General features: G+C 53.5%; 2 protein-coding genes across 3 annotated transcripts; one reads left to right on the top strand and one right to left on the bottom strand.

Moving 5' to 3' along the window:
- On the bottom strand, positions 20,100 to 31,324 carry LOC102184901 (C-type lectin domain family 2 member E). Its single transcript, XM_018048926.1, has 5 exons — positions 31,149 to 31,324; positions 24,651 to 24,779; positions 23,204 to 23,379; positions 22,525 to 22,631; positions 20,100 to 20,526 (listed from the first exon to the last, which is right to left on the bottom strand). Exons 1-5 carry the CDS (start codon positions 31,225 to 31,227, stop codon positions 20,382 to 20,384), a joined length of 636 nt encoding a protein of 211 aa, XP_017904415.1. The 5' UTR covers positions 31,228 to 31,324; the 3' UTR covers positions 20,100 to 20,381.
- On the top strand, positions 49,375 to 80,455 carry BRD1 (bromodomain containing 1). 2 transcript variants are annotated; one of them, XM_018048925.1, is made up of 12 exons: positions 49,375 to 50,407; positions 60,531 to 60,687; positions 64,982 to 65,113; positions 65,648 to 65,776; positions 66,012 to 66,324; positions 67,715 to 67,975; positions 72,457 to 72,561; positions 77,271 to 77,406; positions 77,753 to 77,880; positions 78,098 to 78,207; positions 78,689 to 78,843; positions 79,323 to 80,455. In XM_018048925.1, exons 1-12 carry the CDS (start codon positions 49,518 to 49,520, stop codon positions 79,504 to 79,506), a joined length of 2,700 nt encoding a protein of 899 aa, XP_017904414.1. In that variant the 5' UTR covers positions 49,375 to 49,517; the 3' UTR covers positions 79,507 to 80,455. The 2 variants fall into 2 exon arrangements, with proteins under 2 accessions (XP_017904414.1, XP_017904413.1); XM_018048924.1 differs by having other exon boundaries at positions 72,082 to 72,561.

Below are 141,726 nucleotides of genomic sequence, written 5' to 3'. Positions count from 1 at the left end.
TCTGACTGTGGTTTCCTTCTCTTTTGTAAAACAGAAATGTTTCTGTGAAATCTGACAAGAATGCCCTTACAAAGCGGGAGCCTGAGAGCCCGTGGGCAAACCAACCCTAACCACACTGCATCTCCACACCCAGGGGCCCACAGCCCGCACTCCTGGGGTGCAGTCAGCCAAGCTGCCCCCAGCTGGCCCTGGCCCTGCCAGCCCTTCTGGGGAGAGCGAGCAAGTCCCCCTGCTGTCCACACCCCAGCCTGCAGGAGGCCCCTGTGCAGCCAGGCCACAGCGTGCAGCCTCAGGGTCCTTTGGGGTGGGCAGAAGCCACAGCTGGTTACTCAGGAGAGGAAAGGCAAACATGTAATTTTCTCCTCCAGAGCACAGTACCAACAGCACTAACCATTACTGGCTCTTCAAAACCCACATGCTCCTGAAGTGACCGAGACTTTGTATCTGGCCACTTGCTATAAGAAGGAGCACTTACTGGTCATGGCAGCTCTGCAATCTGAAAGCTCGATAGTGACAGGGACAGAAAGCGCTGGTCACTCTGCAGACCACCCTCACCAGGCCACCATTCCCCTACACCCCAGGCTCCAAACCTCCAATCTCCGTCCACCTGGAGCTTCCGTGCAGGACAAAGGTTCCCCACGTGGAGGCCACACACAGACCCTCCAGACCCTTCTGATAAATGCCCCCTGAAAAAGCCCTGTGGCACAAGAGAGGAACGCGCGGCACCCAAGACCGGTTCAGCTTCCAACACCGCCTTTCCCGCCTGGCCCTCGGAAAGCACGAACACCTCGCGCAGGGGCGGCATGCAGCGCCGCCCCCCCGCACCCTTCTCGGGCGGTTGGCGGCTCCTCCAGCGGGGCCCGCCTGTAGCGCGTGCCCCGTAAATTACAACCAGGTCACTTCTTCCTGGGGGCCCGGAGGCCGCCCGCCGCGGGCGCGGGAGGGGGCGGCCGCCCGGGTCCGCGCGGCCCTGGAACAGGAAGTTTGCCGTCCGGGCTCAACAAGCCCAGCGCGTCCTTACATAACGCCGACCCTCGCGGCAAACGCTCGGCCGGGGAAGCCGAGACCCCGGCCGCCCCCCCTCGCCGCGCGGAGGCGCGGCGGGCAGGGCGGCCTCGGCACCTCCACAGCCCGGCCTCCCTCCCCGTCCAGCCTCCCGCCCGCCGGCCTCGCCTCTCTCCCTGTCGAGCTCCCGAGCCGCCCGGCCTCCCTCCCCGGCCCCCCGGCCTCCCGACCAGGCCTTGCAGCCTCCCGACCGGACCTCCGGGCCTCCCTCCCGGCCGGCGCCTCAGCCTCCTCAACCCGGCCCGCCCTCCCTCCATGGCCTTGCAGCCTCCAGACCGGCCCCCCAGGCCTCCCCGCGTCGCCAGGCCTCCCTCCCCGCCGGCCCCGCCCCTCTCAACCCGGCCGGCCTCCCTCCCCGTCCAGCCGCCCGCCCGCCGGCCTCGCCTCCCTCCCTGTCGAGCTCCCAAGCCGCCCGGCCTCCCTCCCCGCCCCCCCGTTCCCGACCGGGCCTCCGGGCCGGGCTCCCGACCGGGCCTCCGGGCCGCCCTCGCTCCCCGCCTCGCCAGGCCGGCCTCCCGCCCGCCGCCGCCCGCCGCCCCGCCGCCCCCACACCGCGGCTCCCCCGGCCCCGCGCCGCCGGACAATGCGTCGCCGCGGCGGCCCCAAACATGGCGGCGGCCCAGCACGAGGCCCGGCGGCGGCGGCGGCCGCGGCGCCGAGGCGGCGGCCCCGGCCCCCCGGCGCACTCACCTTCGGGGCCCGCGCGGGAGCCGGGCGGCGGGCGCGGGGGCCGGCGCCGCCGAGGCGGCGCTAATGGCGCCGCGGCTCCTCCGCCAACGCCGCGCAGGCCCGGCCCGCCGCCCGCTCTGGCGCGGGGCTCCTGGCGGCGGCCCCGGCCCGGCTCGGCGCCGGCGGCCGCCCGGTCGCGGGCGGCGGCTCGCGCGGGCGGCGGGGCGACGCGCGAGGCCCGGCGCGCGCGAGAGCCGGCCGGCGGGCGGCAGGCGGCAGGCGGCGGCGGCGGCGGGCGCGGCGGGGCGGCGGGGGCGCTGGCGCGGGCTGCTCGGACGCCAGGGCCGGCTTGCTCGCCCGCTCGCTCCCCAGCGAAGCAAACAATGCGGCGAGCGCTCCGCCGCGCGCTGCGTGCGAGACGCGCCCCGCCCGCCCGCCGCCATGACGCGCGGCCCGCCGCCGGGGGAGGGGACGGAGGGGCAGGGCCGCGCGCCGGCGCTGGGCCGGGGGCACCGAGGGGCGGCGGCTTCAGGAGAGGGGGCGCCGGGCGGCGACGGGAGCGCGCCGGCACACGGGCCGGGCATCTGAGGGCGCGCCTCGCACGGGGGCACCGCACAGCCGGGGGCCGGCATCTGACGGCGTGGGGTTCAGGAGAGGGGGCGCCGGCGGCGATGCGGCACCAGACACGGCCGGGGCATCTGAGGGGGCGCCGGGCGGGCGACGGGGCACCGCACACGGGCCGGGGGCATCTGACGGGCGTGGGGTTCAGGCAGAGGGGGCGCCGGGCGGGCGATGCGGCACCAGACACGGGCCGGGGCATCTTAGGGGCGCGGGCTTCAGGAGAGGGCGGCGCGGGGCGGCGATGCGGCCACCAGACACGGGCCGGGGGCATCTGAGGGCGCGGCTTCAGGAGAGGGGCGCCGGGCGGGCGACGGGAGCCGCACACGGGCCGGGGGCATCTGACGGGGCGCCGGGCGGGCGACGGGGCACCGCACACGGGCCGGGGGCATCTGACGGGGCGCCAGGCGGGCGACCGGGCACCGGACACGGGCCGGGGCACCTGAGGGGGCGCCGGACGGGCGACGGGGCACCGCACACGGCCGCGGGGCATCTGAGGGGGCGCCGGGCAGGCGACGGGGCACCGGACACGGGCCGGGGGCATCTGAGAGGGCGCCGGGCCGGCGACGGGGCACCGCACACGGGGGGGGCATCTGAGGGGGCGCCCGGCTTCAGGCAGAGGGGCGCCGGGCGGGCGACGGGAGGCCGCACACGGGCTGGGGGCATCTGAGGGGGCGCCGGGCGGGCGATGGGGCACCAGACACGGGCCGGGGCATCTGAGGGGCGCGGGCTTCAGGAGAGGGGGCGCGGGGCGGCGACGGGGCACTGCACACGGGCCGGGGGCATCTGAGCTGGACGGGGGCGGCACGGCGGGCGACGTGGGCACCGGACACGGGCTGCGGGGCATCTGAGGGGCGTGGGGTTCAGGAGAGGGGGCGCCGCGGCACGACGGGGCACTGCACACGGGCGGCGGACATCTGAGGGCGGCGCCGGCAGCGCGATGGGGCACCGGACACGGGCTGGGGCATCTGACGGCGGCGCCAACGGGCGACCGGGCACCGGACACGAGCCGGGGGCATCTGAGGGGCGCGGGCTTCAGGAGAGGGGGCGCCGGGCGGGCGACGGGGCACCGCACACGGGCCGGGGGCACCTGAGGGGGCGGTGCGGGCGACGGGGCACCAGACACGGGCCGGGGACATCTGAGGGGTGCGGCTTCAGGAGAGGGGCGCCGGGCGGGCGACGGGGCACTGCACACGCGCCGGGGGCATCTGACGCCGGGCGGCCGGAGCGACTATTCACACTGACTTACTTGGGGATCCAGATAACTACACCCAGCAAATCCACTCAACATACCCCCTCACATCAAACCTGAATGATACTTCCTATTCGCATACGCAATTCTATGATCAATTCCCAAAAAACTAGGAGGAGTTCTAGCCCTAGTCCTCTCAATTCTGATCCTAGTGCTTATACCTCTACTCCACACATCCAAACAATGAAGCATAATATTCCAGCCAATTAGTCAATGTCTAGTCTGAATTTTAGTAGCAGACCTACTAACACTCACATGAATTGGAGGACAACAGTTGAACACCCATATATCATCATCGACAACTAGCATCTATTGTATATTTCCTACTCATTCTAGTACTAATACCAATGGCTAGCACTATTGAAAATAACCTCTTAAAATGAAGACAAGTCTTTGTAGTACATTAAATATACTGGTCTTGTAAACCAGAGGAGAACAACTAACCTCCCTAAGACTCAAGGACGAAGCTATAGTCCCACTATCAACACCCAAAGCTGAAGTTCTATTTAAACTATTCCCTGAGGCACTATCAATATACCCCCACAAACATCAAGGGCCTTCCCAGTGTTAAATTCACCAAAACTTCTAAAAATTCAACACAAGTTTCACACTCCATAACCCTGCACACGTGATCGCAAACCCAGTAGTACATGCTTACACTCCCATACATATATTACATAGTGCCACTCGAAATATATGTATATAGTGTTTATGTGACAAAAACATAACATGTATACAGCACATCACATGGTCTACCATGCATGCGGGTAAGGACATAAGTATTAATGTAACACAGACATAGTATGTATATACCACATTACATGACTTGCCCCATGCATATAAGCAAGCACATAAACATTAATGCAATATAGACATAATATGTATATAGTACATTATACGATTTACCCTACACATATAAGCAAGTACATGAAACCTATTGATAGTACATAGGACATATAACTGTTCATCGTACATAGCGCATCCAAGTCAAATCCATTCTTGTCAACATGCGTATCCCGTCCATTAGATCACGAGCTTAACAACCATGCCACGTGAAACCAGCAACCCACTTGGCAAGGATCCCTCTTCTCACTCTGGGCCCATTAATCATGGCGGTCACTATTTAATGAACTTTATCAGACATCTGGTTCTTTCTTCAGGGCCATCTCATCTAAAATCGCCCATTCTTTCCCCTTAAATAAGCCATCTCAATGGACTAATGGCTAATCAACCTACGCTCACACATAACTGTGCTGTCATACATTTGGTATTTTTTAATTTCTGGGGATGCTTGGACTCAACTATGGCCATCTGAGGCCCTGACCCGGAGCATGTATTGTAGCTGGACTTAATTGCATCTTGAGCATCACCATAATGGTAGGCACGAGCATCATAGTTAATGGTCACAAGACATATAATGTTGTATCGTACATTACCTTACTACTTTCCCCCCGGTTTCTTTTTCCCCCTTAAATACCTACCATTATTTTCAACATGCTTCCCCCTAGATACTTATTTAAACTTATCATATCTTCAATACTCAAATTAGCACTCCAACCAAAGTAAGTATATAAGTGCCTGGGTCTCCCCCATGACACATAGTTAATGTAGCTTAAAATTAAAGCAAGGCACCAAAAATGCCTAGGTGAGTATATCAACTCCATAAACATATAGGTTTGGTCCCAGCCTTCCTGTTAACTTTCAATAGACTTACACATGCAAGCATCCACGCCCCGGTGAGAATGCCCTCCGAGTCAGTAAGACTAAGAGGAGCGGGTAGCAAGCACACATCTGTAGCTCATAACACCTTGCTTAACCACACCCCCACGGGAGACAGCAGTGACAAAATTAAGCCATAAACGAAAGTTTAACTAAGTTATATTGACTAGGGTTGGTAAATCTCGTGCCAGCCACCACGGTCATACGATTAACCCGAGCTAACAGGAATACGGCGTAAAACGTGTTAAAGCGCTATATCAAATAGAGTTAAATTTTAATTAAACTGTAAAAAGCCATAATTACAATAAAAATAAATGACGAAAGTAACTCTATAACAGCTGACACACTATAGCTAAGACCCAAACTGGGATTAGATACCCCACTATGCTCAGCCCTAAACACAAACAATTATAAAAACAAAATTATTCACCAGAGTACTACCGGCAACAGCCCAAAACTCAAAGGACTTGGCGGTGCTTTATACTAAACCCCGATAGACCTCACCAATCCTTGCTAATACAGTCTATATACCGCCATCTTCAGCAAACCCTGAAAAGGAATAAAAGTAAGCACAACCATAGCACATAAAAACGTTAGGTCAAGGTGTAACCTATGGAATGGGAAGAAATGGGCTACATTTTCTATCTCAAGAAAACCCAATACGAAAGTTATTATGAAACTAATGACCAAAGGAGGATTTAGTAGTGAACTAAGAATAGAGTGCTGAGTTGAATCAGGCCGTGAAGCACGCACACACCGCCTGTCACCCTCCTCAAGTAACTACGATGCACTCAAGCCTATTTACACGCACCAGCCATATGAGAGGAGACAAGTCGTAACAAGGTAAGCATACTAGAAAGTGTGCTTGGACAAACCAAGATATAGCTTAAGTAAAGCATCTAATTTACACCTAGAAGATTTCACACACTATGAATATCTTGAACTATACCTAGCCCAAAATTCCCATTTTTCAATTAAGCAACCAAAATAAAATAAAACATTTATCCTAATTTAAAATATAGGAGATAGAAATTCTAAACATGGCGCTATAGAGAAAGTACTGCAAGGGAACGATGAAAGAAAAAATCAAAGTACAAAAGAGCAAAGATTAACCCTTGTACCTTTTGCATAATGAGTTAACTAGCAAAAAACTTAACAAAACGAATTTTAGCTAAGTAACCCGAAACCAGACGAGCTACTCATGGACAGTTTATTAGAACCAACTCATCTATGTGGCAAAATAGTGAGAAGATCCATAAGTAGAGGTGACACGCCTAACGAGCCTGGTGATAGCTGGTTGTCCAGAAAATGAATTTTAGTTCAGCTTTAAAGATACCAAAAATCTAAACAAATCTCACTGTATCTTTAAAAGTTAGTCTAAAAAGGTACAGCCTTTTAGAAATGGGTACAACCTTCACTAGAGAGTAAGATCTAACACCACCATAGTGGGCCTAAAAGCAGCCATCAATTAAGAAAGCGTTAAAGCTCAACAATAAAAATAATATTAATCCCAACAACAAACAGCTAACTCCTAGCCCTAATACTGGACTATTCTATTATAAAATAGAAGCAATAATGTTAATATGAATAACAAGAAATATTTTCTCCTTGCATAAGTTTAAGTCAGTATCTGATAATACCCTATTAACAGTAAATAAAAATAACCCAACAATAAATAATGTATTAATTACATTGTTGACCCGACACAGGAGTGCACCTAGGAAAGATTAAAAGAAGTAAAAAGAACTCGGCAAACACAAACCCCGCTTGTTTACCAGAAACATCACCTCCAGCATTCCCAGTATTGGAGGCACTGCCTGCCCAGTAACAAACGTTAAACGGCCATGGTATCCTGACCGTGCAAAGGTAGCGTAATCATTTGTTCTCTAAATAAGGACTTGTGTGAATGGCCACACGAGGGTTTTACTGTCTCTTACTTCCAATCAATCAGTGAAATTGACCTCCCCGTGAAGAGGCGGGAATAAACAAACAAGATGAAGACCCTATGGAGCTTTAACTAGCCCAAAGAAAATAGACTTAACCATTAGGGGATAACAATACTCTTTATGGACTAGCAGTTTTGGTTGGGGTGACCTCGGAGAACAAAAAATCCTCCGAATGATTTTAAAGACTAGACCCACAAGTCAAATCAAACTATCACTTATTGATCCAAAAATTTGATCAACGGAACAAGTTACTCTAGGGATAACAGCGCAATCCTATTCAAGAGTCCATATCGACAATAGGGTTTACGACCTCGGTGTTGGATCAGGACACCCCGATGGTGCAACCGCTATCAAAGTTTCGTTTGTTCAACGATTAAAGTCCTACATGATCTGAGTTCAGACCGGAGTAATCCAGGTCGGTTTCTATCTGTTATGTATTTCTCCCAGTACGAAAGGACAAGAGCAATAAGGCCAACTTCAACAAAGCGCCTTAAACTAATTAATGACCTCATCTCAATTAACCTCACAAATAAACCCTGACCTAGAAAAGGGCTTAGTTAAGGTGGCAGAGCCCAGTAACTGCATAAAACTTAACCCTTTATATTCAGAGATTCAAATCCTCTCCTTAACAAAATATTTATAGTTAATATTCTAATACTAACCATTCCCGTTCTTCTAGCCGTAGCCTTTCTCACACTAGTTGAACGAAAAGTCCTAGGCTACATACAATTCCGAAAGGGCCCAAATGTTGTGGGTCCATATGGCCTACCTCAACCTATCGCTGATGCAATCAAACTTTTCATTAAAGAACCCCTACGACCTGCCACATCCTCAATCTCAATATTTATTTTAGCATCCATTCTAGCCCTAAGCCTAGCCCTAACCATATGAATTCCCCTACCCATCCCCTACCCCCTCATCAACATAAACTTAGGAGTCCTATTTATATTAGCCATATCAAGCTTAGCCGTATATTCAATCCTTTGATCAGGCTGAGCCTCCACCTCAAAATACCCACTTATCGGAGCCCCACGGGCAGTAGCATAATCTCGTATGAAGTAACACTAGTAATCATCTTATTATCAGTTCTTCTAATAAATGGATCCTTCACTCTCTCCACATTAAGTACTACACAAGAACAAGTATGATTAATCTTCCCAGCATGACCCTTAGCAATAATATGATTCATCTCAACGCCAGCAGAAGCAAACGGAGCACCATTTGACCTTACCGAAGGAGAATCGGAACCAGTCTCAGGCTTTAACGTAGAATATGCAGCAGGACCATTTGCCTTATTTTTCATAGCAGAATATGCAAATATCATCATAATAAATATTTTCACAACAACCCTATTCCTAGGAGCATTTCACAACCCATATATACCAGAACTCTACACAATCAACTTCACCATTAAATCACTACTACTCACAGTCACTTTCCTGTGAATCCGAGCATCCTACCCCCGATTCTGCTATGATCAACTAATACACTTACTATGAAAAAGTTTCCTGCCCCTAACACTAGCTCTATGCATATGACATGTATCACTACCTATTCTTCTATCAAGCATCCCTCCACAAACATAAGAAATATGTCTGATAAAAGAGTTACTTTGATAGAGTAAATAATAGAGGTTTAAACCCTCTTATTTCTAGAACTATAGGAATTGAACCTACTCCTAAGAACCCAAAACTCTTCATGCTCCCAATTACACCAAATTCTAACAGTAAGGTCAGCTAATTAAGCTATCGGGCCCATACCCCGAAAATGTTGGTTTTATCCTTCCTGTACTAATAAACCCAATCATTTTTATTATCATCCTAGCAACCATTATGTTTGGAACCATTATCGTTATAATTAGCTCCCACTGACTACTTATCTGAATCGGATTCGAAATAAATATACTCACCATCATTCCTATTATAACAAAAAAATATAACCCATGAGCCACAGAAGCATCAACCAAATACTTCCTGACCCAATCAACAGCCTCAATCTATTAATAATAGCTGCATTATTAACAATATTTTCAGGCTGGTGGACTGTAATAAAACTATTCAACCCAACAGCCTCTATACTCATAACAATAGCCCTTACCATAAAACTAGGAATAGCTCCATTCCACTTCTGAGTCCCAGAAGTAACACAAGACATCTCCTTATCCTCAGGCCTAATCCTACTCACATGGCAAAAACTAGCACCTATATCAGTACTCTACCAGATCTCTCCATCCATTAACCTAAATCTAATCCTAACCCTGTCAATCCTGTCAATTATAATTGGAGGCTGGGGAGGACTAAACCAGCTGCAAAAAATCATAGCCTACTCATCAATCACCCACATAGGCTGAATAATAGCAGTTTTACTATGTAACCCCACCATAATACTACTAAACCTAATCATTTATATTATTATAACCTCTACTATATTCACACTATTTATAGCTAACTCAACCACAACTACCCCATCACTATCACATACATGAAACAAAGCACCCATCATAACAGTCCTAGTCCTTATTACCCTCCTATCAATAGGAGGACTCCCCCACTATCAGGATTTATACCAAAATGAATAATTATCCAAGAAATAACAAAAAATGACAATATTATTTTACCTACCCTTATAGCAATCACAGCCCTACTAAATCTGTATTTCTACATATGACTTACTTACTCCACTGCACTTACAATATTCCCCTCCACAAATAACATAAAGATAAAATGACAATTCTCTACCACAAAACAAATAACCCTCTTACCAACAATAGTCGTACTATCTACTCTACTACTGCCACTCACACCAATTCTATCAGTCCTAGAATAGGAATTTAGGTTAAACAGACCACGAGCCTTCAAAGCCCTAAGCAAGTATAATTTACTTACTTCCTGATAAGGACTGCAAGATCACATCTTACATCAATTGAATGCAAATCAACCACTTTAATTAAGCCAAGTCCTCACTAGATTGGTGGGTTCCACCCCCACGAAACTTTAGTTAACAGCTAAATACCCTAAACAACTGGCTTCAATCTACTTCTCCCACTGGGAGAAAAAAAAGGCCAGAAAAGCCCGGCAGAATTGAAGCAGCTTCTTTGAATTTGCAATTCAATATGTTAATTCACCACAGGGCTTGGTAAAAAGAGGGATCAAACCTCTGTCCTTAGATTTACAGTCTAATGCTTTACTCAGCCATTTTACCCATGTTCATCAACCACTGATTATTTTCAACTAACCATAAAGACATCAGTACCTTATATCTTCTATTTGGTGCCTGAGCTGGCACAGTAGGAACCTCCCTAAGCCTGCAAATTTGCGCTGAACTAGGCCAACCTGGAATCCTACTTGGAGATGATCAAATCTACGATGTAGTTGTAACTGCACATGCATTCGTAATAATTTTCTTTATAGTAAGGCCTATTATAATTGGAGGATTCGGCAACTGACTAGTTCCCCTAATAACTGGAGCTCCTGATATGGCATTTCCTCGGATAAACAACATAAGTTTTTGACTCTTCCCCCCTTCTTACCTGTTACTTCTAGCATCTTCTATAGCCGAAGCTGGAGCAGGAACAGGCTGAACCGTATACCCACCTCTAGCAGACAACCTAGCCCATGCAGGAGCCTCAGTAGACTTAACCATTTTTTCTTTACACCTGGCAGGTGTTTCCTCAATCCTAGGGGCCATTAATTTTATTATAACAATTATTAACATAAAACCCCCTGCAAGATCACAATATCAAACTCCCCTGTTCGTGTGATCTGTACTGATCACTGCCGTACTACTACTCTTCTCACTTCCTATATTAGCGGCCAGTATTGCAATACCACTAACAGATCGAAATCTAAACACAACCTTCTTTGACCCAGCAGGAGGAGAAGACCCTATCCTGTATCAACACCTATTCTGATTCTTTGGACATCCTGACGTATACATTTTTATTCTATCTGGGTTTGGAATAATTTCTCATATCGTGACCTATTATTCAGGGGAAAAGGAACCATTTGGGTACATAGGAATAGTATGAGCTATAATATCAATTGGATTCCTAGGATTCATTGTATGAGCTCATCATACGTTTACAGTCGGAATAGATGTGGCCACACGGGCCTACTTCACGTCAGCTACTATGATTATTGCTATTCCAACCGGAGTGAACGTCTTTAGTTGATTAGCTACACTTCACGGAGGCAATATCAAATGATCTCCCACTATAATATGAGCCCTGGGCTTCATCTTCCTTTTTACAGTTGGAGGCCTAACTGGAATCATCCTAGCCAACTCTTCCCTTGATATTGTCCTTCATGACACATATTCTGTACTCGCACACTTCCACTATGTACTATCAATAGGAGCTGTATTTGCCATCATAGGAGGGTTTGTACATTGATTCCCACTATTCTCAGGCTACACCCTTAACACTACATGAGCCAAAATCCACTTTGCAATAATATTTGTAGGTGTAAACATAACTTTCTTCCCACAACATTTCTTAGGACTATCTGGTATACCACGACGATACTCTGACTACCCAGACCCATACACAATATGAAATACTATTTCATCCATAGGCTCCTTTATCTCACTAACAGCAGTAATACTAATAATTTTCATTATTTGAGAAGCAGTCACATCTAAATGAGAAGTCCTAACTATAGACCTAACCACAACAAACCTAGAGTGATCAAACGGATGTCCTCCACCATACCACACATTTGAAGAACCTACATATGTTAACCTAAAATAAGAAAGGAAGGAATCGAACCCCCTGTTGTTGGTTTCAAGCCAACACCATAGCCACTATGTCTCTGTCAATTAATGAGATGTTAGCAAAACATTACGTAACCTTGTCAAGGTTAAATTACAGGTGAAAATCCTGTATACCTCATATGGCATATCCCATACAACTAGGATTTCAAGACGCAACATCACCTATTATAGAAGAACTATCGCATTTCCATGACCATACGCTAATAATCGTCTTTTTAATCAGCTCACTAGTACTTTATATTATTTCGCTAATACTAACAACAAAATTAACTCATACCAGCACTGTAGACGCACAAGAAGTAGAAACAATCTGAACCATTCTACCAGCCATTATTTTGATTCTAATTGCCCTTCCATCTTTAGGAATTCTGTACATAATAGACGAGATTAATAACCCATCTCTCACAGTAAAAACTATAGGACATCAATGATACTGAAGCTATGAATACACAGACGATGAAGACTTGAGCTTCGACTCCTACATAATTCCAACATCAGAACTGAAACCAGGAGAATTACGACTACTGGAAGTAGATAACCGAGTTGTATTACCTATAGAGATAACAATTCGAATGTTAATCTCCTCCGAAGATGTATTACACTCATGGGCTGTACCTTCCTTAGGACTAAAAATAGACGCAATCCCAGGTCGTTTAAACCAAACAACTCTTATATCAACCTGACCAGGCTTATACTATGGCCAATGCTCAGAAATCTGTGGATCAAATCATAGCTTTATGCCAATTGTTCTTGAACTAGTTCCACTAAAATATTTTGAAAAATGATCTGCATCAATACTATAAAATCATCAAGAAGTTATGCCAGCATTAACCTGTTAAGTTAAAGACTGAGAGCACAATACTCTCTGTGGTGACATGCCACAACTAGACACATCAACATGACTTACAATAATCCTATCAATATTCTCAGTCCTCTTTATTATTTTCCAATTAAAAATTTCAAAACATAATTTCTACTACAATCCAGAATTAACATCAACAAAACACTGAAACAAAACACCCCTTGAGAAACAAAATGAACGAAAATCTATTTGCCTCTTTCATTGACCCTATAATAATAGGCCTCCCCCTTGTTACCCTCATTGTTTTATTTCCTAGCTTATTATTTCCAGCATCAAATCGACTAGTTAATAACTGCCTCATCTCCCTCCAACAATGAATGCTTCAACTTGTGTCAAAACAAATGATAAGTATTCACAACGCCAAAGAACAAACATGGGCATTAATGTTAATATCCTTAATTTTATTTATTGGGTTAACAAACCTATTAGGCCTATTATCTCACTCATTAACACCAACCACACGACTATCAATAAACTTAGGCATGGCTATCCCTCTATGAGCAGGGGCTGTGATTACAGGCTTTTGCAACAAAACTAAAGGATCACTTACCTAACAGGATAGCCCCCTGTTAATGTCAGGAGAGTTGGTGAAAGGCACAAAATAGTAAGAGAGACAGATTATGGTTTGGGGGTAGATGCTCGAGCTGGCCTAGGGAGCCCCTTGAGTCCTTCAGTCCTTCACTCCTCGGTCTCCCGAGGGAGTGAAGATGCAGAACGCCTTCCCGTTCAGGTCTTAGAAACCCAGGCAGATAAGTGAACGCAGAGAGCCTCTATGCTCCAAGGGATCAGCCTGAAAAAGAGAGTAAGAGAGAAAAAGAAAAGAAAAAAAAAAAAGACACAGGGTGACCAAGCTTCAGTGAGTGAGGCCTGTAACTTTATTTTCAAAAGGGACTTTTATACCTTGACTTGTCCATAGAGGGAAATGAAAGATGCAAGGCCATGCAAAATCATCCCAAACACTCCAGCAGTTTTGCTCTTATTGAAGCCAGGATTTTTTTCTGCATACCTTTCCCACAAATGATGTTGTGTACATTATCTTCTGGCCTTGGAGGCCTGTGGACATTGTATGACCCTCTTTTGATAAAGGCTGCTCAACCAGAAAACTTACTTTCCCTCAAAGTGTTTTTTCTTTATAGTTCTAATCTATGTCAGCCTCAGAAAATACTAAACAGAGTTACATTTCTCATGGAGCAAAGGTACAGTGAGTTACAAGAAAGAACCAATTAGGTCAAAGGTCTGATGTGGCTAATTTCAAGGCTTCACTTGTTTTTCTTACATTCCATTTCTTACTTACATTCTGAGTTCACTCAGACTCACATCCATCGAGTCAGTGATGCCATCCAGCCATTTCATCCTCTGTCTTTCCCTTCTCCTCCTGCCCCCAATGCTTCCCAGCATCAAAGTTTTTCCCAGTGAGTCAACTCTTCACATGAGGTGGCCAAAGTACTGGAGTTTCAGCTTTAGCATCATTCCTTCCAAAGAAATACCAGGGCTGATCTCCTTCAGAATGGACTGGTTGGATCTCCTTGCAGTCCAACGGACTCTCAAGAGTCTTCTCCAACACCACAGTTCAAAAGCATCAATTCTTCAGCACTCAGCCTTCTTCACAGTCCAACTCTCACATCCATACATGACCACTGGAAAAACCATAGCCTTGACTAGACGGAATCTGCTTTTGAATATGCTATCTAGGTTGGTCATAACTTTTCTTCCAAGGAGTAAGCGTCTTTTAATTTCATGGCTGCAGTCACCATCTGCAGTGATTTTGGAGCCCCAAAAAATAAAGTCTGACACTGCTTCCACTGTTTTCCCATCTGTTTCCCATGAAGTGATGGGACCAGATGCCATGATCTTCGTTTTCTGAATATTGAGATTTAAGCCTTGCTTGTCAGGTCTCTTCTGCATGACCTTGTCATGGATGGGATGGCCCATGCTGGATCCTGGTACAAAACTAAGATCCTGGCAACTGATCTCATCACTTCATGGCAAATAGATGTGGAGAAAATGGAAACAGTGGCAAATTTTATTTCTTGGGCTCCAAAATCACTGCAGACAGTGACTGCAGCCATGAAATCAAAAGACACTTGTTCCTTGGAAGAAAAGCTGAGAAAGCTAGACAGCATATTAAAAAGCAGAGACATCGCTTTGCCGACAAAGGTCTGTATAGTGAAAGCTATGTTTTTTTCCAGTAGTCATGTATAAATTATGTGAGTTGGATCATAATGAAGGATGAACACCAAAGAATTGACGCTTTTGAATTGTGGTGCTGAAGAAGGCTCTTGAGAGTCCCTTGGACAATAAAGAAATCAAACTAGTCAATCCTAAAGGAGATCAACCCTGAGTATTCATTGGGAAAACTGACGCTGAAGCTGATGCTCCAAACTTTGGCCACCTGATGCAATGAAAAAGACTCTGATACTCTGAAAGATTGAGGGCAGCAGGAGAAGGGGATGACTGAGGATGAGATGGCTGGATGGGATCACCAACTCAGTGGACATAAGTTTGAGCAAACTCAGAGAGACCATGAAGGACAGGCAAGCCTGGCATGCTGCAGCCCATGGGATCACAAAGAGTTGGACACAACTTAGTGACTGAACAGCAACAACAAAGCCTTCAAATCCACAAATACAGTCTTCAGCTCCATTTATCTAGTTTTGTTTCATTTTTTCATTGGCAATTTAAAATTTTGGCATTCATATCTTGAAAATGTTTAAATTTTGTACACAAGTATTTCATTTCTTAGGAATGATTATAGATACTATTGCGTTTTTCATTTGTTTCCATGTTAACTATTAGTATATAAAATCTGATTAATTTTTTGTGTCTTGGACTTGTATTCTGGGCTCACTCATTAATTCTAGGAGGCTTTTCTTTTTTATATTTGGGGGAGGCAGTGGCATAATTATATTATATGACCATGATTACTATTAGGAGTTTGCGTAGTATAGTGAGAGTAAGGAGAAGTCATTAAAATATTTTATTCAAAGGAGTGACCAGATCATACTTTGGATTGGAATAATCCCTCTGGTTATAAGATAAAGAATGAATCAAAATAAATTTAAAGAGGAAGAATGGTTAAGTCTCAAATGATATAGATGTGTTTCTGTGTAATTTTACAAGCTTGTTCCTACATGACATTTGAATGATTAATTCAATCAGTAGTGATTTCCACTGATGTGTTAGAAACTGATTCATTCTGTTCCTTGACTTTCTGCTAGTGCCAATAGGAAAGTGACAGTGGACTTGTCATCTCTTGGATGTTCCAGAATAATTGCTGTTCCTTTCAATTTTATTTCCATAGAGCAGTGATAGGAGAAAAGTATTTATTGGACTTTGCTTGTGGCCCAGTGGTTAAGAATCTGCCTGCCAAGACAGGAGACACAGGTCTGATCCCTGGTCTGAGAGGATTCCATGTGCCTTGGGGCAACAAAGACTGTGTACCAAAATTATTGAGCCCTGGTGCCCTAGAGCCCACTTTCTGCAACAAGAGAAGCCACTGCAATGAGAAGCCCACACACCACAACTAGAGAGTAGCCCCCATACTACAACTAGAGAGGAGCCTATCCTGTGAAACTAGTAATTGTATTTATTTTTCATGTGAAGAAACTCTGCTTTGAGTGGCTATATAATTTTAAAGTTCATAGCTAAAAAATGGAATGTATGCTTTAGATACATGGTTTAAAAACTAGTTTGTAAAAGAATACTAAGTCATTTAGGGTCACAATTTGACTGAAATATCATTTGTAAGCTAATCACATCAAGTTTATCAATACAAAATCTATTCATTGATTTATTTTATCTTCCAGATTTCTGTGGAAATTTAGCTTTCTTTATAAAAAAAAAAGTAGCAGAAACCAAGAAAATAGGGCAGAATCTCATAGAATTTAAGGCATTATATATTCACAGGTATGTTTAGACAATATTCAGTATTTGAGGCATTGTACTAGTCTCTGAGAATATAGAACTGAGCTAGATATAGTCTAGGCATCTAAGAAAACCTAAGGCAAAATGATTGTAAGACAAGAAAAAAATAAAACAAAGACATAATCTCAAGTATGTATAAAAATATAGGTATACAATATATAAAAATAGATACAAAACTAAATATTGTCAAAAACTGCATAGAATTACAAAGCCTTGTGTTCTGCAGTCCTTGCCACACCAAACCAAGTCATTACAGTTGTGCCTGACTCTTTGTGACCCCATCAGGCTCCTCTGTCCATGGGATTCTCCAGGCAAGAATAATGGAGTGCGTTACCATTTTCTTCTCCAGTTCTGCAGTCCATGGGGTCACAAAAAGTCGGACATCACTGGGTGACTGCACAACAAGAAGAAACTGATAAGACAAGCATCATATGATATTGCCTATATATGGTATCTAAAGAACGGTACAAATGAACTGATCTACAAAACAGAAATAGAATCACAGGTGTAGAAATCAAACTTATGGTTACCTGGTGGTAAAGGAGTGGAAAGGGATAAATTGGGAGATTGAGACTGATGTATACACACAACTCTCTAAAAAAGAGATAATTGGTAAGGATGTACTATATTGCACAGGGAACATTACCCTATACTGTGTTAATTCCTATAGGGGAAGTAGTCTATAAAAGAGTGCACACATATACATGCATAGCTAATTCACTCTGCTGTATACCTGAAATTAACAATTTTTATTAGAGTATAGTTGTAAATCAAAATTTTTACAAAAGAAGAAACCGAGAAATATACAAGTGAGATGGAAGAAATGGAAGTATTGGATTGGCCAAAAAGTTCATTCTGGTTTTTCCATTCCATAAAATCTTATGGAAAAACTGGAACAAACTTTTTGGCCAACCCAATAACACAGAAAGAGAGAATGCATTATAAACTGCTATTTTGTCCTTTTTGGGACTCATCAGTACAGTGTAGCTAATGCTGTAAAATTTAAAACATTTTGTTTCTTAAAACTCAATAATATGTAACAGTTCTGAGATTTGGGTATCACAGCCTCCATTAGTAGAAGTATTTAACTATTCGTGATTTAAGTGGGATAAAAGCAGGATGTTTTAAATCTAGTAAAAAATAAAAAAATTGATATTTATATGCATTTATTTAGCACACTGTAATTAAAAACATGAACACTGAGAATAAGTGTAAAAAGCTTTTTTTTTTCCCCAGTGTTTCTAATACTGCTGTTTTAAAATAAAATATAAGAGAAATGTTAGTCTTGGCAGTTTTTTAATATAAATTTATTTTAATTGGAGGTTAATTACCTTACAATATTGTATTGGTTTTACCATACATCAACATGAATCTGTCACAGGTATACACGTGTTCCAGTCTTGGTAATTTTTAAAAAATTTATTTGGCTGCATCACATGTTAGTCATGGCACGTGGTATCTTCAATTTTCCTTGCAGCATGTGGAATCTTTTTCTTTTTTGCCAATTTCTGCAATTTTTTTCTTTTTTGCTTTTTGTGGTAAAGTTGTTTCCAACCCCCTACCCCCCCCCCCCCCCCCCCCGCCATTGGAGTATAATCCCACATGCTGCAACTAAAGATTCCATGTGCTGTACAGCTGATTCACTTTCTTGTACAGTATGTAGGAATCTTTACTTGCAGCACATAGGATCTTCTAGTTGTGGCATGTGGGAGCTAGTTCCTTGACTAAGGGTCAAACCCAGACCCCTTGCATTGGGAACATGGAGTCTTAACCACTGGACCCCCAGGGAGTCCTTAGTCTCAGTGCTTTTGAAAATTTCCCTATATATTTGTAAATGATAGTAAGAGAATTTTGAATGAAATGGCAACCCACTCCAGTATTCTTGCCTGGAGAATCCCAGGGACAGAGGAGCCTAGTGGGCTGCTGTCTATGGGGTCACACAGAGTCGGACACAACTGAAGCGACTTAGCAGCAGCAGCAGTTCAGTTCAGTCGCTCAGTCATGTCTGACTCTTTGCAACCCCATGAATCACAGCACGCCAGGCCTCCCTGTCCATCACCAACTCCCGGAGTTCACTCAGACTCACGTCCATCAAGTCAGTGATGCCATCCAGCCATCTCATGCTCTGTCATCCCCTTCTCTTCCTGCCCCTAATCTCTCCCAGCTAGCCTTGATTAGACGGACCTTAGTCAGCAAAGTAATGTCTCTGCTTTTGAATATGCTATCTAGGTTGGTCAGTTATAAATTTCTCATTATCATTTTGCATGGCTTCAGCTATCATAGTCATTTTTATGGTCCCATTTGTGCAAAGAAAAGTGCTGTCTGTCTAACAAAAGAAGAATTCATTCATATTTTGTTGTTCAGTCACTAAGTCATGTCCAAATTTTTGTGACCCCATGGACAGCAGCATGTCAGTCTTCTCTATCCATTCACAGTTATCAGGTTCAAATATAAGTATCAAATCATATTATTCAACCCCTGGAGGAGGACATGGAAACCTACCCTAGAATTCTTGCCTGGAGAATCCCATGGACAGAAGAGCCTGATGGGCTACTGCCCATAGGGTCACAAAGAGTCAGACACAACTGAAGTAACTTAACATATACAATATTTAACACTTAGAATTCAGTTCAGTTCAGTTCAGTTCAGTCGCTCAGTCATGTCCAACTCTTTGTGACCCCATGAATCACAGCATGCCAGATCTCACTGTCCATCCATCACCAACTCCCGGAGTTCACTCAGACTCATGTCCATAGAGTCGGTGATGCCAGCCAGCCATCTCATCCTCTGTAGTCACCTTCTCCTCCTGTCCCCAGTTCCTCACAGCACCAGAGGCTTTTCCAATGAGTCAACTCTTCGCATGAGGTGGCCAAAGTATTGGAGTTTCAGCTTTAGCCTCAGTCCTTCCAATGAACACTGGGACTGATCTCCTTTAGAATGGATTGGTTGGATCTCCTTGCAGTCCAAGAGACTCTCGGGAGTCTTCTCCAACACCACAGTTCAAAAGCATCAATTCTTTGGTGTTCAGCTTTCTTCACAGTCCAACTCTCACATCCATACATGACCACTGGAAAAACCATAGCCTTAACTAGACAGACCTTTGTTGGCAAACTCTGCTTTTTAATATGCTTTCTAGGTTGGTCATAACTTTCTTTCCAAGGAGTAAGCGTCTTTTAATTTCATGGCTGCAATCACCATCTGCAGTGATTTTGGAGCCCCCAAAAATAAAGTCTAACACTTAGAATTATGCTCTTCCAAATCCCTATATCATTCAAGAATAGCTTACTTCTTCACTGTTAGCAAATATTATAAATTAATTTTGATGATAAATTTTTGGCAGATGAGGCAATACAGTGGCAACTGTATATAGCAATCTATAATGCATCTCTGGTGGAGAAGGCAACAGCAACCCACTCCAGTACTCTTGCCTGGAAAATCTCATGGACAGAGGAGCCTGGTAGGCAGCAGTCCATGGGGTTATGAAGAGTCGGACACGACTGAGCGACTTCACTTTCACTTTCACAATGCATCTCTTGGTAATGTTGTGTGAAATTCCCTAAAAAGGCCTTGAAGTACGTGAGGGTATGGAGATATTACTGTTTGTCTTGCTGCAAATCCGATTTCTGCCTACAGCTCCGCTGCCACTACTAATTCCATAGGCACTCAGGAAGGCATATTGCCCAATTCCTTCGATGACAAACCTAAAACCAAACACAAAAATGTTAAAAAGCATAGGTTGGACATCTGCATTCTTTCCTCCTCATATTCTTCCACACCCCTACTCCAGGTATTTTTAATGTGAACCAGAGAAATGTGAAAATCTGTCTTCCTATGGCTTCTTAGTACATATACATCATTTCTATACTTGGTTCCTTTTATATTCTCAAACTCCCTACTTGAATATCAGAAGAAATTAAAAGATGCTTATTCCCTGGAAGAAAAGTTATGACCAACCTAGATAGTATATTCAAAAGCAGAGACCTTACTTTGCCTACTAAGGTCCGTCTAGTCAAGGCTATGGTATTTCCTGTGGTCATGTATGGATGTGAGAGTTGGACTGTGAAGAAGGCTGAGCACCGAAGAATTGATGCTTTTGAACTGTGGTCTGGAGAGGACTCTTGAGAGTACCTTGGACTGCAGGGATATCCAACCAGTCCATTCGGAAGGAGATCAACCCTGGGATTTCTTTGGAGGGAATGATGCTAAACCTGAAGCTCCAGTACTTTGGCCACCTCGTGCGAAGAGTTGACTCATTGGAAAAGACTCTGATGCTGGGAGGCATTGGGGGCGGGAGGAGAAGGGGACGACAGAGGATGAGATGGCTGGATGGCATCACGGACTTGATGGACGTGAGTCTGAGTGAACTCCAGGAGTTGGTGATGGACAGGGAGGCCTGGCATGCTGCGATTCATGGGGTCGCAAAGAGTCGGACACGACTGAGCGACTGAACTGAACTGATCATCGCCCATCCCAAATCCAGTTATGTTGTTGACTAGTAATTTAGTGCTTGCTGTTGTGGCCAAGTGAACTGCTGCCATGGGTGGAAATAAAAAAAAATTTTCATATGTTGATATATAGGGAAGTCATTCTGGCTTATACATGAGTTAACTTGAATTTTAGGCCATCTATAACACCCTGTTTGTGGCCTAGCAAACATATACTGTAGTTTTGCTTTAATGACTAAAGAAAAGGGCACATTGACCAGAAGTAAAAAAATGTCCATGTTAAAAATAAAGATTAAATGTCTCTCTTCCGGGGACACTAGTGCCGGTCCTCCTTCAGTGATAAGACTCCCTTCCCAGGTGCCAAGGCCATACTGACCCGCTCTGTATGTGCTGGTCAATTTTTTTCATTTGAAATCTTGAAGGAATGTGATCCTGACTTGTTTAATGTTCTCTCTTCTGACAAAATATAAAACTGGGCTAGAAACCCTGTTTCTCTGAAGCAGTTTCTCAGAGTGATCTGGGAGGTGGCCTTCCAGCCTAGTCCTCAGCTTGGCTCAAATAAAACTCTTCTCTATTATTTTATTTTTGATCATTTATTGATTATTTTCATTGGCCTTCAATGAAGATGATTTTCATTGTTCTTCTGACCTGTTCTATACCTGTGTGAAAATAAAATTATGTACTTACTAGTAAATTCTTAAACAGGCTTTGCTTTGAATGAGGGAAGCGATTGCCTTTTTTCATTCTGTCTGTTCCAGTGTAATGGTTACAGTTAAGATCTCTCCACTGAAGTGTTCAGAACCAAAGATGTGTTACTAAGTTTCTTCCAGGGTAAATTATCACAGGAGGGATTCCCTCTGGGTCCCTGACAACCTTCCTTTTAGTAATAAACACAGCAGCTGGCAGAGTGGACTGAGGGTCTGCAGATACCAATTCTTCCCTGGCTTTCCAAGACTATAGGACCCTGGAGTGCCTCAGCTGTTCTCTCTCCATTCTAAATATGGATTTCAGCACAGCTTAAGTCAGTGGGTGAATGCAGAACTATGTCTAATGGCATCCTCATGCTAAAGATTTCAATTGAAAACATGATATGCAAACTTTTCCCAAAGGCACTGCTAATAAACAGAAGAGCATACAAAGGACTTCTATTTCTTACACCTGAAACCTTCCATGATATTAAATTTACATTCCCATAAGTACAACTCACACCCATAACTACATATTCCTACAATAGAAGGCAGCCTAAAAACTTACGAGGCATCAAGTTTAGAGTTGTCTGTCCACTTCCAAGCATGATGTGATGGTTCTCTGCTAAGGCCAATCCAATGGTCAGAAGGGCCTTTGTATCTTTCCAGAAAGTTCTGTTATAAAACACAGAAAGCAAAAACACATGTCTCCTTCATTTTACCCTTGAGTCCTCTTCCCCCTAGCCTTCTCTCTTTGGATGACAGCCTGGTAAGATTGAGAAGCTTAGACATTAAAGGGAGTAAACTAGTCCCCAGTTCTCAGCTTAAGTCACTCAAATGTCTCTGATCCTAAATTACATTAAAGTGATCACATATCTCAATTTGACTGGTAAAGTCCCAGGTTATGCCTGTGGTTCCAACATAATATTGTCACTTTCACTCCCCAAAATGTCCCAACTTGGATGATAAATTACATGATCACCATCCTTCTCTTTTACAATGGTAAGAATATATCTAATTTGAAGGTTAACTATGAGGACTACATGAGAGAATGTGTCCAAATTGACTCACAGGATTCCAGGCAGAGAACATACCCAAGAAATATCAGGCACTAATATGCACTCCAAGCCCCTAAGTCTGCCTGGAATGGGAGCCTTCCTCTTCTTTCAGCGGTCACCCTGTGCGGCCTATATCCTTCTCAGGGGCTAAGTATTTAACAAAGAACATGATCCAAAAATATTCCTTACCAACTCCTCCTCCGTTTCAAACTGAGCAAGAACAGCTCCCAGTGAAGTACAGGATGTCTGACTGAATGTCCAATTTTTTGAGTCTTCAGAAAAATAAAAACACTTACTCCCAAATCCAATCCACCCTTCTGGGCAGGTGGCAAGCAGAACTTGTACGTCTGTCTCTCTGTTTCTCACTAAAAGTTGGACAGACACAGTGAAGCATAACGAATAAATTTTCCCATCCATTTTATCTATTTTTCCACTTATCATCCTGAGGTCAGTCTTTTTTTCCATATGTATGTATTAATATATACATATATACATGTGCGTACATATATATGTAGGTACAGTATAACTGAATTCCAAAATGAGGGGTTTGAATAAAAGCATGCCAAAGAACAGCTAGACTTGTACTTTTATGGCCTTGGCTAATAATTTTTTGCTCTTCTCAAAATCTGAACAGGGCCTATTTTCTATAGGTGGACAGACTGTTAGAAATGTTTTCCAAGCCCAAATTTGTCTGTTTTTCCAAATGAACGGTTTTCCTTTTTATGTATTTTGGCACCATCAATTACATAATTTTCTCTCATTTTACTTCCAGGAACATATTCTCAAGTGCATTTCTAATGCCTCTTACAATGCTATCAGCCTTAGTCATTTATAAAACACCAACTGTTAGTCAATACTTGGAAATGTGATTGCACTTCACTTTACTGCTTGCCAAAACAACAACTCTTTTGAGGTCTTTTTTTTCCCTTTGGTTTCTGGGAAAATGGAATATTGAGATCTGTGATCACTTGCTGAGTACAAACTAGTGGCAGTTGCTTTTCCCACGTGATTTTATTATATTGAGGATTTGCCTTAGAATAGAATGTTCTACAAAAACTATTATGTTAATAAATATACACAATACATGGTTCTCAACATAGCAGTCAAAATATTATTCTACAATGAAATTCAGATCATGGCATTCCTCTCCTACAATTTCCCTCTTCCTGATACCCCCTACTGCACTCAGATTAAAAGCCACAGTTTTTACCTGACTCATTAGGGAGTGACCTCCCTGACCCCCAGCCTGTTAATCTTCCTCATTCTCACCTTGCTTCAGCTGTAGAAGCCTCCGTGCTGTTCCTCAAACCTACCAGGAGATCCCTCCTTTCATTCTACTTGTTCCTGCCATCTGGAATGCTTTCCCCACAAACCCAATGACTTCTTCATCTCCTTCAAGTTTGCTGAAAAGTCGTTTTCTCAAGGAGGCTTGCCCTGGACACTTACATTCAACTCAATATGTTACCCTATATTATAACATCTGCATCTTCCTGCTATTAGTAGAATAGGAGTGTTTTGTTCACTGATACACCTCAAGCATTTCACACACCCTGGCACATAGTGGAGCTCAATAAATATTTATTGACAATGTGAATGTGCAAAGAACATGGTACGGTTTGGAGAACAGGTAACTCACCTGCCACAAGAGTGGAAAGTGTCACCACATTTAGAGCCACAAGGATAAAGATAATCAGGATGCAGCAGCGAACCTTGGCAGGTGTAACAGGAGAGGCAATTGCTAGGCATTTCTTTCGGAGATCTTTACCTGTAAATACAAATGTCATAATCTCAATCTCATGGAGGTATTAGAAAGAAAAACTCAAATTTATCACAGAATCAACATGTAAAGTCTGCTGTACCTCACCTCCCCTATTGCCAAACTCTCACAAAAGGTCCATGTCCAGGAGAGATGAGCACAGCCCAAAAGCGATTAGAGAGAAGAGAAATTGAAGCTTTTTCCCCTGGAGAGTCTTCCAGTTATTGGAAGAAGAGCTAATAAGAGAGTAAGAAATGAAAAGAGTAGAAATCAGAAAGGAAACGAAACATATAAACAATTCAGATTTACCTCCTTAAATAACAAATAGAAGTTCTGAGGAGAGCATTAGAAAATTAATCACTATAATTCATCATATTAACAGAATAAGAGAAGAGAAATGGATATGACCATGTTGGTAAGTATGACATAAAATATGTCATAAAACGTAACAGCCATCTAAAATAACAAAGCCCAACAAATTATGAACTGAACTTTCACTTTTCATAGAAATAGTACAGCTAACATGATACTTAATGGTGAAAAAGTGAAGGCCTTCTTCCAAAGGTCAGGAACAAGGCAAGGATGTCTGTTCTCACCAATCCAATTTAACATTTTACTAGGGTTTCTATGAGTGCCAATAAGGCAAGGAAAGTAAATAAGGCAAAAGTTAAAAAGGCAAAGAAATTAGAAAGAAGTGAAAATGTTTCAAGAAGTCACATCCACTCTCCTCCCAGTAGAAATATCAATTTGAAAAGTATCTGCACATTAAAATACCTTCCCCAGAACCAAGGAGCACCAGGTACACCCACCCACTGCCTCATCCCAGCTCCTGTGTACTCTAGCAATTCCAGGCAGATAATGCAGCCTTCAACAGCTTCCACCCAGGGCTTCCTGTGGGCTCCTAGGAGCCCAGGCCCCTGTCTCCCCCCTGCACCTGCCAACTCCAGCAGCTCCAGGTGGGGCTCCTGTGACACCTGGCTCCGAGTGAACTCCTGGGGACCAAGCCCCCAAAACCCTTCCCTCAGGACTGGGCAGTCCAGCACAGAGAGAGACCCATTCCCCGTGGGAAAAGGGGAGGAAGACAGCACCTGCCTTCACTACACATCCCAGATCTGCCTTTCCCAGCCGTCTGACTCCTGCAGCCCTGTGTGACTCCCCGCAGACTCACCAACCAAGGCCCCCCTCTCCCAGGTGCCTGCCAGCTCCAGTGACCCAAGTGAGTCCTGTGACACCAGGTTCCCAGCAGGCTTCTGGGAACTAGGCCTCCTTTCACCCCAGTGACTGCTGACTCTAGCAGCCCTAGGCAGCTCCTGTGACTTCCCTGCTGGCTGCCACCAATCAAGAAACCAACATAACTAGTCATTAGGGAAACAGAAAATACAGTGAGCTGCCACAATATGTGCATCAAAGTGGCAAGTTAAACAAAATAACAAAACTAAGTGACAGGGAAGAAAAGATACAAATGGAATTCTCATGAACTGTTGGAAATATAACTATATAGCCACTTCGGAAAACAGCTTGGCAGTTAGGTGTGGTGAACATATCCTTACTATATGCCCTAGCAATGTAAGAATCCCTTGGTGTCTATGCAAGAGGAATGAAAACTTCCATTTACACAGAAACCTAGACTTGAATATTTATATTAACTTTATTCATTATCAGGCTTCCCTCGTGGTTCAGCTGGTAAAGAATCCACCTGTAAATGCGGGAGACCTGGATTCGATCCCTGGCTTGGAAAGATCCCCTGGAGAAGGGAAAGGCTATCCACTCCAGGATTCTGGCCTGCAGAATTCAATGGACTGTGTAGCCCATGGGGTCACAAAGAGTCAGACACAACTGAGTGGCTATCGCTTTACCTTTTTATTCATCATCACCAAAACTGGCAACAATTCAAACATCCTTCAGCTGATAGAAAGATAAATAAATACCACTTGGTACTAGGAGAAAAGAAAAACTTGACTTTATATTCACAATTGCTCATTTCTTATTTTTCTTTGGCTTGCTAAATTTTAGTGAGGCTCACTCTCCCCCCAAAATTCCCAAACCCTGGCTTGCCTGAAAATGTAAACAAGCTCTAAAAAGAGAAGTGAGATGCATCATAGCTCATGTGTGACCATGAGTTCGTGTCCGTACTCCTTCTCCTATTTGGAACCAGTCTGTTGTTCCATGTCCAGTTCTAACTGTTGCTTCCTGACCTGCATACAGATTTCTTAAGAGGCAGAGGAACCAGAGATCAAATTGCCATCATCAGCTGGATCATGGAAAAAGCAAGAGAGTTCCACAAAAACATCTATTTCTGCCATTAACTTATGAATTATTATTTGCCTTCAAGTTATATTGTTTCAAGTGTATTTTTTAGATGATTTTGATATTGTTGTCCATGGAGTAGAAAGAGCACTGGTGAGGAATTTAAGGAATCCTAGAAAGAGTTTTGTCTCTATCACCAACTGCTTGTGCGGACTTGAACACTTGAACAAGTTATTCTGTCTGTTAGTGTTTTCACTGGTCACTGTTTCTCAAATCTTAGCAGCAGAATGAACAATGGTCTCAAAAGCTTCACAGTTATATTAAATTCTAAATACATAATTGTCCTCACAACGATGAGCAAAGTCTTTCCTGAATTTATGATGACTAGTGCATGCGTGGTTAGTGTTAGTGGGGTGGGGACAGGTTAGAAACATAACATTTATTTCTTCTTCCTCTTTCTTACTTTATTGCTCCCCTTCTTTCTTACTTTAGAGAGATCAGTTCCATTAATGTGCTCAATGCCTTGGCAACAAATCCGAGATAAATGCTTGTATTTTTGTGAAACTTCCAAACCTTGGAATGATAGTCTAGCTGACTGTTCCACAAGAGAATCCAGTCTGCTGATTATTCAAGATAAGGAAGAACTGGTAAATAATTAAGTAAAATACGTTAATACAACTTAGCACTGACTTCTAGCCACATCAAGATCTTTGTGCTTTAGCCTTAAGGGTTCTATGCAGATGAAAATATCAACCTTGACTTCAAGAAGCTCACAATCTGAGAGACTAAATAGACACGAAAACAAAATAAATATAATTTAATGAATACAACAATATAAACATAAACATTTGTATATATTAATACAGAAATAAATGAATAGAAATATCACAAATAAGGATTAATTAACTCCAACAGGGAGTCAGGAAAGGCCTCATAGAAGAGGTGATAGTTCAGAGGATGAGCATAAGAATGCAAACCAGCAACAGATAAACAGATTCAATATTCAGTCATTTCTTCTGTTTCATTTACAGAGACTCATACAAAATCTGATAAACAAAGAAGCAATTCTGTTTTGGATTGGATTAAATTTTACATTATCAGAGAAGAACTGGAGTGGATAAATGGCTCCTTTTTAAACTCTAACATGTGAGTATTAGATAAGCTAATTTGAATATTCAACTTGCTTCCCACTAGCTATCCATTTTGCAGATGGTGGTGTATATATGTCCATGCTACTCTCTCAGTTTGTCCTACTTGCCTTCCCCTGGGTCTCCATTCCTGCCCTGCAAATGCATTCATCAGTACCATTTTTCTAGATTCCATATATATGCATTAATATATGAGATCCAACCAGTCCATCCTAAAGGAGACCAGTCCTGGGTGTTCATTGGCAGGGCTGATGCTGAGGCTGAAACTCCAATACATTGGCCACCTGATACGAAGAGTTGACTCATTGGAAAAGACCCTGATGCTAGGAGGGATTGGGGGCAGGAGGAGAAGGGGACGACAGAGGATGAGATGGCTGGATGCCATCACTGACTTGATACACATGAGTTTGGGTCAACTCCAGGAGTTGGTGATGGACAAGGAGGCCTGAAGTGCTGCGATTCATGGGGTCGCAAAGAGTCGGACACGACTGAGTGACTGAACTGTACTGAATGATGCTTGCTTTTTAAATTTATTTATTTATATTAATTGGAGCATAATTACTGGTCTACTGGTTTTAACTTTTAGTTTCATGTCCTAGAAAACTTATTTAACTTATAGGGACAGTTTAAATTTAAAAGAAAATAGATTTCACCTTTGCACTGCTCAAGTAGTTTCACCTACATGGCTTAGCTAGTAAAACATCAACATTTGGCAAGAACTTTTGCTTTCACTAAGCATTAAGCATGAGACCTGTGTTTCAGGAACTTCAATATTCTATTGTCCCAGATAAAAAGTAAAGTTCAGAGAGAGGGAAGAATGGAAGAAGAAAGAAGGAAATGCAAATTTTGAGCAGAAAATAGAAGTTCAGTAAAAGCTATAAAAAGTATTCTTTCTACTGGACTGAAGAGCAAACATGCATAAGCTATGTTCTTTCTCTTTATCATCAAATTTATAAAAACTAAAAATGCTAAAGAATTTGCCGGTGGATAGATTTAGGTCCAATTCCTACTTTCAAACTCTACATCTGCTTTTAAATTACCAAAGATTAAAATTTTTAAAAATAAAAATTAAATTACAAAGGATCTATACACCAATAGTCTCAGTTTTTGCAGGTAACTTTTTAAAAGCCAATAATTATTCATGATTTTCTCAAACAAAGTCTCTTTAGAGAATAATAAGAAATTAATTCTCAGCTCCCAAGTTGCACTAGTAGTAAAGAACCCACCTGCCAATGCAGGAGACATTAGAGACCCGGGTTTGATCGCTGGGCCCAGAAGATCCCCTGGAGGAGGACATGGCAACCCACTCCAGGATTCTTGCCTTTAGACTCCCAGAAACAGAAGAGACTGGTGTCCTCTTCCAGGGGATTTTCCAGACAAGAATACTGGAGTGGGTTGCCATTTCCTTCTCCAGGGAATCTTCCTGACCCAGGGATCAAACTTAGGTTTCCCACATGCAGGCAGACTCTATACTATCTGAGCCACCAGGAAACCCATTAATTTAACTAAAATGGTTATGTTTAAAAGATGCTCATTTCATTTTTATGATCACTTCTGAAAATTTCTGGTAAGACACATTATATAAACTACTTTGGTAATGTATTCTAAATAGGATGATATAAAGCTTAGCTGAAGATGTGCTACAATCAAAAGTCCAGAGAATGAAAAACAAGAGAGAGAACACAGAAGTACACCAGAGCCCAGGAGACAGAGAGAGACATAAAGCAAGAGAGAGACAGTGCATGCATGCTCAGTCACTTCAGTCATGTCTGACTCTTTGTGACCGCATGGTCTATAGACCACCAGGCTCCACTGTCCATGCGATTCTCCAGGCAAGAATACTGGAGTGGATTGCCATGCCCTACTCCAGAGGATCTTCCCCACCCAGTGATCAAACCTGCATCTCCTGAATTGTAGGAAGATTCCTTACCTACTGAACCACTTGGGAAAGCTGGAGAAAGCCAGAGGGAGAGACAAAGGCAAAGTCATTTGAACACATAAATGAGCCTGAATAGATTTCATCTGGAACACTTAATGATATCACTGAAAATCACATTTACCCTTAATTCCAAAAGGAAATTTTTCAGGACAGTTTTGTGCCCAAGGGTAAGAAAATATACATTTGTTTAGATTTTTTTTGAACACCAAATTGTGACTTTTACTCATATTTCTTCCAGAAAATGTGACGACTCATTCAAAGCCCAGATCAAAAGTCACTTCACAAGTAAAGCCATCACCAATTCCCTAGGTTTTATTAAATACCTTGTAGTACAAATCACATCAAATTGTAGTAACTCATTTGTCTGTCCCTGAGGTGATGAAGCCCTGCAGGCAGAGTCTAAATACAATTTGTCTTTGTAGCTCTGTGTCTAACAAATAACAGATTCCAAATATATTATCATTAGTTTCAAACAGACTACAGCATAGGTGTCATGGTTAATTTTTTTTTTTTAACATATACATGTGTTTATTCTTTTTCAAATTCTTTTCTCAATTAGGTTGTCACATAATATTGAGCAGAGTTCCCTGTGCTATATAGGAGGTATGGGTAACTTTTATTAGTTTATGCATTACAAAATTGTTGGTGTCTCTTTGCCATCACTCTGGAATATAATCATCTGTTATTTAACATCATAATGTGAGTTACCAGAATGCAAGTAGCCAGCAACCTGGAGAAAAGACGAAGACTGATTGAAAACAAAACCCACAGACCATTTTTCTCTTAACCTCCTATAACATAATTCACTGTGCAGTAATATTTAAGTAACATATCCAGTACCAGAATAACTAACATAACAATTACACACCTGCCCTCTCACCCACCTCTAGTCCCTCAAAACATCTCTTCTTCTATGGAGGTTAACTGTGAAGTACTGATACTTCTTAAGCACAATTGCTACTATGCTGTCAGTGATCAGTAGTATAAGAACTTCCCTCCCCAACTCCTGTTTTGTTTTGTCAAAGTTTATCAATTTTACCTTACCAGATCTCCACTCCTCCATGTTCGCTCTATAGGTAGGGTCTGTCTCTAAGATTGTTAAAGACACCTCTGTCGTTGTCATGTTTCTGTTTGAAAAAAGGGATTTGGTGGTACCTTTTCTCAGTAGTTGCAAAGCAGGAAATGTGTATTGAAAGGAACTTCTGTTAACATTTGGCTGAAAAGGAAACTAGCAACCTCTCAGTTTAGACTCCACCTCTCATTGCAAAAGAGCCTCTTGATGAAAGTGAGTGAAAAAGCTGGCTTAAAATTCAACACTCAAAAATCTAAGATTATGGCATCCAGTCCCATTATTTCATGGCAAATAGATGGGCAAACAATGGAAACAGTGACAGTCTTTATTTTCTTGGGCTCCAAAATCATTGCAGATGGTGACTTCAGCCATGAAATTCAAAGATGCTTCCTCCTTGGAAGAAAAGCTATGACCAACCTAGACAGCATATTAAAAAGCAGAGACGTTACTTTGCCAACAAAGGTCCATCTAGTCAAAGCTATGTTTCTTCCAGTAGTCATGTATGGATGTGAGAGTTGGACTATAAAGAAAGCTGAGCACCAAAGAACTGATGCATTTGAACTATGGTGTTGGATAAGACTCTTGAGAGTCCCTTGGACGGCAAGGAGATCAAACCAGTCAATCCTAAAGGAAATCAGTCCTGAATATTTGTTGGAAAGACTGTTGCTGAAGCTACAATACTGTGGCCACCTGATATGAAGAACTTACTCATTGGAAAAAACCCTGATGATGGGTCTTTTCAGAAGGCAAAAGGGGAAAGGGGTGCCAGAGGATCAGATGGTCAGATAGTATCACTGACTCAATGAACATGAATCTGAGCAAACTCTGGAGGATAATGGAGGACAGAGGAGCCTGGTGTGCTACAGTCCTCGAGGTTACAAAGAGTTGGACGTGACTCAGCAACTGAACAGCATCATGTCACGATGTCACTGGGTGCAGACCTTCCAAAAATGTACAGGTTTTTATTGTTCAGTCACTCAGTCATGTCCAACTCTTTGTGACCCTGTGGACTGCAACACGCCAGGTTTCCCGGTCCTTCACCATCTCCTGGAGCTTGCTCAAACTCATGTCTGTTGAATCAGTGATGTCATCCAACCATCTCATCCTCTGTCATCCCCTTCTCCTCCTGCCTTCAATCTTTCCCAGAATCAAGGTCTTTTCCAATGGCTTGACTCTTCACATCAGGTAGCCATGTTTAGAGTCATCTCTTGTGCTGTTGGAAATGTACATGAGGCAGGAGCTAAATGGACTCGGGGCTGTACAGCTGGACTTTGTCCCCTGTGGATAGATACCCCAAGATAAAGAGGAGGAGGAGCTGAGCCCTGCCCAGATATGAGATAGTAGTTTTCTCATTCTCAAGGTTCAGAGGACCTTTCCAAGAATACACCTGGAGCAAGGCTCTTTGTAGATCAAAAAGGGAGTAATATCAACCTGTCCACAGGCCTCTTCACTAGACTCCATCTTGGCTAAGAAATGTGGGTACACACATGGAAGGACACTGATATATACCAAATACGGACTCAGAATCAGCCAAAGCAAGATGTTAGGCCAAAGGAAACCCAGAAGAAAATTGCATAAAAGTGAGTCAAACTACAAGGACCTGATGCTCTGGGCTTGCCAGTGTGTGCCTACGCATGTGTACTCTTTTCCCTCCTAACAAATGTTTCACTTGTTTCACTAGTTTTTGTTTCTCTGTGGAAATTCATTTTCTGGAAATGAATCCTAATGGCCAGGATTCAGCACTTGGCCAGACTTCAATTTCTGCCCAGAAACCAAAGTCCTATTTCAAGTCCCTGCAGGTTGAGGTCACCCAAGCTCAGATATGTCTTCACAAAAACCTTTGTCTTTGTTCGTGAAAAAAAACAACAACAACAACAAGGAGACCTTAGAGGTAGCACAGACTCAAGATAAAAGAAACTTATGTCCCTGAATTTCCATGTGGAAGAAAGCTGCATTCTAACTAGAAACACCTGTATTTCACAGCTACATGAGTGTTAAGTAAATATACACTGTGCTATCAACAAAATTTAGGTTATCTATTGTAGCAGCTGTGTAATGTATCTAGTCAGAGTGGCAGCCTCATTTTCTCCATAGTTTTTTGCATTACTAATCATGTCTTATCCAGGCACCACATATCTGCAGATTGTTTACTATTATGGTAGGTGCTGAGAAACAAAAGCTCTGCAAATTCTGATGAAGAGAATGAAGCAGGCACCTGGGTCTTGTGTGGGAGAGGTCTGGATGGATTTTCCAGAATGGCTGAGGCAAGGTTACTATCTTCTCTGGTGTCTAGTGAAGACAGGAACATTATAAAAGATCATGGTTTATAGTACCACCGAAAACCTGACAGAGCTAAGAGCAATGACAAATTGAAATTATAATAGTGATCATTATAATTATAATGAAGTGGTCAGCATACAAAAAGGGAGTTGGAAGGCAAGGGTCTGATTTCAGAATTCAAGGACTAGAACTTCTTTGTATCTTTGTATTGTGCCACACAAAAGGACAGAGCAACACCTGCCGATTTCTGTGGCCTCATGGTACCCCGAGAAATCTTGTTGTCTCCATAAAGATCTCCCTCCCTCCCTTTCCTGTGTTCGTGCAACAAGTCCTTGCTTAACACACTTCACTTCTCATCAACTGAAGTTTTAACGCTTGAGAAACAAGTTCTGTAATGAACCCATGGCTTCTCTCATTTAAAGAAATAAATAAACTTCCTCTTTTTTTTTAAGTGCGTCAGTCACAACTCAGAGCTTCCTGCACCTGTGTCTCCAAGCTGGGGCTCTAACAATCCAGCCAAAAAATGCCTCTTCTTCTCAATCAGGTCTTCGTTTCTGAAATTTCAGTTACTAAAAGCAATACATTATGAAAATGGTGACACACTTAACCTACATGACACCAGGAAGGGAACTTTTTTTTTTTTTTTAACACACCCTTATTCTGCCACCAGGAGCTTAAGGCTCTTCAGTCAAAGCGGAAAGCAAGTCTCCCCAAGAACACTGGGACCTTCGTGTTTCCGGAAAGGAGCGTAATTCAGGCCAGTTCCAAAGGGATCTTAACTTTTCAATTAAGATACAATCCTGGGAGCTAGGCAGAGGGAGACATAAAAAGGGGAAAGAGTGAACCAGGTCCCTAAGAACACCTGCTGCCCCCTTTCAGCCTTTCAAAGCCCTTAATCCCTAGACCACAGAGCTTACCCTAAGGAATCTCCCAGTCACCCACGAAAGTTGTGCAAACTCCTATGAAGAGGGAAGCTTAGCCGCACAGCCATCTGGGGAGAAATCAAGTCAAATATTTTTCAAATCAGGCAACCAGGCCAGATGTTCACCCCGTATTGGGACAGCCCTGGAGAGTTTGCAACCTACTTGAGACCAAGAAGGCAGTTTCTTCTTTCTCTTCTCTCGGTAGCAGTTTCTTTTTCACTATGGCTTTGCTCTGGACCAGAGGTGACCAAACAGCGTCTCAGGCCTGCGACCGCCGCCCTCTCCCGGCACCTCCAGCTTCCCTGTGGGGTGATCACATCCCTCTCCATCCGCGGCTGTCTCCCACATTCAGTTACAACCATCTGCCAAGGTCTAAGAGAGACACCGGATGCAGGGCGTGGGAAATTACGCCCATAGAGCGGATGGTACTAAATAATGCTCCCTCCCCACCACCCTCCACCTTCCGTGCTCTGCCCTAGATGTTAGGCCCCACTTCCTGTGTTTCATTTCTCAGGGTGTTGAGGCAGAAAAGAAAGTCAGAACACTTGTAAACAGTATACCTGCCGTTGAAGGGTCTTTGGCTCTTTTCTAACCTGCCAAACGCCTGATGGGGACCTGGTGGACTAACGGGGGATCTAAGAGGACAGCCCTCTGCTCAGGCTGCCTGCCAGGCTGGGTCCCTTCCTAGCAGGAGGAAGTCTGCATGAAGCTCCACAGCCTGTGAGTCTCCTTGGCCTAGCAGAGATGGGGACAAGGCTCTGTCGGTCTCTCTGAGGTTCAACCTGTGGTAACCAAGACCCCTGAGAACAGAAACCCTGTTGTATGTAGCCACCCACACACAAACCTCCTCTAAAAGGTGTTGATTTGTGGCTTGTTAGCACCACTGTTCTCAGGGGATCATACACAGATCAAAACCCCAGGCTAATATGTTCTGAGGCTACAAAATGAGGAAAGGTTATAAAGGCCAAAAACTACAAGGTCATATAAATTGTCAGGAATTAGGACTAGAGTTGAGAAGAAATAGGAATGCTTGTTTAAACAGGAGTTGTTTGGGGTTCAAAATGGTTACACATTTGCAGGTGTAGGAGGGAGGAACTTTGAAACAATGTTTGCACCTGGCACTGCCTGCAGATACTATTTTGAAAATGTCTGGTGATGGCCTTGAGTTTGATAGAATTCAGAAAGTTTAAGTTCTCAGTGATGCATCTGCAAGTTCTCAGATGCAAGACTGCATCTGAAACTACCTCCACCTAAGGCCATCTGGCTCCATTTTGTATGTGTGAACTATAGTTGCTCCGTTTTTATTTTTGAAAGATCTTAAATACATAATCAGGCTTCCCTGGTGGCTCTGTGATGAAGAACCTTCCTGACAATGCAGGAGAGGCAGGTTCAATCTCCAGTCCAGGAAGATCCTTTGGTGAAGAAAATGGCAACCCAGTCCAGTATTCTTGCTGGGGAAATCCCATGGACAGAGGAGCCTGGTGGGCTACAGTCCATGGGGTCGCAAAAGAATTGGACAGGACTTAGCGACTAAACAACTCCAGTACTTTGGCCACCTCATGTGAAGAGTTGACCTGAGTCTGAGTGAACTCAGGGAGATGGTGATGGACAGGGAGGCCTGGCATGCTGCGATTCATGGGGTCGCAAAGAGTCGGGCACGACTGAGCGACTGAACTGAACTGAACTGAACTAGTGACTAAACAACAGCAGCAGCAAATATATATATATATATAATATAATATATATAATGTCTACATTACCCTTTTTTGGACTTTTGTGGGGTGATAAGATTTCAACCCTGAGGATCTGCTACAGTGAGATTGGTCCAGTTGGAACAGAGTTTACAAACACATTCTTAAAACAAGACAGTAATGGCAGAAATCAGTCTTTGATGAACAAAATTTTTTTCCTGGTGAATTATTTTGATCCTTGAAGTGATTTAGAAGTTTCACCAAGTGGTGACAATAAAAAGCTGACTCTTTAGAAGACAGTTTGTCAGTTTGTTATGAAATTAATATACTTGCCAGGTGATCCAACAGTCTCACTTTGGGGCATTTACAGAAATGAGTTGAAAACTGATGTTTATGCAAACTTACACAGGTGTGTTTATAGCAGCTGTATTTATGACTGCCAAAACTTGGAAGCAACCAAGATGCCTGTTAATATATAAATGGCTAAACACACTGTAGACTCTCCAAACAATGGCATAATGTTCAGGAACTTTAAGAAAAGTTCTCTAGTGAAGAAAAGAAACATAAAAAGAACCTTTTATGCAGGTTATTAAGTGAAAGAAGGCAATCTGATAAATCTACGTACTGTAAAATTGCAACAATTTGACACTTACGTAAAGGCAAAACTATGGAGATGTTGAAAAGACATGTCTGAAGGGCCAAGGTGGAGAGATTGGGAGGGATGAATGGGGGAGGCCAGGGGGGTTTTAAGACAATGAAACTACACTCTGTGATTCTGTAATGATGGATTTTAAACTACTAGGTGGTGTTTTGGGGGGTTCTCAAGATCTCTAGTTCTTTATGTCTCAGTGGTATTTTTCCCTCATTCTTGAGTAGATGTCAAGCTTCCATAGTCAGCTCTGCCTTCACGTCAGGCTGGGGAGTTTTCTTGTCCCTACATGGTTAAGCCAGGACAGTCATGGCACTATGGTAAAATTGTTTCAAGTCTCAGTACCATGAGGATCTTTCACTTTGAATGTCACCTTTCTATTTTATTGGTTTTTTTTTGTTTGTTTGTTTGTTTGTTTGTTTACTTTATTTTACAATACTGTATTGGTTTTGCCATACATCAACATGAATCCACCACGGGTGTATATGAGTTCCCAGTCCTGAACTCCCCTCCCACCTCCCTCCCCATACCGATGTGCAAAGAGCTTGTCCTGGGGGCCATTAACTTACTGAGCTCACTAGGTGGGATGTGGGTCTCATGCCGTCATTGTTCTATTGTTTTCAGAGATGTCTCATGCTTCTGTTTTGCAAGGTTTTGTTGCTAAACAACCCTGCTTGGTTTTGTAGTTAAGCAAACCTGCTTTTTTAAGCAATTATTAACATACAGGGGTTCCCATTCTCATACTTTTTTACTTACAATCCCCAGTGGGATTAACCATTTAATTACCCTCTTTGTCCCTTTACTCTATCCCTATCAAATTCATGTCATTATAAAAGTGAAAGTGTTAGTTGCTCAGTCGTGTCTGACTTTTTGCGACCCCATGGACAGTAGCCCACCAGGCTTCTCTGTCCCAGGAATTCTGGCAAGAATATTGGAGTGGATAGCCATTCCTTTTTCCAGAGGCTCTTCCTGACCCAGGATTGAACCCCAGCCTCCTGCCTCGCAGGCCGATTCTTTACTGTTTGAGCCAACAGGAAAGCCCAAGCTTGCCATAGCATATAGAACATAAAGAGCAAACCCTAATGTAGTCTATGGACTTCAGTTCATAATATTGGAGCAAAATTTGTTCATCAGCTGTAACCAATAAAACAAACTAATGCAATGTGTTTAAAACGGGGGAAACTGTGTATGAGGAAGAAATGCCTGTGGAAACTCTGCATTTCTGCTTTTTACCCGAACTTAAAAGTGCTTTTTTTTTTTTTTCCATGAACCTAAAATGGAGTCTCTTAACTTAAAAGAGCAGTTGTCTCTTAGTCAACATTATCATGTTTTTAGCTCAGTGACCTAGGAACCCACTCTCATCCTTAAACTAGAACTGGAAGTTAAACATGCTACATATACGGAGCTCTAGTGTGTTCTGTGTGACATGAGTTAAGGGTCAATGATTATTTGCTGTCAGAATCCTTTAAACTTAAAGTGTAAGTCTGAAAAAGGCACGTTAGAAACCACTGGAGACAATGCTGAGCAAATTAAAGCACTAAGCCATCAAGAGAAAAAGAGAGGCTGAAATCTCTACTTTTGCTTTGCTATGACCACAGTAACCTTTGAAACAGAATTGTTATCCATCCAACTACCCTTGCTGAAGGGTAAGTATAATTGGGACTTTCCTAGTGATTTAGTAGTTAAGAATTCACCTACCAATCCAGGGAAAGCAGATTCAGTCACTGCTCAGGGAACTAACATCCCACATGCTGTGGGGCAATTAAACCCTCAGGCTGCAACTGGAGAATAGCCGTGCCACAAAAAAAGACCCTGCATGCTGCAACTAAGACTCACTTAACAACTAAACTACCACCACCATAGAGCTTCTCCATCTTCAGCTGCAAATAATATAATTAATCTGATGGTGGTATCCATCTATAAAGTTGGGCTTCCCAGGTGGCGCTTTGGTGAAGAATCCGCCTGCCACTGCAGAAATTGTGGGTTCGATCCCTGGGTGGGGAAGATCTCCTGGAGAAGGTATCTTTTGACTTAGGCAAACACCTGTCCAGAGCTTAAACAAGGGGCTTCCCTGGTAGCTTAGCTGGTGAAGACTTTGCCTGCAATGTGTGAGACCCCAGTTCGATTTCTGGGTCAGGAAGATCCCCTGGAGAAGGGATACGCTACCCACTCCATTATCCATGGGCTTCCTTGGTGGCTCAGACAGTAAAGAATCCTCTTTCAATGCAGGAGATTTGGGTTAGATCCCTGGGTTGGGAAGATCCCTGAAGGAGGGCATGGCAACCCACTCCAGTGTTCTTTCCTGGAGAATCCTTATGGACAGAAGAGCCTTATGGACAGGTGGGCTGCAGTCCATAACATCACAAAAGAGTCAGACATGACTGAATGACTAAACACAAAGTGTAAACAAAGTTAAGGAAATATCAAGGCTCTCCAGGTCACCATATACATATACATCAATCTTGTTCAGAGGTACCCTGGCACAATAAGCAACACAGTAAATATTGTTTTCATCCACTCGAATTTAGACAAACTACCTATCCAGGAGCAGAGCTACTGTTTGCAGTATAATTGCCAGCCTTGAGCAAAATTTATTTTAGCTTTTCTTCCCTCTCTATAACTTGGTTTTGTAGGTATTACAGGAGCAAAATGTGGTTCGGTAGGTTGTAAAAAAAGAGCCTGGGTTTTGAGGTAGGAAACAGATGATCATTCTTGCTCCTTACTCATCCGAGCTGCTACTGCTGCTGCTGCTAAGTCGCGTCAGTCGTGTCCGACTCTGTGCGACCCCATAGACAGAAGCTCAACAGGCTCCTCTGTAAATTAAAAAAAATCTAATGCTTGGATAAGGCAGATATTAATGTATCAAATGAAACAATGTGGATTGAAGCATTTACCAATAACTTGAGCTTTCTGATTTCAGTATACAGAAGGTTTAAGGATATAAAAAAGAAAGGCCAGCAGCGCCCCCTCTAGGAACTGTTAGTAAATGAACTCAGGTTTTTAAAAACATTAAACTACAAAAAGCATCCCCAAAACAAAAACCAACCGGCCAACCAGACAACAACAACAACAACAAAAAAAACCTGCAAAGCAAAAAACACTTGAGTTTTTGGAGCAACTATGCAAGTTTCACTCTAGCAATCAATACTCCGTTTATTTATGTGCGTGCATGCATGGGTGCTCAGTTGCATCCTACTCTTTGCGACCCCATGGACTATACCCCGCCCATCTCTGCTATCCATGGGGATTCTCCAGGGAAGAAGAATAGAGCGGGTTGCCATGACCTTCTCCAGGGATCTTCCCAAACTAAGGATCCAACCCACATCTGTTATGTCTTCTGAATTGGCAGGCAGATTCTTTACAATTGGCACCACCTGGGAAGCCCTAGACATAGGTTTATTCCATATCTTGGCAATTGTATAAGTAATGCTGCTACAAACATTGAGGGGTAGGTATCTTTTCAAATTAGTGTTTTTGTTTTTTTGTGACATATACCCAGGACTGGAATTGCTTGGTCATATGGTAGTTCTAGTAGACATATGTTAACAATATTAATCTTCCAAGTCACAAACATGGGATGTCTCTTCATTTAGTTATGTCTTTTTAAATTTCTTTCAGCAATATTCTACAGTTTTCAGTACAAGTTTTAATTGGGTTTTTTTCTGAAGTATTTTATTCTTTTTGATACTGTTGCCAATGAATTTCATTTTCTTTCCAAATCATTAATCAGTGTGTAGCAACTGATTTCTGTGTATTGACTTTTTATTCTGAAACTTAAGCAAATTCATTTATTAGTCTAATAGTTTGTGAGTGTGTGTGTCTGAAGTCTTGATGGTTTTCTACACATAAGGTCTTCTCTGAAAAGATGTAATTTTGCTTCTTTTTTCTCAACTTTGATGACTTCATTTCTTTTCCATGTCTAATTGGTTTGGCTAGAACTTCCATACTTGTGTTGAATAGGAGTGGTGAGAACAGATATCCTTGCTTGTTCCTGACCTCAGAAGAAATGCTTTTATTTCTTTTTTCATCACTGACTGTGCTGTGGGCTTTTCATAAATGGTCTTTATTATGTTGAGGTATATTAGTCACTCAGTTGTGTCTGACACTTTGTGATCCAACGGACTGTAGCCTGCCAGGTTCCTCTGGTCCATGGAGTGGTCCAGACAAGAACAATGGAGTAAGTAGCCACTCCCTGCTCCAGGGGCTTTTCTTGTCCCAGGAATCGAACCCCTGTCTCCTGCATCTCCTGCTTTGGCTGGCGGCTTCTTTACCACTGAGCCACCTGGGAAGTCCATTTTATATGTATACAATAGTGATTGCATAGTAAGGGTCTTCTGTCCTATAAAATGGTTGTAACAAATGAAAACATCCATCAATATGTTTTGCACTGCATATGCACAAGTGAAAAGTCTCCTTTGGTTTATATTTCTGAATGGTTTGTACTTTTGAAGCTCACATAATTCTGCAAGCTTCTGGTTGAAGAGAATACTCTTTCCTCAGTCAGCTGTTTTTAACATGGCCATTGTGGACTCCTCGGGGTCATAGTCACGCTTCCTAACTTGAAGTTAAACCTCAGTGCACTGAAAGCATTCTTTTAAGCTAAGAATAGTCTGGATCTTTGGCTCTTTGCTGTCTCTGTTGTATTACCCAGTGACCTTTTGCACATTTACAGCTCCTTTTCCCACACTTTTCAGCTCTTGCCAGGGGCACAAATATTTCAGGCAGATTTGAGAGCTTTAGAAAAGTGTCCTACAGTTTCTTTGTGTGTGTTAGTGTTTACTTTTTACAACCTGGCATTAAACATGGTTTATCTTGATTCTGCGTGTGTGTGTGTGTGTGTGTGTGTATGTGTGTGTGTGTTTGAGCCAAATCAGAGTACTTTATTTCCTTCACTCTGGTCCTGGCCCAGAAAAAGTTGTTGAAAAAAGATACTTACAAAGACAACAAACAATCTTTCCAGAATATTGTCAAACGATAGGCCAATTAACTAAACAAAGCAGATATTGAAAATAGTGAAAAAGTTCCTTTGGAGTTTTCCATGTTACGGAAAACTTGAACAAACTTTTTGGCCAACCTAATATTACATGTCTAAGTACACTGGACACCCAGTAAGTGGACTTCCTCACTAATTTATAGACAAAGCCCACAGTAACCATTGTGGTTAGGTGCTGATTATAAGAGAGACCAGCAAAACTTTTTAAATTGGTCACTTCCTTCAGCTGATCTTGGCTCAGAGAAGTTGGAGTTTTTCCTCTTATACGAGTATAGTACCACCTTCTTCTGTTTGCAATGGAGAGTCAGGTGGTATATGCTGATTTAAACATACCCAGGGATTCTGGCATTGGAAGGTCATGACCTCCATCTCGTCTTCAGAGTAAGTGGCTTTAATTTTCCTTTTGGCATTTGTGTATCTTCCAATAGTTAGATGTTCCTGTAAATCTGTGGCTTTAAATCATGACTTTGAAGATGAGCAGTAGTCATGTATTAAGTTGATATAGCATGGCCTGTCTGTAGGTAATCACAGGTGTGGAAAAAAGTATACCTTTAGATTCCTTTTTGTGAAGATACTTTTGTGAAAAGTGAACATCATTCCTGTTACTGAGCCTTGGCTAAAAGAACCTGAATAAATATTTTACAAGTGTGAACAAAGGAGTATTTTTATTTTATTTGGAAATAAAAGCAGTTTTTCTATTTTTGTTTTTGGGTTTTTTAATATAAATTTATTTTTTTTAATTTTACTTTATTTTACTTGACAATACTGTATTGGCTTTGCCATATATAAACATGAATCCACCACAGGTATATATGTGTTCCCCATCCTGAACCCTCCTCCCTCATCTCTCCCCGTACCATCCCTCTGGGTTGTCTCAGTGAACCAGCCCCAAGCATCCAGTATTTGTTTTATTTTTTGCCATCCCATGTGGCGTGCAGGATCTTTGTTCCCCAACCAAGGATGAAACCCGTGCTCCCTGCAGTGGAAGCATGGAGTCTTAATCACTGGACTAGCCAGGAAGTCCCTTTTTTGTTTTTGTTTTTAACAAAGAAATGTTTTTAGAAATATTCTGCTACCTTGTTGTAATAGTAACCTACTTTATTTCAAATCTCTCTGTAAAATACTGGTTAAGTTCCAATGCATTTGCACCCATAGCATTCCTTTCAGAATACAAAGTGTTAATGATTAACACTTTGCTAATTAATTAACACAAAGTGTTAAAGATGTTAATGATGAACATCTTCCACTTTTCAAAGGGAAGGAAAAAATGTTCCAAAAGAAAATTATATTCAAGATTGATGTGAATGTACTCACAATCTGATTATTTTTTAAATTGAAAAATGTATCAGTTTAGAAGGAGATAAGCCACAAGACACAGGAGAATATCCCTGATAAACCTACTTGATATTTGTTGAATTTGGCAATTTTCTGTGTGTCAGAGGAGCTAGTATTCTGAGTGAAGGAGATGAGGATTCTAATGTGAGGTAACAGGTGATGGATTCCATGGCTGAAAAGAAGCTAGAAACTAAGTAGAAAAATGTATAAAATGATCATAATATAGTACTGCCTTCTGATGTCAAACCAAATTTACTACTATTGCAATTTTTATCCCACCTGATATTCATTCCATTGTGTGCTTAGCAGGTGTGCTGCATCCTTTCAGGATGACGTGGGATAATTTCAAACTATTCAGTTATCAACATTCTAAATTGGAGACTGAAAAGTCTTAGGGTTAGCAAATAGTTTCATGAGACCCTTAAAATGGGGGTTATGGAAAATTGGAGAATTTTGATAACTACAGTGACAGTTTGATCAAGCTATATTTTTTGGTGGGAAATAGCAAAGCTTTCTGTTCCCTATTCAAATCTAGCAAAAGTAGAGAGAAAGGAGGATGGTGTTGAAAGGAGATGTGGCAGGATGAATATAGAAAAAGCAAAATTTTCCTCAAAAGCTATGATCTAAGATTCCAAATCAATGCGGTCAGAAAATGTGTCTCTTCTGCTCATAATCATTATTCCTCAAAATATCATTATAAAAGTAAATCTGAAAAACAAAGCAGAATAAAGTCAGAACAAAATGTGTGGTTACAAAACACTTGACTGCAAAAAATGTATAACCTATAAGTTGAGAATTTTGTATTTGGTGGTTTTACCAAGGACAATACCTGGGAAGGCAGCCTCTTAGATAACTCCGAGGAACTGTTCCCATTGGTAAGGGAGAAGCCAGGACATATAGGAGTTTTTGCTGCAAACAAAAAAAATATATAGTTGACTACCAAAAGATGAGTGCTAATCACAAAAACAGACATATCGAGTTAATGATTTTAGTGTTTTCTTATGTGTGAGAAGACGCAAGGGTCTGGGCTTACTGAAATCATTCCCGTGATGCCCATTTTAACTATCTAGTGCTAGTATCCTGTTTTCCTTCACTCTGAATTCCACTCGGGTTTCAACATCGGGGCAGCTACCCTGGCTGATGGCTTTATGGTCACAACGTCCCTTGTCTATTGAAATGGCAGGTGACATTCTTTCTCCACAGATTGACCTGTTATTACAATTATTGTGAAACTACCCCTGAGCTCTTTGGCTGAACTGTTCAGGCTGTGGGAACTGTGTTGCTGCTGCTGCTAAGTCGCTTCAGTCGTGTCCGATCTGTGCGACCCCATAGATGGCAGCCCACCAGGCTCCCCACATCCCTGGGATTCTCCAGGCAAGAACACTGGAGTGAGTTGCCTTTTCCTTCTCCAATGCATGAAAGTGAAAAGTGAAAGTGAAGTCGCTCAGTCATCTCCGACTCTTAGCGACCCCAGGGACTGCAGCTGACCAGGCTCCTCCGTCCATGGGATTTTCCAGACGAGAGTCCTGGAGTGGGGTGCCATTGTGGGAACTGTAGAACAGTGATCATATCAAAGGCATTCAGGTAAACCAGAGATGTGAGTCGCCACCTAGTTTATGGCCCAGCACTTGATTTCTTAAAAAAGTAGATAAGTGTTCACAAAATGCCTCTAGAGTCTATCTATTCATCCAAAAATAAGCACCTGTGCCAGGCATGCCCTGGTGCTGAGGTTAGGACAAATGAAAAAAATAGTTGAAAAATATTTTCTTTTTTGTGTGTTTATTTTATACTACTAGGAAGACATACAAGACCGTCAGCCCGCACGGCGCCACCAGTCCGCTGCCCCCCGCTCCGTGTGGGCTGGCTCCGCAAGTCGCCCGCCACGACGGCGCCCGCTCTTCCTGCCGCCCGCGCCCCTCAGATGCCGCCCGCTCGTGTCCGGTGCCCGGTCGCGCGTCCGCGTTAGGCCGCCCTCTGTCGCGCCCCCAGCCCGTGTACCGGTGCCCCTCGCCTGCCCGGCCGCCCCTGCGCTGGCCCCCGGCCCGTGTGCGTGCCCCCGGTCCGCCTGCCCGTGCGGCCCCCTCTCCTGAACCCCCACGCCCACCAATCCGCGCCCGCCGCCCGGTGTTCCGGTGCTCCCTCCTGTCGCCGCCCAGGCGCCCCTCAGACCTGCCCCGGCCCGTCGTGCAGTGCCCCGTGGCCCGAGCCCGGCGCACCCCTCTCCTGGCCCGGCTGCCCCTTCCGTGCCCCGGCCCGTGTGCGGTGGCCCCGTCGGCCGGCCCGGCGCCCTCTCAGCTTGCCCCGTGACGCCGTATCCGGTGCCCCATCTCGCCTGCCCGGCCGGCCCCTCAATGCCTGCCCGGCCCGTTGCGGGTGCCCCCGGTTCGCCCGTACCGGCGCGCCCCTGCCAGGTGGGCCCGCCGGCCCGTGTCCAGGTGGCCCCGGTTCGCCGCGCGGCGCCCCGTCACGCGCCCCCGTCCCGTTGTGGGTGCCCCGTCGGCGCCGCGCCGGCGCCCCGTCCAGTGCCCCGGCCCGTGTGCGGCTCCCGTCCGCCACGCCACGGCGCCCCTCTCCTGCACGCCCGCGCGCCCTCAGACTGCCCCGGCCCGTTCTGGTGCCGCATCGCCCCCCACGGCTGCCCCTACCGCTCCCGACCCCCGCCCCTCACGTGGCCCCGGCCGGGTCGTGGTGCGGCTTCCGTCGGCCCGCCTGCGCGCCCCCTCTGCCTTGGCGCCGCGCGCCCCTCGGTGCCCGGCCCCAGGCGCCGCCGGCGCCGCGCGCGGCCGCTGCCCTCCCGTCCCCTCCCGGCGGCGGCGGCCGCGCCGTCACTGGCGCGGCGGGGCGGGCGCTGTCTTTGTCGCACGCAGCGCGCGCCGGGCGCGCGCTCGCCGCCTTGTTTGCTTGTCGCTGGCGGGGACGCGAATCGGTCGGCGCGCCCGCCGCGCCTTGGCGTCCGAGCACGGCCCCGCGCCCGCGCCCCCGGCCCCGCCCGCCAGCCGCCGCCGCCGCCGGCGCGCCGCCCGCGCACCGCCCGGCCGGCTTCCCGCGCGGGCCTTCCGCTCGGCCCCCGCCCGCGCGCGCCGCCGCCCGCGGCCGCGCGCCGCCGCGGCCGCGCCGGGCCGGGGGCCGCCGCGGCCGGCGGCCCCCGCGCCCGAGGCGGCGGCGGGCCGGGCGCTGCGCGCCGTTGGCGGCGCGCGCGGGCGGCCCGTTGCGCCGCCTCGGCCGCGCCGGCCCCCGCACCGCTCGCCAGCTCCGCTGCCGCGGGCCGCGGCGCCGAGTGTCGTGCGCCGGGCGGCCGGGGCCGCGCCTCGCCCCCGGGCCGCCGCGCCGCCGGCCTCTCCGTGGTGGGGCCGGCCGCCGCTGTTTGGGCGCCGCGGCGCCGCCTTGTCCGCGGCGGCGGGGCCGGGGCGGCCGCGGTGTGGGGGCGGCGGGCGGCGGCGCGGCGGGCGGCGCCGGCCTGGCGCGGCGGGGCGGGGCGCGGGCGGCCGGAGAGGCGCGCGCGGCGGGGCCCGGCCCGAGGCCGTCGGAGCCCCGGGAGGCCGGGGCGGGGAGGCCGGGGCGGCTTGGGCGCTCGCCGGGGGGGGCGCAGGCCGGCGGGCGGGCGGCTGCCGGGGGGCGGGCCGGCGGTTGCGCGGCCGGGGGGCCGGCGGGGGGCGGCCTGGCGCCGGCGGGCGGCCTGGGGCCGGTCTGGGCTGCTGACCGGGGGGCGGGCGGGCCGGGTTGGCGACTGACGCGCGGCGCGGGGGGGGCGGCCCGGGTCGCGTCGGGCGGCTGCGGGCCTGGTCGGGGCCGGGGGGCCGGGCGGCGGCGGGCGGCTCGGGCTCGCCGGGAAGCGGGCGGGGCGGGCGGAGCGCTGGCCGGGAGGGGCGGCGGGCTGTGGCAGGTCCGAGGCCGCCTGCCCGCCGCGCTCCCGCCGGCGCGGGTGGGGGCGGCCCGGGGTCTCGCGGCTTCCCGCGGCCGGCGTTTGCCGGGTCGCGTTTGTACGGCCAGCTTGGGCTTGATTGGCGCCGGCGGCCCTTCCTGTTCCGGGCGCGCGCGACCGCCGGGCGCCGCCCCTCCGCGCGCCCGCGGCGGGCGGCCTCCGGCCCCGGGAGTGCCCTGGTTGTTTTCCGGGGCACGCGCTGCTCGGCGGGCCCCGCTGGAGGCGCCCCACCGCCCGAGGGGTCGCGGGGGCGGCGCTGCTGCCGCCCCTGCGCGGGGTGTTGTGGCTTTCCGCGGCGCCAGGCGGGCCGCCGGTGTTGGCCAGCTGCCCGGTCTTGGGTTGCCGGCGTTCCTCTCTTGTGGCCCGGGCTTTTCAGGGGCGCTTTATCCGGGGTCTGGAGGTCTGTGTGTGGCCTCCACGTGGGCCCCTTTGTCCTGCCACGGCCGGCTCCAGTGGACGGGTTGGGGTTTGGGCCTGGGGTGTGGGGAATGGTGGCCTGGTGGGCTGGTCTGCCAGGTGACCAGCGCCTTCTTGTCACTGTTCCCTTTGCGCTTTCGTTGCCAGGCTGCCATGCCCGTGTGCTTGTCCTTCTTATCTGCCGTGGCGCTCACCGTCCTCGGTCCACTTCAGGAGGCTGTGGGTTTTGCGGCCCGTCTGGTTGTGGCTTGTTGGTCCTGTGCTCTGGGGGATCCTGTTTGCCTTTCCTCTCCTGGTCCCCAGCTGTGGCTTCTGCCCCCCCGCGGCCCGCCTGGGCTGCACGCTGTGCCCTGGCTGCCCGGGGGCCCTCCCTGCGGCTGGGGTGTGGCCACGCGGGGGCCTTGCTCCTCTCCCCCAGGGGCTGGCGGGCCGCGGCCCAGTGGGGGGCAGCTTGGCTGCACTGCACCCCAGGGTGCGGGCTGTGGCCCCTGGGGTGTGGGCTGCGGTGGGTTGGGTTGGTTTGCCCCCGGGCTCTCCGGCTCCCTTTGTGGGCTTCTTGTCGTTCCGCCCTTTCTGTTTTACAAAAGAGAGGCCCCCGTCGGCCCTGTCTGCGAAGCCTCTCTCGGGTCTGCTGGCGTTAGTCCTTTCACGGTGTGCCTGCCGGCCGGCCCTCCTGGCGGGGCCTTTTTCCTGGCCGCTACCCCGGGCCTTGTCCACGGCGGGGGGCCTTGGCTCGGGCCCACCGGCCCAGCGTGTGCGCGTCTCATCGGCCTCACCTTGCTTCCTGATCCGTTGGTTGGTGGTTGGCGTGGGCGCGGGCCGCATGTCTCGTCCGCTGGTGATCCCTGCTTGGCGGGTGCTGGCCGACCGCGTCCGGGTGCGTCCGGGAGGGCCTGGGAGTGGCCTTGCCGGTGGCCGCTGGCGCGATGTCTGCGGCGTCTGCCGTCATCCCCGGCCCCAAGGCTAGTCGGCCCGCAGCGCCGTGCTGCGCCCGCAGGGGGGAGGGGCACTCTGTGGATGGCGGGGGTCTCTGGGTTGCCTCGCTGTGGCCCGGCATGTGGCCCGCATGCGGTCCGCCGCCGCGAAGCCGAGTAGCTGGGGGCCAAGGCGCGAGTGGCTGGCCTGTGGTGGCCACTTCTGCGGGCCCTGCAGGGCTGGGTGGGGTCCCTCTGGGGTGAGCCGCCTGCGCCAGCCGTATGGGGCTGCCCTCATGGGTCCTGGCGGGCGGCCTGGTGGCGCTGTGCCTCAGGCGGCTGCGTGCGGGTGTGTTCGTGGCGGTGGCGGCTGCGGGCTCTCCTGCGCAGCCGCGGGGGTCAGGCAGTGGCCCGGACGCTGCGGGTGCGGCTCTGTGCTGTGCTGTCTTGGGCTCGGCCTGTGCCCCGCCTCGCGGGGGTGTGGATCCAGCGCCACCGTGGCTGTGGGCGTCGCTTCTGGGGGCCTTGTCCCCGTGTGTGCCTCTGGGGGCCCTCCTGCCTGCCTGCCTTCTGCTCTGGTCCTGGGGGCCCTTGGGGGGCAGTGGCCTGGTGGCAGTGGCTGGTGCGGTTGTTGGGTGCCTTCGTGGTCCAGTGGTGTTTTGGGAGCCTCGGGCAGGTTCACGCGTGGGTTGTGTTTGGTTTAGTGCCAGTTGGTTGGCTCTTCGCACTGATGCTGGGTGGTTTTCGCCTCTCCTGTCTTCTGCGCTGGCGCTCACCGTGTTGTCTGTCTGTTTCGGGGTCAGTGCCTGGGAGGGGCCGCGGTCTCGCGCTGCAGCGGAGGCCCCTTCCTCCCCCGGCAGGCCCCCCCCCCCGCCAGCTGACCTCGCTCCGCCGCGGGCTGTGGAGATCGGTCGGGGGCGCCTGCCGGTCAGCTCTTCGCCGGCCCTGGGCTCTCCTGGGTGACCTCACCCGCCCGGACTGGCGAGTGGCCGCACGGCGCCGGCGCGGCCGCCCGTGTGCTTGGCGGCTGGCGGCCGCACGCGGGTCACGCGCAGACGGCGCCCGCAGCCCAGCGCCCCCGGTGCGCCCGCCTCCAGCCGCGCCTCCCTGGCCCCAGTGCGGGTGGTGGGTCGCACGCCCCCCGTCGCGCCGCGGCGGCCCCCCCGTGTCCTCAGTTCGTGGGAGTCGGCCGGGGCTGGACCGGGTGGAGTACGACCATGGACGGGGGGACTCGCCTGGCTGGGTCGTCCACAGAGCGCAGGGGCGACTGCGTGCCGGCCGTGTCGCAGAGCGTGTTCGAGTTCCTCATGGACCGCTTCGAGAAGGCCTCGCACTGCGAGAAGCAGAAGCAGGGGCAGCAGCAGTGCCTGATCGACGAGGACGCGGTGTGCTGCGTCTGCATGGACGGCGAGTGCCAGGACAGCAACGCGATCCTCTTCTGCGACATGTGCAACCTGGCGGTGCACCAGGAGTGCTACGGCGTGCCCTACATCCCCGAGGGCCAGTGGCTCTGCCGCCACTGCCTGCAGTCCCGCGCCCGGCCGGCCGACTGCGTGCTCTGCCCCAACAAGGGCGGCGCCTTCAAGAAGACGGACGACGACCGCTGGGGCCACGTGGTGTGCGCCCTGTGGATCCCCGAGGTGGGCTTCGCCAACACCGTCTTCATCGAGCCCATCGACGGCGTGCGGAACATCCCCCCCGCGCGCTGGAAGCTGACCTGCTACCTCTGCAAGCAGAAGGGCGTGGGCGCCTGCATCCAGTGCCACAAAGCCAACTGCTACACCGCCTTCCACGTGACGTGCGCCCAGCGGGCCGGCCTCTACATGAAGATGGAGCCCGTGAAGGAGCTGGCCGGCGGCGCCGCCACCTTCTCCGTCAGGAAGACCGCTTACTGTGACGTCCACACGCCCCCCGGCTGCACCCGCAGGCCTCTGAACATTTACGGGGACGTGGAGATGAAAAACGGTGTCTGTCGGAAGGAGAGTTCGGTCAAAGCGGTCAGGTCCACGTCCAAGGTCAGGAAGAAAGCCAAGAAGGCCAAGAAGACGGCCCGGGAGCCCTGCACGGCCCTGCCGCCCGTGTGTGCGCCCTACATCCCCCCACAGAGGTGAGCGCTGCAAGGGGGCGCAGGGTCTGTGCGGGCCCGCCACGTGCCGTCTGCCCGGCCCTGACGGCCCCTCTGACGGGGGGCCTTGTTCCCGCTGCCCTTGGCGGGAGCGTGGCTGTTGTCAGAGACTCAGGTCTGAGGCCGGGCCGTGTGTGTGTGTCTGGTCTCCTTGAGGCCCGGGGCCGAGCTCGCCCGGCCGCAGCCCTGCCTCGGGTGCCCAGGGGTCGCTGCCCTCTCTGCCTTCCTCGCTGTGCTCACGGTAGCGTTTGGGGATCTTGTGTGGACTGAAAAAACGCACGCATCTATTTATCTGGCTGCCTCGGGTCTTAACCGCAGTGCATAGGATCCTCTGTGCTGTGTGGCCCCGAGCACGCGGGCTCCGTTGCCCTGCAGCGTGTAGGGGCCCAGGTCCCCAGCCAGCGACTGAACCCATGTTCCTTGCACGGGGAGGCGGACTCCCGCCCGCTGGATCACCAGGGAGTCCCCTGGTGGGATGTTTGATTTGCTGAACTTAGGCAGTGTGGCCGGGTGAGGCAGACACGGTGGAGACGAGAGTGGGGCTGACGGGGACCCTGGCGGGAGACTGCCTGCCTTCCTGTCGGGGCATGGGCTGTCTGGTTTCCCAGCCGTTTCTCTCAGATGAGCGTCGCCTGGTCAGCGTGGGATTCTCTTTCTCGAGTGGTCCTGGTGGTGGGTCAGGATCCTGCCGGCCACCCCCATCTCTAGACTTGCCCCCTTCTGCTTGTCTCTCTGGCTACTGACTTGTTTTTATTTCATTGGATTTAAAAATGCTCTTGTTGGGAACACCAGGTAAGTGGCTTGGGGAATTTCTCAGCAGACCTGTGAGCACTGTGGTTTGGGAAAGCCTTAAACACAGGCTCCAGTGTTGAGGGCCCGGGGCCCTGGGACCTCCCATCAGCGGCAGAGGCAGGGAGAGCGGTTCAGGGGGCTGCGGCAGGGCGGCCCATGTGGTGGGCGCAGCCAGGGACGTCCTGCCTTGTGCTAGAGGAGCAGGCACTTCCTGGGTGTTTGTTATGAGTTAGAAGTGTCCAAGGGGAGAGAAGTACGTAGACAGTAGAGTCAGTAAATTCAGACAGTGAATAGAAAGCACTTATCATTCCTCTTATCTGGAGAAGACTTCTGGTAAAACCAAGTGTCTCTTTGCAAATAAGTCGGTCTGACTTTTTAAGACAGTTTCACTTGCATTTGGAGAAGGAAATGGCAACCCACTCCAGTACCCTTACGTGGAAAATCCCGTGGATGGAGGAGCTTGGCATGCAAGAGTCCACGGGGCCGCAGAAAGTTGGACGCGACTGAGCGAATGCGCTTTGACTCCACTTGCACTTCTGCCTGAGGGTTGGAAAGCATAGGGTTTATGTCAAGGGGTTTTGTTTAAGACCCCAGAGTCTTCAGGTTTACTAAAATCAAAGCAGATAAAAGTTGCGACTTTATAAATCGAGAAGCCAGGAGTCCAAGGTGCTGCCCTCTCTCCAGTCCCATGTGGTGCCCACTGCCCATCCGTCTTCCAGAGGGGCAGGTGTGCGGCTGGGAAGCATGGGCTCCTGGGGTCGGAGGTGCCGCCTCATGGGGGCCAAGCGGAGGAGCGACCGGCCCTTGCCCTGCCCTCCCTGGCTCAGAGTGGAGGTCAGCGATGCACCTGGGCGAGTGTGCATGGCTGTGGGCCTTGCCGTAGTTGTCGCCCAGAGTCTGCAGAGACCCTGACGTCAGACCAGCATGTAGGGTGTTGGGGCGGCTGGGAGGCCCAAGCTCACGACCACTGCTCTCTTCATGAGGCTGTGGTCCGCGGTATGGCCTTAGGATCCAGGCCCCAGAGGGGGTCACTGGAGGCGAAACCCCGCGCTCTCCACAGCCACAGGACAGAGCTGCCGCCAGGACGGCTCAGGCGCCGGCTGCGGAGGTCTCAGAAGAGGAGGCCCCTCACTCGGCTGAAGGGAGGGTTGGCTGAGAAGGCTGGGGGAGGTGGCGGGGACTGTGAGTGCCTCGTAGTTTGCGTGGTTTAAAAAGTTGCTTGCAAGTGAAAAAGATAGTTCAGACACACTGATTCTGAGACCGTCCTCTGCTCTCAGCAAGAGGCAGGCTGTCGACTTAGTTTTTCTCATCTTGCAGCATGTTCGCACTACAAAGGTCACTTTCTTGGTGTCTAGTAACAGACCCCAGGGCAGAGGTGTGGGTGCCCTGAGCGAGTGCTCCCCCTGTCCCAGGGCCCCGGGCCCGCGGTTAGGCCGGCTGGCTGTGTGGCTCAGCCCTGCAGCTGCTCCGGGCGCGGCCAGGCGCGGCACTGGCTCTTTGGGGAGCGCCGAGCGCGGCCCTGGCTGGGGCCCTCCTGGCCTCCCGGGCCTGCTGCTGTGAGGGCCCAGCCTGCAGCGAGCTCGGGAGCTGTGCCCGTCTGCCTGCCTGCCCCCTCTCCCCTGTTCTTCAGTTAGAGGGACTTTCTCCCTGACGTAGAAGCGGCACGTTTGAAGTTGGGGAAGACCTGAGAGGTCAGATCGGAAGGAGAGCGTGCGGTCGCTCACCCTCTCTGCCGCCTGAGCCGGTGCCGCCCGTCTGGTGAAGGGGCCCTTGTCATCGGGTGGTGCTGTCCTCCTCGGAGCCTCTGCTTCCTCACCCGCTTTCTCTGCTTTGTGCGTGAGGGCAGAGGGCGGGAGAGGCAGCCGCAGGAGGACTGTCACAGGCCCGGAGAAGGGGCGTGTGGAGTTGGAGCCTCTGGGTCTCTGGGGCCATTGGGTGAGTGAAGCTCCTGCAGAGCTGCAGGTCCTCTGCACTCTGGGTGCTGTGGGTGCTGCTCTGGGCATGCGGAGGGGCCGCGGCAGGCCCACGTGGCCGCCCGGACGGTTCACGCGCTGCTGCTCGCTGTGGATGCTGCCTCACGAGCCCTGACGGGGCCCTCGCCAGGGTGGGGGCTCGGCGTCTCATCCCTAGAGGACGCGACTGAAACCCCAGGGGGGCCGGCTGGACGGCGGGGGCTCAGGGGTTGCTGGGCTCATGTGCTTAATGCTTGTTGAATGTAGCAGCGAGGAGTCTGGGCCTGAGTCTTGTTTGCCCTCTTTTCTGACAGCTAGTTCTATCACGATCTCTAAAGTTCTGACGGGCTGTGCCCTGGGGAGACGGGGGAGCTTCGTGGCCCCGCAGGTGGGAGCACGGCTCTGGGTGCCCTGTGTGTGTGGGTGCCGCCAGGCAGCCCCTAGCCGGGTCCTTGGGGAGGGGCTGTTGACAGAGCCCAGGTCGGGAGTGCGGGCTGGACCGTGGCCGTGGTGCGGGGAGCCAGCTGCGAGTCTGCCCCTGCCCCATTGGGCGAGCGCACAGCTGGGGGACCGCGCCATGTGGGTGCCATGTGTCTGTGCTGACCTTCCCGTGACTTCGCTGGTTTCCCTGTACTTGAATTTGGGGTGGGGGTGTGGGGGCTGGCGGCCAGCTCCAGGCTCTGCCCCTGAGGGCCTTTGGGGGTGGGGTGGGCCCTGGGCACACGCCAGCCTGTGGGCACTGAGAGTCAGTGAAGCCCAGTGTGGGGAGCCTGGCGCTTCATGGTGGCTGTGCCGCGTCTTGGGCATTTCTGAGCGCCTCTCTCGGGCTCCCGTGTGTCTGGGGCTGAAGCCAGCGCCGAGCGGGGTGCGTCCCGTCTCCCTCAGGCGTGTGGACCCCTGGCGGGCCAGGCATCCTGGGGGCGCAGAGTGGGCCCGGCCCCTAGGGTGTCTGCTGAGGACTGGGGTCTGGCAGTGCCTGCTCAGGTCCCCGTGTCTGCTTCTGCAGAGGGGGGCAGACACACGTGGACGCTTTGCTTCGCCCTGCGCTTGGGGCCGCTGCCAGGAGTGGGCCGTGGGACGGGCCCAGTGCCCGTGGGGACTGGCCTCGGCATCCTGGCCCGCCTTGCCCTTTTATTAGTTTCAAGTGTTTGTTCTGAAATAACTTCGGGTTTATAAACAGTGGCAGAGGTAGGGGGAGAGAAATCTCCCCGTCACCCCCCTTAGCCAGAGGCCCCTCTCGCTAAAGGCTCACCCGTGTGCTGTCCTGAGGGCGGACCCCGTGCCCCTGTGCACCTCCCAGGCGGGGGCCAGCCTCCCCGGGCGCCTCCTTGCCTGCGGCTGGGAGCCCCGCTTGGCCTCCTCGGGTCAGGGTCGCCCGTAGACTGCCTGTGCCTCCCTGTGAGGACTGAAGCGCGTGCCCACCCCGAGGCGTTCTCAGCGCCACGGAGGGAGGTGCAGTTTCAGAGGGTCTGCCCAGCAGGCCTGGGTGCTGAGGCGGGCATCTGCGGGCGTCAGCGTTGCTGGGGTTTCTCAGGAGAGGGGTCTCTGACCAGCTGGCTGTCACTCGCCTGCTCGGGCTCTGAGGGGCGGCGCCCGGTGCAGGCAGCTGCCTGGCTGGGGGTGGGGGGGGTCCCGCCGGGAGGCACGCACAGGCCCCCGGGGCTCCCGGCCGTGATCTGTGCAGTCGGGCAGGGGGCGCCCCAGGAACCAGCAAGGCCCAGAACTGCGCCCCTCCAGAGGCTGACTCTGGGCTTTTGGGGGCTGGCGGGGGGGCTTCTCTCATGTCCCCTGACCTCCGTCTCAGCTGTTCTGAAAGGGCAGGGACTGTCGTGGAGTTACAGCCGGCTGGGAAGGGAAGGTGGCCCCGCTCCCTGAGACGCCGGTGGGGCGGCCCGGGCCCTGCTCCCCCGTCTGTGGGTGTGAGGAGGGATGGGGTTTTTAAAAAACCAAGTAATGAATCTGGCTGCGCGGGCTTTGCAGTTGCGGCATCTGGGCTCGTGGTTGTGGCCTGAGGGGTCCCTGACCTTGGCCCCTGCGTGTGGAGTCTCAGCCACAGGACCGCCGGGAAGTCCCAGGGGATGGTTTTTAATGCTGTTTTCTCCCTGCTTTTCATGACTTTAATATAGAAAGTTTAACAGAAAGACACTGACAGGGATTTATCAAATGCAGCAAAAAACGTCGGCTGACACTCGTTCCTGAGAGCCCTCAGGCCCGTCAGCCTGGCCGTGGTGACACAGGCTGCTTGCCGCGCATGCGGCTGGGTCCGTCCCAGGCCTGCTTTCCCGTCCTTCGTGCCGGGGTGGCTGCTCTCCTGCTGTGGGCGTGGGCAGGCCTTGAGTGCAGCCTGTGGCCGCAGGCCTGGCCCTGGTCGGCAGGGTCGGTCTCCATGCCCTGGGGTCCCGGGCCTCCCCCTGGTTCCCCGGGCCTCCCCCTGGTTCCCTGGGGCCCTGGTCTGGCCTGTGGGTGGCTGGCCATTTGCTGTGCTCATTGCACGTCTTCCCTGCGGCGTCCCTGCTCTTCACGTCTTTAGAAGCCCTTGTCAAAGCTGGACGTTTGTGAGGCCGGAAGCGCCACCCCCGCACCCCAGCTTCGGGAGCGCTGGGCCAGCCCCCTCACCCGCCTCGTCCTTTGGGTCACTTGGAAGCACACCCCAGTCCCGTGACTTCCCCCGGGGCCTTGGCAGCGCAGCTAACAGCTCGCTTCAGAGCCCGGCCTTGCCCTGCGGCCCTGGAGTGGGTGTGTCTGGACGGCGTGTGTCTGTCTGCTCTGAAGACGCGGCGTCTGACCCTGTGGTCCTCAGCCCACACACCTGGCTTTCCTGCTGGCAGGCAGGGCCGTCACTGACTGTTCCTGCACCCCTCACCCGGAGACCGCTCTGTGGACCCCCCGTCGCCGAGATGTCCGTCTCCTCCTGGAAGTCCGGCTCCACGCCAGCCTTCACCCTGGCCTGGGCAAGGCCCACCTTTTGCTCACTATCACCTCTCCAGTGTTTGTTGAAAGTTCACGGTTTTCTCCATAAAAATGTCCATGGAAAACTTAGTATTAGAAATAGTGCTCTCTCAAGTCGGCACGTTTGGGTGTTCGTGTAGACCCAGGGTTTTTACGTTGGTGCCGCGCGTGGCAGGTTCCCTGAGGTTCTCTGTGGACGTCACGTGTGGAGTGACGGTTTGGGTGGACGTTCCCTCCTTGGGCTTCCTGTGTTTTTCCGCTGGCCCGAGTGGGTTTGGCGGGCGGGAGCGCGCAGCCCCGCCTCGGCCCCTTCACAGGGATCGCCTCCTGCTTTCAGTGCGTGTTTTTGCTCTATTTTATGGCTTGTATTTGTCACGTCTCACTTGAGTGCTCATTCCCTGAGGGCCTCGAGGTTTTCTTCTGAAAGCTTTGCAGCTGTCTCTCCACCCCTGCCCCCTGCCCCGCGGCCTTGGCACTGACGGGACCTCTGGGGCGCAGACTGCTGGCCTCCCTGGTCAGGATGGCCCCGAGGCGAGGCTTCGCAGCCATGCCGTCCCTCACGCGCCGGTGTCCGAGCAGCCATTTGCCCACTTCGTCCACGGAGCACCTCCTCCCCCAGAGACCCACAGCCACCCAGCCCCGGGGGCGTCTGTGCGGCCAGCCTGCACGCTGTGCCTGCCTGCCTCCTATGCGCCCCCGGTCGTCTGTCAGGTTCTTGGACTTTCGAGTCGGTTTGGAGGTGGCCTGCGTGCCCCTTTCTGCCCTCCTCACTGGCATCGTCATGGGGCGCCTCCACCTGGCCTTCCTCTCACTCGAGCGTGTCTTGTGGCCATCTCCCTTCGTGGTTGGTGTACCCACCTGTGTGGTGAGCGCAGCCCTGGCGGGGGTCCTGGGGGGGCTGCTCTCGAGGGGCACCTCCCAGTGAGCCAGGAGTGAGTTACAGGGCGCAAGGGCCCGTTTCTTGTTTTTTGTCGGGGGGGTCGCAGTCTGGTCTCCGGGTGTGAGTGGTACTTCCGGGACTTCGATCTCTAGACCACTGGCCTCCTGCGTCTGGCCATGGACCCCGGGCCCTGGGATGTGTCTGTGCGTGTGGCGTCTGGCCTGGCCCCACTCTCCCGCCTGGTCGGGACTCACCCAGAGGACTGGATGCGTGTCCTCGCCTCGCCATAGTCAGCGCAGGGCTGGGTTGGCTTGATTTCCTTTTCTGATGGTGAACCTCCTCTGAGAAATGGGTTCCTTTTATTTCTTTTGGGGGTGGTAAGGAAACTTTTTAACGGCTCGTTCAGTTTCTGGGGTGATGGTTAAAGGAGTGTACTTAAGCTTTTTTCTTTTTTGTAATTCAGATTTGGCCAGGTACATTTTTCTACAGGCTTGTTTGGCATCTCAGTCTTCATGACACGCTTTTCTCTTTTTTAAATTGAGGTTTGGTTGATTGTTTAGAAAGTGTTAGTTTCTGCTTCATTGGAAGGACTCATGTTGAAACTCCAATACTTTCGCCACCTGATGCGAAGAGCTGACTCTTGGAAAAGACCCTGATGCTGTGAAAGATTGAGGGCAGGAGGAGAAGGGGGCGACAGAGGACGAGATGGTTGGACGGCATCACCGCCTCAGTGGACGTGAGTTTGAGCAAACGCCGGGAGGCAGTGAAGGACAGGGAAGCCTGGCGTGCTACAGCCAGCCCATGGGGTTGCAGAGAGTTGGACGTGACTTAGCGGCAGAAGAGCGGCACGTTTCTGACGTGCTGCAGAGTGAGAGGCGTGCAGCCGCACGGCTGGTCGCGCACTCTCCCCCGTCACGGCTTATCGTGGGCGCCGAGTGTGACTCCCTGTGCTGCACAGCAGCCGCTCGCTGTTTGTCTGCTTCACACCCAGCCCTCTGCACGCCAACCCCAAACTCCTAGCTCATCTCTCCCCACCCCTGCCCCCTCTGGTCACTCCAAGTCTGGTCCCTGAGCCAAGCCTGCGCGTCTCTCTCTGTTTTGTGGATGAGTTGGTCTGTGTCGTTCAGACTGCCCACGAGTGACGCAGTGTTCATCTTTGATTCAGCTCGCTCAGCGCGGCAGCCTCCAGGCCCGGCTGTGCTGTCGCCGTGCCGCCATTTCCTTCTTCTGATGGCTGCGTAGTATTCCCTCCCTCCCTCCCTCCCTCCCTCCCTCACACGCAACGCACACGTGCACACGCACCCCCCCCCCCCTTCGCTGTTGCTACTGCGTCATCCTTTTCCTTTCTCGTGGCTGAGCAGCGCTGCCTCTCACGCAGCCCCCGTCCTCTCTGCCGTTCCCGTCGGCGGGCTTTAGGTTGTCTCTGTGTGTCTCGGCTGTTGGGAATGGTGCCGCTTTAAAGGCACAAGGCTCACTGTTCGTTGCTCTCTGCTCCCGTTTGCCTCTTCGCAGCGAGCGCGTTTCCGAGCTTTTCCCGTGCGCTCTTGTGCGCTGCCTCGCGCCCTTCCTGGCGGCTCAGCCAGCGCCGCACGCCGAGTCCACCTTTTACCGGCGCCGCCCTTCACTGTTGCCGGAGCTGCGCGTGTGTGAGAGCACATGTCTGCGTGTGCTCCGTGTGTTAAGCTGCCTGCTCTTTGCTGGCCCTGAGTCAGGTGGCAGTCGCGGGGTGAGGGCAGACCTCAGCAGAAGGGCGCCTGCTAGGTGCCCAGGACAGACACAGCCCCTCTGCAGAGGGGGGTCTGGGGTCCCCAGCGCCTTCCGCTGGAGCCAGCACCGTGTGACTGGGCGGGCCTGTGGACGTGCTGGGTGGGGCTCGCTGTGTGCCCGGGCTGCGTGCCTGGGTGGAGCTGCCCCTCGCTGGGTTCCTCGGCTGCCAGAAGAGGCCCTGGGCAGGGCTACCCTGAGCGGCACGTAGCCTTCGGCCCCGAGGCTCGAGCTGTAGCACCTGCCTTAATGAGAAGGAGCATTGTGGGTTTGGACACAGCGGAGCCGAGGATGTCAGTACAGTTCCGTATGATTTAGGAATCACACTGCTTGGAAGATGTCCTTTTAAAATTCCTTAATTTCCGCCCTGAAATGTTGATGTCCGGTGTACCGAAAGGAAGCCTCCTGTCCCATTGGGGTTTGGTCCTCAGCCTGCATTTGTTGTCTTCGGGAGGCGTGGTTCCCAGGAGGGGCGAAGGCAGGGGCCAGAAGCCGGCCTGGAGGGCGTGAAGCCCTTTGTGTCCCCTTGTGTGTTCTTAAAATCTGTCGAGTTTTACAGTCTCTGAAACGATGGTCTTGCCACGAGGCCTGGGGACGCTTGTGCGCACTTTTGTGACGCACTGACCCTGCCCTCAGCAGCTTCTGCCTCCAGTCGTCCCATTGCTTTTTGTCTTGTGGGCTCTGGGGCCCCTTGAGAGGGGCCATCCTGCAGGTCTGCTCCCACCTGGGGGAGGCTGGTGTGAGCCTGCGCAGCTCGGGGCGGGGGACACCCGGGGTCCCTGGACACGTGACCTGAGGGCTCGGGGCAGGGGACACCTGGAGTCCTTGGACGCGTGACCTGAGGTCTCGGAGCAGGGGACACCCAGGGTCCCTGGACGTGTGAACTGAGGGCTCGGAGCGGGGGACACCCAGGGTCCCTGGACACATGAGCTGAGGGCTTGGAGCAGGGGACACCTGGGGTCCCTGGACGCGTGAGCTGAGGGCTTGGGATGGCGGGCGGGCGACACCTGGGGGGTCGCCCTGGGACGCGTGAGCTGAGGGCTCAGAGCAGGTGACACCTGGGGTCCCTGGACGTGTGAGCTGAGGGCTTGGAGCGGGCGACACCTGGGGTCCCTGGACACATGAGCTGAGGGCTTGGAGCGGGGGACACCTGGGGTCCCTGGACGCGTGAGCTGAGGGCTTGGAGCGGGCGACACCTGGGGTCCCTGGACGCGTGAGCTGAGGGCTCAGAGCAGGTGACACCTGGGGTCCCTGGACGCGTGAGCTGAGGGCTTGGAGCGGGCGACACCTGGGGTCCCTGGACACATGAGCTGAGGGCTTGGAGCGGGGGACACCTGGGGTCCCTGGACGCGTGAGCTGAGGGCTTGGAGCGGGCGACACCTGGGGTCCCTGGACGCGTGAGCTGAGGGCTCAGAGCAGGTGACACCTGGGGTCCCTGGACGCGTGAGCTGAGGGCTCAGAGCAGGTGACACCTGGGGTCCCTGGACGCGTGAGCTGAGGGCTTGGAGCGGGCGACACCTGGGGTCCCTGGACGCGTGAGCTGAGGGCTTGGAGCGGGCGACACCTGGGGTCCCTGGACTTGTGAGCTGAGTGGCGGTGGCGGGAATGCGGCCCGCAGGCAGGCGGAGCCGGGAGGCAGGTGGTGGTGGTGAGGGGGCGGGGTGTAGCCAGGGGGACGGATGTGGTTTCTTGACTTCATTTCTAGTTTCCGTGATAAAGTGTCCATGTCCTGCTTCATAGCTAAACCCTGAGCTTTTCCATGTTCTAGATTAAATAGGATTGCGAATCAGGTGGCCATTCAGCGGAAGAAGCAGTTTGTCGAGCGCGCCCACAGCTACTGGCTCCTCAAGAGGCTGTCCAGGAACGGAGCCCCGCTGCTGCGCAGACTCCAGTCCAGCCTGCAGTCCCACAGAAGCTCGCAGCAGGTACGTGGCCCGCCGGGGCGGCAGGCGGCGTTTGGCTGGGGCGGCAGGCGGAGCCTCCGTCTGAGGTGCCCCTCGGCCCTGCGGTGTGCTGTCCTTTGCTGGCCCTGCCCGCTGGGGGTGCACAGGGGAGCCTCTGCCAGCTTAGCAGGGGGTGGGTGTGCCGGGGCCTCAGGTCAGGGACCCATGCGCAGGAAGGGCAGCTGGGCGGGACGCGTGCCTTCCTCTCAGTAGCTGATGCAGGTTCACAGGCTGGCTGACGTTCAGAGTGCTTTTCTGAAAGGTGGGTTTAGGAAGGGAGAAGCCATCTGTGTGAGCTGTCACAGACAAACGGGGCTTGGCCGCTGCTGGAGCTGAGGGCGGGCTTCAGGGCTGAGTGGAGTCTGCTCTTCCCGTGGCCCGCGTGCAGCAGGGCCGCCTCTGCCGGTTCCCGTCGCCGTTTGTGGGCCACCCAGCCCGTTGTCCGGAAGGCTCCATGAGCCACGATGCCCAAGGGGTGCAGGGGACGCGGTGCCCCTGGGCTGGCAGGGGCTTCCCTGGCGTGGGGAGGCCCCTCCTGCGTTCTGGTCGGGGCAGGCCTGCCTGGATGGAGGCTCCGGTCCCCGGTCCCACGGCGGGCAATGGCGGCAGCCCATTCCGTCGCGTTGTCCTGAGAGCCGCTGCTTCCCCGCTCTGCGCCTTCTTCCCGCGGTTCCTGTGCGAGTCCGGGCTGTCTGCTGCCCGGCCTGGACGGAGCTCTGCCTCTTCGCCTCCTCAGGCTTGCGGTGCTGACGGCAGGTCATTCAGCATCGCGCACACGTGAATGTGCGTTTAAAAAGAGAAGCTTAGATGTCTGAAGCTTGGATATCTTTCTAATGCTTTTTGAAATCCAGAGGAGTGTGACGTTTCTGGGCGACTGTGGGGCGGGCCGTGCCCCTGACCCTCCTCTGTCTCCAGGGAAAGAGGCAGCACACGGCTGTGGGGCCGCTCCAGGGATGCCAGGCGGGTCAGGTCCCGCGCCCGGCGGTCCTGGTGCCTGCAGGCACAGCTGTGCAGGCTCACCAACCCTGCCCCGCTGGGGAGGCCGAGCCCCATACGCTAGGCCGGAGCCACCTCGGGCATGTACAGAGGGGCTGACGGGGCTGGGTGCTCGGCTCCCTGCCTTCTGCCCGCTCCGTGCAGCGTCAGGGCTGCTGGTGGCCGAGTCCAGTCTTGCTGCCCACCCTGGGGCGGGGATGCTCATCCTGAACCTTCCGCCCCTCCTGGGCCTTTCTTGGGGAGGCCCTGTACTCCCCCTCCTCCCCGCTGGATACGGGGTTCTGTCTCCCTCAGGGCTGTGTCAGGACCTGGGCCTGTGGGCTGCAGGGCTGGCTGTGGGCTGGGGGAGTGTCCGCGGGGCTGCAGGGCTGGAACCGTGGGGACTGAGGCTGGCTGGCTGGCTTAGTGCTGCCTCAGGAGCTCCAGGAAGGGGGGCAGGGCAGAGCCCGCAGGGCCTTTGGGTGCTCGGAGAGGGTGCAGGGCCTTGGGGGTAGCGAGTTAGGCAGAGGGTATCTCGAGATGGGAGCAGGGAGGCCAGCTGGGGGCCTTTGTCCTCAGCCTGGTGATGGCAGAGCAGTGGGAGGTGCAGAGTGCGGAGCTGGGAGTGTGTTCTGGGGCTGGGCTGGCGGGGGGAGTTGCGTGGGGAGCAAGACCTGGGCCGAGGTTGGGGTGCGTGAGGGGCCTGCCCGCACCTCCGGGGAGCACATGCTCCCACGGTCAGCCTGTGGGTTTGAGAGCAGTCGTGTTCTCCTCACGTCCTGCCACACATGAGGGAAATGTGTAATGACAGGAGAATTCACGCACAGGAAACGGAAGGGCCAGTTCTCTGGGCTGAAGGAATTGGGAGGAACCACAGAGATTCAGACGGAGGTGCAGCTGGGCTTGGCCAGGGGCCAGTCCTGACTTGGTGGCAGTGGGCTCAGCGGTGCAGCCCGTGTGGGCAGGGCCGCGGGTGGGGGTCTGCCTGCCCCCGCCAGCCCCATCGCAGGGTAGGTGGGAGGGCTGCACTACCTTTGCTTCCCACCCCGTCCTAGCGGAGGTTGGCTTTTGGGGGCAACCCGTTCATGTTCCACATGGACTGTTGAAGACTTGGTGTGATTCTGATGATTTTTGAAACTTTAAAAATGCTTGGTATTAGTGTTTAACCTGACGCACTAGTCTGTGTGTCTGGGCGTCTGCCCTGAGCTGGGCCCTGGGAGAGGCTAGGTGCAGCCCTTCTCTCTCGCGGCAGACCTTCCAGTCAGGGACGGACAGACAGACGGGATGAGCCGGGCTGGACGGGATGAGGCGCTTCGGTTGCTGGGTACTCCTGTCCCCTGCCTCCTCAGTGGTCTGGCCCGTCCGTGGTCTCTGCTGGGCCCGTGGAGCCCTGGCCTCTGTAGGTGCCCGTGGTGGTTCCGTCCTGCAGAGCAGGCTGGGGGCCTGCGGGCATGTGCTGGGCTGGGGGGGTGCGGCTCCTGTCCCACCCGCCCGCGAGTGCTCACGTCCGCCAGCTCCCCGACGCGCCCTGTGGTGGGAGGGCATCCCCTGTTCACTTTCCGGGGGCTTTCGGACAGCTGGTTGTCCTGCTGAGCTGGGGCAGGGCCTCTTGCTGTCTACACCACTGCTGCTGGCGGCTCGGCAGGGCGAGATGGCTGTTCCTCAGGGTCTCCCACCCTTGCTCGTGCCCTGGGAGTCGGCCTGATGTGCGGGGTCCTCACGCTGCAGAGCTGGCCTGCTCTGTCCCCAGCCGGGGTGCTGGTCTGACCCAGTTGGTGTTGACCTTGTGGGGTGGGGGGGTTCTGTCTGTCTCACTTCTAGGCACTGGGTGTGCTCCCCTCCTTCCACGGGTGAACAACGGCTGGGTTGCAGACAGTCTCCTTAGAGCTCTCTTGATAGCTGATTGAAACCAGAAATGACTGCAGGACTCCCCCAGTGTATGGAACCTTCCCGGATTGGTTTCACGTAGGAATTAGACTGCTCATGTAGAGTCAGAAAGGCAGGCCCTTCTGTACACAAGAGGCGTGGGGCTTGGCCAGGTCCTCCCCGCAGGTTCCTGCTTGGCGGGGGCACTGTGTCGGAGGAAGGGCCTGTGGTCCTGCAGCCAGCGGCAGGCACAGCAGGTGGGCACCAGCGGTTTCTGGGGACTTAACTGCTTTCCTGTGTCTCGTGGGCCACCAGGCTAAACGTCCTTCGAGCTGATATTTTCAGTGTCTGTTTCAAACTGACAGAAGAGATGATTTCAGATGCTCTCGGGAAATTTGGTTTTCTGAGCCCACTGTTTAATGTATTTACTGGCCTTGTTTATACAGCTGATGTTACTGTTAACTCCTGTTTGATGTCTGAGAATTTTAAATAACGTAAAAACAAGCCGGTGATTGGAATCCGGTAGAGCTGGAGGATGCCGGTGGAGGGGAGACTCAGGCCCGGCTCCTTCCCTGCGCCCGGCCTCCTGGGTGGGCCCCTCTGCTGCCTTCCCCAGTAGAGCGAGAGGGGCCTTGCAACTCTGGCCATGGGTTTTTTGCCTTCAGACCTTGAGGTCCTGGAACGCAGCGTCAGCCTTAGTCAGGGTCGATCCTCTCAGAGCAGAGTGCTCCTTGCTGCCAGGGTTCGGGGTTTGCACTGGGATAGGGGTTGGGGGCCGCGGATGCAGCCAGATGGCTGCCCTGTTACAGCTCGCTCTGGATGGAGGTGGGCCCCAAGGGGCAGAGGAGGCTGAGTGCGGAGCGTTCTGGAAAGCGGTGCCTGCGCTGCCGCAGCCGCAGCAGGCCCGTGGCGGTGGCGGTGGCGCGGCGCGGCGGCAGGGAAGGGGAGCCTCATGCGTGAGGTTGGACTCGGCTTCTGAGTGGCCTTGACCGAGAGGGCCCCAGACTCCCGACTCCCGACTGGAGCCTTAGTGGGGGTGTGGGAGGAGCTGGTGGGACAGCCTTCAGGTGCCCTGAGAGGCCCGCACGTGCAGCGGTGGGAGGGCAGGCCCCTGGGGCTGGGGGCGGGCAGCCCTGAGCCCCTCCAGGAGGCCCTGAGGACCCCAGGTCCTGGGCAGAGCTCGGGGAGGGACGGGAGTGAGGCCGGGGGTGCGGGCATTGGCGGGGGGGTGCCGGCGGAAGCGCTCTGCGCCCTGGCCCCGCGCTCTCCCTGCCTGGCCCCACCCCCGCCACAGCGCTGGCCTGGAGATGAACCAGCGCCGGGCGAGCTTGTCCCGGGAGGAGGCTTCCCGGGGAGGAGGCGAGGGGCTGAGCCGCGGAGCCTTACCCGTGTGTGTCTGTGTGGGGGACAAGGCCGACTCCATTCTTCTTCTCAGAGAGAGAACGATGAGGAGATTCAAGCTGCCAAAGAGAAGCTCAAGTACTGGCAGCGGCTTCGGCACGACTTGGAGCGCGCCCGCCTGCTCATCGAGCTTCTGCGCAAGCGCGAGAAGCTCAAGCGGGAGCAGGTGAGGCTGCGGGGGCGGGGCGTCCCGGGAAGGGGCGGGGCGTCCCGGGAAGGGGCGGGGCGTCCCGGGAAGGGGCGGGGCGTCCCGGGAAGGGGCGGGGCGTCCCGGGAAGGGGCGGGGCGTCCCGGGAAGGGGCGGGGCGTCCCGGGAAGGGGCGGGGCGTCCCGGGAAGGGGCGGGGCGTCCCGGGAAGGGGCGGGGCGTCCCGGGAAGGGGCGGGGCGTCCCGGGGAAGGGGCAGCTTGTGCTAGGCCCCGCAGTCCTTGCCCCGGCTTCCTCTGAGTGGTCCTCTCTGGTGAGGGGTGCTGGTGGCTTTAGGGGCTGACACCGATCTCTGCCGTGAAGTGGACTGGCTGGGGTGGGGTGTGGTGTCTAGCGGGTCCCAGGAGGTGTGAGCAGGAGGGGGATACTGTACGCTTGTGCCTTTAATGTGGACCTCCGCCGGCCCCTGGATGGTGCTGCACCCTCGAGGTGGGAGGTGGCTCCTCAGGGGGCGCATCCCCTCGGGCGCTGAGCCCTGGTGCACTGGCCCCCAGGTGAAGGTGGAGCAGATGGCCTTGGAGCTGCGGCTGACCCCGCTCACCGTGCTGCTGCGGTCGGTGCTGGACCAGCTGCAGGAGAAGGACCCAGCCCGCATATTTGCCCAGCCAGTGAGCCTGAAGGAGGTAGGTGTCCTTGCCTCCTGTGCCGGCCTCCCTCGGGTCTGCAGTGGCCCAGGGGATGTGGAGGACCCCTCCCAGTGTGTGCGTGTCCGGCCAGAGGAGCTGGGCTGCCCTGCGGTACTTCGTGAGCATGGAGTGTGCCTGTGTGTGTATGTATGTACACGACGGGTGTCCTGGTTGCGTGGAGTGTGTGACTCTGGTTGTGTCTGTAAACGGTTGCTTTGTTCCCTGAAACCAGGTCCCGGATTATCTGGATCACATCAAACGCCCCATGGACTTTGCCACAATGCGGAAGCGGCTAGAAGCACAGGGGTACCGGACACTCAGGGAGCTGGAAGAGGACTTTGACCTCATCGTGGACAACTGCATGAAGTACAACGCCAAGGACACAGTGTTCTACCGGGCCGCCGTGCGGCTGCGTGACCAGGGCGGCGTGGTGCTCAGGCAGGCCCGGCGCCAGGCGGACAGCGTCGGCTTCGACGAGGCCTCGGGGATGCACCTGCCTGAGCGGCCGCCCCCGGCCCCTCGGCGGCCTTTCTCCTGGGACGAGGGTGAGCACGGCCGTCCGGGAGCAGGTGCTGGGGCACTTTCCCTGATGCTGGAGTGCAGGCTCAGGAGGCGGGATGCGAGCTGCACGCTGGCTTGAGGGTTCCTAGGAGCCCTGTGAGGACTTGTGTTCGCATCCTGTCTTTGACCCAGTACACCTGATTATTGTGGTTTTAATGTGAAAGTGACCCAGGAACGGCAGGGTTGCTCTCAGTGGCTTCTCCTTCTCTGTGTGCCATGTAGCGTGGATCTTTCCCTCAGCGCATCTTTGCTGAGAGCATCCATGTTTCAGGTGCCCACTTGAGAGGCGCGTGAGCCGTGGCCCGAGTGGGACAGCATGTCGCCCTGATACAGACCAGGGAGCAGTGTCGCTTGGGCTGTGTGCGCAGGTGGGCCTGGGGGCCTGTGAGGACGTCCTGTGGCAGAGGAAGCCCCTCGCAAGGGATCAGGGAACAGGTGCAGGCCCTCCCTGCTGGTCTCCCTGTCCCACCTCACGAGGCGGCCTCGGGAGGGATGCCATGTCTGCTGGCTCTCCCAGGTCCTCAGAAGCAGACCTACTTCCTCCCCCACCTGAGTGCTCTGGGTCGGGAAGGGGTGCCAGCCTTGCAGGAAGTGGCCAGGCGAGTCACCGTGAGTCTCTGCGTCCATTTCTGCGCCCAGGTTTTCACGAAGGATGGACTGGGGCGAGAAGTACGGTTGTGTCCCCTCTGTGCTTGGGCGGCCCCAGGCCCCTCCCCGCGGTGTCCTCTGCCTGAGGGGCTTTCGGATGAGATGGGATTTCTTGCTGTGGACCTTCCTGTCTGTGGCATTCTGTTAGGACGCATTCTCACTTGGTTCCCTGTACTGGTGTCTTGCTGTTCTCATGATGAGGCGGGTGCTTTAGGGAGAGGTTTGCCTGTGGAGCCAGAGGCATCTCCGTGTCTGATGGCCGCGCTGCCATGGTTTTTGTCCCAGTTCTGTTTGCAGGGGATTCTGTAGACTCACTTAGTTTCTTAGCCGCTTCTCACTGGTTCAAGGTAGTTTATATGTTTTGGTGTTTGGCTGAAATTTATTTTGTTGAGGATTTTTCTTATAAATATATCCCAAACTCCAAATTACCTGTGAATTTTGAAGTCCACTTTAAAAAAAGCCACATAACAACCTGGCACTGAGACTCAGGCTCAGACGCACATGGCCCCGAGCTGGTGCCCCTGGCGAGTCTGGACCTCTTTCTGGCCTTTCTTCGCCTGGTCTTGGTGGGAGGGCTCAGCGGCCCCGGGTGCGGCCCCGGCCCGTGTTTGCCAGTGGTGCCCAGCCGGTAGGCGCATGAGAGGGTAGGGCCCTGGGGTCCCTGGGGAGGTGGTCTCAGGTTGGCGGCGCCCGTGTGGCGACTAATGGCCGTGTCTCTGCCTCCAGTGGACAGGTTGCTGAACCCGGCCAACAGGGCCCACATGGTCCTGGAGGAGCAGCTGAGGGAGCTACTGGACATGCTGGACCTCACATGTGCCATGAAGTCCAGTGGGTCACGGAGCAAACGGGCCAAGCTGCTGAAGAAGGAGATTGCCGTCCTGCGGAGCAAGCTGAGCCAGCAGCACAGCCAGCCCCCGGCCGCGGAGTCAGGTACTGCAGGCTCGGAAGAGGACGGTGCTCCGCGGGGGCAGGAGGCCGCGGAGGAAGGTAAGCGCTCGGAGACGCTCCGGGCTGAGGCTGGGGTAGTCCTGTCTGCGCCGCATTTGGCCACTTAAAAACGTTGGGGGTGAAATGAGGTTTGTTTCTCGAGCATGGTTCAGGTTGTCCACAGCCTTGCAGGGCGGTCGGAGAGTGAGGGGCTGGTGTGCCAGGAGGCGCGGCCGTGTGCCGGGGTGGGGACGTGGAGCAGCCTCCCAGCAGGCGCCCGGTGACCTGGCGGGGCTGCGCGGGGGAAGGACCGTCTCAGCTCCTCTCCCAGGGCGTGCAAGGCAGCCGGGCCCTCCAGTGGCCCTGTGCCCCTGTGGGTGGGACGCGCGTGGGGGCCCCTCCCCGGGGACAGCCCGGGCTCAGCCTGGGCTCCTGGAGGTGCCCTTCAGGTGCCCTTTGGGCGGGTGGAGCGTCGCCCTCTCCTGCCCTCCTCTCCTCACTTGAGAGTTGGGCGTTTCAGGCAGCAGCACAGGTGGTGGGGTCAGGCTCCCTTCCTGCCTGGCTCTTAGCAGCCGTGTGTGGTCTTTCTGAATTTTTACGACTTTGTCCAAATAAGAACAACAAAGTGGTTAACGAAAGGACATAGAAAGCTGCTCTACTGCTCACCCTTTGAAAAGGACCGAGGTCTCTGCAGGTGTGTGCTGGCCTTGGGGCCCTGCCGTGTCCTGGTAGTGATGCTACGTCTCTCTCTGTGGTGCCCGTGAGCGGGTGGACTGCTCTGGTCCGGTGGTGTCCTGCAGTCCAGCTGCCTGAGGAGCAGTGGGTAGGACCTGGATCCCCAAGCTTTCTCTGCTCGGAGAAGGTGGCCGTGCGGTGGGGCGGGGCCCCTCGTGGTGCCCTCTGCCTGGGTGGCCGTGTGCCAGCTGCAGGCTCTGGAGCGTCCCTGCTCGGGGGCGGGACTCACGCTTGGACTGTAGAGTCCGGGGCCTCCCTGCCATCAGCACAGTGGCTCTGCCTGTGGGTTTGGTTCCAAGCAGCCCTTCTCCCAGGGGCCTTCGGCAGCCAGGTCTCGCTGGGCTCCCTGACGGTGCCCCCCTGTGCCCTCGGGGTTCTTGGTATAGGACCCTCCTGCCAGCCACCCCTGCTGCCCCTCTGGGTGAGGGCGTGCATGTCCCTTCTTGGAGAACGGGCCACCAGGTTGGTGTTATCATCGCCCCAGCAGTGGGGTGGCTTCTCTGAGCTCTCCCGCTGTGCGGGTGTCCCGTGGGCCCTTCATGCTGCTTTTGGGGTTGGGCGCATGTTAGAGGAAGCCAGCGTAGTGGTCTGAGCAGGGCCAGCTGGAAGGGGCGTGTGGGAGGAGTGATGTGGTGGAGGTGGCTGGCCAGCGGCACGGGCAGGGGTGCCCCCAGTGAGGCGACAGACATCAGCGCTGGGGGGGTGTCTGTGAACAGTGGCCGGTGCAGACCATGAGGCGGCCGCGTGCGAAGGAGTGCACGAGTGTGCTTGGGAACACGGTCCTGGGGCAGAAATCACTCAGCATCGCCCACCACACCTGAAAGGCAGTGGCTTCTCAACGTCTTAGTTGTGATTTGATGCTCACGGGGTTTCCACTGGAAACCCTGACAGGGAGACTCAGGGCAGGCCGGAGGGGTGGCAGCATGACCTTCCCACGGTCAGCGGGGAGCCTTGCGGGCAGGTCTTCGGTTTCCAGGTTGGCTTCCTTGAGCAGTGGGGGCCCGAACGGCGTGGCTGTGGGCCTTGGAGGGGAGTCTGCCACCCGCTGCTGTCCTCTCGGGCTAGTCTCAGGTTGGGGCTCTGTCTTCACCGCTCAGGACTGGGTCCTCTCCTTCCCCAGAGGGATAGGGGCCGCGGGAACCAGCGCAGCTGAGGCTGGATGAAGAGGTCACGCTCGAGTCAGGCGGGGGGGGCCGCCCCGACTCGGGAGAGATGGTGGCACGGTGTCTAGTGAAGCTCCAGGCTGGGTCCCTGGTCCACGTGTAGCTTTGGTTTGGAAGCATCTCATGGGCGGGCAGTGCCCGGGGTGTGGATGGTGGGGTGGGGTGCCCTGGGCGGGGCCCATGCTGATCTGTGCGTCGTGAGTTCCCTCGACTGGGACTCCAGATGCCAGGTTTCACGCCGATGCGTCCTGAGGCTCTGCGTTCGTTTGTGCTGCGAACACGTCGTTTATTCCAGACGTTCCTGGAATGTTTCTCCCGAGCAGCTGGGTGGTGTGTTAGCAACCAGTGGTCGCGGGGATGTAGGTCTAGTGTGTGGTCCCCAAGGACAGACCCTAGCAGCCCTGGCCAGCACCTGCTCTGTGGGCCGCCGGATGGCGGGCACCGTCCTGTCTGTTCCCGTCTGACGAATGAGAACACCGAGGCTTGGAGTCTGCGGCCCATGGGAGGACTGCAGCGGTCGGGGGGTGGTTTGCACTGGGTCACCTGAGTACCTTCTGCCATGACCCCCGCCGTCCATGAGGCTGTGGACGCCCGGGACACATCTGTGAGCCGCCCTGGCAGCCTCAGAGCCCTGAGCCATAGCGTCGTCTTTTGGGGGGAGGAGTGAGGCGCCCCTCTGACGAGCCCCCCTCGTGGCTGGTGTAGGCAGAGTGTGGGCACAGTGGGGGCTGCGGGCTGCGGGGTTCAGGGCCTGTGTGCTGGGGGCAACTGCCCTGGCAGGAACACCCAGGCCTGGGGTGGGGTGGCCGTTGTCTTGGCCCACTGCTGAGTGGGGGCCCTGGGAGGGGCGTCCTCCATGGAGGGCAGGACAGCTCCGGGGCAGTGCAGGTCCCCTGCCGAGGCAGAGGCAGAGGCGGATGCCGGCAGCTTGGGTATCAGGTCAGCATGAGAGCGCCTGTGGGGCCCCGGGTTGTGGGGAGAGGAGGCCTCTCCAGGGAAGGAGGAGGGGCCGGCTCCCAGGGAGCGTCCAGCACTCACCCTGCCCGCCTGCAGCCTCCCCACGGGTCAGCGTCCTGCACGGCCGCGGGCAGCGGGTGGGAGCTTCGTCAGCAGGGTTCGAGCCCTGCCAGCTGCACACGTGTCTCCAGTTTGCACATGTGTCCGCACTGGCGTTTCTAGCAGCTTCGGTCAAGGAAAGGCTGTCTCATTCTCCAAGCCGTGTCACGAGGCTTGTCTGAAAGCTCTGGGCGGAGCCTGACCGCGGCCGCCCTCCTGGGTGCCAAGCCTGGCCGGCCCATCTCTCTGTCAGTGGGGAGAATTCACAAAACGTGCTCCGAGACCTAAGTGAACCTTTGAAGTTGTGTAGCTTCTCACTTTCAAAATGACTTTGAGTTGAAACCTGTAACCTTGTGTTGTTTCCGATAGATCTGGGGGGATTTGCAGGTTTCCTCCAGTAGAGACGACTTTGTAATCGTACGTGCTGCTTACACTTGTTCTGCGTTGCACGTCTTGATGCCAGCCTCAACCTTGATTGGAGGGAAACCTCAGGGGCTCATCCCAGAGGACATGCCCACCCCGTCCTCCAAGGACAGGTCTCTCCAGCTACCCAGGGCCCGGGGCTAATGCACTGGTTCTCAAGTATCTTGTTTTTTTTTGTAATTTCTAAAAGCTTTTCTAAAGAGGCTAAGATTAAGATAGTCTTTGTCCAAAGATTGTGTTTTTATCTTTCAAGTCAGATTTAAAATAACGAGCTTGGACTGTAACATTTCTGAAGGTGGCACGGTCTGAGAACTGATGGGGGGCTTTCCTGGCGCGTTTGCAGCCACTCACTGCTCCCTGTTCTTTGCCATCGACTTAGAATGCCCTGGTCAGAAATCAGATTTACATGCTTGTTTCCTTCTGTTTGCTAACCTTGTGGACCAGGTCAGGACTGTGGGAATGCCCGCTTAGACCCCCTTAGTTACGTGACATATTTTTCTTCCTCAAGGTAAGTGGCTGTCGATTGCAGCGACTGTCATGAGTTCGAATGATGTCTTGGGCTGGCGCATGTGCGGTGGGCTCAGGGAGCCTCTGGACCCTGGGTGCAGGCGCCGGCCGGGCGTCAGGGACGCGCACACAGTAACCGCGGCTGCTTGCAGACAGTTATGTGTGATGCTGTGTTTCCTTGATTGAATTAGTATTTTGGTGGACTTCACAATTATAGTAAGTTTTATGATAGCTTTGATAATTATCAGCTTTCAAAAATCACTTTATTTATAATTTTTTCAGGAGATAAATCTCCCCCTAAACTTGAACCATCAGATGCATTACCTCTTCCTTCAAACTCGGAGCCTAACTCAGAACCACCAACCCTCAACCCAGTAGAACTCCACCCAGAGCAGAGTAAACTGCCCAAAAGAGTCACATTTGGTAATGAGTCACATAGCGCTTGCACTCAGAGCGCGCTGCTAAGCGGACACCCTCCAGAGCCCACCCTCGCCCGTAGTGGCGCTGCGCCGGGGGCGGAGCCATCGAGCGATGTGAACAGACGCACCTCTGTTCTCTTCTGCAAACCGAAAAGTGTAAGCCCCCCAAAGTCTGCCGAGAACACTGAAACCCAGCCAACTTCTCCTCAGCTAGGGACCAAAACCTTTTTGTCTGTAGTCCTTCCGAGGTTGGAGACTCTTCTGCAGCCAAGAAAAAGGTCGCGAAGCACCTGCGGCGACTCTGAGGTGGAGGAGGGGTCCCCGGGAAAGCGCCTGGACACAGGTAAACAGCGCCCCCCGTGTGCTCCCAGTCTCGGGCAGTCGGGGTGGGGGGGGGGCCTCCAGGGCCGGCGTTTGCCCTCTGCTGTCCACGGGAGGAGACAGACACGGTTTCTTTTTGAAAAGCGCCCAGTCGCAGGCCTGAGGTGGCAGCACCTCAGGGTGGCCGAGGGCCGGGGTCCGCTTGGCCTGGGGGCCCTGCTGGTCCCCTCCTGGGAGTCTGGCCGCGGAGGCTCCGACTGTGGCAGGTGCGTGGGTGCCGGGCGGCGGGCTCCTCTGCTGAAGCCTGCGGGCCCGGTGGGCGCGGCATGCCGCCCTCCCGCCCTCCCGCCCTGTGTGGCTTGGTTGGCCCGCGTGCACTGAGCTGTCTGCTGCTAAGGCAGTGTGAGTGTGGTTCTGGTTTACCACGGAGCGCTCATGGCTGAGGTCTGTCTGACGAGCTCACGTCCGCGTGCCTGCGCTCCTCAGGAGTCCCCCGGGTTGTTTACACACCGGGCGTCTCTGCTCCCCTGCTTTCAGCCTGTACTGAACCCCAGCCCTTCTGGTGGATGCGCGGGGTTTCTGTGCTGGTGAACTAGCGGTGGGTCACCCTCGCATCCCCTCCGGGGTGGCTGTGCTGTGGGTGTCTCTGGAGGCGTGCTGGCCTAGGACTGGAGCCGTGGCGTGAGTTGTCGGTGCGTCGGTCACAGCCACACAGAGAAGTGCGTCCTCCCCTCTGCTGCTTGGATTTGAGCCGCGGGTCCGCGGGGTGGGCAGGTCCCAGCTTTCACAGAGGTGTGTCTCCTGCACCTTGACAGACAGACAGGTCTTCTTGTCGCCAGAGTAAATGTGTGCCCGTTAACTAGCCTTATTAGATAGTACACTTTTCAGTAAGTAGAGTGCTTTTGATGAGTTGATGTCAAGTTGGCAATTTTGGTGCGTTTTAGAGTTAGGAGCTCTTGGGGCTGCGTGAGTGTCTGGGACCCAGGTTCAGATGGGCCCCTTTGTGGCTTCCCTTTCTCAGCCAGGCTTAGTGGGAGATGCTTGGCTTGGCTTTCTGTTGCTAGGATTCTCCTGGCAGTGTCCCCGATGCCGGGAGGCGAGGCAGACGCCACTCTGTGGTCAGGGCCCTGGCGAAGCCGGTGTGCCGGGACTGCCAGGCCCTGAGTGCCCTCTCTAAGTGGCTGAGCTTCGGACCTCTGGCCCCGTGGGTCTCCGGCTGCTGGGCTTTCGGGGCCTCTGGGCTCCCTCCTGAGACGTCTCTGTAGGAACCACGTCCCTCCTTTGCCGCCACCCCTGAGACAAGGACGCCGCAGGTTCTCAGGGATGGTGGCTGCTCTGGAAGGCAGTTCTGGAGGCCTTGCGAGTGGGCTGGGCACGTTGGAGTTGCCAGCCCTGCGGCCCGGCTCAGGCAGAGCCCTTTCTTCCTCTCCGGATGGCGGCGTCTTCCGTCTTCCACGCGCAGTTCGTCCTGAGGGTCTGCTCGGCACTGACTGGGCTGGCCCCAGGACCTGGGGTGGCCTCACCCGGGTGTCTGGCGGGCTCCGTGGCTCCAAGCCACAGACTTTGCGGTCTCGGGATGTGGGCATTTGCAGCCTTCTGCTTTTCCCAGAGAGCTGTTTTTGTGCCTCGTAGGAAGTCCTCAGTGTCCACTGCGTGTGGCAAGGCCTCCCTTCTTCCGGGCACGTGGGCCTCTTGTTGCAGGCAATACTGGGGGGTCATCGCGCTGGCTGTCGCTCCTGGAGCCGCGTCTCTGGGGCCCGCGCTGTCTGCCCGCTTCCTCCGTGCCCACTGACTCTTGGCCTGGGCCCTCCTGTTGCGACACCTGCCGCGTGGCTCCTGGCTCCTGGCATGCGTGCTGTTCAGGGAGTGTCTGGCCTGCAGGCCTTCAGTCAGACTAAACGGCTGTTTCGCTGTTTTCCAGGTCCTCGTTTTAGCTACTAACATGCGGGGTAACTCACTCTTTGGACCCTAACTGTTCTCTCTCTCACCTTGGACGGGAGAAGTGGAAGGACCCCGCATCCTTGCGTGTCACCCAGTCCTTGTGGATGGCATGGGAAGCGCCACACAGAACCCACACACAGCACCTGGAGGAGCCAGGCCGCCTCACCCTGCCTGCCCCGTCTGGCGGCCGGCCGCCCGCAGGTGCTCAAGCTGGCTGGGACGTCGCGTGGCCTCCCTGCGCCCAGGGCGACCGTGCAGAGGGATGCCTTGGGCTGAGGCCCCCACGGAGCCGCTGCCTCCACAGACGACTGGCGTGGACAGACCTGGCCTGCCCTCGCCGGCACCGGACTGGCTCTAGAGGACCCGGGGTGGAGCTGGGGCTGGTGCAGGAAGGACCGCGCGGCCCGCCCCGCGTGGCGTCGGCGCCGTCCGCCCTCGCTGTCGCTGTTGGCGCTGGCCTTCCGGCTCCTGCTGCCCGCTGCTTGTCCTCCCGCGCCTCGGTCGCCCCTGGGTCTCCGGGGGGCACAGCTCTGTTTCTGTCACCACGCCGAGTGCCTGCTGCCGGGAGCGGACGTCCCGTCCCGGGCGTGGGCCTCCCCTGACGGGGGCCTGCCGGCCTTCCTGCTGCTGCGTCTTCTTGGAGCCGCTCTGGGCACAAGCAGGCCGCCGGGACCCTGCCTGCTGCGCGTCTGTGCTTTCATGGAAAGGTGGAGAGACACCCCAAAATGCAGTTCCATTGCCGACAGTGAAAATAAATACTTGTAACTAAGACAGCCAGCACTTGACGCCGCTGCTCCGAGAGTCTGGCTGCGGTCCAGTGCCCGGGGCACCCCGCGCGAGCCTGGCGGGCTGTGGCCTGCAGGAACCCCTGGGGGCCTCCTGTCCCCGCGCCGTGAGGGTTCAGGACGCTCACTGTGGCCCCGCCGACCGGCGTCTCGAGTTGGGCCAGGGCTCCCCACTCGGCGTGTCAGTCTCTGGGATGGAGAAGGGGGTTTGAGACCCTGGGTGCCTCTTGTCATCCGAGGCATTGGCTCTGATTCCCAGGGACCCTGGGGCCTTTGGCCTGTCCCCAAAGCCACTTTTGACTGGGCCCTGACCTGACTCCTGGTGTTTCAAAGGGACCCTGTGCGAGCTCCTGCCCAGTGTCACTTCAGGCCCCGCGAGGTGCTCCAGCCACGGGCCTCATGCCCTTGGGCTTGTCTGCCACTCAGTGGGTAGCGTGTGGAAGACTCTCCTTGACTCACTCGTCACCCTGGGTAGGGGTGTCCCCTGAGTCCTGGGGAGGCGCGAGTGTCCTTGTGTTCCCCAGCTGCCCCCTTGGGTCCTCTCCCCCTGGTGTCGCTCGTCACCAAGTGTGTGCACGGGCAGGGCTGTCGGCGCCGTCTCCCCGGGATGCGCTCGGGGTCCTGGGGCTGGCCCATCTCCCCCTTTTCCCACCCTCCGTCGGGCCTTGGGTGGGCAGCTCCCGCCTCCCGCCGTGTGCTGGGGCCACAGACGGCAGGCCCCGTTCACCCCTCGCCGAGCCCTTCCCAGGCGCCGGGTGCCTGTCAGGTGGTGAGGCTGCCCGTCACCCTCTCGGGGTCCTCTTCTCTGCCAGGAAAGGCAGCTGAGTGGCTCGGGGGGCGGGGGAGGCGGCCCCCCAGCTCTGGTTCTGCGGCTCCGCGGCTGAGCACCCTTGGCCCTGCTGTCCCTGAGGGCGTGTCTGGGCCTGGCCCTGCGTCAGAGGCTATCTGGGGGCCTCCTGGGGTGCGGGTGGGGTCTCGGAGCCGATCTGGCCCCTGGGCTGAGACGAGACGCTTGCTTTCTCAGGGTGGTTTGGTCCAGGTTCCCAAAATGAGTGTAACACTGCTGACTACCTGTGGTTGCTACTTACAAATAAATAAGACCTGGGTAGAAGAGAGAACGCGCCAGGCTTGGTGTGCGTCTGGCAGGGGGAACCCGTCTGACTGGCTCACTGCGGGTGGGGCAGCAGAAAGCGTGTTGTCTTCCTGCGTCTTTGCTGCTGTCTGGTGAAGGGTCTCCCAGCAGCATATACAGAGAAATATGTACAGCAGATGAGAAAACCAGTGATCAGCCAGTCCTTCAAAACATTTTTAAAGAAATGGGTTTTTAGGTTTCTGAAGCATGAGGAATGGGATTCTTTTGAAGGAAAAGTCACGTTCCCGCCTGCAGCCGTCGCCCAGAGGGTCTGGGCTGGGCTGGGTGGCGCTGGACACGCCTCAGGCTCCCGGCGGGTTGTGACCCAGGGGATGGGGCGCTTGGTCTCCTCCCTGCTTCCTGCTGGCGTGGACTTCTAGGGCAGGACCTGAGGTTGGCTCTGAGGCCCTCCTTGACCTGCGGCATGATGCTGTGGGTTTGTCGGTCGCTTGCTGTTCGGGCCTTCTGGCCTCCTGTGTGCTGTGGCCGGGTCGGTGTGAGTGGCTTCCAGACACAAGGGTCCCACGCGGACCGGACGCTTGTCTTGGGTCTCAGGCTCTGGAGGGCTGGGGACCCCGCTCGTGCTTCGTTTTGGAAGAAGGTTTTCCTTCGCTGGGGACGTGCAGATCCCTTGGAAGCCCCCCCGCCCCCTCGCAGGCTCAGGGCCTCGGCTGGTGGGGCTGGAGCGTCCAGGAAGGAGTAGCTGGTGTCTGTTCGCCGTCATGGGACCTGTGTTTCCACTTGCCCCCCCTCTGTGCGTCTGTCTGCCTCCGTGTGCCGGGCACGTGGGTGTGGGTTGCAGGCGTGTTTGCCTGTGTTGTCCCGATTTAGAGAGCTGGCGAGCTCAGGGCTGCATGCACACCTGTTTTCCAGGTCTCACCAATGGTTTTGGGGCCGCGCGGGGCGAGCAGGAGCTGGGCGGCGCCCCGGGGAGGACCGCCGCGCCGCGCCGCCGCTGCGCATCCGAGTCCAGCATCTCCTCCAGCAGCAGCCCGCTCTGCGACGCCAGGTAGGCGCCGGGTGTGCCTGCTCCCCGCTGCCCGCTCTGTGAGGCTCACAGTGGGGACGACAGCACACGAGAGTTGAGCACAACTTGCGAGCGTCTAGGTCACGTCCACACGGGCATCCCCCCAGCCCTGGTTTATCACGGAGACGGCTGGGAGTCCCTGGGGGTCCTGTGGTTAGGACCTGCCGCTCTCATTGCCTGGCCTAGGCTGGTCCTTGGTTGGGAAACTGAGATCCCACATGGTGGAGCCAAAAAAAAGTGGCTGTAGCCCACATTGCATCCCCTGAACCCCCCTCGCCCGGCACCTGTGTGCTCTGGGTGCTGACGGTCTGTCCGCTTTCCCCTGAAGCTTCAGTGCACCGAAGTGCGGCCGCGGCAAGCCAGCCCTGGTCCGCAGGCACACGCTGGAGGGCCGCAGCGAGCTGATATCCTGCATCGAGAATGGGAATTACGCCAAGGCGGCGCGCATTGCCGCTGGTGAGTCCGAGCTCACCAGCCCTGCGCGGAGGGGGGGGGGTGCCGGAACCCGGAGGCCCGGGGCTGCGGAGCGGGGCAGGGGCACAGCTGCAGGACCCCGACACCGCGCGGGGCCACTCGTGCTCCCGGTCCTGGTGCCCAGGCGACCTCGGGCGCGCGGCCCAGCGGGTCCTGAGGGCCCTCCCCTGACTCCCCTCTCCCCCACCCTTCTCCCCAGAGGTCGGTCAGAACAGCATGTGGATATCCACCGACGCGGCTGCCTCCGTTCTCGAGCCCCTGAAGGTCGTGTGGGCCAAGTGCAGTGGCTACCCCTCGTACCCAGCCCTGGTGAGTGCGGGTGGGCGGGTCAGGCGTACAGGCGCCGAGCCTCGGGGCCGTGTCCCCCGATCCTGGGCCTGGGGCCACCCCGCACTGCCAGGACAGCTGTCCCTGGAGACTCCATGCAGAGTTGGGGTCTCAGGGTGTTGGGCAGGCAGGGAATCAGGGAGTTGGGGTGTGGGGGTCTCAGTTGGGCACTCGGAGTCGGGGGTCTCAGGGTGTAGGAGAGTCGGGGTGTGGGGTTCTCAGAGTTGGGGTTTCGGAGTTGGGGTCTCAGGGTGTTGGGGAGTCAGGGTGTGGGGGTCTCGGAGTCACGGGGTGGGGCTCTTGGAGTCATGGTGTGGGGGTCTCGGAGCCAGGGCCTCACGGTGTCGGGGTGTCAGGGTCTCGGGGTGTCAGGGTCTCGGGGTTGGGGTGTGGCTGGGTCCCTCCTCGCCCACTGCCCTTCTGGCTGCCGCCTGTGCCGTGACCTCGCGCCCTCCCTGTGCAGATCATTGACCCTAAGATGCCGCGCGTGCCTGGCCACCACAACGGGGTCACCATCCCGGCCCCGCCGCTGGACGTGCTGAAGATCGGCGAGCACATGCAGACCAAGGCCGACGAGAAGCTCTTCCTCGTGCTCTTCTTCGACAACAAGAGGAGCTGGTGAGCTCGGCCCCGCTGAGCGGGAGCGGGCGCTCGGCCGGCCCCGGGACGGGTGGGGGACCGCGAGCGCTGGGCCCCCCGGCTCCTCGTGCATTCTGCGGGCTCTCTGCAAGGGCCGCTCCCGCCGTGGCTGCACGGCTTCCAGCTCCAGGCTCCTCCACAGCCCCCGCCCTGAGGCCCGTCTGAGGCCAGACCGCCCTGTGCTGGGGCCCTGCAGTGTCCCCAGGTCAGGGGGTGGGGCGTCTTGCTGACCCTGCCTCCTCCAGCCGGCTGCCCTGCTGGGCTCTGCTGGGCAGCCCTGTGCCCCGCTGGCTGGGTAGCGGTGTGCCTGGCAGTCAGGCGGGGGGCGGCGGGCGTGCCCGCAGGGCTTGTGCTCTGGGGCTCCAAGGCGCTGCCTGGGGTGTGGAGGCCGGGCATGTGTAGGGTCGCCATGGGCAGGTGGTGCGCTCGGGCCTCACCGTCTGTTTTCTCCCTCAAAGGCAGTGGCTTCCGAAGTCCAAGATGGTCCCTCTGGGCATTGACGAGACGATAGACAAGCTGAAGATGATGGAGGGCAGGAACTCGAGCATCCGCAAGGCCGTGAGGGTCGCCTTCGACCGTGCCATGAGCCACCTGAGCCGCGTGCACGGGGAGCCGGCCAGCGACCTCAGCGACATCGACTGAGCGGCAGCCCGGCCAGTGTGCATAGCTGTACATGCTGTACATTGCTCCCCACTTAACTTATTCTCAGCTTCACTCAGTTGGGTTCTTTCTCCCAGGGAGGGGGAGGGGTTCTTTCCCGGTTTCCTATGACCCATCCCCATCTGGGCGCCCGGGACGGCGTGGGCTCATCCTGGGCGCCGCTCCATGCCCCTCACAGGGCACCGGCGGGGGCGCTGCTGGCGTCATTTCCTCAATCTGTAGCGCTCTCTCTCTTTTTTTTTTAAAGACTTTTGAATGTTTAATAATTTTGTAAATCATACTCTTTACACAGAGTACCACTATTTAATAGACGGGATGTACATTTACAATGACAAATGTGTATTTTAAGAAAGAAAATGACATTATTTTGAATGGTACTTTGTGGAAAGAGGTGGAGAATAAATTTATGCCGCGTGCATCACTCGCAAATCACCAAAAACACTCCGCCGCCTCCGTGAGGGCCGGGGCAGGCCTCCTGGGCCTCCCCTGCCGCCTTGCCCACCTGCCAGCCTCCCACGGTGTGCCTCCCAGCGGATTATTTATTGTAGAAAGTGTATTCATTTGCTTTATAATGAAAAATAAATTTGCAGAAGTATATTGATATGCATTTTTATACAGGCACATAAAAATTCAACTTGCTTTGGGAGCAGGATGTTGGTTGTTGTATAAATGACTCTGGCTGTGTGTGCTTTGATTTTGTAACTTGTAATCTTTTGTTTACAATGAGGGGCTTTCTGTAACTCGTTTTAATTTAGAACACTTTGGTAGCAATAGAAACTTTGGATACATTTTTGTATGGTACATGTGATGTATATAGACTTAGTACTTTATTTTTATTTTTAAGAGGTAAAAGCATTATGTTAGGGGAAAAGGTAGGGTGGGTTTCCAAAATTGCATTTTTTATATAAAAAAAATAAAGTCAAGATTTGGACGGTGTGGCCCTTTCATTCCTGCCTCCCTAGCACGCCGAGCGGCCGGCAGCCGGGCTGGGGAGGGTGCCCCGGCCTGGGCCTGCCCCTGGCCCGTGCCCCGCCTTCATCTCAGTGTTCTGGGGTGTCGTTATTTATTACTTCACCTAATCATATTTTTATTTTAAAATGGTAGCTTGAAACTTTACATGTGTTTTTCTTTTCAGTTTCCATTGTTTGTAACATTTCCATAGAAACTTGAAAATAAAACATCTTCCTTGGATAGCTCTGTCCCGTGTCTGACGGCCGCCTTCTCTCTGCTGGGACCCCGGGTCCTCGTGGGCGGCCTGCTGGGCTGCCTTGCCGCGGTGCGGCCTTGGCCGTGGTCCGAGGTGGGTGAGAGGGACAGAGGCCTCCCGCCCGGGGCCTGTGCTCGTGGCGGGGTGGGCGCTCCTGCACCTCCGCTCCCCCAGCCCCTCTGGGGCCGCCCCGCCTCTCTGGGCCACCCGCTCGGCCCTGCCCGCCTGCAGCCTGCCCGTCGGCCCAGGCTCCGTGGTGTCGGCATGGACGTTGGCATCGCCGTTCCTCACCCCGCCGTGAGGCTTCAGAGGCGCGCCCAGCCTGGCACTGGCTCCTCTGACGGAGGACAGCCCCAGGGAGCCCCCATCTCGGAAGCTCCCTCAGCCCAGTGCTGACGGCCTGGGCCCCGACCCTAGGCAGGGCTGTGGGGGGTGGGGCTGCTGGCGGACCCCTTCCCCGGGCCCGAGGGCACCCTGTGTCCTTAGCTTAGGTCACGCCCCAATGGCCCTGGGGCTCCAGGATGTAGATGTTTCACAGTTGAGAGGATTTGTCTAAAGTCCAGTCTCCTGGGGCCTGACTATCCCCCTCTTGTTGCTTCCAGCTCATCTTTTGTTCCCATCTCTGTTTCAGACGTGAGTGCAGAGCGGGCTGCTGAGAGCTTGGCGGGGGTGCGGGGTGGTGTGTGCCCGCTGGGGGTGTTAGCCAGCTTGGGCACCTGCTCCCTGGGTCTTGCTCCTCGGTCTCTGGCCAGGGTGGAGCATCTCGTTGATAGTCTGAATTCTGTCCCTCGCAGGGCGGTTTAAAGTGGGGGCACCTGTGTTTGGGGGTCTCTTGGCCCTGGGTCATGTGGAGGTGTCCTGGGTCTGGTGGAGACAACACCTTGGGTGGGCAGTGTGGGGGCTGGTGGAGGGGAGTAGGTTTTCCCAGGGGCTGTGTGGGGAGGGGCTGGGTCCTCGGGGACCAGTGGGTGGGGGGCAGCTTCGGCATGTGGGGGTCTGCACGGGCGGCTGGGGCCCTCGGGCTGGTCTCTTAGCTCCTGCAGCTAACCCTGTGTGTTCTCTACTTGGGGCCCTGGCCCTACTGACTTGAGGCCACAGGGCCAGAGACTAGACAGCAGGGTCTCCTGGTCCAGGCAGAGAGTATGCGGCCCCTGCAAGTGTGGCCCTGGCGTCCAGCTCCCAGCCTGTCCTAAGGCATTCTGTGTTCAAGGTAGTGTAGAGGGTGCTTGTTACAGGGCTGGGACTCCCGACCTGTTCCCTCACACAGGTCCCCCAGCGGTGCGGCTCCTCGCCAGTCCTGCGGGCAGCACTGAGCGGGGCAGGGATCCTTGCGTCCCCCTGCACGCCCTCTGTGGGGCCCTCCATCCCAGATGTGTCTTCCTGGCCCCCTTCCAGGCCTGCTCTGTGAGTATGATGGACTCGCCACTCCTGGACCAGGTACATCTGGCTTCTCGGGGGAGGAGGGATCAGCGGTCCCCCAAATCCTTCCCCACAAACCAGGGGCTGACCCCAGGCTGGGGAGACTGTTCACACCCCCCACACCCCAAGAACTGGTGGGGTCAGGTCTTGCCACCTTCACTTAGACCCCAGCCCCTCCTGGGACCCCCCCCCCCCTCCCCCCCCCCCCCCGCCAAGGGAACACCATCCGTGGGCAGCTGAGGCCCCCAGCCTCATCCTTGAGCCCCAGGCTTTCAGAGCCGAGTTCTGCTGGGTGGGGCACGGCCTCTCCTACAGCGCCTGCTGCTGAGATGCCGGCTGGCCGCCCCCACTGCACTCTGCTTGTGTCTTGTGATGAAGCCTCTTGAAATAAAGGCCACACTTCCAGGCTCCTTTGCAGCTCGGTGAGGCCTGGGGACCAGATAGATGCTAAGTAACTGGAAGCACCACTTCCAGGAAATGTCCTCCAGGTGGGAGGAGTTTCCTCTTGCTGGCTGGAATGTGGATGGGGCGGTTGGAGCCAGAGCAGCCATTCTGGGTCATGTGGAGAGTGGCAGGACCGCAAGATGGACGGAGCCTGGATCTTCGATGCAAGCACAGAGTTTTCCTGTTGTGAAATGCAATTCATATTTTATGGCAAGACAAAAGTTTGTACAAAAAATGTTCTCTACTCTTTGGACCACTCTCTCCCCCTACTTCGCCTCTGCATGGCGTATCTGCAGTATGTATCAACCAAACTTTCCCCATTGGCAGGAATACCTGCTCAACCATGAAAACCAATACTCTCCCAGCATCAGCAAGACAACTCCTTAAAGATAAACTCCTTCTTAATCTCCTGAGGGGCCATGATGACACTTAGATCTGGGTTGTGTAAATTGTCAATAATAAGTCATTTGATGTCCAACCCTCAAGGTTGAGGTACAAGGTCTCAGAAACCTTGTATCACTGTGCCTTGACATAAAATGGGCAAAACAGCTCTCAGAGCTTACTGATATGCCCTTCCCAGGTTATAATCCTCAATTTTGGCTCAGATAGAATGTTTCATTTCTTATGTAGTTTGGCTGATTAATTTTTCATCAACAGCATGAATCCTGAAGACTTTATGTACTGTGTGTGTGTGGCAAGTCACTTCAGTTCTGTCTGATTCTTTGAGACCCCATCCACTGTAGCCCGCCAGACTCCTCTGTCCATGGGATTCTCCCGGCAAGAATACTGGAGTGGGTTGACATTTTCTCCTTCAGGGGATCTTCCCAACCCAGGGATCGAACCCAGGTCTCCCGCATTGCAGGCGGGTTCTTTACAAGTGCCACCTGGGAAGCCCGATAGTTCACCAACAGGACAGGAAAAACGGGCAAACAGTGGACTCGTTTCACAGAAAAGTAAATAAAATTGGCTCTACACATGGTGAAAAAAATGCTGAATTTCACGCATAGTAATACAGATGCAAATTACAGTGGCACCGTAAAGGCCATTTTAAACCTTCGGGAGGGCAGAGAAGCAAGACGGGGTGCGGCCTGGCGGCCGGAGGATGCGGCGCCGCCAGTCGGGCCCCAAGCCGGTCATCCGGCCGGAGCCCTTCCGGCCCGAGGCACTGCCTGAGCGACGAGCCGTGAGCCGTGCCCACCGCGAGAAGCGATCTCTCAGGCGGCAGAATCTAGGAAGAGCCACGGTTGGCAGCGCCCTCGACGTCCACAGGCAGGGAGGCAGGGCCCGTCGGAGACTCAGTGCCCGGGGCTCCTCACGGCCTCGCCCCCTGACGGGGGAGGGTGGGCACTGTGTGCCCTGCTGGGTCAGAGGGGGCGCCCGCTTGCATACGTGCAGAGACCCGATCCCCGATCCCCGATCCCTGGAGCGGGCCCGGAGCCCGGCAGCCCAGGGGCTCCCTCCAGGTGAGGCTGGGTGGGCGGGGGTCCAGCCTGGGGTCCGACAAGGACCCACCAGCATGCAGCCGCTCCTGGTTCCCGTATTAAAGGTCGGGGACACAGAGCCGACGGTCGGTCTCTGCTCCATTGCCAGGCAGCCGGGGCTGTGGGAACCAGCCTAGGGTTGGGGGACACTGGCTGGCTGGGGGGCTCCGGGGGCTCCGTGTGCTTCCTCCCCGCCGTTTATAACCGACTCTCACTTTAAAATGCCTCGCCACTGTTCCGCTGACTTCTGCCATATACGACGTGAATGAGTGACAAGAACACACGTTCCCTCCCTCCTGAACCTACCCACCCTCCACGTCCCACCCTTTAGCTTGTCACAGAGTGCCCCTCTGGTAGCTTCCACCGGCTGGCTGTTTTACACACATCCTCCAATTAATACACACACACGAAAGCAAAACAAAATCTGTAAAAAAAAAAAAAAAAAAAGCACGTCAATAAAAGCACAGAACCGGCGTGTGGTCACAGCATGTCCTGACTGCTGAGCGGAGGCTCGGCCTGGGTCCAGTCCCATGGTTATCACCCCACTTGACACACGAGACTTGTGTTTAAAAATAAATACTCACCTGTCCTGGAGGACTTATTTTATTTGGTCTTAAAAAGCGATATACACAAAGATATTGAAAATTAAAAATTCATCAGTGCTCCAAGACCATCAGGCTCACCGAGACACAAGGGGGTGATTTGTCAAGGTGGCTGGGAGTAGGGGGCCTGAGCTCTTTGCTGCAGATTTGGGGAGACACCGTGGAGGGCAGAGGCTCCTTGGGAAATCTGTTTGATGGTGTTCTATTGCCTTATCTCATTAACGTGCTTCTTCTGTTGCAAATGAAAAGCGTCTCTTGTGCTACCAACTCCCATCCTGGAGCCTAGACCCTCTAGGCCCCCACGCCTCCTTCTGCCTGCCCGACCAGAAGAGGCCCCCAGGGTAGAGGTACCCAGAGGTCTGAGAGCTGTGGTTGTGTCTGGGGTGGTGGACGGCCCTGTGCACAGGACTTGGGCTGGGTGGGGGTAGGGGGTGGGCAGGAGCCCCAGGCCCTCCTGCTGTTATTAACCAGTTCAGCTCAGTCTGTCTGACTCTTTTCGATCCCATGGACTGCAGCCCACCAGGCCTCCCTGTCCTTTACCAACTCCCGCAGTTTGCTCAAACTTATGTCCATCAAGTCAGATAAAACAGCCATAGCTGGAAAGTGTTCCCTTGGTATCTCTAATTTTCTTGAAGAGATCTCTCGTCTTTCCCATTCTGTTGTTTTCCTCTATTTCTTTGCATTGATCGCTGAAGAAGGCTTTCTTATCTCTTCTTGCTATTCTTTGGAACTCTGCATTCAGATGCTTATATCTTTCCTTTTCTCCTTTGCTTTTTGCTTCTCTTCTTTTCACAGCTATTTGTAAGCCCTCCCCAGACAGCCATTTTGCTTTTTTACATTTCTTTTCCATGGGGATGGTCTTGATCCCTGTCTCCTGCACAGTGTCATGAACCTCCGTCCATAGTTCATCAGGCACTCTGTCTATCAGATCTAGACCCTTAAATCTATTTCTCACTTCCACTGTATAATCATAAGGGATTTGATTTAGGTCATACCTGAATGGTCTAGTGGTTTTCCCTACTTTCTTCAATTTAAGTCTATATTTGGCAATAAGGAGTTCATGATCTGAGCCACAGTCAGCTCCTGGTTTGGTTTTTGCTGACTGTATAGAGCTTCTCCATCTTTGGCTGCAAAGAATATAGTCAGTCTGATTTCGGTGTTGCCCATCTGGTGATGTCCATGTGTAGAGCCTTCTCTTGTGTTGTTGGAAGAGGGTGTTTGCTATGACCAGTGCATTCTCTTGGCAAAACTCTATTAGTCTTTGCCCTGCTTCATTCCACATTCCAAGGCCAAATTTGCTTGTTACTCCAGGTGTTTCTTGACTTCCTACTTTTGCATTCCAGTCCCCTATAATGAAAAGGACATCTTTTGGGGGTGTTAGTTCTAAAAGGTCTTGTAGATCTTCATAGAACCGTTCAACTTCAGCTTTTTCAGCATTACTGGTCAGGGCATAGACTTAGATTACTGTGATATTGAATGGTTTGCCTTAGAAATGAACATAGATCATTCTGTTGTTTTTGAGATTGCATCCAAGTACTGCATTTTGGACTCTTTTGTTGACTATGATGGCTACTCCATTTCTTCTACGGGATTCCTGCCTGCAGTAGTAGATATAATGGTCATCTGAGTTAAATTCACCCATTCCAGTTCCTTTTAGTTCGCTGATTCCTAAAATGTTGATGTTCACTCTTGCCATCTCCTGTTTGACCACTTCCAATTTGCCTTGATTCATGGACCTGACATTCCAGGTTCCTATGCAATATTGCTCTTTACAGCATCGGACCTTGCTTCTATCACCAGTCACATCCACAGCTGGGTATTGTTTTTGCTTTGGCTCCATCATTTCATTCTTTCTGGAGTTGTTTCTCCACTGATCTCCAGTAGCATATTGGGCACCTACCAGCCCAGGGAGTTCATCTTTCAGTGTCCTATCTTTTTGCCTTTTCATAATGTCCATGGGGTTCTCAAGGCAAGAATACTGAAGTGGTTTGCCATTCCCTTCTCCAGTGGACCACATTCTGTCAGACCCCTCCACCATGACCCGCCCGTCTTGGGTTGCCCCGCGGGCATGGCTTGGTTTCATTGAGTTAGACAAGGCTGTGGTCCCAGTGTGATTAGATTGGTTTGTTTTCTGTGATTGTGGTTTCCGTCTGTCTGCCCTCTGATGCCGTTTCTCAGCACCTACTGTCTTACTTGGGTTTCTCTTACCTTGGATGTGGGGTCTCTCTTCATGGCCGCTCCAGCGCCACGGAGCCAGGAGAAGATATTAAGAAGAGGTGGCAAGAATACACAGAAGAACTGTACAAAAAAGATCTTCACGACCCAGATAATCACAATGGTGTGATCACTCACCTAGAGCCAGACATCCTGGAATGTGAAGTCAAGGGGGCTTTAGGAAGCATCATGACAAACAAAGCTAGTGGGGGTGATGGAATTCCACTCAAGCTCTTTCAAATCCTAAAAGATGATGCTGTGAAAGTGCTGCACTCAACATGTCAGCAAATTTGGAAAACTCAGCAGTGGCCACAGGACTGGAAAAGGTCAGTTTTTGTTCCAATCCTGAAGAAAGGCTATGCCAAAGAATGCTCAAACTACCACACAATTGCACTCATCTCACACGCTAGTAAAGTAATGCTCTAAATTCTCCAAGCCAGGCTTCAACAGTATGTGAACTGTGAAATTCCAGGTGTTCAAGCTTGATTTAGAAAAGGCAGAGGAACCAGAGATCAAATTGCCAACATCTGCTGGATCATCGAAAAAGCAAGAGAGTTCCAGAAAAACATCTATTTCTGCTTTATTGACTATGCCAAAACCTTTGTGTGGATCACAACAATCTGTGGAAAATTCTTAAAGAGATGGGAATACCAGACCTCATGAGAAATCTGTATGCAGGTCAGGAAGCAACAGTTAGAACTGAACATGGAACAACAGACTGGTTCCAAATAGGAAAAGGAGAATGTGAAGGCTGTATATTGTCAGCCTGTTTATTTAACTTATATGCAGAGTACACCATGAGAAACGCTGGGCTGGAAGAAGCACAAGCTGGAATCAAGACTGCCAGGAGAAATATCAATAACCTCAGATATGCAGATGATACCACCCTTCTGGGAGAAAGTGAAGAGGAGCTAAAGAACCTCTTGATGAAAGTGAAAGAACTAAGATCATGGCATCTGGTCCCATCACTTTATGGCAAATAGATGGGGAAACAGTGGCTGACTTTATTTTATTGGGGCTCCAAAATCACTGCAGGTGGTGACTGCAGCCATGAAGTTAAAAGATGCTTGCTCCTTGGACGGAAAGCTGTGACCAACCTAGACAGCGTATTAAAAAGCAGAGGCATTACTCTGCCAGCAAAGGTCCGTCTAGTCAAAGCTATGCTTTTTCCAGTGGTCATGTATGGATGTGAGAGTTGGACTATAAAGAAACCTGAGCGCCGAAGAATTGATGCTTTTAAACTGTGGTGTTGGGGAAGACTCTTGAGAGTCCCTCCGACTGCAAGGAGATCCAACCAGTCCATCCTAAAGGAAATCAGTCCTGAATATTCATTGGAAAGACTCATGCTGAAGCTGAAACTCCAATACTTTGGCCACCTGATGCGAAGAGCCGACTCATTTGTAAAGACCCTGATGCTGGGAAACATTGAGGGCGAGAGAAGGGGATGACAGAGAATGAGATGGTTGGATGGCATCACCGATTTGATGAATATGGGTTTGAGTAAGCTCCAGGAGTTGGTGGTGGACAGGGAGGCCTTGCGTGCTGCAGTCCCTGGGATCGCAGAGAGTCGGACACGGCTGAGTGACTGAACTGTGTTGAACTGAGTTGGAAAGTGACGCCCTCCGTTCCTCTTCCCTCTGCCCCCCTGTGTCCTCCGTGAGCCTGGCTTCTGTGACCTGTCCCGGTGGACGTGGGCCTCAGTGGGTGACCGCCAAGTTCTGATGACAGGCCGATCCTGCTCTGCTCTGCTGAGGGTGAGGCTGGTGGTCCTGGGGTGGGGGCTACAGGTCGGGGGCAGTCTGGCCAGTGGCCCCCGGAGCAGCAGCTTCCTGGCTGTGTTGGTGATTCTGTACTTTCTGCACATAAATCACCGTGTGTCACGTGCTGGCTGCGCTTGTGACGGCTGCGTGTCCTTAGAGAGACGGCGGATTTGTTTTAATTTATACGTAGCAGATGCTGCGACTTTGCTGGTGCACCCAGTGGATCGTGGCCTGTGCTTGCTGACCTCTGTGAATATTAAGCAATCCGGAGCCCAGAAGGTGCTCAGCTCAGGGCTGGGGGCTGGTGTGGACCTGGGAACTTGGCTCCCCACCCTCAGCCGCCCACCCCGGCCTGGGAGCCCCACATGCCCCTGGCCCATGCACGGTGGCCCCCGAGCAAGTCCTCCCCATGCCTCTGTGAGTGCCCAGCCAGCAGGGTGCCTGGGCAGGAGGCTCGGTCCACAGGGCACGATGACCGGCCCCCACAGCCAGTGCTGCTGAGGGGGGCCCTGGGGAGCTGATGGCCTCCCGGGAGGGAGATGCCTCTGGTTTGGAGGTGCCACCAGACCCAGGCCTTCTCTGTTCTCTGCACAGAGACAGCCCTCATGGCACACCTGGGTCTGGGGGCAGCCCTGCTGGGCGCGCACCAGCTCCCCGTCCACCCCTGCCAGCCACCCCCGTCCCCCCCGCACTGCTTTCCAGACCCCAGGCCTTTGTCTCCTGGGCTGCAAGCCTGGCAGGGCCCTCCTCGGGCAGTGCCCCCCAGCTCGGCCTCCTTGGCCTCCTCCTCTGGTTCTTCCTCGAGCCCCCTGGTTACTGAGCCTCCTTCCTCTAGCCCATCTGTTCTCCCCCACGTTTCTGCATGTATCCACCTGGGTCCACAGCTGTTTTCTGGGAACTACTGTGTGCCGGGTTCTGTGTCAGAACAAGAGATGGGTGAGGGCCTGGTGCCCCCTCCCAGGCAGGAGCTGGGCAGCGCCCAAAACGATAGTGTGGAGTCACAGGTATGCCAGGCAGGCTGCCTGGAAGAGGTGTCTCACAGCATTGCCCAGGGTGGGGTGCTCCTGGGTGCACGGCAGGAAGGCATCAGTTCAAGGGAGGTGGGGAGGAGTGTTTGGATGGAGGAGCCCCTGAGAGGCCCCTGGAGGGGCGTAAGACCACCACCTGGACAGGGGTACCAGGTTAGCTAGCTAGGGGTGCCACTGCGCTAGCCAGACGGTTGTGCATGTTGAAGGGTGAGGTGGAGGCTGTGACATGGCTGGACTGAACTGTGGAGGAGGCAGGTCTAAGGCTGTGGACAGAGTCATGCCCACGGGGGTTTCCAGGCAGAGGGGCTCTGAGGACACAGCACGGAAGCGCGTGGTGTCAGGAGGGGCGGGCGCTTCGGCTCCCAGTTCTTTCTGAGCCAGCTTTGCGCTCTGCTCATTGTTACGTGGCGGGTCCTGGGTGGAGGGCAAGGCAAGGGCAGAGACCCGGCACCCAGGCAGGGGCCATAAGGCCAGAGCAAATGAGGAGGGGGAAATGCTGGGGGCTGTGTTCCAAGGCCTGGGGGTCGACGGTGGGTGACGCAATCTGAGCTACGAGGGCCCTTGAAGCTGTGGCTTTGAATGCAGGGCCTGGGGCCTCCCAGGGCGGCTCACCTGCGGGGAGGTGACAGAGGGCCCGGTGCGCAGGTGGGCCTGCAGGTCAGCAACAGGTGTGCTGATGGTGGGACCTGCGGGCAGGGGAACCGTGGGACGCCTGAGCGTGCTGACCACTGAGGTGGGGGTCCCGGGGAGTCCTTGGGGGCTGGAGAAGGCGGGGCAGGAATTCTTCAGAAAGAGGGAGGGTCCCCAGAGAGTGTGTGTGTTCAGAGCAGAGTGGTCTGGAGGGGGAGGGGCGAAAGGAGGGTCCAGGGAGGGAGGCGTCCTGGACACCAAGTGGAGAAGCTTCTGGGGGGGGTAGTGGGGTGACCGAGGGGGTCGGAGGGGAGCTGGGGGCCCCTGGGGCCCTGGCGAGGTCGTCTCGATGCAGGGGGGCGGTGGAGCTGCCGAGGAGCTGGGTCCGGCCGGGGGAGGGCCGGGCCGGGGCCGGGGCGGGGCGCCTGCTCTCAGGCCCAGTCTCATCCCACCTCTGTGGCTGGGACGTGGCCCCGCCAGGCTAGGATAGCGCAGTCTGTGGACACGGGGGCCTCGGAGGGCCACGACGCTTCTGTGGCCTTGAGACGCACAGGTGCCCGGTCGGAGGGGAGCTGGGACGCAGGCGAGGTCACGTCCAGAGAGACAGGAGGACAGACCACGCGGGGAGACAGCCCACCTGCAGGCCCCACCGGATGCCCCTGGGATGTGGGATGGGAAGCCTCGGGGCCACTTTGCTTCCAGTCTTGCTGGGGGGCGGGGCTGGGGGTCCAGACCCCTGCTGGCAGCTCCCTGGGGGTCTGGGAGCCGCCCTCCCGGTGGGTGGCCAGGGCCCGAGTTCTGCCAGTGAGGTTCACGGGTGCCCTGAGGGGCTGTGGGCACCGTTGGCGATGGAGGCCCTGCCACCCACTCTTCGGGGCATGCCGCACCCCCGACCCAGACTGGGGGGTGGACGCGCCCCCCAGGTCCACCCTGCCGCACCCTTCCCAGCTCCTGGCAGTTTGAGAAACTGGACTGTGAATGATGAGGTCTGGTTGGATCACTCCTGATGGATTCCTGCAACTTAATTGAAAGTAAAATGCATGATCTTTTCTTGTGATGAGAAAAGGCAGGTTTAGCTGGAACTAATCAGCAATGGGGCTGGAGAAACTTGGGGACCGTGGAAGGAAAATAAGTTTGAAGGCATTTGAAAAATATGGTAATTCTCCCCAAACTGTGTGAATTATGATATATTACACTGGGCCGCCAGGCGCCGCCCCTCCCCCGACACAGCCCCAGGTCCGCCAGCAGCACTTCATCACAGCTGGTTATTGATGCCATCCGCTTCCTCACTTCCGCTGACCGTCCCCAGGGAATTGGACTGGCAGCCAGGAGCTGGAGCTGGGGGCTGGCTGGGGTGGGGGGCCATGCACCGCAGCCTCGCGGAACCCCCTGGCCCCCTGCTCACCCAGGCCTGCTGCTCCCCACTTCCTGCCCTTCTTCCTTCCCGAGCCCGGCTCTCGGCACTGTGGGCGTGGGACTGCTGGTGACGCCCCCCGGGCTCCTGGGCCCGGCCTGGGGACCAGCTGCGATGGCCCCTGTGCTGCTGAGCTCTGCCGGGAGCCTCCCCTGCGGTTTCTGCGGGCTGGCTGGTGCCGCCGGGCCCTCCGCTACGGCCTCGCGTGCCCGCGGTGCACGTGCCCGCGGTGCTTCGCGCTCAGTCAAGCGGTCGGCCCTGTCCAGCTTCCTTTGGTCGTAGGACTGTGGCTTCCCTCTCTGCTGGCTGTTTGTTGGCCAGAGGCCACCCTCCATCCTGGTGTGCGTCTGTCCTGACGTGGCTGCTTTGCCCCGGTCCATGGAGACGGTTCCCACGTGAGGAGGGCATGGGTACCTTCACTGGTTCCCTTGTTCAGAAGTGAGTCACGGGTCCTGCCCCCACTCACGGGGGCCACACACAGGGTGGACAGCAGGACGTGGGTGGCCCGGGACTGCCCCGTGTCTGTCTGCTGTGTTAACACCCAGGGGTCTGAGCCCCCAGTACCCAATGCACACGCTTCCTGGGGAAGGTGAGTCTAGGCTCCCCTCGCCGGGTTTGCCGAACTGGCCTGGACCTGGCTCCCTCCCCTTGATGTGACCCCCCTCGCTGCCCAGACAAGCCCCCAGGGACTTCGTCCGCCCCCTCAGCGCCCCCTGACTGCCTGGCAGAGGTAGCCGTGTCTGCTCCGACAGCAGAGCGTCCGAATAGTGGGCAAAGATCGCTAGACCTACGAGGACAGACGGCCAAATCCGCCGGCAGAGGCCCTGGGCTCCTGTCAGCAAGGGGCAGAGAGACGACCGCAAAGATGGAGCTGAGCCCAGAGCGCCGTCCACCGACTGCCTGCGGCTGACGCCTGCAGATGGCTGCCCCCAGCGCAGCAGCGCGCATTCTTCCCAGGCGCACAGCATTCTGGCCCACAAAACGCACCTTCACAAGTTCAGAAGCCTTGTAATCTTACAAAACACACACTCAGGCCACAGCGGAATTAAACAGGAAATCCGTAAGAGAGAGACGGCTGGAAAACCTCCGATTATCTGCAGAAGAAACAGCACGAAGGTCAGAGGAAAGGCTCAAGAGAAGCTGAAACATATTATGAAGTAAATGAAAGCGAAAGCGTGTTATCAAAATGGGTAGGATGCAGCAGAAGCAGCACTTCCGGAGGAATTTAAAGAAAAGCGGCTGTGCTGGAAAAGAAGAAAGGTCTGGAGCCCATCGTTAAGCTGTTACTTAGGAGTCTAGGCACAGAAGGACAAGTTGAATCCAAAGAAAGAAGAAGAAAAAGAGGGATGGAAACAGCAGACGCTGGCGAGGCGGGGAACCGGGGAACAACACTGATGGCGTAGACGCTAACAGCTGGCTCATTGCAGAGAGCAATGGGAGCGACAAGCCTCTACCGAGGCCGAGAAAACAGAGACAGAACGCAGCAGTTAATGACAGCAGAAAGGTGGGTCACCACTTCAGATCCTGGGGATGCTGAAAGGGCAAGAAGGGCACACCGTGAGCAACTCTATGCCACCGATTCTATAATCTAGGTGAGATGGACCCGTTCCTTCAAGGACACGATCTGCCAAAGCTCATGCGAGAGACAGACAGTCTGAAGAGGCCCATACCTATTAAAGAAGTTGAATTAACTACTCGTAACCTTCCCAAACGGGGCTTCCCAGAAGGCACTGGTGGCAAAGAACCTGCCTACCAATGCAAGAGATGGAGGACACATGGGTTCAAACCATGGGTTGGGAAGATCCCCTGGAAGAGGAAATGGACGCCCACTCCCGTATTCTTGCCTGAAAAGTCCTATGGACAGCGGAGACTGGCGGGCTGCAGCCCATGGGATCGCCGAAAGTCAGACACGACTGAGAGATTGAGCACACACACAACAACCCTCCTAAACAGAGGGCACCAGGCCCAGACGGCGTCTCCAGTGAATTCTGCCAAACGTTTAAGGGAGAGATTGTACCAGTTCGCTACAAGCTGTTCCAGAAAACAGCGGAAGGACTATCTTGTAACTCATTCTGTGAAGCTCTGTCGCTCAAGGGCCAGGACAAAGATTGATTAATTAATTACAAGAAAAGGGAACTACAGGCTAGTATTTCTCACGAATGTAGGGTGCAAAAGCTCTCAACAACGTATTAGCAAATCGAATCCGACAGTGTATAAAAACAATGAACTGTGACTACGAACAACTGGGATTTGTTTTAGGTATGCAAGGTTGGTTCAGCATTTAAAAATCCATTAATATAATTCGTCAACAGGCTAGAGAAAAAGTTCTGCAGAATTATATCAATAGATACAAAGAAAGCCTTTGGTGAAATACGATACTCCTTCCTGATAATTCTTAGCAAAATAGGGATTGAGTGGAACTTCTTCAGCTTCTACATCCACAAAAACCTACAGGGGGCATCATACTCAGTGATGGGAAGCTAGATGGGTGCAGAGGCACCGCCTCCAGGCAGCCTTCTGGATGCCCCCCTCCCTCTCCCGAGTGAGGGACCTCCTCTCTGGGGTCCCAGGTCCTTGTGCGGTCTCAGCTTGCCATCCGTGCATCCGCTGCTCGTCTGCCTGGGCGGAGGAGCTGCATACAGCAGACGACGAAACACCCCAAGACGGGATGGCTAAGTTTTGCAGTGAGAACATCCCTCAAAGGGCTTTTGGAGCGAGGCGGCCGCGTTCAGAATGTGGCCCACGGGTGTGGGTGGGTGGTTGAGCGGGGCAGTGACGAGGCACGTGCAGAATCCAGGCCAGTGACTGGCCGCCGGTCCTCAGGGCTGTCGCCTCCACTCTGTGGGCGGCTGTGTGTGACGGCTGGGGGTGGGACCGCACCTAGGGAGCTGGTGATCTTGTGCAGTGAGTCTTCAAAGGTGGCTGATCAGCTGCCAGGTGAGAGGAGGCTCAGGACTGAGCAGGGTCATGAACTCTGGGCACGCTCTGGTGATCTTGAGGGTCATCCATCTCTCCCTCTGTTTGTCTATCCACTTACCCATCCACCCAACGATCCATCCATCATCCATCTATCCACCCATCCACCCACACATCTAAGAAGCTTGATAAACTCCAAGCACATGAGGGAAAGGACACAGGTACATTGCTTAAAACGAGTGCTAAGAGAACCTCAGATATGAGATGACATGACCCTTACGGCAGAAAGTGAAGAGGAACTAAAGAGCCTCTTGATGAAAGTGAAAGAGGAGAGTGAAAAAGTTGGCTTAAAGCTCAACATTCAGAAAACTAAGATCATGGCATCTGGTCCCATCACTTCATGGCAAATAGATGGGGAAACAGTGGAAACAGTGTTAAGACTTTATTTTTGGGGGCTCCCAAATCACTGCAGATGGTGATTGCAGCCATGAAACTAAAAGACGCTTACTCCTTGGAAGAAAAGTTATGACCAACCTGGACACAGAATATTAAAAAGCAGTAACATTACCTTGTCAACAAAGGTCCGTCTCATCAAGGTTATGGTTTTTTCAGTGGTCATGTATGGATGTGAGAGTTGGACTATAAAGAAAGCTGAGTGCTAAAGAATTGATGCTTCTGAACTGTGGTGCTGGGGAAGACTCTTAGGAGTCCCTTGGACTGCAAGGAGATCCAACCAGTCCATCCTAAAGGAGATCAGCCCTGGGTGTTCATTGGAAGGACTGATGTTGAAGCTGAAACTCCAAAACTTTGGCCCCCTCATGTGAAGAACTGACTCGTTGGAAAAGACCCTGATGCTGGGAGGGATTGGGGGCAGGAGGAGAAGGGGACGACAGAGGATGAGATGGCTGGATGGCATCACGGACTCATTGGACATGAGTTTGGGTGAACTCCGGGAGTTGGTGATGGACAGGGAGGCTTGGCATGCTTCAGTTCATGGGGTCACAAAGACTCGGACATGACTGAGCGACTGGACTGAACTGAAAGAGAACATCCCACATGCAGGGAGAAGAACAAAGATAAAAATGACAGCTAAGTTCTGCTCAGAAATAAGCAAGCAGGACTCGGTGGGTCAACATTATGAAAGTATTGCAGTAAGGTACTGGAACCAAGAGCTCTTCACATTAAAATGTCTTTCAAAATTGAAGACAGAATAAGTACTCCCAGACGCACGGACCCGAGAGAGCTTGTCCCCAGGAGATGCAAAGCAGCCCCGAGGTTTGTTCTGCCTGCTTCTGCTGCAGCTCAGGGCGGGGTCTCGGCACCCAGCCGGGGGCGGGTGGGGACGGCCAGGCTGCCACGTGGCTGCACTCCTGGGCATGGAGACCCTCCTGAGCCACCCAGCGCCTGGCTGATCAGAAGGAGGGCCCCTTCTTGGGGGAGCCAAGCTGAGCAGGGAGGATCCTGAAAGGGTCTGCTCTGAGACCCCACCCCACCCCACCCTGACACTGGCGGATCCCGAGGTGTGAGCTATGTCGATCGGCGTTCTGCCTCCAGGGGCCCCAGGACCATGGGCCGCCGCATCCTGGTCGTGTCCCGGGAGTCCCCCTGAACACCCAGCTGTCCCTCTGAGTATCTAGGCTTCCAGATTGTATCCCAGGGTCCCCTCGAACACCCAGCCATCCACCTGAATATCTAGGCTTCCTGGTCGTGTCCCGGGGGGCCCCTGAACATCCAGCCGTCCACCTGAATATCTAGGGATCCTGGTCGTGTCCCGGGGGTCCCGCTGAACACCCAGCTGTCCCTCTGAATATCTAGGCTTCCAGATTGTATCCCAGGGTCCCCTCGAACATCCAGCCATCCACCTGAATATCTAGGCTTCCTGGTCATGTCCCGGGGGTCCCCCTGAACACCCAGCTGTCCTTCTGAATATCTAGGGATCCTGGTTGTTTCCCGGGGGTCCCCCTGAACACCCAGCTGTCCCTCTGAATATCTAGCTTTCCTGATTGTATCCCGGGGGTCCCCCTGAACACCCAGCTGTCCCTCTGAGTGTCTAGGCTTCCTGGTCGTGTCCCAGGGTCCCTCCGAATACCCAGCCATCCACCTGAATATCTAGGCTTCCTGGTCGTGTCCCGGGGGTCCCCCTGAATACCCAGCCATCCAGCCAGGATCCAGCGATACAGCTGGTCCTTACCTGTGTCCAGCATCTTAGCTGACTTCACTGTGGATGCATGCTCCATGCCCATGCTCCCCTGATTCTGGGAATGAACTGGGGGGCCGGCCAGCCCCTCTGAGGAGGTGGGTGCTGTGTCAAGCCCCTCTCCACCCCGGGGCAGCCCTCGCAGGTCCCAAGGCCACAGCTTCATATGAGGGGTTGTCTCCATTCTTGCTCTTGGTGTGAAACCCATCGCTCAACCTGAGGGGTGTTCGAGCCTTGTCCACTTCTCCAAGGAGCTCCTGCCAGCTCATCTACAGGCCCCGTGCTTGAGCCCCGTCCACATGAAGCACGAACGGCCTGGAGGGGCAAGACAGGAGGAGGCCCGGCACGGCTTCCTGGGCACCAGCTTATTTGGGCGACTTCCTCCTGGAGCCCTGATCACCACCCAGCCGTCAGCATTGCTCCTCGGAAGCCAGCTACCTGTCAGGCTAAAAGCCCAGACGCGCAACATCCACGTCTATCAAAAATCGCTTATTTATTTCTGGCTGTTCTGCGTCTCGGTTGCTGTGCGGCTCTCCTCTGGTTGTGGAGCGTGGGGGCCGCTCTCCAGCTGTGGTGGGAGGCAGAGCGTGGGGCCCGGGGCCCAGGGCCCAGGGTCAGCAGCTGCAGCGCGCGGCCTTCGTTGCTCCCCATCATGTGAAATCTTCCCATACCAGGGGTTGAACCCGTGTCCCTGCGTGTCTGCGGCAGGCAGACTCCACCACTGAGCCACCGGGCAAGCCCCAACACTCACCTTTAAAACTGTCAGAAGAGCCCGGCTCGGGGGTCTTTCCAGATTCATATTTCACGTACAGATCTTAATCTCTGAGGAGGTGGAGAAATTTGCTTCCCTTCGAGTCGACACTCGTCACCCTGATCCATCCCTAGGGGTGGCCTCAGCAGGGGCCCCTCGCTCATCCCAAGAAAACACTCGGAAGGGGCTTAAAAGAAGCCATCTGCCTCCATCGTGAACGAGAGCCCAGCAAGTGGTCCTGGTCCAGCTTTATAGACAAGCCGCTGTTTCGGTCTCTCAGCTCCTGTGCAGTGGCCGCAGGTACACGGTGGCGCTCACGTGTCCTTGTCTGAAGCACACCGTCATTCTAAGTGACCCCGCGGCGACAGCGGGGTCCACGGGAAGCGGGGTGCTCCGCCATGGTGCTTGTAGCCCAGCAGGGCTTGGGGGGCTCCTCGGGTCCCCTCAGGGTGCCACGGGACCCTGAGTCCTGTGGCTGGGCCGTGGGGCAGGTGCCCTCTTGGACCTGGACTTGAGGGGCCTTTGCAGCCCGCCCCCCCATCCTCCCGGCCCCTCGGGGGCCCCTCACGTATGTGCAGCCCTCAGAAGCTGCCCCCACCGAGGTCTCACTGTCCAGCTGCTCCTGGGGCCCAGGTCAGCCCGGGGCTCCGTGAGGACCGGCCCTCTGAGGACATTCCTGCCCTCTTCAGCCTGCCTCCCACGGCACACATTAGTCACCTACTGCATACGTGCATGCAGGCGGGGTGTCAAGAGGGCAGGGCTTCTCTGAGCTCTGGGTGGGACCCCCTGGGCCATTTACTATCAGGGGTGGGTTTCCGAGAACAACCTGTGAAATTGCTCAGGCTCTGTTTATAAGGAGGGTTTTCTTAACTGCAGTGCGTATGCAGTGATTTTTATTAAGACAAGTAAATTTTGCTTAAAAGCAAGAAAATGCATTATATAATATTTAGGACTAGGATCTCGAATTTACACGAAGTGGCTGATCTAAGAATAAAGGAGAAAAGCAAGTCAGGGTGAGCCCTGCAGGGAGCGCAGCTTTCCCGAGTGGAGGGCCCCTCTCCTCCTGCCCCGGCCCCTCCCGCTCCATCTGACCTGGTGCCCTGACCGGGCGCCATGTGCCCCGCTCTCCAGCGCGGCCTCCGGGCTGGGCTCTGGCCTCAGGCCCGGGGAGAGGTGCTGTCTGCGGGCACTGCTCTCACCCTCGCTCATCCTCGCTGGGACCTGGGGCCTTCAGGGGAGGCTGGAAGCGGAGGTGGGTGCTGACGGAGGCCCTGCCCACGGAGGAGCCGAGCCCGCTCCCTTCCAGCCCTTTGCCCTGGTGGTCTCGGGCGGCCCAGGCTCCTCCCTGTCCACCCAGTGCTGGGCCCGGGGACCCGTTCTCCGGGATCTGTTCCGTGCCTGCCGGGCTCAGGGGGACAGCAGGGAGGCTGAGAGGGGACCGGCTGCAGACTGTCAGCTCCAGCCCCAGGAGAGCGTGGCCGCCAGCAGGTGTTTCCTGCAGCGTCTAAGGCGTCCTGCTCTCCGGGCCGCTGCCATGCGGGGCGGGGACTCCCGTCTTCCGGTTCCCCCGGCTGGGCTTTCCCGCGGGTGGTGTCGTCCCCGGCACGGCCACCAGGTGGCAGACGTGCTCTTTGCTGGCCAGGCTGCTCCGGCTGTCACCAACCTCAGCTCGTTTCTTTTCTTTTTTCTTTTTTTAAATTTTATGTATTTACTATTTTGTGTTCTCTGGGCCATGCCACTGCACGAGCAGGTGCGGTGAGCAGGCTTGCGGCTCCTGGGCTTCAGCAGTTGTGGCACACGGGCCTCGGTGCCCCTTGGCACGTGGGGTCTTCCGAGGGTCAAACTCCTGCCCCCAGCACTGGCAGGCGATTTTTACCCACCGAGCCACCGGGGCAGTGCCCGTGACCCATCCCTGTGAACTCGAAGGCTGGGGCGAACGTGAAATATACAACAGGGAAAGTTTAAATAGTCGCTTTGGGCAGAATTGGGACGTTCTGCTCGATTTTGTAGTGATTCAGTTCAGTCCAGTCGCTCAGTCGTGTACGACTCTGCGACCCCATGAACCGCAGCACGCCAGGCCTCCCTGTCCATCACCAACTCCCGGAGTTTACCCAAACCCATGTCCATTGAGTCGGTGATGCCATCCAACCATCTCATCCTCTGTCGTCCCCATCTCCTCCTGCCCCCAATCCCTCCCAGCATCAGGGTCTTTTCAAATGAGTCAGCTCTCCGCATCAGGTGGCCAAAGTATTGGAGTTTCAGCTTCAACATCAGTCCTTCCTATGAACACTCAGGACTGATCTCCTTTAGGATGGACTGGTTGGATCTCCTTGCAGTCCAAGGGACTCTCAAGAGTCTTCTCCAACACCACAGTTCAAAAGCATCAATTCTTTGGCACTCAGCTTTCTTTATAGTCCAACTCTCACATTCATACAAGAGAAACCATAGCCTTGATGAGACGGACCTTTGTTGGCCGAGTAATGTCTCTGCTTTTGAATATGCTATCTAGGTTGGTCATAACTTTCCTTCCAAGGAGTAAGCGTCTTTTAATTTCATGGCTGCAGTCACCATCAGCAGTGATTTTGGAGCCCCCCAAAATAAAGTCTTGACACTGTTTCCACTGTTTCCCCATCTATTTGCCATGAAGTGATGGGACCAGATGCCATGATCTTCGTTTTCTGAATGTTGAGCTTTAAGCCAACTTTTTCACTCTCCTCTTTCACTTTCATCAAGAGGCTCTTTAGTTCCTCTTCACTTTCTGCCATAAGGGTGGTGTCATCTGCATATCTGAGGTTATTGATATTTCTCCTGGCAATCTTGATTCCAGCTTGTGTTTCTTCCAGTCCAGCGTTTCTCATGATGTACTCTGCATATAAGTTAAATAAGCAGGGTGACAATATACAGCCTTGACATACTCCTTTTCTTATTTTTAACCAGTCTGTTGTTCCATGTCCAGTTCTAACTGTTGCTTCCTGACCTGCATACAGATTTCTCAAGAGGCAGGTCAGGTGGTCAGCTATTCCCATCTCTTTCAGAATTTTCCACAGTTGATTGTGATCCACACAGTCAAAGGCTTTGGCATAGTCAATAAAGCAGAAATAGATGTTTTTCTGGAACTCTCTTGCTTTTTCGATGATCCAACAGATGTTGGCAATTTGATCTCTGGTTCCTCTGCCTTTTCTGAAACCAGCTTGAACATCCGAAAGTCACGGTTCACGTATTGCTGAAGCCTGGCTTGGAGAATTTCGAGCATTCCTTTACTAGCGTGTGAGATGAGTGCCATTGTGCGGTAGTTTGAACATTCTTTGGCATTGCCGTTCTTTGGGATTGGAACAAAAACTGACCTTTTCCAGTCCTGTGGCCACTGCTGAGTTTTCCAAATTTGCTGGCATATTGAGTGCATCACTTTCACAGAATCATCTTTTACGATTTGAAACAGCTTAACTGGAATTCCATCACCTCCACTAGCTTTGTTCATAGTGATGCTTCCTAAGGCCCACTTGACTTCGCATTCTCGGATGTCTGGCTCTAGGTGAGTGATCACACCATCGTGATTATCTGGGTTGTGAAGATCTTTTTTGTATAGTTCTTCTGTGTATTCTTGCCACCTCTTCTTAATATCTTCTGTTTCTGTTAGGTCCAGACCATTTCTGTCCTTAATTGTGCCCATCTTTGCATGAAATATTCCCTTGATATCTCTAATTTTCTTGAAGGGATCTCTTGTCTTTCCCATTTTATTGTTTTTCTCTATTTCTTTGCACTGATCACTGAGGAAGGCTTTCTTATCTCTCCTTGCTATTCTTTGGAACTCTGCATTCAAATGGCCATATCTTTCCTTTTCTCCTTTGCTTTTCACTTCTCTTCTTTTCACAGCTATTTGTAAGGCTTCCCCAGACAACTGGAAAAGAGTAACTCTTGTTAATTAATAGCACTCGATACCCTGTGGGCCACTAGAAAGAACCATGGAAAGAGATGAGAAGGGCCCCCTGGGCAAGAGCAAACCTCAAAGACGGGCTCAGCAATGCCCCTGCCTAGGTTTAGTTGTATTACCTGCTGAGTGCCCTACGACCCAGCAGGGAAAGCAGCAGAGCATCAGCTGAGCTTCACAGGCTGGGTGTGATGCCTGAGGAGGTGGGCGGCTTGGCAGACCGACAGACAGATGGGGAGGAGACCTGTTAGAGCTAACAGACAAGTTCAGAAAGGCTGCAGGACACGGAGCCAAACAAAGGAGAGTGTGTTTCTCCGCCCCAGCACTGAGCAGAGTGAAAATGAAATTAGGAAAACAATTGCACCTATAATAGTATTGAAATAACAAAACACTTAGAAATAAATTTAACCAAAGAAGAGCAAAACTTGTACTCTGAAAGCTATAAAACATCGTTGAAATAAATTAGATCTAAATAAATGCAAAGACGTGTTCATGGTCAGAAAATTTAATATTATTAAAGTGGCAATGTGAAAGTGTTAGTTGCTCCGTCGTGTCTGAGTCTTTGCAACCCCAGACCGTAGCCTGCTAAACTCCTCTGTCCATGGGGATTCTCCAGGCAAGAATACTGGAGTGGGTTACTACGCCCTCCTCCAGGGGATCTTCCCCCCCAGGGATCGATCCCTGGTCTCCCTCATTGCAGGCGGATCTTCCCCCCTCAGGGATCGATCCCTGGTCTCCCTCATTGCAGGGGATTCTTTACCGGAGCCACCAGGAAAGCCCACGATGGCAATACCCCCAGGCCGGTCTGCAGATGGTCATGCCGACCAAAGTCTGAGCTGCCTTCTTGATAGAAACAGAGAAGTCCTTCTGCAGGCCATATGGCCTCTCGAGGGGCCCTGAATAGGGTAAAGCCGTCTTGAAAGAGGAAGAACACAGAGGAGGGGCCTCTTTCCTGGTCTGGAGTCAGTGTGGTGCCGCCGCGAGAACCGGGAGCCGGAAAGCGGCAGTGAGAGTGTGCGGTGCGGCTTGCCTGGCGGCCGGGGCTCGAGAGCCTGTCTGCTGATGCCGGGCACGCGCGCGCAGGCCCCGGCCTGGGAGGGCCCCACGTGCTGGGGGCAGGAAGCCCGTCCAGCATGGCTACTGAGCCTGGTGCCCCAGGGCTGGCGCTCCACAGCAGGGGAGGCCTCCACAAGGAGAGGCCCGCACCCCGCAGCTGGAGGGCAGCCCCTGCTCGCTGCAACCAGAGGGAGCCCTCTCGCAGTGCAGAGACCCAGCACAGCCAGAAATGAATACATGAATTAAAAAACCAACATGTTAAAAAGACCTTACCCAACTGATTTTTGACAGGTGCCAAAGACACTTACTCCTTGGAAGAAAAGTGATGACCAACCTAGATAGCATATTCAAAAGCAGAGAAATTACTTTGCCGACTAAGGTCCGTCTAGTCAAGGCTATGGTTTTTCCTGTGGTCATGTATGGATGTGAGAGTTGGACTGTGAAGAAGGCTGAGAGCTGAAGAATTGATGCTTTTGGACTTCAGTGTTGGAGAAGACTCTTGAGAGTCCCTTGGACTGCAAGGAGATCCAACCAGTCCATTCTGAAGGAGATCAGCCCTGGGATTTCTTTGGAAGGAATGATGCTAAAGCTGAAACTCCAGTACTTTGGCCACCTCATGCGAAGAGTTGACTCACTGGAAAAGACTCTGATGCTGGGAGGGATTGGGGGCAGGAGGAGAAGGGGGCGACCGAGGATGAGATGGCTGGATGGCATCACGGACTCGATGGACGTGAGTCTGAGTGAACTCCGGGAGATGGTGATGGACAGGGAGGCCTGGCGTGCTGCGATTCATGGGGTCGCAAAGAGTCGGACATGACTGAGCGACTGAAATGAACTGCACTGAACTGAAGACCATTCCTAGGAGGAAAAGAACAGTTTTCAACTAATAGTGTTGGAACAACAGGTTATGCTTATGCAAAAAAATAAATTTGGCTTCCTACCTCAGACCACATGCAAAAAGTAAACCAGAATGAATCAAGGATCCAACTGTAAGAGTTAAAATTATAAAACTCTTAAAAGGAAACAGGTATACATCATCATGACCTTGGATAAGGTAATGGTTTCTTAAATGGACACCGAGCACACAAGCAGCAAAGGGAAGCATGGATAAGTTGGACTTCACCAAAACTAAAAGATCTGTGTATCAAAGGACCCCATCAACAAAATAAAAAGACAACCCAGAGAACTGGAGTAGGTCTTTACGAATCTTATATCTGATAGTGATTTGTGTCTGGAATATGTAAGAATTACATACAGTATCGTTGTCGCCGTTCAGTCGCTCAGTCACGCCCGACTCTCTGCGACCCCATGGACTGCAGCACGCCAGGCCTCCCTGTCCGTCACTGTCTCCTGGGGTTTGCTCAATCTCATCTCCATTGAGTCGGTGATGCCATCCAACCATCTCATCCTTACTCCCCTTCTCCTTATTATCACTGAGGTACCATTACAATTCAGTAAGAAACGATAACTGATTGAAAAATGAGTAAAGGATCCGAAAGATGTTTCTTCAAAGAAGACATGTAAATGGACAGTAAGCATATGAAAAGATGCTCAACGTTATTATATTAGTTATCTGCTGCTGCTGCTGCTAAGCCGCTTCAGTCGTGTCCGACTCCCAGCAACCCCATGGGCTGCAGCCTACCAGGCTTCTCCATCCATGGGATTTTCCAGGCAAGAGTACTGGAGTGGGTGCCATTACCTTCTCCAGTATTGGTCATCAGGAAAGTGCAAATCAAAGCCACAAAGAGACACGACCTCCAGGCCAGGAGGATGGCCGGCACCTAAGGGACAGCACCTAAGGGACAGCAAGCTCCGCTTTGCTGATCAGAATGACAAAGGCTATAACCTCTTGGAAAAACACTTTTGCCCTTTTTCCAACGGTCACATGTCAAGTTACCAGAAGACCCTGAAATTCCACTCCTAGGTGTGCATCCAAGAGAAGCGGAAGCATGCCCACAGAAACTTGTATGTCAGCATTATCTGTGACAGCCAAGAAATGGAAGCCGTCCAGATGTCTGTCAGAGGACAGATGAATGAACACGGCGTGGTGCAGCCGCAGAATGGACTATTACTCAGCCACGGAAAGTAACGAAACGACGGCACACCACAGTGTGGACGAACCTTGACAATGATACGCTCAGCGACGGAAGCCAGGATCAAGGACCGTGTACCGTACGATTCACTACACGAACCGTCTGGAGCGGACACTTCTATGAGAGGCAGAGGTTAGTGGTTGACAAGAGCGGGGGTTGGGGTCTGGGGTTGATAAAAATACTCTGAAATTGAGGTGGCGGTAGTTGCAGCGTTCTATAAATATACGAAAAGGCATTGAATTGCACACTTTAAATGGGTGAGTTGAATAATATGTGAGTTATACTTCAATAAAGCCATTAAGTATAAAAATGAGAGCTATACTAAAAGCTCCTTTACCCACACCCCCCGCCCCCCGGAGGCTGGAGCAGAAGGGCACGGACCGGAGGGCATTCAGCCTCTGGGCCCCGGAGATTAAAGGAGGCCTGACGTCCACGGGCCATGCACATACTGTTTCTCCTGTGAGCCAAGCTATCATTTTTATGGAGTTGCTTTTCCAATTATGGCCATATTTGTAATTAGTTTGGAAACCATTAAATGTCTTATTACTCTTGTTTTTTTTTAAGTCAAAATTCTCTGCTAATTACTAACCATAATTTTAAAGACAGAAGGGCTGGAGCTGGGGTAGCTGTGCATTTTTCTCTGACTCCTGCAAGTATTTTATCGCTACTTCTCATTAGCCTGGCGGTGAGGTTGTGCGCATGTGTGATCTGGCCCTTCTCCTCTCTCCTGGCGGGGACGCCGGCCTCTCGCCCCAGAATAAAGACAGAGCAGACAGCCCAGGCCCCGCGGGCTGCTGTGTGGGAGGACCAGGCTCTCTGGGTGTCCAGTGCTGTGGAAACCTGGGCGTCACAGGTAAGCCGGCCATCTCATGCCTCTGAGCAAAGCGCATCTTCTTGGGGGCGGTGCTGTGATGAGATGGCAGTATGATGGGCTGGAATGCTCTTTCTTTGGTCCTTCCCGCATCCATCCACCCACCACCTATCTCTCCATTCATCGCTTCAACTGTCCATCCACCCATCCATCCATCCCCTCGCCTCACACGTCCATCCATCCAACCATCCATCCATCCACCCATCCATCCATCCATCCACCTACCCATCTCTCCATTCTTCATTTCATCTGTCCATCCACCAATCCATCTGTCCACCCCCTCGCCTCACACATCCACCCATCCATCCATCCATCCACCCATCCATCCACCCATCCATCCATCAATCTACCCATCCATCCACCCATCCATCCATCCATCCATGCACCATCCATCTCTCCATTCGTCCCTTCAACCATCCACCCATCCATCCATCCACCTCCTCGCCTCACACGTCCATCCATCCACCCATCCATCCACCCATCCATCCATCCACCCATCCATCCATCCATCCACACACCATCCATCTCTCCATTCGTCCCTTCAACCATCCATCCATCCATCCATCCACCTACCCATCTCTCCGTTCTTCACTTCACCTCTCCATCCACCCATCCATCCATCCACCCCCTCGCCTCACACATCCATCCATCCTCTCTTCCATCCGCCCATCTACCCACCCACCACCCACCATCCATCATCCTCTCCTCCACTGTCTGATGACCCATCCAGGCATCCACTCATTTGTGCCACATGACTAAGGGCTACTGTGTTCCAGACACCTGGCCAACTGACTTCCATGTAGCCACTTCTTTTCATACCACAGCACAGAGCTGCCCTCCTGACCATTTTCCAGGAGAGGAGACAGGCCCAGAGGAGTTCAGTGACTTGCCTGGGGTCACACAGTGAGGACCTGGGGCCCATGTTTGGTGGCTTTCTCCTGTACACCCTGCTGGTCCTCAAGGGTGTGCTCAAGACGAATTCCACATAGGGTCACATGCTGATGGGCCCCGAGGGCAGGACCCTGAGGCCAGCAGGAGGGCGAGCAGTTGGGGAGCTCCTAGGTCACAGGTCCTGCGAAGGTGGGTCTGACTCTGGCAGAGAGGTGGGTGGTGGGCAACTCCACCCCTCCTCCAGCCTTGGGCTCTCATCTGGCCTCTGACTGTCCCTTTGCCTGCATGGGCCCCAGGTGTCTCTGTCCACGGGGGAGGATGCTCTAGCTACATACCCGCAGGCCACTGCCTCCCAGTCCCATGACTGAGGGGAGCCTGAGCCCAGAGGGTGACCACTCTCTTCATGTGTCTAGGTTGACATTGAAAATGCTGCCTCCAGGAAGTCTTCCTGGGCTGCAGCTGGCACCGGGAGAGGCAGCTGACATGGTGGGGAGATAGACAGTGTGGATGCAGTTCCTGGGGCAGGAAACACGCAGGCAGGGGCTGGCGGGTCAGTGGTGTGAGCAGGCGCGGTTGTGTCTCAGGCAGTGGACGAGGGCTGTGAGGGGGTGACTTTTGAGGAGGGACCACTGGGAACGAGGAAGTGGAGGACGGAAGGCCTTTGTCCCAAGTAGAGGAGGAGCCTGTGGACCCCCGGGGCCCTCGGGGGTCCTGTGAGGTGGAGGTGGGGCAGGGTGCTCCGACTGCGGGTCTGGAAGGAGGGGGCAGCTGGTGGGTCTCCGGGTGGTGGGCGGGGCCACTTGTACCTGTGTTAGGGAGCCGGGGGCTGAGCTGTGGTGGGGGGACGGGAGCACTCTCATGAACCTGATGCTGCGTGGGCTGGTCTTCCAGGGGCAGTGGGGGGGGGGGTGGTGCGGAGGAGCACTCCTTTCCAGCTGCGTGTGACCTGGTGATGTCACCCTGAACCAGCTCCAAAGGGGAGAGAGTCCCCGGAAGGTGGGATCCAAGCCCCCAGCTCAAGGTAGAGCCCTGACTCTGGAGCTTTAAACCCTCCAGAATTTGAGGCAAATAAATTTGTCAACACACAGCTTCTTTTCACAAAACAAGAGATTTCCTCTAAATAATATTTGCAGCTGAAAGTGAACTCGATTTTTCAGATCTGTAATTGTGCTCATTCGGAAACCGACTCCCATTTGGCCTCATCCTGTGTTTTATGAAATAAAGACAAAATTGCCAACACATTTCCTTATAGTTCCGTTTGGAAGGGGTTATAAATAGCCGGCTTGGAGAGCCAATATAGACACACAGCTGCAAACTGTTCCTGTCAACAGCGGCAGAACCTTGGCTCCAGGGTCAGGGTGCAGGCAGGCCCCAGGCCTCAGAGGTCAAGGGTGACTTTGGGGCGAGGACACCGTGGCCCACCTGTCTCTCCAGGTGGCACCCACCCTTCTTTGTGGCCTAATGCGACGTGTCTGCCAGCTCCTGCAGAATGGACAGGCAGCTCACTCCTTTGCAGAAGCACCTGGTCTGTTTCTGCACAATTCTGTCATCCAGAAAGTGTCTTCTTTCCCCAAGCTGAAGCCCAGCAAGGCTGCCCAGCCAGTGGCCCCCCTTTCCCTTGCCCGCTGCCCTGAGCCCTCGCTGCCAATTCTCATGGACGCACATGGCTTGTCTTCCCCTGGCCTTCCTCTCAAGTGGCTTGAAGCCCCAACTGTCCACTGCCGGCCCCCTGCTCGGGCTCTGTCCAGCGCTGCACTGCCCCTGCCAGAGCTCAGGCCTCATGGGCGCCTCGCCCGACGGGGACGGAGGCCAGGGCCTTGGGGTTGCTGGTAGCTGGGTGGCTGTGGGCCGACAGCTGTGTCCCGTCAGTTCCTGGGTGGTGCCTGCACTCCCCAGCCCCCGTGACCCCGAGAACGGGGGCTGAGCAGGATCCCCGTCTGTGTGAGCCCCATCGTCCCCCCGCCCCTTGTGGAAGTACCGCTTTCCCTGTTGGCATGTCCTCGTGTGCCCCAAGTCCATCCCTAAACATTCCCAGCCCCGTGTCACCCGCAAGGCTTTAGAGAGCGACTGTGTGCGACTTCCTATGGCCGGAGCTGGGCTGCTCAGCACTGCGGGCAGTGCCTCTCTCGCTAGCGGGGACCAGACTCGGGTGGGGCGAGGGTCATACCACGTGGCCCCGCTCGGGGCTGGCCACCTCCTTCTCCGGGCCCCCAGGGGCCAGCCCCTCTCAGGACACGCTTCCCTCAGCAGTTCAGTTGGAAGTAGTCTTTGCCACGAGACCCTCAACCTGCCCTCTTTCTTGGGTCATCTGTGATCTGATGTCTTCTGGGGTCTCTTGGGGTGAAGGGCCCTGAGGAATATCTTTAAACTCCACTCATCACCCAACCCGCGCGTGGGGGTCTACCCCTGTGCAGGTGTGAGCTCTTGAGATGCCGGAATGCACTGATCCAGCCTGAGGGTGCAGATGGCTGGGGGTGGGGGGGCTCGGGGGTCTTTTTGTGGCTCCTGCCCTGGACCCCTGGGGCACTGTCCCCCTGGAGCTCGCCTCAGCAGGGTCATGTGCCCCACCTGTGCTCCTCTGGGCGTGGACTGGCGCTGGTCCTGGCTCCTATCGCCCTGGCCCCGACGTCCTTGTTTCTCTTCGGCTTTTTGTTCTGCGCCGCTTGGACCCCTCGACCACGGGGCTGGCAGACACGACTGGTCTTGGAGAAGGGGGCCTCCATGACCACTGTGCTCTGAGTGTGGCCGTGGTGGTGGCGCTGCTCGGGTCCCAGAGGCAGCGCTCAGCTGGCCATTGTTTGGGCGACCCTGCTGTGGAGGAGAGTCAAGATGAGCCACAGGAGCAGAGTGAGGAAAGAGAGGAGGAGCGCGCGGCCGTCCCGACAGCGCAGAAGGTGCACTTCCATGGTGAGATGCCTGACACTCGTGATGGCCGTCCCGACCGCACAGAAAGTGCACTTCCATGGTGAAATGCCTGACACTCGTGATGGCCATCTTGTACGTAAATGTGAAATGCCTGTGTTGTACACCTGAAACTAATGCAGAATTCTATGTCAATTATATTTCAGTTTAAAAAAATCTAACTGAGGAAAACACTCAACAAACTAGGAATAGAGGTAAACTACCGTGACCCAGTAATGCCGTATGAACAGACCCACAGCAGACAGCACAACTGACGGTCCCTGACTTATGGGGTCAGGGACAAGTCATGAAGCCCAATTCCATCACCTCAGTCCAACATAGCACAGACGTGCCAGCCAAAGCAATTGGGGAAGAGGAAATGAAAGCCACCCGAGGTGGAAAGGAAGACGTAAAATTAACCTCTGCTTGCATGCGACATGATTTTAAATGTAGAAAGCTGTAAAGACTCCACAAAAGCTCTTTTAAAATTCGGCAAATTTGCAGGATACAAAATCAGCACCCCAAAATCAGCCGCATTTCTGTACAGCGATAGTGAACAATCCAAAAGGAAGTTAACAATTCCATTTATGATAGCATCAAAGAAAATAAAATGCTTAGGAATTAACAAGGAGGTGGAGGCCTCATGCACGGAAAACTACAGAATGTTGCTGAGAGAAATTAACAAAGATATAAGTAGAGAGACATCCTGTGTCCATGTCTTGGAAGACTGAAAATTATTAACAGGTCAGTACTATCCAAAGTGATCTGCAGATTCAATGCAACGTATATGAAAATCACAGTGTCACTTTTTTTTTTTGCTGAAAAAAACCACACAATTTATCCTAAATCTCACATGGAATCTGGAGACCTAGAATAGCTAAAACCATCTAAAAAAAGAAGAACAAAGTTGAACTCACACTGGTTTCGAAAGTTACTACGAAGCTGCAGTAATCAAGCAGTTTGGCATGATGGCCAGCATACAGACCCATAGGTGAGGACAGACAGTCACTCGGCAGAGACGGCCAGGTGATTCCCAGCAAGGGTGCCAAGACCATTCAATGGGGAAAGGACAGTTTTTTTTTCAACGAATGATGCCAGGAAAGCTGGACGTCACGTGTGAAAGAATGAAGTTGGATCTTTACCCAACACCGTATACAAAAATGAACTCCAAACGGTCAAAGGCCTAAACGGAAGAGCTAAAACCATAAACTCTCAGAAGAAAACAAAGAGGAAAATCTTCACGTTAATGGGTTGGCACTGAGTTCTTGGACGTGATACCAACAGGCAGCAGAATAAAAAATAGATAAATTAGACTTCACCAAATTTAGTGTTCTTTTGTGCATCAAAGACACTGTCAACAGAGCGGAAGAAAACCCACGGAATAGGAGAAGATATTTGCAAGTTATGTATCAGACGAGGGTCTAGTGTCCAGAATAAATAAAGAATTCTTACAACTCGACAACAGAAAAGAAACACGTGATTAAAAACGGGCAAAATACTTGAGTGGGTATTTCTTCAAGGAAGGTGTAAACCACTGATCATCAGGGAAATGCAAACCAAAGCCGCATGGAGAAAAAGAAAAAAATAGCCGCACGAGAACCCACCGCACACCCGTCACGGTGCCGGCTAGGCAAAGCAGGCCAGAGCGAGGGCTGGCGGGCGTGCGGGAAGCTGGGCCTCTGTGCACCGCCGTGGGCAAACGCCGCAGCCCCGCGAAAGGCCGCACGGAGGCGCCCCAAGAATCACACACGGAATTACCGTGTGACCCAGCAGTTCCACTCGAGGGGACGTGCCCACAAAGTGAATACAGGCAGATCCTTAACCATCTGAGCCACCAGGGACGCTCCAGCCCTTTACCATGGGGCGTCCCCCGAAGAAGTGGAGTCAGCGGCTCGGGCAGGTGTTTGTACACCGCGTTCAGCAGCCTGGTGACCACAGCCAGAGCTGGAGCAGCCCAAGCGTCCATGGGCCAGTGGATGGAGGACAAAGTGTGGTCCCCACGCACCAGGGAATATTATCCAGCCTTCAAGAGGCCTGGAATTCGGGTCTCTGCTACAACACGGATGAACCGGAACAACACTGTGCTCCATGGAATAAACCAGTCACAAAAGGACAAGTCTTATGTGATCCTGCTGCTCCGAGGGAGGGTCAGATTCACGAGATGGAGAGTGGACGGCAGGGGCTGTGGGCTGGGGCAGGGGATAGGGAGTGAGTGTTTAATGGGGCAGCATGTCAGTTTGAGAGGATGAGGAACTTTTAGAGGTGATGGAGTTTTGGAAGTGATGTGGTGTTGGAGTTTTGGAGGTGATGGTGGTGATGGAGTTTTGGAGGTGATGTGGTGATGGAGTTTTGGAGGTGATGGTGGTGATGGTTTTGGAGGTGATGTGGTGATGGAGTTTTGGAGGTGATGGTGGTGATGGTTTTGGAGGTGATGGTGGTGATGGAGTTTTGGAGGTGATGGTGGTGATGGTTTTGGAGGTGATGGTGGTGATGGAGTTTTGGAGGTGATGGTGGTGATGGAGTTTTGGAGGTGATGGTGGTGATGGGTTTTGGAGGTGATGGTGGTGATGGTTTTGGAGGTGATGTGGTGATGGAGTTTTGGAGGTGATGGTGGTGATGGAGTTTTGGAGGTGATGTGGTGATGGAGTTTTGGAGGTGATGGTGGTGATGGAGTTTTGGAGGTGATGGTGGTGATGGAGTTTTGGAGGTGATGGTGGTGATGGAGTTTTGGAGGTGATGGTGGGTTTTGGAGGTGATGGTGGTGATGGTTTTGGAGGTGATGGTGGTGATGGAGTTTTGGAGGTGATGGTGGTGATGGAGTTTTGGAGGTGATGGTGGTGATGGTTTTGGAGGTGATGTGGTGATGGAGTTTTGGAGGTGATGGTGGTGATGGTTTGGATAGCAGTGTGAAGGTACTTAAAGCCACTGATCTCATACTGAAAGATGGCTAAGATGGTACATTTCACGTTATGAGTATTTTTACCACAATAAAGAAAATAAAGTGGAAGGAAAATGTCAGTTGCATTCAAAGCCTGAAAGGACCTGGAACGACCAACACAGGGCCACATGACCGCAAAACGCAGTCAAGCCGGGCAGTTCCCACGGGAGCTGGGGACGCAGGGCGGAGACGGCCGTGCGGGAACAACGGGCAGGTGCAGGGGACCGAGAGTGTGGCGGGCAGGCTCTTCATGATGCTCAGGAGCGGGGCAGAGAGGCAGGAAGTTTCCTCACACCCAGGGCCAATGAGTAAATACAGGGCTTTAGAAGGAAAGCCACGCGACCTCTCAGTACTCCAACCTCTTACTGTGTTCTTGTAATTTCTCCTCCCTATCCTGGTTTGGTGGGATCTTAGAGGAACTTTCGAGAAGGAAGAACATATTTTAGCAATTTCTCCACTTTCACTTCAAAAAAATCTGTTTAGAGCACAACGTAAAAGTCTTGGTGGAGACTCGCGTCTGCTGTGGGAAGCCGCTTCTGCAGTCGGCTCTGCCCACTTGCCTGTCCGCTCTTCCTCCAGGGACGGTTTGCAGGAGTTGGGAGCTGTGTTGCGTTCACCAGGGCGTGCGTGGCAGCGTTTTAGATTTTAATCCTCTCCTTTCATTTCGTGTTGCCTGAAGTTTTTATAATGAGCATGTACTATTTTAAAACCTGGGTAACCTATTTTTAAAAATTAGGGTAACCACTAGAAATTGGATAGGTAACTTTCCAGAGGGAGAAATGGAACGGAGAAAGCTCCATCCAGCAATGGCCAAGAAACACAGAGCTGGGGAATGTGAAGATAGGATGTGTGGGAGGGAGGGCTGGACCACGGCACGTGGGCCCCAAGGCACAGCGGCCGGCTGGATGGCTTCTGTTTAAAGACGGAGACTCTCAAATCGAGTGCAGGCGTGACCCCGTCCCATGGTGATAAGGGACAACCTAAAAGATGGTGAAACATGAAGAATAAAACGTATACCAGACGACTGCCAACCAGCAGAGCAGACACGCTAAAGTTATCATCAGACAGAATGGAACTCAAGGCAGGGTGCACCGAACAGGACGAAAGCGTCTTTCTGTCGTTTCCATAGTACGGTCCACAAAGGATGTGTATTGCGGAAAACCGGAGACAGTGGGCACTGGGTCCCCGCCGAAAGCCAAGCGGCAGCAAGCGACGCGCACCCTTCAGAAGAGCAGAGGTGGGGACAGGACCCCTCCTCCCCCGCCCTCCCAGGACCGAGCGTTAGGTAGGGGGCTGCCGGGGGGTCTCAGGAGGAGGGGCTCTGCGGAGGCCTGCGGCGTTTCATGAGACTGGCACAGCGCTGACACCAGGATCAGAAAGGAAAGAAAAATACCCTGGAAACACAGAAGTGAAATCCCAGTAAGTCAAGCCTAGCAGGAAACTACGACATTCAGTACTGGCACGTCAATGGAAAACACTGAAGACACATATTAGGTGAAAATACAGAAGCAAGAATTAGTACTTCATCAAATAAGACTTTACGTTTCACTCCCGATGAAAGCAGTGTGCACGATGAGCTCAGCAGGGAGTCCCTTTAGTTCAGAAAGGGTGAGTGCCTCCCCCTGTGGGACCCTCACGGCCGGACCCCCGGACACAGGACCCCGGGGAGGTCAGGCCAGGACGGAGGGAGCAGCTGCCCTGCAGGGCCCAGGAGGAGGCCGGTTGGGTTCCAGGGCCTGATGGTGGAGTGGGCACCGCCACGCCTGCTCTCCACTCTTCTTTCCCACGACCCTGTGGTGGAGCCGCTGTGGCTTTCTCTATTAGATGTTCCAGGTGTCAGCGTCACGACCTGAGGTCTGCACGCGCTGCAGCGCCGTCACCCCGCAAGCCTGGCCGCCACCCTCTCCATCCGACCAACCCTCACCCACGTCCAGCGCCAGGTGGGGGGCCCAGGCCCCAGGAGAGCGGGGCACCGGGTGGGGGCACCGGGTGTGGGGTGGGGGATGGGGGGCCCAGGCCCCAGGAGAGCGGGGCACCGGGTGGAGGGTGGGGGGCTTGGTGCCCACCAGCAGCTTTCATGTCACTGTGCAGGCGTCACCTCAGTGGAGAAGCCTGTGACACCCTGATGTTCTTGGGGAAAGGAGCCTGGCCCAGGGGCTCAGGGACCTCTGGACTCATGGGGCCTCTCTTTGGGACTGCTGATCTGAAGGAAGGTCTTTCCAGGCATGCAGGAGGTGGGCGCGGTGTCCCAGGCAGTAAGTGAGGGTGAGCAGGCACGAAACGGGCGACAGTTAAGTGAAGGCCAGCTTCGCAGAAGTGGCCATGGAAAGGCCCTGAGCAGAAGGGCGCAGGCCTGCGGGGGGTCGGGGAGCCTGCAGTGAGGCGGGGCCCTGGCTGGGGGCCCTCAGACCTGGGGCTGCAAGCCCACGGTCAGGTTCCAAGGAGCACGTCTGGCCCCGCTGCTGGGGCCTGGAGGCCGGGGATGGTGCAGGGAGCCGTGGGTGCCGGGGGCCGGGTGGACAGAGCGCTGGGCATGGTGATGCGGCTGCAGGTCACCAGCAGCAGCTCTCGGGGGCCTGCTCTGTGAGCCCCACCTCCGCTAGGAGAGGCTAGATTTTACGCAACTGCCGTTTACTCCCTTCGTGACGCACTGGGTTCCGTGCTGGCACTTGGGCCACATCTTCTTCATCTCGGTGGGTGGCCACCAGAGGGACTTAAAAAGCAATCAGCTGGCCATGGTGTTAGGGACCAAACGACGGGCTCTAGGACCTGAGTCATGTTTCCCAGAAAGAGACAGGATATGCGCTCATCCTGCCTGGCCAATCATGTAACGCCAGCTACTCCTGTAACTGAGACAAAGAACTGCCTGTATATAAGCCGCCATACTCCTTTGTTCGGGGCTCTTGTCGGATTCCCTTGTGTGGGATGAGACTTGAGCCCTAGCGCGCTAGAGATAAACTCCCTTCTTGTTTTTGCATTACTGTGGTGGACTTGCTCTCTCGGTCAGTTCGGAGATATGAACACTGAGCATAACATCTGGGGGCTCGTCCGGGATCTCCGTCCCGCCGGGGAGGACAACTCTCCTGGTAGAAGGGAGTAACCTCGTTAGGAGATAAGAGCTCTGAGCACCGGTGCTAACGTTGCAGAAGCCCAGATTAAGTCCGAGGCCTAGTATCTTACTGGGGAGGCATCTGGCTGTAAAGTGCAGAGGTAAGTCAGCGTAAGGCCGGGGCCTAGCTTCGTGCTGGGGAGGCAGCTGGCTCTGATACTGGATTAAGTCAGCATAAGGCCGGGGCCTAGCTTCGTGCTGGGGAGGCAGCTGGCTCTGATACTGGATTAAGTCAGCGTAAGGCCGGGGCCTGGTTTCGTGCTGGGGAGGCAGCTGGCTCTGGTTACTGGATTAAGTCCAGCGTAAGGCCGGGGCCCGGTTTTGTGCTGGGGAGGCGGCTGGCTCTGGTTACTGGATTAAGTCCAGCATAAGGCTGGGGCCCAATTTTGTGCTGGGGAGGCGGCTGGCTCTGTGAACATCCTGCAGGTAAGACTGAGTGCATTGTCGGTGGCCACCTTGCGTTTGTTATCTGTTTGTCTATTTGTGGTGTCTGCGTTGCTCTTTGTGTGCTCTGTTGGCTCCCAGTGTCCTTTTCTGTGATCATGGGACAAACAACTTCTACTCCTTTATCTCTTATGATTAACCACTTCTCTGATTTCAAGTCTAGAGCACAGAATCTATCATTGCTGGTGAAGAAAAGCAAGTTAGTAACTTTTTGTTCTGCCAAGTGGCCTGCTTTTGATGTCAGCTGGCCACAAAAAGGCACCTTCAGCCTGCCTACTATTCAAGCGGTCAGAGAGAAGGTGCTCACCCCCTACCCTTCAGGACACCCAGCCAGACCAAACTCCATACATTTTAGTCTGACAGGACCTGGTGGAAAACCCCCTGGCCTGGCTAAAACCTTTTGTTTTTCAGCCCCTCACTTCCCTTCCCTCTTCCCCGCCCTTGCTTCCACAGGTTCCACAGGTTTCATCAGGAAAAGCCAAAAAGAGAACCAAGCCTTCAGCTCCTCCCAGAAAAGGGGGCCCTGCCCAGGGAACTCGGAGAAAAACAAGAAAAATGGCCAATGTAGCAGAAAAAGACCCAAAAGTCCCCTCCTCCACTGTTCACGTGTTTCCGGTCCGGGCGGGACCAGCCAGAGAGGGTGGAGAGCGGACATATCAGTATTGGCCCTTCTCCACTAGTGATTTGTACAATTAAAAAACCCAGACTCCCTCCTTCTCTGAAAAACCGCAGGGTCTTATTGATCTTTTGGAGTCTATCCTGTTTACTCACAATCCCACTTGGGATGATTGTCAGCAACTGTTACAGGTGCTTTTCACTACAGAGGAGCACTAACGGATCCTGTTCAGAAGCTCAGAAGAATGTGCCAGCGGTGGATGGGAGGCCCACAATACAGCCTAACCTCATTGAGTCCCCTTGGTGCGACCCAACTGGGACTTCAAACGCGCTGAAGGTAAGGAGCGTCTCTGAGTGTACCGTCAGACTCTCATGGCTCGCCTTAGAGGGGCCGCCAAAAAGCCAACTAATTTGGCCAAAATAAATCCAGTGAGACAACAGCCAAATGAGAGCCCAGCAGCCTTCCTAAAAAGGATAATGGAAGCTTTTAGACAGTATACCCCTATAGACCCACAGGCAGATGAGTCACGAGCGGCAGTTATGTTAGCATTTGTAAATCAAGCAGCCCCCGATATTAAAAAAAAGTTACAAAAGATAGAGAGGTTAAATGAACAATCCTTGCAAGATCTAGTGAGGGCAGCCGAGAGAGTTTTTAATCATAGAGAGACCCCAAAAGAGAGAGAGGACCGCATTAAAAGAGAAAAAAAAAAATTTAGAGCTGAGGAAAACCGTAAAAATCAAAAAGAGCTGGCCCAGATATTTTTTGCTGGGGTTAAAAACAAAAACAGGTCCCAGAAAGGAAAAAAAAGTGGACTCAAAAACTGAAAAAAAAAACGACAAGGCGTAAGCTTAAAAAAAACCAATGTGCGTTTTATAAAGAGTTTGGACATTGGAAAGATAAATGCCCCAAGAAAAATCTAAAAGAGGGGCCCAAGAACCCCAAGAACAAGACTCCCTCTCCAGACAGTCATATCCTCTACGCGGGTGAGGATAGCAACTAGGGGGGTCAGGGCTCGAAGCCCCTCCCCGAGTCCTGGGTAACTATAAATGTGGAGGGGAAACCGGTTGGCTTCATGGTGGACACAGGAGCCCAATACTCAGTCTTAAACCAAAAAGATGGACCCATGTCTAAGAAAAGTAGCTGGGTGCAGGGAGCAACCGGGACTAAACGATATGGATGAACTACAAAACGGCATGTGAACTTGGGGGCCCACCAGGTGACCCATTCTTTTCTGGTGATACCTGAGTGTCCAGCGCCCTTGTTGGAAAGGGATTTACTGTCTAAAGTAAATGCCCAAATTCATTTTGACCACGGACAAGTGTCGGTTTTAGATGGGACCGGGCATCCTCTTCAGGTCTTGTCTCTGGCATTAAAAGATGAATACAGACTCTACTTGCCAGAGGCCCCAGCGACAATAAGCCCCGAAGTACAACCATGGGTTCAAAGATACCCTCAGGCCTGGGCTGAAACAGCAGAAATGGGACTGGCCAAATAGAGGCCCCCTATCATTGTGGAACTGAAAGCCAGTGCTTCCCCGGTGAGGGTACGGCAGTATCCCATGAGTCAAGAGGCTCGACAAGGAATTACTCCTCATATACAACGCCTCATAGATGCTGGGGTCCTGAAAAGGTGCCGGTCCCCATGGAACACTCCCCTGCTGCCTGTGAAAAAGCCTGGGGAACTGATTTTAGACCGGTTCAAGATCTACAAGAAGTCAACAAACGGGTGAGTGATATTCATCCTACGGTTCCTAACCCTTATACATTGCTAAGCAACTTGTCTCCAAACTACATTTGGTACACTGTTTTAGATTTGAAAGATGCCTTTTTCAGTTTGCCTCTTGCCCCTGTAAGCCAAGAGATCTTTGCCTTCAAATGGCAGGAAGACGGTGGTCAGACCCCTGTGCAGCTGACATGGACTCGCTTACCACAGGGTTTCAAAAACTCGCCCACGTTATTTAATGAGGCCCTGGATGAAGACCTCCGTGAGTATCGGGTTGAACACCCTACCATTGTTTTATTACAATATGTTGATGACCTTATGCTGGCAGCGGCTACAGAGAAAGAGTGCTAAGAGGCTACAGGTGACCTTCTCCAAACCCTGGGGACTTTAGGTTACAAGGCCAGTGCCAAAAAGGCCCAGATTGCCAAGCAAGAGGTTACATACCTCGGTTATAAGATAAAACAGGGCCAGAGGTGGCTAGCACAGGCTATGAAAGAAACCATCCTCCAGATCCCTGAGCCGGCTAACCCTAGACAAGTGAGAAAAATTTCTGGGAACGGTGGGATATTGCTGGTTATGGATCTTGGGGTTTGCAGAAAAGGCCAGGCCCCTATATGAGGGGACCAAAAAAAACAAGGACTAAAAATGGACTGAGCCAATGAAAGAGGCCTTCCAAGAGCTCAGGCGAGCCTTGCTAGAGGCTCCTGCCCTTGCCCTCCCTGATCCATCTAAGCCTTTCCAATTATTTGTAGATGAAAAGCGGGGGATAGGAAAAGGGGTACTAACACAGAGATGGGGACCATGGAAGCGACCTGTAGCTTACCTTTCCAAGAGACTGGACCCAGTGGCAGCCGGATGGCCACCTTGCCTCCGTATCATCGCGGCCACCGCGCTCTTAGTCCACGATGCTGATAAACTGACTTATGGACAGAGACTCTTGGTCTACACTCCTCATGCCATAGAGAGAGTTTTAAAGCAACCCCCAGGTAAACGGATTTTTAATGCCCACTTGACGCACTACCAGGCCTTGCTACCTGACACCCCACGGATTCATTTCCAAACGCCCTGCACTCTAAATCCGGCCACTCTTTTGCCCAATCCGGGGGAAAATAGCCCCCTCCATGATTGTGATGAGATACTGGCCGGGGTAACAGCAATGCGAAAGGACTTAACCGATACTCCACTGGATAACAGTGAGCTAGAATGGTTCACCGACGGCAGCAGTTATGTAAAAGATGGACAGAGACGGGCGGGAGCTGCAATAGTAGATGACTCTGGACAGACGATATGGGCAGAGGCCCTTCCCCCGGCTACCTCAGCACAAAAGGCAGAGTTAATTGCCCTGATTCAAGCATTAGAGAGAGCCAAAGGAAAAAGAATAACTATTTTCACTGACAGTCGCTATGCTTTTGGCACGGTACACATCCAGGGCCCGATACATCGGGAACGGGGGTTTTTGACAGCTAAAGGAAAAAAAAAATTAAAAACTTGCCTGAAATCCGTAGACTTTTAGAGGCTGTACAGATGCCTCGGGCTGTGTCAATAGTACATGTACCTGGACATCAGAAGGGTGACAGCCCCACGGCACGAGGGAATCGTGCCGCAGACCTGGCAGCTCAAAAAGTAGCTGATAAAGATTTCATCACCCCTGTGTTGGCGATCGACTTCCACCTCCAGGTATGGGAACTCTGCCCCCAACCCCTGAGTATTCATCCACAGACTTTGCTTGGATCCAAAAACACACTAACCTTCAAAAAGGTGAAGATGGATGGTACCGAGACTCAGATGGCTACTTGATACTCCCTGCTCAGTTGGGACGGCAACTATGTGAGCATTTGCACTTGTCTACTCATCTGAAAAAAACAAAAGGCTCTGATGCTCTTTCAAACTGTGCGCCTGCGATTTCCCCGGCACCAGACAGCTGTAAAGAACATAGTGCATGCTTGTAAGGCATGTCAACAGATGAGGCCAGGAAAAGGACAACATGCAGGACTGAGGTATCGGGGAGAAGGACCAGGGCAGCACTGGGAAATAGATTTCACCGAGGTAAGGCCAGGCAAGTATGGTTACCGGTACTTGTTAGTGTTGGTGGATACCTTCTCAGGGTGGGTAGAAGCTTTTCCTACAAAGGAAAAAACCGCGATGATAGTGGCAAAAAAAGATTAAAAAAAAAATAGTTCCCAGGTTTGGCCTGCCAGTGACCATCGGCTCTGATAATGGACCTGCTTTTGGGAGTCAAATAGTTCAGAGCCTTGCCCTAGCCCTGGGGACTAAATGGAAGTTACATTGTGAATACAGTCCGCAGAGCTCAGGGCAAGTAAAAAAAATGAATCGGACTCTAAAAAAAACTTTAACTAAATTGGCTATAGAGACTGGCGGGGACTGGGTGACCCTCCTTCCCTTCGCCCTCTTCTGTGTGCGTAATACTCCTTATCAACTTAATCTGACCCCATTTGAGATTCTGTATGAGAGACCTCCCCCTGTATGTCCAATATCTGAAGGGAAGAAACTACCGCCTCCCACGTTGGGACAATTCCAAGAGGCCTTGATGGCCTTAAGCAAGGTGCATTCTCGTGTCTGGAAACTGCTCCAGAAAATACGTGTGAGTCAAAATAAGGGAACTATTCCCTCACATGACATTGGCCCAGGAGACTGGGTATGGGTCAAAAGGCACCAAACCAAGGCACTAGAACCCAAATGGAAGGGTCCTTATGTTGTTCTTCTTACCACCCCAACTGCCCTAAAGGTCGACGGTATCAGGCCTTGGGTGCATTGCAACCATGTTCGCCCAGCTGCTTCAGCAGAGCAAGAAGACGCTAAAAAAAAATGGGAAACATCTCTGCACCCGTCCAACCCCTTGAGGCTAAAGCTTCGAAGGCGCCAACAGGACCAGGACAACTCGGCTGGGCCCTCTTGTGGATGACCCAGTTACTCTGCTCCAGAGCTGCCAGTGTGAACCCGCATCAACCCGTCAAAATCACCTAAAAGCTGCAAAATGGACTAACACGAGAGGTGCTAAACTCCACCACCGCAATACATCCACCGAACACATGGCAGCCAGACTTGTACTTTGACCTTAAGCCGATGGTAAATGTGCCTTGGGCTAGGGGTTATCTCCGAGAACAAGGGTCTGGGCATGCCCAGGCGCACCCAGGCATGACTGGAAAACCTGTGGGGGGGCACAAGACTCATTGTAAAACTTGGGATTGTGTTACTTCTAATGATGGACCTCGGTGCTGGGAAATAAAAAATCGAGATTTACTTAATTTTTCATTCGCCAAGCCCCTCCCTAGGGTCCTTGGAGATCCAACTTTTAGCTGTAAAAGTTGCAATTATGCACAAGTCAGAATAAGGTTCAATCCAGAAAAAAGCAAACAGGAGGGGATTAGATCTGCTCTTTCTGCAACGAGAGAGACTCTGTGCTGCCCTAGGAAAAGAGTGCTGTTTCTATGCGGATCATACAGAAGTAGTTAGAAAATCTATGGCCAAAGTGAAAAAAGGACTAGCCCAACGTAAACGAAAACGTGAGGCTCAACAGAGATGGTTTAAATCTTGGTTTCAACAATCCCCTTGGTTGACCACCCTAATCTCCACCTTGCTGGGACCCCTGCTAGTACTTTTACTAATGCTTACCTTCGGCCCATGTATTATCAATAGACTTGTAGCCTTTGTAAAGGAACGCATAAATACCGTACAGCTGTTTGTGCTTCGACAACAATATCAAACTGTGTCTCAGGACCGAGAGGAAGATTCCTCTATATGATCTAAGGACAGGGGGGAATGTTAGGGACCAAACGACGGTCTCTAGGACCTGAGTCATGTTTCCCAGAAAGAGACAGGATATGCGCTCATCCTGCCTGGCCAATCATGTAACGCCAGCTACTCCTGTAACTGAGACAAAGAACTGCCTGTATATAAGCCGCCATACTCCTTTGTTCGGGGCTCTTGTCATATTCCCTTGTGTGGGATGAGACTTGAGCCCTAGCGCGCTAGAGATAAACTCCCTTCTTGTTTTTGCATTACTGTGGTGGACTTGCTCTCTCGGTCGGTTCGGAGATACGGACACGGAACATAACACATGGAATCTTCCGGAAACAATGGACTCACTAAGGCTTCGTTTACTTCGTCTTTAATTATAGTAAAAATGCACCTAGGGCTTACCGCGGTGACCATCTCAGGCGCTCGGCCCCGCGGCATTAAGTACAGTCCTGCTGCTGTTCGACTTCCACCTGCATCATCTCCGTCACTGACCTGGGACGTGGGGCACCTCCTCTCGGCAGCCCGCCGCAATGGGCTGTGAGGCGATGCGGCACGCCCAAGGTCAGGAGCAGCAGCTGCGCTTTGCTGGAGCAGCCGTGAAGAGATACCCCACGTCCAGGGTAAAAGAAACCCCAGTAAGACGGCAGGCACTGAGAGAGGGCATCAGAGGACAGACAGACGGAAACCACAATCACAGACAACAGGCCAATCTGATCACACGGACCACAGCCTTGTCTAACTCAGTGAAACTAAGCCACGCCGTGTGGGGCCGCCCAAGACGGGTGGGTCATGGTGGAGAGGTCTGACAGAATGTGGTCCACTGGACAAGGGAATGGCAAACCACTTCAGTATTCTTACCTTGAGAACCCCATGAACAGTATGAAAAGGCAAAAAGATAGGACACTGAAAATTGAGCTCCCCAGGTCTGTAGGTGCCCAATATGTTACTGGAGATCAGTGGAGAAATAACTCCAGAAAGAATGAAGGGATGGAGCCAAAGCAAAAACAATACCCAGTTATGGATGTGACTGGTGATAGAAGCAAGGTCTGATGCTGTAAAGAGCAATATTGCATAGGAACCTGGAATGTTAGGTCTATGAATCAAGGCAAATTGGAAGTGGTCAAACAGGAGATGGCAAGAGTGAACATCAACATTCTAGGAATCAGAGAACTAAGATGGACTGGAATGGGTGAATTTAACTGAGATGACCATTATATCTACTACTGCGGGCAGGAATCCCGTAGAAGAAATGGAGTAGCCATCATGGTCAACAAAAGAGTCCGAAATGCAGTACTTGGATGCAATCTCAAAAACACAGAATGATCTCTGTCCGTCTCCAAGGCAAACCATTCAATATCACGGTAATCCACATCTATGCCCCGACCAGTAACGCTGAAGAAGCTGAAGTTGAACGGTTCTATGAAGACCTACAAGACCTTTTGGAACTAACACCCAAAAATGATGTCCTTTTCATTATAGAGGATTGGAATGCAAAAGTAAGAAGTTAAGAAACACCTGGAGTAACAGGCAAATTTGGCCTTGGAGTACAGAATGAAGCAGGGCAAAGGCTAATAGAGCTTTGCCAAGAGAAGACACTGGTCATAGCAAACACCCTCTTCCAACAACACAAGAGAAGACTCTACACATGGACATCACCAGATGGTCAACACCAAAATCAGATTGATTATATTCTTTGCAGCCGAAGACGGAGAAGTCTATACAGTCAGCAAAAACCAGACCGGGAGCTGACTGTGGCTCAGATCACGAACTCCTTATTGCCAAATCCAGACTCGAGTTGAAGAAAGTAGGGAAAACCACTAGACCGTTCAGGTGTGACCTAAACCAAATCCCTTAGGATTATACAGTGCAAGTGAGAAATAGATTTAAGGGACGAGATTGAGAGCCTGATTAACTATGGACGGAGGTTCATGACATTGTACAGGAGACAGGGATCAAGACCATCCCCAAGAAAAAGAAATGCAAAAAAGCAAAATGGCTGTCTAAGGAAGCCTTACAAACAGCTGTGAAAAGAAGAGAAACAAAAAGCAAAGGAGAAAAGGAAAGATACCCATTTGAATGCAGAGTTCCAAAGAATAACAAGGAGAGATAAGAAAGCCTTCCTCAGTGATCAGTGCAAAGAAATAGAGGAAAACAATAGAATGGGAAAGACTAGAGAACTCTTCAAGAAAATTAGAGATATCAAGGGAACATTTCATGCAAAGATGGGCTCGATAAAGGACAGAAATGGTAAGGATCTAACAGAAGCAGAAGATATTAAGAAGAGGTGGCAAGAATACACAGAAGAACTGTACAAAAAAGATCTTCACGACCCAGATAATCACAATGGTGTGATCACTCCTTAGAGCCAGACATCCTGGAATGTGAAGTCAAGGGGGCTTTAGGAAGCATCACTGCGAAAAAAGCTAGTGGAGGTGATGGAATTCCAGTTGAGCTATTTCAAATCCTAAAAGATGATGCTGTGAAAGTGCTGCACTCAATATGCCAGCAAATTTGGAAAACTCAGCAGTGGCCACAGGACTGGAAAAGGTCAGTTTTCATTTCAATCTCAAAGAACGACAGTGCCAAAGAATGCTCAAACTACCCCGCAATTGTACTCATCTCACATGCTAGGAAAGTAATGCTCAAAATTCTCCAAGCCAGGCTTTAACAGTACGTGAACTGAGATCTTCCAGGTGTTCAAGCTGGTTCTAGAAAAGGCAGAGGAGCCAGAGATCAAATTGCCAACATCTGTTGGATCATGGAAAAAGCAAGAGAGTTCCAGAAAAACATCTATTTCTGCTTTATTGACTATGCCAAAGCCTTTGACTATGTGGATCACAACAAACTGTGGAAAATTCTTAAAGAGATGGGAATACCAGACCACCTGACCTGCCTCTTGAGAAACCTGTATGCAGGTCAGGAAGCAACAGTTAGAACTGGACATGGAACAACACACTAGTTCCAAATAGGAAAAGGAGTACGTCAAGGCTGTATATTGTCACCCTGCTTGTTTAACTTCTATGCAGAGCACATCATGAGAAATGCTGGGCAGGAAGAAGCACAAGCTGGAATCAAAATTGCCGGGGAAAATATCAATAACCTCAGATATGCAGATGACACCACCCTTATGGCAGAAAGCAAAGAAGGACTAAAGAGCTTCTTGATGAAAGTGAAAGAGGAGAGTGAAAAAGTTGGCTTAAAGCTCAACATTCAGAAAACTAAGATCACGGCATCTGGTCCCATCACTTCATGGCAAATAGATGGGGAAACAATGGAAACAGTGTCAGACTTTATTTTTTGGGCTCCAAAATCACTGCAGATGGTGACTGCAGCCATGAAATTAAAAGATGCTTACTCCTTGGAAGAAAAGTTATGACCAACCTAGACAGCATATTAAAAAGCAGAGAGATTACTTTGCCAACAAAGGTCCGTCTCATCAAGGCTATGGTTTTTCCAGTGGTCATGTATGGATGTGAGAGTTGGACGGTGAAGAAGGCTGAGCGCCAAAGAATTGATGCTTTTGAACTGTGGGGATGGAGAAGACTCTTGAGAGTCCCTTGGACTGCAAGGAGATCCAACCAGTACATCCTAAAGGAAATCAGTCCTAGGTGTTCATTGGAGGGACTGATGTTGAAGCTGAAACTCCAACTTTGGCCACCTGATGCGAAGAGCTGACTCATTTGAAAAGACCCTGATGCTGGGAAAGATTGAAGGTGGGAGGGGAAGGGGGCGACAGAGGATGAGATGGCTGGATGGCATCACTGACTCCATGGAGATGAGTTTGGGTGAACTCCGGGGGTCGGGGATGGACAGGGAGCCCTGGTGTACTGCAGTCCATGGTGTGGCAAAGAGTTGGACATGACTGAGCGACTGAAGTGAACTGCATCATCCCCAGAGCTTTCCCATCTTCCCACACGGGAGCTCTGGGTTCAGTGCAGTTCAGTCCCTCAGTCGTGTCCGGCTCTTTGCCACACCATGGACTGCAGCACGCCAGGCCTCCCTGTCCATCCCCGACTCCGGGAGTTCACCCAAACTCATCTCCATGGAGGCGGTGATACCATCCAACCATCTCATCCTCTGTCGTCCCCTTCTCCTGCCTTCAATCTTTCCCAGCATCAGGGTCTTTTCAAATGAGTCAGCTCTTTGCATCAGGTGGCCAAAGTATTGGAGCTTCAGCTACAACATCAGTCCTTCCAATGACTATTCACGACTGATTTCCTTCAGAATGGACTGGTTGGATCTCCTTGCAGTCCAAGGGATTCATAAGAGTCTTTTCCAACACCGCAGTTCGAAAGCATCATTTCTTCAGCGCTCAGCTTTCTTTACAGTCCAGCTCAGGGCCAAGTTCCTCATTTCCGGTTCACATCACCCCCCAACCCCCGCCACTTCCCAGTTCCTCCCGTTGGAACACGCCCATGCAGTCTGCAGGCCCCTTTCTGCCCACCCCCACCCCCACCACACCCAGCCTGCCTAACCACACACAACCAGCCTAACCAGAAGCAACCACTCCCAACCACACCCAGCTACACCCAACCACTCCCAACCAGCCTAACCACGTCCTGCTGTGCCCTGGTGTCCCACCCAGAGCACGGGAGGGCTGCGTCTAGAACCGCCCTGGTCAGATCTGGGCAGAAGAGGCCCCTTGAGGCTGAGTCCCAGAGTGCCCGCTGCCCCAGAGAGAGGCAGGGGCGGGGCTTCCCAGACCTGGGGACTTGGTGCTTGGTCACCCGAGACGCTTCTGGAAGTTAGCATGACGGCCGAGGATGCTGGAACACGCTCTCGTTGCTGGTGCAAACAAAGGTTTCCCCGTAATTTATCCAGTGGGCTCTTCAACTGTTCTTCAAATGGGAAAAACTGCGGGCACTTTTCTGCCTCTTTCCTGGAAAACACCCGACTGAAAGGTGGCGGCTATTTGCCTCTCAATCTGCCATTTCTCATTAAAATATTTTCTTCTTGCTTTTGTTTTCAAGCCCACAATGTTAAACACACAAATTAAAAATGTTTATTGACATTTACTATAAAAGCCCTCAACGGTGAAGCTGAAATGAATATTGTGGGTTAATTTAGCATATATTCCCGCAGACGCTCTGGGAGAGACCCATCTGCAATAATGATGTAAGAGGTGCGGCTGGAAGGACCAGTGAATGAAATCTGATAGGAGGAGAGCGCGAGGCCTGCTGATAGCGTGTGAGCCTGGGAATGAAACTGGAGACGGCTTACTGATTTCCCATCAGAGGGGAGTCACTCACTCTCTGCCGTCCGGAGCTTGTCTAGGTTCTGCTGGCAGGGTTTGCAGGACGCTGCTGCAGGCAGATCTGAGGCCGGCGGGGGATGGGGAGGGTCTCCCGTGGCAGACGCGCCACAGCGGATCGCTCTGCTGGGAGCGCGCGGCCCTGCTCCACGCAGACAGGATATGTATACAGACAGAGCGAAGAGGGCCTGTGAGTGCCTCCCAGTGCTGTTCTCGCGCTTTGCCTTGAGGGGCGGGGGCTCTCTTGGCAGGCGCAGCTGACCAGCCCCCCCCAAGCTGATGCCCACTCACAGCTCACCCCATTCGCTGACCCCAGTCACAGCTGACCCCACTCATAGCTGACCCCCACTCACAGCTGACCCCAGTCACAGCTGACCCCCACTCACAGCTGACCCCACTCACAGCTGACCCCCCCCCCCCCCCCCCCCCCCCCCCCCCCACCCCCCCACTCACAGCTGACCCCCACCTCCCACTCACAGCTGACCCCCAGCTCACCAGCTGACCCCCACTCACAGCTGACCCCGCACTCACTAGCTGACCCCCCGACCCACTCACAGCTGACCCCCAGTCCACCAGCTGACCCCCACTCACAGCTGACCCCCCCACCCCCTCACAGCTGACCCCACTCACAGCTGACCCCCACTCACAGCTGACCCCCACTCACAGCTGACCCCACTCACAGCTGACCCCCACTCACAGCATGACCCTCCACTACCACCAGCTGACCCCACTCACAGCTGACCCCACTCATCAGCTGACCGTCCAGCTGACCACCCGCTGACCCCCCCACCTCCACTCACGCTGACCCCCACTCACAGCTGACCCCACTCACAGCTGACCCCACTCACCGCTGACCCCACTCACAGCTGACCCCACTCACAGCTGACCCCACTCATAGCTGACCTCACTCACCGCTGACCCCACTCACAGCTGACCCCCACTCACAGCTGACCCCACTCACAGCTGACCCCACTCACAGCTGACCCCACTCACAGCTGACCCCACTCATAGCTGATCACCCCCCACGGCTGACCCCCACTCACCGCTGACCCCCCACGTGACCAGAGCAATCTGTAGACCCACTGGTTCCTGAGCAGCAAGGGACACTTCAAGCTGCTGAGTTGGGGTGTTTGCTTTCAGTGACAGGAAGTGATCCGACCCCCAGCCCAGGGGACCCTGGTCTGCAGGGTTGCACCCTGCACCCGGAGGAGGACAGGAAGGGAGAGGGCAGGAGAGCGGTCTGGTCTGCTGTCTCCGCTGGGCGCTCCGCGGGCTCGGTCTCTGCTGTGTTGACCGAGGGCTAGACGCCTCAGATGCTGGATGCCCGAGCATCAGCGAGATTCCTGTCAGATGCTGGCAGCAGGAGGGGAGCCCGAAACTGCAATTTGGAAATTTAATTATGTCTCTGGAAGACATGTATGCTCCTTAGAATGATTTTATTTAAAAAGCCCTCAAAAATAAAATAGAGCCTATTTTTTCCCCATCTTGTGATTAATTCAAGCCAAATAAAAGGCACCAGTGAACCTCACCGACAGCCTATGGGGAGTTTTCATTTGCAATATCTGTAAGCCTTGAAATCTCAATTTGTGTCAAATAAGCTCCTACAGGTACAGTCCTGGGTTCCAGGGCTGTGTGTCGCGTTTTGTTCCGTTTAAGTAAATTACATACGCGGCCACTGCAGCGTTATTCCAGCTTCTAATCAAATTGCCAATCTGCGGAGCGCCGGGCCACGTGTTCCCCGGGGGCAGGCTGCTCACGCTGATGGGCGCGCTTGGCCCCCAGAATAAAGTCAGGATGTAAACACAGCTGTACAGGAGGGGTCGGCCCTCAGCGCCCGGCAGTGGGTGCTCCTCAGCTGTTTAAGGGGCTCAGCTTTCTTCCCAGTACAGGCCAGGTTAGCTTTCCTGCCTCTAGAAGCAGCGAGTGTGAGCCCACGTGCAATGGCTGGTAGGGAGCAACCCCGTGGGGCCACGAGTGCCCGTCAGCGTGGGGGTGCGAACCAGCACCGAGGCTGCTGACCTGCCCGTGTGGACTTGCGCACGCATGCACGTGAGTGCAAGTATGTGCGGATGCATTTGTACACGTGTGTGTACGTGTTTATGTGGCATGTACGTGTCTTTGTGGGTGTACGTGTGCATATGTTAGCTATGCAATGCATGTCTGTTATGTTGTATGAAACATGTGTGGTATATGTCAGTATAGGTGTCCCTGAGGCTCAGACAGTAAAGAACCCACCTGCCAATGCAGGAGACCCAGGTATGGTCCCTGCGTCGGGAAGGCCCCCTGGAGGAGGAGATGGCAACCCACTCCAGTGTTCTTGCCTGGAGAACCCCACGGAGTGAGGAGCCTGGTGGGCTACACTCCATGGAGTTGCAAAGAGTTGGACACGACTGAGCAACAAGCACACAGACACATATGTTAGTATATATGTCAGCGTCTGTGTGTTAGTGTGTAGATTGAAGAGTGTGTGTGTTTATACGGTAGTATGTGCATGTACAGCAGAAAGTGAAGAAGAACTACAAAGCCCCTTGATGAAAGTGAAAGAGGAGAGCAAAAAAGTTGGCTTAAAGCTCAACATTCAGAAAAGGAAGATCATGGCATCTGGTCCCATCACTTCGTGGGAAATAGATGGAGAAACAGTGGAAACAGTGTCAGACTTCATTTTTTTGGGCTCCAAAATCACTGCAGATGGTGATTGCAGCCAGGAAATTAAAAGATGCTTACTCCTTGGAAGGAAAATTATGAGCAACCTGGATAGTATATTCAAAAGCAGAGACATTACTTTGCCAACAAAGGTCTGTCTAGTCAAGGCTATGGTTTTTCCAGTGGTCATGTATGGATGTGAGAGTTGGACTGTGAAGAAGGCTGAGCACCGAAGAATTGATGCTTTTGAACTGTGGTGTTGGAGAAGACTCTTGAGAGTCCCTTGGATCGCAAGGAAATCAAACCAGTCAAGGAGATCAGTGCTGGGTGTTCATTGGAAGGACTGATGCTAAAGCTGAAACTCCAGTACTTTGGCCACCTCATGCGAAGAGTTGACTCATTGGAAAAGACTCTGATGCTGGGAGGGATTGGGGGCAGGAGGAGAAGGGGACGACCGAGGATGAGATGGCTGGATGGCATCACGGACTCGATGGACGTGAGTCTGAGTGAACTCCGGGAGTTGGTGATGGACAGGGAGGCCTGGTGTGCTGCGATTCATGGGGTCGCAAAGAGTCGGACACGACTGAGTGACTGAACTGAGCTGAGCTGATGTGCACGTGTGTGTCTGTGTTGATATGTGTACGGGTCTATGTGTACATGTGTGCAGGCATCTAATGGACGTGTGTGTGACCGCATCTGTGTGTCTGGGGATCAGCACTGTTATCTTCCACCTGCTTCGCGTCCACCAGGGTCCTCGTCCCGTCTGGGTCTAGTTTGGAGATGCTGTCTGCAGTCCCTGCAGTTCTCAGGGCCAGCCATGGGCCACATCAGAGTGGGGCCTCGTGGGAGCCCATGGTGGTGTTCTCTGGGCACTGGGCACCCACCACGTGCCACGCCTGCCACCCCCGCCAGCACTCAGGGGACACGGAATCACTCCTACTTTACCCTCGAGGGAGCAGATGCTGAGAGAGGGTGTGTGACTCCCAGAAAGCAGGGTGTGGGCAGAGGGAGCTGCAGGCGCCCCTGGGGATGCTGGGGTGGGGTCATGTGGTCATGTGACTGGTTGGGGGTCATAGGGTCATGTGACTGTGGAGGGGAGGATCATAGGGACATGTGACTGTGGTGGGGGGGTATGTGGTCATGTGACTGTGGCAGGGAGGTCATAGGGTCATGTGACTGTGGTGGTGGTGGGGTCATAGGGTCATGTGACTGTGGCGGGGGGGCATGTGGTCATGTGACTGGTTGGGGGTCATAGGGTCATGTGACCGTGGCAGGCAGGTCATAGGGTCATGTGACTGTGGTGGTGGGCCGTAGGGTCATGTGACTGAGGAGGGACACCTTTGAGACCCAGCCTCGCCCAGGTTGGAGGGCCCAGCAAGACTGGGGGTCGGGCCCCCACAGACAGCTTCTGGACCGTCAGGGACTCCCGTCCTCCCTGGCTGAGTGTCCTGCGGGAGCCCTGCACACGGGCTTGTTGTCCCCCTGCCCTGTGCCCACACGACACCCCGCTGGTGGCTGAGCCTGTGACCCGAGGCCGTGGAGCCCCGTCTCTGCCCCATGGTGCCTGTGAGGAGAAGGCCCTGTGTCCTGCCCACCCCAGACCCTCCTGGACAGCTGCCGTGGAGGCTCAGCACACTCAGGGTAGATGAGGACTCTGTCTGGGCTGAGCTCAGGGCTGGGTTCTGGGGACCTAGAAGAGGACACCCAGGTGGGCCCTGCCCGTGGGGAGATGGGGGACCAGAAGCACCTTCTTGTCACTTGCTCAGTGAGAAGTGACCTAAGGAGAGGCCGGCCCACCAGGCGATGGACGGAGGCTGGTGTCCTCGGGGCAGGAGGGCGGGTGAGCCCTCCGATCCAGCCCGCCCACGCGCGTCCAGCAGACCATCCAGGTGCTCTGATCTCTGCCCTGTGAGGTGATTTTAGTACGAGAGCAACACTTGGCATTCAAAGAGAAAGATCGTGAAACTAGAGAAAAGACTGTTGTAAACACAAAAGACAAAACCCACATATTGGAACAACAATAGCAAAGATCACATTTAAAAACACAAGTAGCTCAAATAGCTGCTAATAAATAGCCACGACCCCAGTAGGACAGCGGGCAAAGGCCTCAAGACCCTCTATGGGGAGGGAAATCCTGGTCATGATAAGCCCCCAAGTGAGCCGCCCAGCCCGGCTCCACTGCCCAGAAAAGTGCGCTTTGGGTCCCAGGGTCCCAGAGCTGCTCACTGGGAGACGGCGTGTGTGTTTCACTTTGTTTTGTATCCTCAGGACTTTTAGCCCCATCCTCTCCGCCACTTCTGGCTTCTGTCATAGTTGAGACTGTTTTCCCTGAGTTCTCAGTATTTCATGTAAGATTCATCAGATTTATTCTTTAGAAGTCATTCATCTTTGGTCCTGGTGCTTGAAGACTTAGCTGAAAGCAGATTTGTTAAGCAGGTCCTAAAACATCCAGAGGCCACTCTGGTTAGAGGTCTGCCCTTCTTAATGGGATTAGTCCCTTTAGCAGAGCCTGATTTCAAGTGCTCAGGAACATCTGCGCATTCACACCTGCAGACTGAGGGCCCTGGGTGCCGGGGCTGAGCCACGCTGGGGACCGGGCACACTGGGGACGCAGCAGGGCGGTGGGCATCTGGGCCTGGGGCCGCGGGTGGGGGTGAGTTCTCTAGCGTACTGCTCAACAGGGCCCCGATGAGGGAAAGTCTTGGATCTTGAAACACTGACTGACACAAGTGACTTTTTCTTGGCCTCAATTAAAAATATGTGAAGATTTAATATACAAGTGATATGTGCTTATGTAACAGAATTTGAAAAACACTTAAAAATAGAAAGGATTTAAAAAGTTATTTATAGATCCATCCACAAAAGATAGCTTCTGTTATAATTCGGCCTGTTTCATATTTTCTTCTATGAACATTTTAAAAAACATAGCCCTAATTATGCTCTGAAGGCATCGTGCAGTTTTTAACATTTTGCCATGAGCCCGGCTGTGCTGCTTTCCCTTCTACCGGACATCGAGCATGTATGTGGTCAGATGGATGGATATGTGACTATTTACCTATTTCCTTTTGCTGACATTGATGTTATTTCTGAGTTTTCATTTCATAAACGATACTGCAGTTGTTATCTTTGAGCCCAAGTTTGTAGTTTGGGACATTTACTTTAAAAAATGGGTTAATGGAATTCCTCGGTGGTCCAGTGATTAGGACTCTGTGCTTCCGCTGCTGGGGTCTGGGGTTCCATCCCTGGTCTGGGAACTAAGGTCCCACAGGCCTCATGGTGCAGCCAAAATAGACGTGGGTTAAGGGGCACACAGGTGTGCTTGATTGATGCCATCAGAGCACCCGGCTTGCTTTCGGCAGGTGCGCGGCAGCCCCTGGTACTTGCCAGGTGGGACATGCCACGTGCTCCCTGGGGTCTCCCAGGTGGGGGGGGGGCTGGGTCCCCACACGGGGTGAGGCAGGCTCCCCTCTCCCTGCTTCTGCCCGGGCCTTTCCTTCGCTGTCTCTGAGCTGAGAACGAGCTTTCTGCCTCCGGGTCTGCCGCGCCTGTCTCCTGTGCTCTCGTATTTCCCCTGGAGCGTCTTCATGGTCTTGGGCCACCTGCCTCTGAAGGCCGGGAGAGGCTGCTGTGGGGAGGGTCCCTGAGGCTGCTGCTCACTGGGAGCCCCTGCCCCTGAGAGCCCCCTTTCCTGAACTCTCCAGCCCCGCCCCCACCCCCCGGAGAGCCCTTGTCAAAATCAGCAGCTGGGAACCTGCTCGCTGCTTGAAATCAGGGCACAGTGTTCTTAGACTCAACTGAAAACACTGCAACTACGGCTGCGGGGGAAACACAGCCGCGGGGGAAACACCGCAGAGAGGGTGGCAGGGGTGCAGGGTCCCGGGGGTGCCCAGACGCTCCATGGGCCTCTGCCGGCCCTTCAGGTGGACGCCTGCGCTTCACCTGGACTTGTCATCAGGGGAAAGAAGTCCCTCACTCCCTCTTTCCTCAAAGGCCCGCTCCCCTCCGCTGGCGGGCAGCCCTGTGCCCGAGGGCTCTGACCCCCACCTTGAGGCTTGACTCCAGGCTCTGGGCAGAGCCACCCAATGTGCGGGGTCCTGGGGCCCTTTCACCTGCCCCTGCACCAGGACAGAGGGTGGGCAGCCCCTCTGCGGCCTTTAGCCACCCTGGTGCCTGGACGGCCTTGGGCGGCAGGTGAAGGCTGCAGGCTCAGGAGGGAGCCGTTGACCCTGGAGGAGACGCAGGCCCACCGCGAGGGTGGGCGCAGGGTCAGGGGCTTCGTGGGAGGACCTCCTCTCTCTGCAGCCCTCCCCCTGCCCGCCCCAGAGCCGGAGCAGACTGCTGCCTGCTGGGCGGGGAGAGGCCATTTCTGCTGACTGCTCTCACCCGAACCCCCTCCAGCCTCAGGAGCCGCCAGCGACTGGCAGGGCGGTGGGCACAGGCTGTGAAGATCAGGACAGAGGAGCTGCCAGAGCCGTGGCCGAGCCCACCCGTGGCGGTGTCCCTGGCATCCCGGCTGGGTGAGGGGTGTCCAGGCCGCGGGCGGGGAGGGCGGGGCTCAGGGGACTCCCTGGCTGCCACTCCGACCCCCAGGGCTCGGGCCAGTGGCCAGTCCCCCGGGGCTGACGGGGACCCTGGGCTCCTGTTCCTCCAGCCCCGGCGGGAAGGGCGCCCTCGAGGTGGGGCCGAAGCCACTGGGAGGGCAGGCTCTGCGGCTCTCTGTCCCCACCCCGCCCTCCGTGTAACCCTGCCACCCAGGGTCCCCACTGATGGTGCTCCCAGGGCAAGCCCCCAGTGGACACGGTGGGGCCTGACCCTCCGTGTGCCGCTCAGGGTGTGCAGAGCTCTACCCGGGGCGGGGCGCTGCAGGCACTTTCGTGCTGGGCTTTGGGATGCGGCTCGGCTCCGGCAGGGTGCGGGTTGGAGGCAGGGCTGGGCTGAGGGCGGGGCACACACCACGCAGGACTAAGCCCCGGGGGCGGGGTCGACCGACAGAGGAGCGGTGAGCAGCTCCTGGGGGCTGGTTCAGGGCAGGGGCGTCCAGGGCCTGCAGTAGGGGTGGGGGGAGGGGGAGAGGAGGCCCCAGCCCAGAGCGGAGGGGGCGCAGGGGCTGCATTGAGGGTCTTCCGGGGAGGTGATCAGAGTGCCCCCACCTCCATCAGGGGCCCCATGACCCCGCTGGAGCCGGTGAGCGTGGCTGTGGGCTTGACAGCTGGGGTGGGTGGGGTCAGTGCAGTGAGCTGGGGGGCGGGGAGCTGGGGTACTGGAGGTCCGCTTTTCTGCACGTGTAGAGTTGAGTAGATGGACAGTCACTGTGGCTTGCGAGAACCGAGCTCTAACGGCCTCAGAAGCTGCCCCCCACGCTGGGCTGGGCAGGGGCCACAGCAGGCCTGCGAACCGTGCGCTTCCTTGACTGCAGGCGCCCCCGCGGATGGACTGGGAGGACGAGCCCCTCACTTACTGGCCAAGGGGACCCCCTGGAGGGGAGGGAGGCCCCTGAGTCTTGCTGGGGATGTGGTCCCAGCAAGGGGACGCTGCCCACAACCAAGCCTCTCCTTTGCTCCCCCCCTGCAGCAGCTGCAGCTCTCAGCTCCATGGACGCGCTGTCCAGGCGACCAGGAGCCTCCCTCCCCTGAACTGGTCACCAGCAGTGGGTGGGGCTCGCCCGCCTTCGGGGAGGGCTGCTCCCAGCGGGGAGGCTGTGGGCGTGGGGGCGGGAGGCCGGTCTCTGCTGCCCAGGCTCCGGCTCACAGGGCTCCCTCCCACTCTCAGGGGAAGGTCTGGTGGGGGCCTGCTCGGGGCCCCGAAGGGACCGTCTCTGGGACTCAAGACCTGCGGCACCCCAGGGTATCCACCTTCCAAACAAGTGCCCACAGACGCCCCCACATGCAGCTGGGCCCCGGCCTCCCTTCAGGCGCCCCCTGGGTCCTCCTCAGGACTTCACTGGCTAAAATTAGATCCCCTACCCCCAGCCTCGTCTCCCTGGGTTGGGAGGCTTTCTAAAAAATACAGTGTTTTCTGTAAGTAATTGATATGTAGGTTAAAAATTGTGTTTAGTTATACTCAGAACAGAAATCACAATTCTCCACAGAAATACATTTTGGTGCGTAAACAAAGCAAACCACCTCATGTGAGAGAGTGGCTGGAACAGGGGATGCGTGTCTTGCCGAGGAGCCTGGGATCCCAGGGTGAGGAGGGAGTGTCCTGATTATTGGGGCCGTGATGACATCGTTTCAGTGAGTTGTGACAGTACCGTGAGGGCCGACTTGTGACTCATAAATGATCTCCACCCCTCGAGCCGTCGCGGGGTTGAGTTGCGTGATGCGTCCTCCCGGGGAGAATTCAGATGAGCAGCCGACAGATCCAGGTCCCGCAGAGGCATCGGGGCTGGGCTGGCTGCCGCAGGACCAGGTTGACCCAGCTGCCTGGAGGCCGCGGGTGTGGCATGGGCATCCCAGCGGTCACTCACACCCTTCTCCAAGCACTGTTTTGTGCCCCAGGCCCCCAAGCCATAAGTCCTGAGGCCCCCAGGCCATAAGTCCTGAGCTCCCCCGCCCCCCCGAGCTTCGGGGAGTGCAGGCCCTGGCCCAGGCTCCAGGGCTCGATGGGCCTTTGTGTCCAGCCCAGCCCTCCAGCCCACTCCCCCTGCAGGCCTCCTGCACGGCCCCGAGGGCCGACCTGGAGCCTGGCAGCACCTCCACTTGCAGGAAGACGCTGGCCTCTCAGCCCTCCCAGGTGTCGGGGGCGCGAGTGCCCCAAGCTTGCTGAGGCCAGGGCACTCAGCATTGCCTGGTGTGCCGTCGGCTGGGGTGTTATGCGCCTGTTTCATAAGAAAGCAAGACCGGGCTCTCTGGAGGCTGGAGAAGGATGAGAGAGGGCCACCCCTTCCTGGCCCCTCTCCCCCCGGGGGCCGCCCGGACAGAGCACCCCCGGGAGGTCACAGGCAGACAGAGGCCCCAGGGCCCCGGAGGACAGGGAGGAGGTCGGCCCCTTCGGTGGGGTTCCTGGGGGCTGGGTGTGGGGGCCGGGGCTCAGGGGTCTTTAGTTACAGTTTGCTTGTAGTAGCAGAAGCCACTCTTCAAAGCAAAGGGAACAGTCGGCAAAATGGTGAGAAACCCCGAATGTTGCGCCCTTGATGGGGGTGGGGCGCAGGCAGAAGGGGCTGCGGACCCTTGCTTGGCCCCCTGCCCCGCCCTGTCGGCTGTCCGCCTACGCTGCTTGCGGCCGCTGTGACATCTCCAGGGCCACAGCCCCGTCAGCTCCCTGGACGTCCCACCAGGAAACGCCGCTGACCTCCAGGAGCAGAGCGGGGGCTCCTCCAGGGGCAGAGCGGGGGCTCCTCCAGGGGCAGAGCAGGGCTCCTCCAGGAGCACGGTGGGGGCTCCTCCAGGGGCAGAGCAGGCCTCCTCCAGGAGCACGGTGGGGGCTCCTCCAGAGGCAGAGCAGGGCTCCAGGAGCACGGTGGGGGCTCCTCCAGGGGCAGAGCAGGGCTCCTCCAGGAGCACGGTGGGGGCTCCTCCAGGGGCAGAGCAGGGCTCCTCCGGGAGCACGGCGGGGGCCCATGGCACCATGATATGTACACACATGGGCTCTCGCCTGTGCACACGTGTTTCCAGATCGTGTTCCCTGAGCACGTGGGGGTATCTCATGCAGATTGCTCCAGGGGCTTCGCTCGGCCTGCGCTGCAGGTGGCCCCTGGGCTGGGCTTCAGCTCCGGGTACCTGGGTGATCTCGCCCTCCCTGGGTCCACGGGTGTCCACCAGGACCTCCCCTGCCCGGCAGCTCTGCCCCCAGCTGAGGGCTGGGTGAGAGGGCGGGACGGGAGCCGCTGCTGCAGGCCTGGTCACTGTCCTCGGGACTCGGGGGCCTCCCGGGGTGCTCTCTGAAGGCCACTCATCACTTGGGGCTCCCTGCCCTGTGGATGGGCATCGTCACCCCTGATTCCTGGAGACCTTGACCCCAGGGAGCCTCTGCCGCCCACGTTGACCGTGGCCTGAGGTGCTGGCCGGGGTGGCCGAGAGCTGGGTCTGGGGGAGAAGGTGGGCTTCCAGACCGTGGTGTGGAGGGGACGGCCTGGATGTAGACGCAGGGTCTGGGCCTCCCATGCCGCCAGCCTCCGCCTCCAGCCTCCCCTGCAGTTCGGGGTGGCATCAGCATCTCAAAGCCTTCCCTCCGGCTTTTCAAAAGCACCTCTTTCCGCCTGGGAGGGCTAACTCTTGTTATCATTTCTGGCCAGAAATCAATTTCTCCTTTAATTGTGTTCCCTAATGAAACGGCCTCCTGACAGCGGCCTGAGACTGGCCTGCTGGTGCTAGGCTATTGCACCTGAGCTCTCTTGGGGGGAGGGGGGAACAGGGTCGGGGGAGCACGTCTGAACTGTCCGGTCGGGATGACCAGGGCCTGCGCTGGGGCTCCTCGGGCAGGGCGCCTCGGGGAAGAAGGGCGTGCTGCCCCGGGGTCTGGGCGGTCATGGGTGAGGGCAGAGCCGCCCGTGTTTGGGCCAGCGCCCTTGGGGGGCGCCACGGGGGCAGTGCACTGACGGGCACACAGGGTCCTGGGAGGCTGATCCTGGCTTTGGGCAGAGACTTCCGGCTTCATGATCCCAACCTGCTGGGACCTGACCTAGGTGACCCCAGGCTTCAGGAGTCGGCACCTCCTCCTGACCGCCTTCCGGTGACCCTGGGCTGCGGGAGGGTGAGGACAGGTGTCGAGGTGGCTGCGTCCAGCCCTCTGTATGCCCAGAGCCTCGCCCTTGCCAGCATGTCCCCGTCACCCCAGGGGGACCCCAGGAGCCACACTAAACAGCACTGGGGCCTCGGCCCCCGGACGCCAGGCACCCCCCACCCCAGGCTGGGCGTCAGAAGCAGTGAGGTGTCCCGGGGGTGAGTCCTGCTCCTTGGGACCCTCCTGCTGAGTCACTGTGGCCAGTGGCCACACAGCCCGCTGACCACTCCTGGGTGAATGGCCTGGGTCCAGCGTGACCCAAGGGTGAGACTGCGTGAGGACTCTGCAGGCTCCAAGCTGGGGGCCTCACAGACACAGATACATGTACACCCACGGTCACAGGTGACACATGTTCACCGGTCCACTCACACACAACACAGGCAGTCACACCAGCGTGCTCCAGACACTGAACACGCATACACACGTGTGCACGAGGCCCACCTCAAACACACAGACACGCAGTCACACACTAACACATGTGCAGAGACACACAGGCTCATGTCTGCACATGTATGGACTAGTGCACTCGCACACACACGCACACATGCACACACATGCAGACACGTGCGCACACTCACGCACACACACCTCTGAGCCTCTCTCTGCTCCTCACAGGGGCTAAGGAGACGGGGCCAAGTGGACATCACGTCCTGGGTCCCTCACCTGGCCCCGCTGACCCCTCCTAGGGGCCTGTCCCTTCACCTGTGTGTGCCCCTGGGGGGCAAGGAGGCCAGGAACAGCTCAGGTGAGTGGCTGGGTCCTGGTAGATGAGCTCAGACACCTGGCATGTCCTGCTCTCCAGCCCATCTGCCTGCCGCCTGGGACCCCCCTAGGATCCCACTGGCATGTCCTGGCACCCCTGGGAGCCACCGTCTTTGGGGAGGAATATGGAAATTTCATCGTTTCCGTGAGGAAAGGAGGTTGATTTCCCACAGCTCCTGGAGAAACTTCTAATAGAGCTTGTGGCCTGTGCCTCCCACAGACGCCGCTCAGACACTCTCCCCTCTTTTTAGCAACTTTCCTGTTGTCTGTGGGAGGAGAGCTAGAGGCTCATTTATTCAGGCTTCACAGAGGAGCCCCTGACCCTACAGCTGGGGATCCACCCCAGCAGCTCCCAATTAGCCCCACCAATTAGGCCCAAGAGGCTGCCGTGGAAGAGCTCGGTGGAGGTGAACTTGGAAGGAGAGATGAAGGTCAAGCCCCTGAGGGCAGCCCTGGAGCTGATGAAATAGATGGAGTGTGCACCCCGAAGACGAGAGACGGGGGAGCATTCCAGGAGCTTCTGTGAAGTGGGCCGTTTAGCAGACATGAGGAGAGAAAACAATACGGGAACAATAAGGCAATAACAGGAAGCGATGAGTGAAGGAGGCATGTAGATTGTAAACAAATGAAAAGGAAGCAGACGTAATGTGTAGAAATGAAAGTAGAGCCTTTTAATGTGAGAAATAAACAGGTTAAATGGCTGATGGACACAGCTGATGAGAAAATCAGTGAATTTAATGGTCGACGACCTGAGAAAGTCACTTTCTCACAAAGAGAAGGAAGACTCTTGGGAAGGGCAGAGGGATGAGAAAGTCTAGCCCACTTGCTGAGATTCCAGAAGAGGAAAAAGAGGGGGACAGTGGGCGGTGTCTGGACAGATGCCAGACAAAGGTCTCCCCAGAGTGAAGCAAGCATCCTCTGCTCCTTGAGCGAGTGAAAGCAAATATGCACCTCGGTCATGTTGACATGAAAGGGTAGAACATTAGAGACATGTGTGCACACACATCCACACCCACATATACCCACCCACACACACCCATCCATCCACATCCATCCATACACACACCCACATACATACACAGTCGGGCACATGCGTGCACCCACACCACATCTGTCCACACACGCACAGACACACACGCACAGACACACCCATCCATCCATATCTGTCCACTCATACAGCCACATACATACATACAAAAACACACACACACATCCACACAGCTGGGGACCCACCGCACATACAGTCACACGCACACAGCCATGAAATAAAGAGACACCTGTTCCCTGGAAGAAAAGCTATGACAAACGTAGACAGTGCGTTAACAAGCAGAGACGTTGCTTTGCTTATAAATGTCCATATAGTCAAACTATGGTTTTTCCAGTAGTCATGCAAGGATGTGAGAGTTGGACCATTAAGAAGGCTGTGCACTGAAGAGCTGATGCTTTTGAACTGTGGTGCTGGAGAAGACTCTTGAGAGTCCCTTGGACTGCAAGGAGATCCAACCAGTCCATTCTGAAGGAGATCAACCCTGAATGTTCATTGGAAGGACTGATGCTGAAGCTGAAGCTCCAGTAATTTTGCCACCTGATCCAAAGAGCCAGCTCATTGGAAAAGACCCTGATGCTGGGAAAGATCGAAGGCAGGGGGAGACGGGGATGACAGAGGATGAGATGGTTGGATGGCATTGCCGACTCTATGGACATCAGTTTGAGCAAGCTCCGGGAGACACTGAAGGACAGGGAGGCCTGGGGTGCTGCAGTCCATGGGGTTGGCCGCAAAGAGCTGGACAAGACTGAGTGGTTGAACAACAATGCATCCACACCCATCCACACATCCACACATATACATGCATTCATACACAAGGCAAATTCACAAACTTGCACACACACACACACACACAAATATTCTTCACCAGAGAGTAAAAATGTTACTGTCCAAAGAAAGAGAGAGAGTTAGAAAGACTCCCATCAGCAGTGGTGGCAGCTGAGGGCAGTGAGCTACCTTGCATGTGCTGATAGAAAGTCACCATCAGTCCAGATCTATACCCAGCTAAAATACTCAAGACTGACAGTCTGAGGCCAAGACCAGGAATTTGATTTCACTGGAGGAACTCAATAGGGTGTACTCCAGAATGAAATGCCAGAAAAGACTGTGATCAACCTGGCATTGCGATGGAACTGGCAAACCTGGCATTAAGTCTGAATGGCAGTGGAGTGTAAGGAGGCGGCTGGCTCAGCGGTCTATCCCAGTTCTGGATGTCCGCACCTGGCAGTGTGGCTGATGACGCCCTGAGCAGACTCTGGCCACAGACAACTGTGAGTGCCACATGCCATCTGTGTGAAGGCCCTTTCATCCCATCACCAACCGTCCGGGAAGTAAGGAGGCCTCCCCTGGAGGAGGGCACGCCAGCCCACTCCAGGACTCTTGCCTGGA

The sequence above is a fragment of the Capra hircus genome, chromosome 5, assembly GCF_001704415.2.
Source record: "Capra hircus breed San Clemente chromosome 5, ASM170441v1, whole genome shotgun sequence".
Lineage (NCBI taxonomy): Eukaryota > Metazoa > Chordata > Mammalia > Artiodactyla > Bovidae > Capra > Capra hircus.
Note: the sequence above shows the minus strand (reverse complement) of the source record. Positions and strands in the feature narration are given on the sequence as shown.

Bases quoted from the DNA above. Each gene is read 5' to 3' on its own strand.
- LOC102184901 (XM_018048926.1), bottom strand. From the start codon at position 31,227: ATGACAACGACAGAGGTGTCTTTAACAATCTTAGAGACAGACCCTACC. The intron at 23,380-24,650 runs GTGAGTTACCTG...TCCAACTTTTAG, and splicing joins ACTTTCCACTCTTGTGGCAG to TGAGAAACAGAGAGACAGAC. The intron at 22,632-23,203 runs GTAAGGAATATT...GTTTTATAACAG, and splicing joins TTGAAACGGAGGAGGAGTTG to AACTTTCTGGAAAGATACAA.
- BRD1 (XM_018048924.1), top strand. From the start codon at position 49,518: ATGGACGGGGGGACTCGCCTGGCTGGGTCGTCCACAGAGCGCAGGGGC. The intron at 65,777-66,011 runs GTAGGTGTCCTT...CCCTGAAACCAG, and splicing joins AGCCAGTGAGCCTGAAGGAG to GTCCCGGATTATCTGGATCA. The intron at 78,208-78,688 runs GTGAGTGCGGGT...CTCCCTGTGCAG, and splicing joins ACCCCTCGTACCCAGCCCTG to ATCATTGACCCTAAGATGCC.